The 144,179-nt window shown below is 37.5% G+C and overlaps 11 protein-coding genes, 1 long non-coding RNA gene and 1 other non-coding gene across 21 annotated transcripts; 5 read left to right on the top strand and 8 right to left on the bottom strand.

The window, feature by feature from the left end:
* Positions 1-577: 577 nt before the first annotated feature.
* Positions 578-23,057, bottom strand: LOC103979492 (K(+) efflux antiporter 5). Of its 2 annotated transcripts, XM_018823296.2 has the most exons (20): positions 22,668-23,057; positions 20,447-20,490; positions 19,214-19,281; positions 19,051-19,135; positions 18,900-18,961; positions 18,679-18,754; positions 18,470-18,544; positions 16,012-16,083; positions 15,848-15,931; positions 15,619-15,687; positions 15,386-15,463; positions 8,852-8,940; positions 8,544-8,640; positions 7,568-7,621; positions 4,394-4,489; positions 2,381-2,569; positions 2,217-2,294; positions 1,685-1,729; positions 1,507-1,602; positions 578-982 (listed from the first exon to the last, which is right to left on the bottom strand). In XM_018823296.2, exons 1-20 carry the CDS (start codon positions 22,900-22,902, stop codon positions 941-943), a joined length of 1,734 nt encoding a protein of 577 aa, XP_018678841.1. In that variant the 5' UTR covers positions 22,903-23,057; the 3' UTR covers positions 578-940. The 2 variants fall into 2 exon arrangements, with proteins under 2 accessions (XP_018678841.1, XP_064960581.1); XM_065104509.1 differs by lacking the exon at positions 20,447-20,490 and having other exon boundaries at positions 22,668-23,035.
* Positions 23,058-23,749: 692 nt separating this feature from the next.
* On the bottom strand, positions 23,750-35,018 carry LOC135610244 (ABC transporter B family member 28-like). 4 transcript variants are annotated; one of them, XM_065104513.1, is made up of 17 exons: positions 34,875-35,018; positions 32,427-32,614; positions 31,452-31,475; positions 30,977-31,079; positions 30,654-30,743; positions 29,175-29,275; positions 28,961-29,011; positions 28,013-28,141; positions 27,249-27,311; positions 26,900-27,170; positions 25,246-25,394; positions 25,068-25,157; positions 24,749-24,883; positions 24,615-24,671; positions 24,490-24,546; positions 24,147-24,412; positions 23,750-24,063 (listed from the first exon to the last, which is right to left on the bottom strand). In XM_065104513.1, the coding sequence occupies exons 2-16, from the start codon at positions 32,496-32,498 to the stop codon at positions 24,176-24,178; spliced, it is 1,629 nt and encodes a 542-aa protein (XP_064960585.1). In that variant the 5' UTR covers positions 32,499-32,614; positions 34,875-35,018; the 3' UTR covers positions 23,750-24,063; positions 24,147-24,175. The 4 variants fall into 4 exon arrangements, with proteins under 4 accessions (XP_064960585.1, XP_064960583.1, XP_064960582.1 ...); XM_065104511.1 differs by lacking the exon at positions 34,875-35,018 and adding an exon at positions 34,162-34,701 and having other exon boundaries at positions 23,750-24,059; XM_065104510.1 differs by lacking the exon at positions 34,875-35,018 and adding an exon at positions 34,162-34,699.
* Positions 35,019-35,086: 68 nt separating this feature from the next.
* Positions 35,087-37,173, top strand: LOC135610247 (uncharacterized). Its single transcript, XR_010486082.1, has 2 exons — positions 35,087-35,222; positions 36,701-37,173. It is a non-coding gene; the product is annotated as an uncharacterized LOC135610247 (long non-coding RNA).
* LOC135610245 (uncharacterized) lies at positions 36,869-40,003 on the bottom strand. The gene is made up of 3 exons (XM_065104514.1): positions 39,071-40,003; positions 37,917-38,094; positions 36,869-37,574 (listed from the first exon to the last, which is right to left on the bottom strand). Exons 1-3 carry the CDS (start codon positions 39,749-39,751, stop codon positions 37,030-37,032), a joined length of 1,404 nt encoding a protein of 467 aa, XP_064960586.1. The 5' UTR covers positions 39,752-40,003; the 3' UTR covers positions 36,869-37,029.
* A 14,632-nt stretch (positions 40,004-54,635) lies between these two features.
* LOC103979489 (arogenate dehydratase 3-like) lies at positions 54,636-56,388 on the top strand. Its single transcript, XM_009395658.3, has one exon. It carries the CDS (start codon positions 54,794-54,796, stop codon positions 55,958-55,960), a length of 1,167 nt encoding a protein of 388 aa, XP_009393933.2. The 5' UTR covers positions 54,636-54,793; the 3' UTR covers positions 55,961-56,388.
* Positions 56,389-56,507: 119 nt separating this feature from the next.
* On the top strand, positions 56,508-65,598 carry LOC135608737 (ethylene-responsive transcription factor ERF027-like). Its single transcript, XM_065101773.1, has 3 exons — positions 56,508-59,929; positions 61,226-61,245; positions 65,207-65,598. Exons 1-3 carry the CDS (start codon positions 59,619-59,621, stop codon positions 65,506-65,508), a joined length of 633 nt encoding a protein of 210 aa, XP_064957845.1. The 5' UTR covers positions 56,508-59,618; the 3' UTR covers positions 65,509-65,598.
* An 8,437-nt stretch (positions 65,599-74,035) lies between these two features.
* LOC103979649 (protein DETOXIFICATION 49-like) lies at positions 74,036-75,586 on the bottom strand. The gene has a single exon (XM_009395815.2). The coding sequence runs from the start codon at positions 75,584-75,586 to the stop codon at positions 74,036-74,038; it is 1,551 nt and encodes a 516-aa protein (XP_009394090.2).
* Positions 75,587-93,600: 18,014 nt separating this feature from the next.
* Positions 93,601-97,978, bottom strand: LOC135584174 (peroxisomal membrane protein 11C-like). Of its 4 annotated transcripts, none has more exons than XM_065104516.1 (8): positions 97,840-97,978; positions 94,934-95,145; positions 94,770-94,844; positions 94,615-94,689; positions 94,438-94,518; positions 94,213-94,287; positions 93,951-94,124; positions 93,601-93,869 (listed from the first exon to the last, which is right to left on the bottom strand). In XM_065104516.1, exons 2-8 carry the CDS (start codon positions 95,129-95,131, stop codon positions 93,831-93,833), a joined length of 717 nt encoding a protein of 238 aa, XP_064960588.1. In that variant the 5' UTR covers positions 95,132-95,145; positions 97,840-97,978; the 3' UTR covers positions 93,601-93,830. The 4 variants fall into 4 exon arrangements, with proteins under 4 accessions (XP_064960588.1, XP_064960587.1, XP_064960590.1 ...); XM_065104515.1 differs by having other exon boundaries at positions 97,834-97,978; XM_065104518.1 differs by having other exon boundaries at positions 94,934-95,165; positions 97,834-97,938.
* Positions 97,979-108,302: 10,324 nt separating this feature from the next.
* LOC103979486 (vacuolar protein 8-like) lies at positions 108,303-110,407 on the bottom strand. The gene has a single exon (XM_009395651.3). It carries the CDS (start codon positions 110,170-110,172, stop codon positions 108,496-108,498), a length of 1,677 nt encoding a protein of 558 aa, XP_009393926.2. The 5' UTR covers positions 110,173-110,407; the 3' UTR covers positions 108,303-108,495.
* Positions 110,408-116,191: 5,784 nt separating this feature from the next.
* LOC135610249 (DNA-directed RNA polymerases II, IV and V subunit 6A-like) lies at positions 116,192-120,310 on the bottom strand. The gene is made up of 6 exons (XM_065104521.1): positions 120,187-120,310; positions 118,966-118,999; positions 118,706-118,878; positions 118,569-118,620; positions 116,595-116,662; positions 116,192-116,494 (listed from the first exon to the last, which is right to left on the bottom strand). Exons 1-6 carry the CDS (start codon positions 120,219-120,221, stop codon positions 116,425-116,427), a joined length of 432 nt encoding a protein of 143 aa, XP_064960593.1. The 5' UTR covers positions 120,222-120,310; the 3' UTR covers positions 116,192-116,424.
* A 1,022-nt stretch (positions 120,311-121,332) lies between these two features.
* On the top strand, positions 121,333-124,421 carry LOC135610248 (protein IQ-DOMAIN 22-like). Its single transcript, XM_065104520.1, has 3 exons — positions 121,333-122,037; positions 122,970-123,164; positions 123,498-124,421. The coding sequence occupies exons 1-3, from the start codon at positions 121,609-121,611 to the stop codon at positions 124,209-124,211; spliced, it is 1,338 nt and encodes a 445-aa protein (XP_064960592.1). The 5' UTR covers positions 121,333-121,608; the 3' UTR covers positions 124,212-124,421.
* A 1,192-nt stretch (positions 124,422-125,613) lies between these two features.
* On the bottom strand, positions 125,614-125,687 carry TRNAV-AAC (transfer RNA valine (anticodon AAC)). Its single transcript has one exon. It is a non-coding gene; the product is annotated as a tRNA-Val (tRNA).
* An 8,073-nt stretch (positions 125,688-133,760) lies between these two features.
* LOC135610250 (shaggy-related protein kinase epsilon-like) lies at positions 133,761-141,671 on the top strand. Of its 2 annotated transcripts, none has more exons than XM_065104523.1 (14): positions 133,761-133,928; positions 135,480-135,731; positions 135,844-135,936; positions 136,474-136,533; positions 136,629-136,901; positions 137,010-137,084; positions 137,815-137,871; positions 137,945-138,085; positions 138,697-138,747; positions 138,844-138,939; positions 139,013-139,096; positions 140,970-141,072; positions 141,149-141,203; positions 141,280-141,671. In XM_065104523.1, the coding sequence occupies exons 1-14, from the start codon at positions 133,869-133,871 to the stop codon at positions 141,308-141,310; spliced, it is 1,431 nt and encodes a 476-aa protein (XP_064960595.1). In that variant the 5' UTR covers positions 133,761-133,868; the 3' UTR covers positions 141,311-141,671. The 2 variants fall into 2 exon arrangements, with proteins under 2 accessions (XP_064960595.1, XP_064960594.1); XM_065104522.1 differs by having other exon boundaries at positions 141,149-141,198.
* The last annotated feature ends 2,508 nt before the right edge of the window (positions 141,672-144,179 follow it).

Below are 144,179 nucleotides of genomic sequence, written 5' to 3' on the forward strand. Positions count from 1 at the left end.
TAAGAAGCAGATTTCTTAAAACCAAAAGGGAAGGAGGTCCAATAACTGACGCCAACAACTTACCCATCAAGAGAAAAACCCATAACTGACGTCACAATTATAAATTTTTATCATCAAGAAGTATCTCTTCGACCAGGATCAGTCGGCCTTGATGGGACATAGGGGAAGACGGTGGGGAGAACATAGGGGAGGGGGAGGGGGAAGGGGAAAGAGACTGCTCCTCCCCGTTGATACAGTTCAGCCAGATATGACGGAGCAATTTTCTTACTCTTCTTCACTAGCCCTTTTTCTGGCAGCGCCACACTGAAAGGACGTGGAAAAGCAACTGCGAGTAATATACCAGCCACTCACTTGCAAATAGCATAACTTATAGCAAGCATACATACACAACTTACCCTCTACAGGTAGGTGATTGACTCGCACACAACGGCCAACGCTTGCTTATTCATCGGACACTTTTGGTCCACAAAAGCTTAGATGCCAGGGGATAATTTCTTTGATTGCATGAATAGTTGGAGGATCTGTCCGTGTGCCACACACTACAAAAGAGAAACGAAACAACCCATCAAGCATCGTATACAGACATGGACACCATATTCCTGCATCAAATGTTATTACATATTTCTCTATGCTTGGGACATCCAAAATTTATACAACGGAAGTTCACCGAAGTATATTTGTCCTATCAATTTTTGCAAGATGAAGAAAAAGAATCTTCTGCATTGCTCTTGACATGCAAAATTATACTGTAGCCCATCAGACGGTATCAATTCTGTATTACTAGATATACAGATAAATGAACATGTAAAACGTGATCATGTCCAAAGTGGTTAAATCTTCTGCGACAGTTGGCTAACCCAAGTTTACTGGTATGCACAGTGGTGATGAGTTTAAAATGACTGTCTGGCCATGGAAGCTACAGCAGCTGAACAAATTGATGCTACACCGATCTGTCATAGACTTCATGCAAAGTAGCTTTATCCTGTGAACAAAAAGAAGTGAAAGGTGACTTCACTGAAGATCTCACTGGCACAAGCATATAAAGGAGATGCTAGACATGCAAGCACGTGTGACTGTTTTCACAGCAGCCAAATTAGAGTGCCACGCAGCTCAAGCATAATCATGGTGGCGAATCAGAGTTAATGGGTCACTTCTGGATGGACCAACTCACATGTGCCTATATGTCCAGTTTTCAATATAAAAAAGGATTTTTCATGACAAATAGATTACTAAGAACATTTAAATTTATTCGTTAAGCACTGCAAATGGAGGTCGTATCTTCTGGGTCATGATCATACAAACAAAAATCTAAGGAACCACTAGGTTTCTGTAACACCACAGGTGCAAAACAGTAAACATCTCCAACCTTTTCTTCACGTGTAAAAGCGAACATAACCCACAACATTTATAGAGATGCGGCTTTTTATTAGGAATCACAAAGATCACCTGATTCATTGGAAGCAAATAAGAACAGCCAACCAGAAGGTAAATAGAATAAACAATCACCTCATTCTGCATGTTGTTTTCTGATGGAAACCAGCGCATGAAATTGCCAAGGTGCATTACAACTGGAATTAGTTTGAACATTAGGGGAGTTGTTACCTGCATATAAAATAATATGAAATCAACTTTGGATTTAAAAAAAAGGAAAGCTGATAGGCAGGGATATGAGAAAAGCACTCACAAGGCTAAGAGCTGTTGTTCCCAGAAGCAGAAGATACATTTTGCCCTACAGAAACAGGAACTTCTCTAAGAAAATATTGATTGAATTTAAAATGAATGCATAACATTTGACTATAGTAAATATTCATTATTAATGAATAATTAACACCCCAAATAATTGGGATATTACAGCTTGTTATTATATACTAGAATTGATATGACAGTGAAGAAGCAACATATTTAGACAAACCCTATACCAGTTAACTTCACTGCATTTTGATATTGCAACTAAAGTTGGTAAAAAAAAACGTAGAAGTAAAAGACAAGGGTTCCAAATATAGAAATCATCTTGTGCAGTATGTTTCCCTAATTTATGGTTTCAGAAAGATATAGGTTCCAAGTACATCAGGTGCTTCTAAGTTTGATACTACGAATATGATACATCAAGCAATAATGACTCAAGTTTATACTTTTCACTGAAAAAACAACAAGCTACTGTATGATACTTCAAACTGTAGAATAAATGTGTAGTAAAATATCATATGGAAAATCACCTCAATGAGATGAAGATTTGAGGCTCGACTTAAGAGAACGAAGGCAAATTCTCCAATTTGAGCTAATGACAAACCCACCTTTCATATCCAAAGTAGCATTTGAAAAAAAAAGTTAATACATGAGTGACAAATTAAGTTGTTTCAACTGAGAAAGTAAAACTTACAAGAAATGCTGTCCTGATGCTGTATCCAAAGGCTTTAACTACTATGGTTACCACAACTGTCTTAACTATGACTACCAGAATAACAGATGCTAGCAATATATCAACATGGTTCCAGAGGAATTGCACGTGTATGAGCATGCCAATGCTAGCAAGGAAGAGTGCTGCAAACAGGTTACGAATTGCTTCCACCTTCAATGCACAACAATTAACATAAAAGAAAATTAGTGCACAAAGCATAGAAAAAAGTAATAATGAAGAGCTTTTCCTGAACTAAGCTGCTCATTATCCACTGTGCATTCTGAATCTAGTTCCATTTTATAAATAGCATGCTTCAATGAACATACTTAAAAAAGAAATCAATCTAAAATAAGATTCTGATTTGGAAATTTATAAAGAAAGCATTTTGATGTGATGATAAAAAGATTGCTAAGCAACGGCCCTAGTCAATATGCCAATTTTCATGTGACAGTCTATTACTCGTGTAATATACAAAACCTTGGAAGAAGAAATGCTACCTCCCTATGTTGCTGCGACTCAGGTTTGGAGTGTGGCATTAATTTGTGTTGGACTTACTATTGCCCTATTTTAGAAAGTAGGAATGTCTTAAAAACATCCATATTCAAGATAAAAGTACAGGGTTTTTTTTGGCTCAAAATACAGGGTATTTAAAATGAATATTTAAGATATTTATAGATATGACCTAAAAAACTTCTCAACCTATGGGATTAGAAATGTGTAGATTATTGATGAAAAATAAGGACAACAGGTGGACTATAAAGCACAGACAACAGTTGGAGAACATAATCTCATAATTTTTGAAGATAGTAGTTTATAGGAGTTACCACAGGAGGTGCCATAGATATTGGGAGTAAGAATATGATATGTTGGTCAAATGACAATAGTCGAAAATACAGAGTTCCAGAAACAGTACTGACAAGAAAAGCCATTCCTCCAGTCTCTATTTGTCATTTATGACTACAAAAAGAGCCTTTGAAATTTAAATTACAGAAAGACCTGCACATATTAATAATCTTTCATATTAAATATCTGAAAAAAGAAAAAAAAATATTATCGGCGCCCCTGGGAAGACTTATAGACCATCAAAGTGATAACTCTCTGGTATCAGCATAGTAATTTATAGCATGATTGAGATACAGGCTCCTCCAACAAGCACAGCAAAGACCTATTGCTATAGGCAATTCTGCAATTGTTCTAAAAGAGAATCATCAAAGTATTGCTAAAATCATATTGTCCTTGGATGCAAAGCAATAATCTAATATAAAGCATTGACTAATTATGAGGCTGGCTGTTAACTGTTGGCTCCAATACTTCAATTGCTAAGCTTTCAGATTTATACCTTGAACCAACCTAGGCTACAATATCATGAAGTTTAAGGTAATAGCGTTTTAGAATTTTAAGATAAACCAGTAAGGTCAAAAATGGCATTATATGCACAGTTGACTGGACTATGCTCCCCAGATAGTGCAGAATCAATCATATACATGAATATGCTGATGTAGATGAAATGTTAGAAAAATTCAGATGCTAGTGTATCCCATCTGACAGTTCTAGAACACAAGAAGGATCAATCACAAACCATATAAAGTTGAAACCAAAATAAAATCAAGGCTTTTGCTCCAAGTTTGATGACCAGATGTACACAATCATATTCGATTTGGTTAGCTTTCTAAAGAAGTTCTAAATCTTGACCTGCAGATTGGTGTAACCAAATGTATGGCTGTCAGTTTGCAAACAAAACATATCTGTCGAGCATGAAGAAAATAATCCAATCTTGAAGAAAATAGAGCATATGAAGAAAAAATATATGCATGGTGTGCTAAATACATTGTTATAAACAAGTTGATGCAAGTATACCAAGCACAAAGGAAATGCCAACTTTGACAATAAACATCAAATTGCAGGACTGCAAACATCAATAGCAACATAGATGGATAGAGAAATATAAATCAAAATGTGAATGTCATAAGTTCAATACACAAGGGACAAGCTCACCTGGTCCAAAGTATGCTGTGCAAAATCAGTGGTGGATATCATTACTCCAGCAATAAATGACCCCAACTCAAGACTTAAGCCTAAATAATCACTAACCTGATGAGAGAAGAATTATCATGAAGATATATTTTCCAAAACATAAAAAAATAAAGAAAAATCAACTAAATTTAAGACGCTGAACATGTACATAAACTTAGTGAAATATAACAAAGGAAAAAGAATATATCTACATAACAATATTTCTAGTAAGAGCATGCAAACTTTCATCTTAAATGATGACAAAACAGAAGTTACTCTAAATCTTTTGAGGCATGAAATGGATTTGTCTCCTTCCTGGACTCTGAACTCCATTGACCTTGAGGTACCATATCCTAACCTTCTATCTCAGCTATACCTCCATTCCTTATCTGAGTTACTGAAGTTGCACAACGTACTTTTAGCCTTGTCCTACTCGATTTAAAACATTTTGCTTCTAATTTTTTTCTGTATTTTTAGGGAAAGACTGATCCCTACACCACAAATCAGAAATAAAAGAATAATGGCATTTGAAAACAACATAAACCAAACAACTTAATCTTGACAATAAGGAATTTAATTTTGTATACTGGAGCTGTCAAATGACATACAGTAATTTCATCCATATGAATATACAAGTGCATTTCACTTTATCTTGAACAAACTTGGCTGAGAATTTTAATAATCAAAAGTTTAATCTCCTTTACCATCATTTAAGTATTTGAACTTAAGAATTTTAATAATCAAACTAGTCTTACTTCTTCCAAATATTACAATTGTATTTAAGAGTTTCTTCCTTAAAGGCTCTATATATGTGATTGAAACTAACACCCCAATAGTACACTTAAAAGAACATGGCTGACGATAAGCCTAGGTATTCACATCATAAGGGCATAACAAGTCCAAGCCATACTTAGGCCTACACACCATACGAGTTTGAAACTTCCCAAAGTTTTGGACCCAAACTACAGCCCTAAACCAGCCCATCCATTTAGGGCTACACTAATGCATGGACATCCATTTATACGACGCCTTGCAGCAAACAAAGAAGGTTGGATTGTAAACAGCAATAATTTGTTAACAAACAAGGATACACAAAAATGGCTTTTTGGGAAATTTATTGATCTGCAACCAAATATAATAAATATTCTATTTAATAACAACTCTAACCGTCTAATAAACACAACTACATAAGGATAAATTTATGCAGAATTCACACTACATAGAAGTCTAAAAGACAATCCTTATTATTTGGATCTTAGAAAACACAAGATCTCTGCCAAATTATTACAAGATAGCAAAGCTGTACTTCATTTGTCAAACTTCCAGAGAGAACAAGCTAACATAAATATGAGTATGGGAGACAGTAAACACAAATGTTCTGTTAAATTCCTATATGACATAATCAACATTTTCAAGTAGATGGATTAAACATCTCCACCTTAATGTAACCTGTCCACAAACATGACATTCTACTGACATCTGCAACCAAGATAAACATATTATTGACTTTTGACTCCAAAAATGGGTGATGCTCAGTGATTTAAAATGCGCTAGGCGCCAAAAAGCGCCAAGGTCCAAAAACGCCCGAGGCGCTAGGCGCTCGCCTGAGCGAAGCGAGGCACTAAAATATAAAAATATATAATATAATTAATATAATTATTTAAATAAAAATATACTATTAAATTAAGAAAATCAAGTACAAAATCACAATGTTATATTAATAAAAAGTCTCAAAAATCAAAACAATAAAATTTTACATCAAATCTATTGAGTTGCTCTGTACACTTGTCATTTATTCTGAAACCTAACGATAATTTTAAATAAAAAAAATTAATAGTATTAAAATCAAAATAATATATTATTAATCTAATAAATAAAAATATTATTATTAGTATACAGTTAGCAATATATTGTTAATATACTGTTAACAGTATAGTGAGAAAAGTGTGAGAAGACCGAGGCTACTAAGACAATGACAGTGGTAGCGAGAGCGAGAGCGGCGAGCGATAGCGGGAGTGGGAGTTGTGAGCGACGACAACAATGATGAGTGACGATTGTGGCAGCGGTGAGTAGCGACAGTGGCAGCAGCAGCAGAGAGCAACGACAGCGAGAAGAAATCTCGACGGCAAATCGCGAGTGTTAAGGTTGGGGAAGTCGGGAAAATCGTGTGAGGGAGCCTATATGTGATTTAGTTGGTCCGATTGAACCAACTAAAGCACCGGAGACCGAACCAGACGTAAAACATTGGTTCGGTCGCCTGGTTTAACCCGGGCGCTCGCCTGAAGCGCCTGACGCCTAGGCTCGGGCGAGCGCCTAGGCGGCGCCTCATTGAAGCGAGGCTCTTGGACATGAAGCGAGGCGCTCGGGCCTCGCCTCGCCTCGCCCGAGCACCTAGGCGAGCGCCCGAGCGCCTATTGAAATCACTGGTGATGCTAAACCGTGTTTTGTTGCTTTATCAACAATATTGTACTCATGTTAATTCTTATGCCAGTCTTCATTACACGTGTGAATGAGGATAAAGTTCTTACAGCTAAATTTGTAATCTTCTTTGGGAAACAGTCAAGATAACAGCCAACTATGCTAATTGTCTCACCACCAGTTACTCGAGCTCTTACATATTTCAAGAACATTATCTTACATAACTTGAAAATGAAGGTTATGTTGGTTTCCAATCATAACAGTATGCTCAAAAGAAGACCCAACTCTGATGTTACTTATGTCTAGATGCTGATCAGTACTTCATTAGTTGGTGTACAGCAATGAAACTGCAATTCCAAGATATTGAACTGTCAACACTGAGGTAGACTCACATGGCTTTAAGAAGGAAATTCATGAAATCAGAACAAATGCAAGAAAGATTAAAAAAAATGATGCTACAAATCATTTAAAAATTCATATATAAAGTATGGTAAGTGAATATTTTCACATCGAATTTGTAGCCCAAACACTTCTCACTAGACTCTTCCAGGGAGTTTAACATCGGGTAGGGGTAAAAACATTAAATGCAGTTCTTGTGAACCTAGTTGATGCTTAAGCTAAATAAATAATTTAACATGGATAAAACTCAGAGCAAAAAACTAAATACTGGTGACAACTTGAATGGTAAATTATCATTACTTTCTTTATTGATAGGTGAAAAAGTCAGCATCAACTTACCCAAGTCAGTAATAAGCAAAAAGCCACCGAGGCCAATTGGTAGAGTTCATTTGTCTGCAAATTCAGCCCAGAAGGCAAGACAAAGATGTGAGACTAAAATATAAAGGATTCAAAAGACAAGGAAATGGACTTTCTCATGTTGATAATCTATGCTAGCCAACAATCTCCTAATTATATAGACGATCACTATGAGTAATACCCATCAAAATGGTTCCATGTGATGATTCACACCTACAGAGCCATATCTAAAGATTCCCTTATGGAGAAGAGAAGAACAGAGTTTCAAACATGGGACATGACATTATGAAAGCCCCAAATCTTGTATAAGATGGACCACAATTAAGTTAGCATATAAAATATTACAATACCCAAAACAAAACAAATTCTAGATGAAACTAATCAGTACATTCTAGATAGATCATATCTAGCAAAGCAACAAAACAAATTCCTTCAGAAGTATAGAAACCATCACATGGAAGGTGGTTGCTGATTTGTGTGTTCTTCAAGAAAAAAACTACAACCTTTGGAGAAAAAGGCATAGCCACAACTTCATTTGTCTTAAAATGTGGCCTATATCATATGTTTACAGCTGTCAGCCGACGAGCTTATTTTTGGTCAGGCTGCAGTAAACAACATGCATTCATAAAAAATCCATACGACCTCACAGAAAGCCCTCATCAAACTGATTTAAAGCTAATAAACTTTAGTTAGGAGTCCAAGGACTTATAACAGGTACAAGGTTCTGAATGAGGTTGACAAGCTTAATTATCAGCAAATGCTCATTTCTTTTATCCTCATAGTGAACACAACATTTACCAAACACTTTTGACAGGACAACATATGAGAATAGTGTACCAAAAGCCAGTGAGCATTGAAAAATGAAAATTAATGGCGAATAATATGACAATATAAACACCATCAAGAAATGCATGAGCAATATCATCAATCAATTTACATCAAACATATAAAGACTTACTTGAGATGACAACTGAATCATAAGCTTTAAGAAGCGAGGAACAAAAGACCAAGACAATACAGAAGCAGCAGTTATGAACAAGGACAAGACCATCAACCTGCATACAATAAAGATGTTCAGAACAACTGTAGCCATTTATCATCTACAGGAACATTTGCCAATAAGATAACAGTTCATGGAGATCACGATCTAATAAAAGAACTTTGTCCCTGGTAATGGCTCATATAAACATTTTAATTTAATAAAAAATGGACAAAATGCAAAAAGAAGATGGTGATATGAAATTTCTAATTAGTGATAGCACTTACAACTTTGCCATTGACATAATTCCATGGAACAGACCACTACCGCCACCCAGAACAGGAAGCAGAGCAAAAAGAAGACCAACCGCACAATCCTGAACCAAACCATAGAACAAATATGAGAATGTTGGGCAAGTATTTTTGGCTTAGTGAACATATTTTTCTTGTCGGTACAATATAATGCTATCCACTCAGAACAATAATATATGACCTAAAATTATCAAACTATTATATGCAGCAGATAGGACATTCTAAAATCCAACCAACTCATAACTAAAAAAAACGTATAATTTCAGTATAAAAATTACTTATATAACTGGAAAACATGGTCTAGGTCTTAATCATATTTCTCAAAACCAAGGTTTGATGTACCACCATAAATGGTATGGTACGGGTGACAATCCGACAGGTGACCGAGACATGGACCTCCCTGTACCATGCAGTTTATGTGGTGGTGTGGGGGGGGGGGCGGGGGGGGGCGGAGGTGTGGGGTGGTGCGGGGTTTATATCTGAAATCAGATTGTTACTGACCTGCACCAGTAGGTAATAGTCAAATTTTGACTGATTTTGACCGACAACCCTGGTTTCCCTAATTCCAATGGCCAATTTGACGTTGGCAGCATTTGGAAGAGTTTAAAAGCCCATTCCCCCCACCCCCCCCCCTCCCCCTCCCTCCCACTTTCACTCTTACACTCTCTCTAACTCATTCTCACCCAAATCTCTCTCTCTCTCTCTTTCTCACAATTTCTTAATCTTCAACTCAATCAAAGCTGAAATTTGGTGATTAGAGGCTTATTCGGATTCTAACTCTGCATTTAGAGGAGGATTACTCTAATCAAGAGGTATGCATTCCCTTTTTAGTTCTTTGTTAATTTATGACATGATTAGCTCTATTATATGTAGTTAATGCCTATTAGGATGATTGACATGTTTATAGTGTAACAGAGGGCTAATTAGGCAATAATACAGTTTTTTAATGTTGTGATTAGTTGATTAAATGTTGATTTCATCGATATTAGACCCATAGTGGATCAATTCTATGTAGTTAATGCCAATTAGAGTGTTTGACATGTTTCTAGTGGTAAAAGAGGACTAATTATGCAATAATACAGTTTTTTAATGCTATGATTAATTGATTGAATGCTGATTTCATTGATATTAGACCCATATTGGGTCAATTATATGTATTTAATCCAATTTTTAACTGCTATGTTTAGTTGATTTAATGCTGATTTCATCAAAATTAGACCAATATTGGGTCAATTCTATCTTTTTATTGCCTATTAGGGAGATTAACATATTTATAGTGGTAAAAGAGGACTAATTAAGCAATAATATAAATTTTTTAATGCTCTTATTAGTCGATTAATGTGGATTTCATCGAAATTAGACCCATATTGGGTAAATCTATCTAGTTAATGCCTATTAGGGTGATTGACATGTTTATAGTGACAAAGTAGGGTTTACTATATGGCATTATAATTGTTATTTCAAATTTGATGGTAATTAGGATTAATCACAACTTATTAATTTAATAAATATTTGTAGGAACACGACACCAATAGATTGGGCATATGATGATGCTTGGGATTATGCCCGTCGTTTGGGCAACCGTCATCATTGGCAATGCATTCATTGTGACTAAATTGGTCAGGGTGGAGGAATCACTTGGCTAAAACAACATTTAGCTGACGAGTATCCCGATGTTGCAAAATGTAAAAAGGTTGCCATGAAAGTCTGTAGATTATTTCAAGATAAGCTACAATGGGCAAAGGATGGTGCATTGTAAAAGAAGGCCAAGGAACAAAAAGAATATAAGCAGACTATGCAGGACCCGTTTATAATAAATACGAGGGTTATGGAGATAATGTCGACTCAAACCTTATAGTTGGCTTTCGTACATCACTAGAGCATCAATACATGTATGAGGAGGCAATGAGACATAGACGATCTGACTCACAATAGGAGCATGGTGATGGCAATGGGTTTGGGCCATAGGGATTCCAAAGAAGTGTCAGCATGAGGAAGCCACCTACCCCTCTTCAGTTGAGCAAGATTGGTAGCATAAGGCAGGATGGAATCCGATGTTTCATGAGAGGACTTGGCAGGAGGTCAACACCTGATATTGTTGATATTATCCGTAAGCCTATCCTCCACAATCAGCAAAATAGACTAGAATTGACGATGCCTATACAAAAGAAATGAAGCGAAATATTAACAAGGCAATAGCAAAGTGCCAAAGTGGTTCAACTTTCACAGGATTCCAGCAAACACAACTGAAAGTCCAAATTATCAAAGCATAGTGTTTTTGATCCAAATGATTGGCACGAGATACCAATCTCCTACACCAAAGGAGATACACGACATTTATTTAGATGGGGAGGTGACAAAACTAAAGGACTGGATCAAATCCTACAACAGGCAGTGGAATGAGTATAAGGTAACACTAAAGTGTGATAGTTGGACCCAATCTACAAGAATAAGCATCATCAACTTTCTTGTCTATTGCAATATAAGGGTTATATTCACAAGTCGTTTCATACTTTCAATAAAATTCAAGATGCAAACTAAATAGAGAACCTAATGGAACTATGGTAGTGGAGATCAGGCCACAGTACATTATCCTAATTATGACTGATAATGGAGCAAATTTCAAGAAGGTCAGTTTACAGTTGATGGAGTGAAACGAAACACTATTTTAGACTCCATGTGCAGTTGATTGCATGGACCTTATGATAAAGGACATCGATGAGTACCATTAGTAAAATAATGTGTGGTAAGGGCACGGTTGATGATAAAGTTTTTATATAACTATCATTGGGTCTACTCCTTGATGTAGAAGTTTACAAATGATGAAATACCCCAACCCAACATCACTCGGTTTGCTACAAATTTCATCGCCTTAAAGTCAATCTAGCAAAAGAGGCATAATCTCAAGGCAATGGTGACATCACAGGAATGGACGGATTCACAAATTCAAAATCAAGTGATGGAAAAAAAATAAAGATGACAATTTTATCTTCTGTATTTTGGGAGTCCGTGAATGAAATTATAACAACAGTGGAACCACTTAATGTTGTTCTCCATAAGGTCGCAAATGTCTTATCTTAGACATATGTTGCTTACAGCCAGAGAGGAGGTAAAGAAAGTATTGTCCAATGATTTAAGGTTGATCAATATATACAGATCAAGTCCGTAGGACCGAAGCTCATATGAACCAACACATTCATAATGCAGGTAAATTCACATTCATAGTCATAATATACATAATCAATATTTCAAAAATTAATGTTGACGAAATCATTTGTCTTGCAGTGTATTATCTAAATTCAACCATTTAGTTTTGATAGAGTCTTGGGACCCGACCACATTTATTGAAAACACTAAAGAATGCTATATACTGACTCCTACCACAAAGTGTCGCTATAGCAAATGCTATCACGGAGGGCCAACTATTCCGAAAAAGTGTCAGTTCATGCTTCAACGATGTAGCTATCAAGGTTCGCCTTACCGATCTATACCGATATACCGACCAACCGTTGGTACGATAAGTACCGAGGTGTACCGACATACCATATGTCAGTACGCCTGGGTGTAACGACGATACGGGAAAATTATTGAAAATAACTCCAAAAATTATTAAAAAGAAGAAAAAAAGTTAGATTAGGGTTTCTAAGTTGGAAATAAATATAAATTTAATATAATTTTAGCAAAAATAATCTAAATTAGGAAAGAATAATTACATATATCTTTTTCGACCTTTGCGAAGTAACTTCATGGTACGTTTCAGACCTTCCTTCCATTAATATTAAATTATCAACAAAGAAATGATTTAAATTATTAGATTTTTTTTAAACAACTTAAATTTTAAGATTCAAATGAATCAAGTAATCAATCGATGGATATACCTGATTTTACTACACAAAAAAATTAATGGGACTTCACATGCGATGGATCACGGTCCTTAAACCTGTGTATCTGTATATCAATTTGATATATTTCTCGTACCCAATTCTGAAAATGATCCCACAAGATTATTGACTCTCCGACGCCGCCGCCATCATCGTTCGAGGCATTGTTGTTCATGTCGTTGCCATGTCTCTAGACCGAGCGAGTTATTAAATGCGATTAAGAAGGTGTCTCATTGCCCGAGTTGATTCTTTCCAATGGTGCGGCTGATGCGCTACTGCCTTCCCCTTTGCCTTTACATATTGGTGGGACGACTATAGCGAACGAAAGGGTTTAGAAACCCTTTCCTATGGTTCAAACGGTCAAATTGACCATTTGAAATAGGGCAATCAAAGCCCTTGATCAATAACGATCAAAATCCGACCATTATCGAACGATACAGGTCGGTAACGATCAAAATGATCGAAATCCGATCGTTACCGATTGGTACAGGTTAGTAATGATCAGATTTTGATCGTTACCGATCGGTATAAACCCCGTATCACTAAATACAAGGTCATGTAATGGGTATTGCCTGGTAGAGGGCAACCCACATATTGGTCCCCTATCGGACCGATACATACCACCAGTACCGAGCGATACAGCTCGGTACGACGAACCCTAGTAGCTATATCGTGTCATTACACTATGGATCATAGTAAAAATAATTACACACCCATCTTTGATTATAAATTAAAAATTAACATTAATAATTTATTATGCTAATAAAGTTTTATTTATATTTTTTTACAACCGAGTGGTGGTTATAATTTAGAGGGCTCGCACCTAATATATGAAATATTATAGTACATGTACTTTTACAGACGACGACATCAAGTAGTTAGGAACGTAATTAGTCAGCGTTCACCTTGAACACACGAAGGTCCCTAACAAACTACCATATAGACGACTGAAGAAATTTGTATATGTTCACTATAATATGCGACTAAGGTTGCGGTGTGTCGAACTAAACAAGGAGCCAGAGGAACTAGAGATTGGTCCCTTTGACCTCTAATACTACAATAAAGATTCACAGCTAATGTTGGAATAGGTCGAAGCAGCGAAAAACCAAGGGGATCCTTCACTTGACGAGACAAGAGATCCTCCACGTCCTTCTCATTTTATCACTGAGGCAATGGAAAGAGCCTTACAACCTCGAGTCAGACTATTCGAGGTCATGACACCCAACAATCACAGTCGTTCATCCAACGTGCAAAGGCAAGGGGGAAGGGACTAACATCAACCGAACCATTGTAAATAATTGAACAGGCGATGAGACATCTTCTCAATGACATTTAACAATCCGCTCAGTCCGTAGAGATACCAATAACATGGATAGTAGCACCTCAACCGATGATAGCTATGATGACGGGGAGTTAATAGTTTTGTCTACTCAACCTCACAGTGGTGCATAGACTGAGTAGCATTTTATTCATGCCACCCAAGATTTAGATCATGGAGCTTGAGGAGATAGTCTGTCACATTAATACACGGAAGGGGAGGAGAAAGCGATCAATGATTTTGAACAGATGCGACAGAGCCTATACGACGTAGTCACAAAGCGAAGCTCGTCGTATTCCTAACCACCATATTATAGAGGATCTTACGACCAATAATATGATAGTTGGTTATTCTTTTCTGAGGCTAATCAATCTTATGATACAGACCAACAGGTTAGTGGCAAAAGTAAAAGTTCTGATGTTATCCAACCTTCGCACTAATATATGCTACAATCATACTTATCTCAGGAGTCGCCTCGGACATGTGTGGTTTAGGACGATTAGGCTACAACCGTCACCACATTGATATACCATGTCGAGGAATACAATCTAAAGTATGCCATGTCACAAGAGCAATTTTAGGATTGGGTCCGACAAACATACCATATTGATATAGGATTGAAGACCTCGATCTATCGCCTATGGAATCCTATCATTCATTTTGGTGGTAAAACTAGGTATATCCATTGACAAATCTATTTATTATTTAATTCATTTGAATCTTAAAGTTTTGACTTGTAATTTAACAATTCAAGTCATATCTTTATAGATAATTCAATATCAACGGAAGAACGATTCAGAACATGTTGTAAAGTTGCTCCTCAAAGCCTAAAAATGATAAATCCACAATCCCTTCCTAATTTAGATGCTTTTTTATGAAATTAAACTAAACTTGCATTTAGTTCCAATTTAAAAACCCTAAGTTATGTTTTTCCTAATTTTTAAGTATTTTTTGAAATTTATTGAGAATTTTTTGGATTGGCACACCCTAACATACTAACACATGATACATCGGTACAGAGTGGTACATGCTATACCGTTGGCTGGGTAGCATGACCGATTGACACAAGAAGTCAAACCTTACTCAAAACTAGAAGAGGTTGGCTTATCATATAGTAATAGATGTTTGCTATAAACTAAATGACAGCGGCCATGTATTGGATGGAATCCAATATTTATTGAGAGTATCTGACAATATTTATTGAGTATCTGAAGGCTTGCTTAATTGTCACAAGGCTACATATAGAGCAAAATGGAAACAGAATAATTATCATAATAGAGCTAGGACAGTGAAAAAGACCCCAAGTCAAACCTGAAGAATGAGTGTACCAATTGTAACTTGACCATGAAGGGAATTTGTTATGTTCTTTTCCACTAAAAATTTTGATACCTGAAACACAATATAAGGGAAATGCTTCAGAGTTAGCAGGTATGAAGGAAAGAACAAGCAGGTTTAAACAAAAGAATGAGAGCTCAAATATCCAAATAACAAAGAACAGGAATGAAAACTCAAATATCCATATATTAAGGTAGATTGATAATGACCACAGCTGTAGATGACATTGATAAGAAAGAACCAACAAATACGCCCTCAGATGACTTCCCACCACATAACTGCATGAAATGAACAAGAACCCTTCAGAAAATTCATTCCAAAAAACAATCAGAAGATAAGCTATTATGGCAGACATGGAACCAAAACAGCCCAATTCAAAATGACCACAGTGATAGCATTAGAAAAGGATAGTTAAATATAAAAATAACGATAGCGTACCATGGCAGTTAGGCCACAAAAGAACATAAAAATAATGATCTGAAGTAGACCTCCAAGAATAGCAACAGGACCAACAGCTTTTAACTGACAAAAATAAAAATTATGAATTAGAATTAAATATGATCAAACAGATATAAAGGCTTCTATTCAGTTAAATAAAGTACCTTAGCTGATGAAAACTCGAGACCCAATGCAAAAAGGAGAAACACCACGCCAAACTGCGCAACAGTCTCAACCTGGTTGCAGATATCCAACACTAAATTACCATACATATCAAAATGTTGATACCACATCTTAAATAACAAGGTAAAGCTCCCTGAAGCTTCCTATCATGGAGATACTTGCTGTGCCAAAGGGGCTGTGTAATGCCCTACTCAGATCATATGCCCACAATTAATATTTTGTGCACAATGGTTGGCCCTTGTGAATGCTTGGTACAAAACCCCACCAAGACATTACATGCTATCTGGGATAGAGGCAAAATTGGCCAATATAACAACACTTTCTTGAAATAAGTTTCAATAACTTTTAAGAGAGGATCACAAGCTTTGCAGGTGTGTGCTCCATCATCTTTGGCATCAATTCCAGCAGGTCAAGGGCATTATCACCAACTGCTCTCTAGATTCAAGGTGTATTTCTGAAAGAAAGGACCTTCCACTTCCAAGGTTTTCATTTGAATAACCAAATAGTATGAAAAGGTTCTGAATATCATATCGTACCATACCGGTGTACCGATCAGTTGTCGGTATGGTACATACCAAGATATACCGAGTGTACCGACACATAGTACACTAAGGTATATCGATGTACTGCCCATACCACTCCCGAGCGGTACGGTATGGTATTGCAAACCATGATGAAAACAATAGTTGTGCCATTACTATCATTGATCATCTTGTCTTTCCGTCGTACTTTCAGATTGCCACTTAGATCTGTGATGCTGCATCAAATTTATGTCCAAAAAGAAATCCTAAATTCCTCATATATAGTAGTTAAAGCTTTTGGTTGAAATCATTAAATTACATCAATGGCTTGCAAATGTGATGCATGCACAGCTCTAATGACAAACTGACGCAAGAATCAGTGGAAATAAGTAGAATAAAGAGAGTGAAAGGCAAGAAAGGTTGGACGCCATGGCAGTGAAGATAGAGATTAGTAGTAGGAGAAACTTTCAATAGAGGCAACAAAAGATGATAACCATGGCATGACTGTGAAGAAACTGCAATTGACACAAGGTAGAAAATCATGATAGAAGGATGGAGATCAGAAGGAAGAGATATCTCAGAAGAGGCAAGGGAAAAAGATAATAACAGCACAATCATAAAGAAACTCAGAGAAAACAACTTAATACATTTTCCAAGATCGGCAAGGTCATGATATACACATTCAACTGATTTTTTGTTGAGTAGTCAGACTTGTCTAATCCAAGTCCATTTCCTCTGGATAATAGCCAACTGGTAATTTGAACTATTGACACCTAACAAAATCCTAACCTACCTAAATTACCTAAATATAATTAAAAATATCCTAATATTCTAACAAAAAAACCAAAAATGCCTATAAAATATAAAAGCTCTATAACTCCAATTAGACCTAGAAAATATCCATAAAAATAATACCTAGAGTACAGAAAAAATAAGAAATAAAATCATATACTTGACCTAAACCTAATTAGACTCAATTCTGTATTTTAAGTTCATCTTTTTTTTCTAAACGATCTTCATCAAGATGTCTTTGTGAGGTATTTACTCTGACCCATGGAACATCAAAAACAAATTATCTCATGTAAAAATAGCTTTTGCTTATGATCATTTATGCCATTGGAAGTCCAGTTTGATATACCTCAAAAAAATAGCTTTGACCATTAACTAACATTTCCTTTGTGGTGACTACCATTTTACGAAAAATCAAAAGTTTTTAGAAGTAAAGTTCCACTTGTTTGTATGCTAGCAATGTGGATGGTGTACTTATTCCCAGTTCAAGGATGAATGGCCGTCACAAGGGTTCAAAGTTATGCTGTAGCAAATACCATAAACAGAAAGAAGAATGCCCTGCATCAGTTCGAAAATTCAAATAAGATTCAAACACTTGAAATGGTTTACAATAAGAAAAGAAATCTATCCTCGCAAACATTGTTTGCCAACTCCTTGACATCACCTCTATATTTACGCTTAATACATGACATCAGCTTGATTCAGTTTCTTAATGTTTCCACATCTTCACCACGAATAATTCATTAAGTAAACGACTTTTTCTTTGTTATGCCAATTTGCCAAATACATGATGTTTATACATCCCATAAAGTTCAGTTGGCAAAAGGGTAATTGTGTAATGAGCAGTGAAGAGAAATCCATACAGATAACCTTTAAAAAATTGGGCATCATTTGCCTCCCAAGATATGCAATGCTGTCTCTTTCGTGTTTTTTAACCAGTTAATTGCTCAGTTTAGAGCTACCAGACAACTAGAGATTGAAAGTATGAAACAACTTTATTTAATCAGGGCACAGTAAAGTGAAAATAATTAACGTGTTTGATGAACTTGCACAGCACACATTCAGTTGAAGAAACATGAATAGAAGAGACCTACAATCAGGTAAAAAAATGTTAATCTGCTGAAGTTACCTGCACTATCTCACTAATAAATCTCAAGCCCCCTGGTCCTATTAGAGATCCAGCAAGAAGATAACCAACAATGACCTTAAAGATGAAATTGTGTCATAAGCACAAAGGTTAACTGGAGAAAAATATTCAGGAACTGAACACTCAAAAAGGCCAATATTTTAAGTAGTGAGATCATGTTTAAACTTCAAAGAATAAATATGATTACTCACTGGCTGTCCCAAGCAGGAGAAGGCAATACCGCCAATTGTAGCTGAAACTATTACAACAACCAAGTCTGAAATTAATCTGCATGGAAGAACTAGATTTAGCTGTGTCATGTACACATATATGAAAAATATATATAATAGATAGCCACATAAACACACATATATACATAAGTACATACACAAGTATTTATATAAAATTAACTTTATACATTAATCAATACAACCTTAAATCTACTTGAAGCACTGGATACTTTGTTTTACGGTTTGACATAACAAACACATTATCCTGAAGCAAATAAAAAAAGAAAGCATGTCAATAGCAGTTCTTCAAATTTTAGGGTAAAATGCTAGCCCACAGAATTGAGTTCAACAAACCTTGCTATCTATCAATGTTGTCATATCATCAGAACCCTCATTTTCCAGGCTAAAAACATCCCCAATTTGGAATGATTTGGTTGAACTGCAAGTGTTAGACTACAACCAGTCAATGTATTTTCATAATCTGAATGCATGTGTTGAATTTATGCAAGTTCCATACTTCGCTTCGTGTGTGTCATTTTTCTTTGACTTGTCATGAGTAATTATAGCAACGGTCTCCAGAACTGCCTGCAAGCACAATAAAGAGAATTCCATCAGTTGCACCATTTTTCAATATCCAATCATTCTAACTTTTAAACATAGATACATCCAAACATTTTATTGCATGTTAAAGAATCAAATGGCATGAATTTTTCTTTATTTGCAAGTCAAAAAAGCAAAGACTCATGAAATACCAAGGTGATTGTACATATTTCATTTATTTGCATGATGCAGCTAAATAGCTACATGCGTGCCTTTGTGACCTGGTAAGTAGGTAAACTTAAAAAGTTTTTACAATTAATGGAATACTAACTTCCACAATGCCAATTCCTCTATGCTAGTAGTAAACTATGTGCTAGCATTAGAGGAACATCTACTCCTTTAAGCTTAAGTCAATTCATCTGACACTAAAGATACCAAACAAAAGAAGTAAACCATTCTACTGCTGTTATGTCAATGACAGGTACAATATAGTACATATTACATAGGGCTCATGCATTGTGAGCAGTAATGCATTAAAGCTGTTCACATGACACAGAAATGCTACAACCACTACTCTAACTATTGTGGAGTGAACCTGTCAGTGTCGCTGAAAAAAATAAATTCAAGTGAATAGAAGTTGGTGACTCAAGTTCAAATACGAAGTTTTCATTTTCCATTTTTCTCAAGGAAAAGTACTAAAAAATACTTCATTCCTGAAACGTAATCACAGTTCACTAGACATCTACGATATGACAGATAGTGTGAGATTTAATCTAATGTTAAAAGCACAAAACATTATTATCATCATCCCCAGAGCCTATTCACACAGACTAAAGGCACACTAGGATGCACACTCAAGCAGCCTACTATCCCTTTGAGCACTATCCAACATGTTCAAACCAAATTATTTATAGTATATATATATATATATACACATGTATATATGCATGTATGTATTTATGTATGTGTGCGTGATGTGTGTAAGCCAATCGTCTCTGGACAATTGTTTAAATTCAAACATGAACAAATTTACACATCACCTTCTACATATTTTTTTTCTTTCAATTTCTGTTGTGAGAGTTCCATCATGCTACAACATTTTCTAGACCACCAAAAGAATAAGAAAAAAATAATTTTTTTAAGATATTTAAAATGCAAAGCGTTCTCAACTAACAAGCCAACAGGTGCATAAGAGGAAAGTCACACCTACTTGATGATCCGCCACAGAGTTGTTGAAGCTACTTTGATCAGGACCTAAAATGCATTATATTACCTCATTAGTGCTAATTAATCATGCAACAACACCACTAAATACTCTAAGTAAAAGACATCTGAAAATAATAGGACATGAGAGCCATATTAAGAAAAAGTTAACATGAAAATGGTGCTGGAAACTAAAATGACATGCCACCTCATTACATAGGCTTATTCTTCATTTGCAATGGAAAAAGATTCAATTAGCATAAAGCACCACTCCTAGGAGGCACAAAAGAAGCAAGATGACCAAAGAACATCTCTTCATGACTAAAATGAGAAAATTAGAAGCATCCAAGTCTTAAGCTCTATGTAATATCCCCATGTGCAACCAGATATCAGATTTACTTTCCAAGGAAACCTATTGTTTCAAATAATTACCTTCCAGCAGCAATCTTGAGCCTCAGCATTTGACATTACAACTTAAACAATTCAAATTGATGACTCAAATGCTGACAGAAATCAATATCACCAAAATAAACTAATTATAAATAGGAAGTATATATTGACCAAAGAGAACTCCTTGGTCAATAATAAATTGACCTAGTCAATAAAAAAATTCTTGGACTCAAATGAACCCATAACATTTAAAATGAGAACTCATCCATGGGATCCAATAATTTAGGGGCTCATTAGATATCCAATAAGATAGAGGCTCCAACAAATATCTTATATTCGAATCTCTACTCATCGCAACACCTACCATATGCGTGTGACCCTCTAGGTCCAATATCGAGCTGGTCGTGAGTCATACCTATCAAAACTCTTTCTGGATCAGTGAATTATTATCTCTATAATAATTCACTCGACTCATCGATTGCGGACGATTTATGCCACTACGCCAAAGTCCTCAAACGATATAAAAGAATCCAATCTTTTGGACCTATCTGTCCTCAGTTACTGCGTACCTATAGTCCCTCATTCATCTAATATCCTAGAGACCATATAGCAGGCATGGTGTTGTCATACGGTTTATCCTCGAGTCTCACTCTAATCGGATTCTCCCGGTGAACTCTTTCTCTCTAAATCCGAATGACCTTGACCAAGATGTTGTGCATGGTTCTCTAATGGCATGGATAATAGCTTCTGGCCACCAGCATCCTTCAATATTTTGAAGAGTTGTCAGATTATTGTTCCCAAGAGTAGAAGCCAAAGACAAAGAAATTTCTCATGATTAGGCATCAATTATAGAAAAGTAGTCATATGAGTGTACTAGTACTATAAGGTATTAGGTAAAGAACAAAGATTAGGTTTATGTCAATGATGACACCCAGAAATTACTAACTACTCCATAACAGGATCATGAAATTGAGATATGAGATGCATAATAAGGCAAGTAGTGAACCCATTATAGGTTGTAACTAGTTCAGGCAGTTATTAGTTGGATTCTGTCCAAAGATTCACTATGAGTGATTGGCAAAGGGTCCCAACACAACTGTGAATGCTAACTAACTTCTTAGCTCTCTTTACATACATACATATGATACACATATATACATACATACATACATATGATACACACACACATATATCAAAGAAGCTCTTACAAGAAAAAACTATAAGGATATGTTTGGAAATTGCCCCGTCGGGTGATTTAAACTTGACAACCTGGCTTGATAAGACTAACAAAAGTATGTATACAGATTTTTCAAGTAATAAGTTGTTACAAGGCATTCATCTAAATAACTTACAATTTTCTACAAAAAAAAACTCTCAGCATCTCCTTTTTCCCCTTGCCGCTGCATCATTCTCTTTCCTTCTATTTGCTCCTGTATCTTTTTCTTCTTCCCCCTTACTCGTCTAGCCTCTCTCACCCATCTCTGTCTGTCTCCTTTCTGTACTATCTCAAAACAAAAAGAATGGAGAACTATCGTCGGAGAATAGATTCCAAAGATCACGTGCTTTTTTGAACGATTTATTCAGATTAATGGTATGAAATCACAGCAACAAGATAAAAGATCTTTCCAACCTCTAATTTTCCTTCCAACGCCAGATGTTCTTGACCCTAAACGTATCAAGAACATTCTTTCCAATCAGCCAACACGAATATAGGATTTTTCTTCAGGCGATCAACTAAAAATTGTTCTATGCACTCCTAGTCTCTTCAATCGCAAAGCCACAGTGCAACCAAACAGAAACCAGAAGAAGAATCTTGATAAGGGGAACAGATCCCTTACCTTCGGGCACGTCATTTTCGGAGAACTCCTTCTCGAGCACGCGATCGAAGATCTCAGCGATGCTCCCCTCGCCAGAGCTATTGCGAGACTCCCCCTTCACCAGGTTCCCGTAGAACTTCTCTCGCGTCTCCTTGTCCGGCCTGGAGAACACACCGACCCTAGCCGAGGGCGAAATCAGGGCGAAAAGAACCAACAGCCCAAGCGCTCCCCGCGCTGGATCGAGCGCGGCGGCCATGAAATCGGGGGTTTCGGCGATCTGCCGGGATCGGGGGGGGGGAGCAGGAGGGGATCTTGGAACACTACAGAGGCATGCGGGGGAGAGGGAGGGACGAGGGTTTCGAGCGAGACGGAGGGAGGTGGAAAAAAAGAAAGACGAAAGGAAGGAAAAGAAAGTGGGAAAAAAAGGTCTCGAATGAAGGGCGGCTTCAGGGTGGTCGCCATCGGTAGGTAAACCGTTAGGTTCGGAGAGCATCGTTCGGGTCCACGGATCCGGGAACGAGCGGCGCCGGATCGTCCACCCATCGGACCCGTTAAGCGCCTGATGGGTGAGCGTTGAGTTCCCCTATCAGCTTGCTTCTGCGCCAAACGAAAGAGAAATGTTGCCCACCCATCCCGAGCGTGCAATTCCTGTGTCTCGATCACGCCACCGAACAGGAAAGGAACTCCTCTCATTGGTTGACGGCCGTGGCCCCGAACGATGGAAAACCTGAAGGCGTTTAAGAAGCACAGTAATAGCGCGTGTTATGCATGTAAGAGTGGTGGAAAATGCAATTGCCAACTGGGTTTGAACTACCATGAAAGAGGCTCGTTCGCTTGCACAAAAGATCGAACCCAAAAGGACAATGATTGTGATCGAAGTATGTATGAGTCGAGGTTGCTTTTTCATATACAGCACTGATGTGGCCATTAGTCAACTCACTGCAAAAGGACGATCAAGATTGTTGCATAGATTTGAATGGCTAAGATTGCTACTGTCTACGGACAGTGGAGGAATTCCTCCATCTACTTCTATTTTCCATTTTGACAGTAAATGATCTTGGTGAGCCTCATGTACACTGCCTGCTCATCTTAACAGCAATCCATTTCTGTAGCACCAAAAAACAAACTGTGGATCTTATTGTAGTCGGTAGTAGATTATATTTTACACAAAGTCAGATGTGCCATTGATTAGCTAAGCTATTCCACGTTTTTAACAGTAACACATACAGGATAACGCAGATTCGTATATGGCAACAACATTCATCAAATTTCTTATACCTATCCTTCGGTTTGCAAATGTGCAGACACCCAACTATCCTCCATGATTTGGTGATAGAAGCAGATCTTTCCACTAACAAGTTCCAGCATGAATCAAAACCCGAATCTTGTTTGCTTGCACAAGTTGCTAGACGGCTACCTGCGAAAAGCAAATGATCAAAATTTATTGAAACAGGAAAATTGGATACTTGAAACGGACAAAAGAAAAAAGCATTCACTGACGTTGTATATCTGATAGAAATATGAAACACTCATTCAAACGCAAGGCGCTGTGTTCCAACCAATGAGGCGTATTGACCTTTCTTTGCCAACAACTCAAGGTGGGTTCCTAGTTCTGCTATCCTACCGCCTGAGCAAAGAGCAATTTGATTTGCATTTTGTACAGTACTTAATCTATGGGCAATCACCAAGGATGTCCTTCCTTTCATCAAGTGATCGAGAGCCTGCTGCACTAGGGACTCACTAGTTGCATCCAGAGCACTGGTGGCCTGTTCAGAAAAGCATAGTACAATAAAAGGTGCAAGAGCCACAAATAGAATTTTGTGATCAAGGCAGAACAATTTACCTCATCAAGTATTAAAATTGGAGCATTCTTAAGAAGAGCTCGTGCTATAGCAATCCTCTGAAAAGTGAAAAGAAAAATTAACCCTGAAGACGTCTGATCTTTGTTGTGTAAATTATGACCATTACCTGTCTCTGTCCACCACTTAATAGGCTTCCACGTTCACCAACTAGTGTGTCATAACCCTACATCAAATATTATTGTTACTGAATATAGAACAATGAAATCAATCAGCATATCAAAGAAACATAAAAGTACAGACCTGAGGAAGTGAGATTATGAATTCATGAGCATTGGCAGCTTTAGCTGCCTTAATTATATCATCCTTGGAGACAGTCTCATCAGGAAGCCCATATGCAATATTTTCTCCAATTGATACTGAAAATAGAACTGGTTCCTGAAATAGCTATTTGTCAGATAATGTATAAATGAGCCATTTAAGAAAGCAAATGCTCAACAGGTCCTACCACAAACATTGGCGATTCAAGCTGGCTTAAGTTCAACAGTACTTAAGCAGGATAATCACATATAGAGATGCGTGTACATTGAGCATAGCTTTAAACATGTATGCGAAAAGGTACCTGATTCACTAGAGACACAACCCGGGCCCATTCCCTCCTATCAAAAGTTCTGATATCTTCTCCTGCTACAGTGATCCGACCCCTCGTTGGCTGGACAGAAAAACAACCATCCTTACCACTTTTTTCCACATGAAACAAATCGACCCTAAATAATTTCAATAACCAAGATGATATTTACCTCATAAAAGCGTGCCAGAAGTTGTACTATCGTACTTTTTCCAGCACCACTGGGTCCCACTAGTGCTGTTATCTTTCCACATTCGAGGGTCAGATTCAGACCACTCAAGACCTCCACATCAGACCTTAAAGGATAAGAGAAGTATATATCTGCCCTTATAGAGACAATGTAAGTTGGCAAGCAAAATATACTAATAATATAGACCAAACTAAATTGGTGAGAGTTCAATGTTTGATTCAAATGAACATAAAGCCAATAGGAAAAGAAATTTGAACTCATGCACATGAAATTGTGGCATTAGCAAATAGTTATATGAGGAATTAAGTGTATAACAAAATAACAAAAAAAATCCTTATGTTAAAATGCAATGGACGTAGCTTGGAAAACTGAGAACATGAGGCAACTGCCTTATAGGAGAAGGTCAAATAACTATGGTCTTATATCAGCATATTGAGAGGCTGTTTTCCAAAGAAGTTTCAACCCATGACAACTAGGTCACAGTGCAGAAATCTTATCATTGCAAAGGCCACCCTCTTAAGGTCCCCTTACATTCAACACATGAAATGACAACTTGATGGATAAACCCAAGACTATTTGTTGTTTTCATTGCATGCCAGATAAAGAAAGCAAATGAAGAGTGTTCAAAAGGATTCATTTTGTGGAATCAGAAAGAATCTACATGGAAAGTTGACCAGCATGTCTCTTTTTGAAATCTTTACATATCTGACTCAACTTGGGTTTTTGGATGAAATATGACCTTGTCACTCTAGAACGGCAAGTCACTTATATATAAACACAAGCGTAAAGACTAATAAAGAGTTATGAAGCCCTCGGACAAAGAAAATACAGAACTGTAAAGTTAACCAAAACTATACCAATTATAGAAATATTTGAACACAATCATGTAAAAACAATCCAATAAGCAAATGTATTTGAACACATATCCGTCAGCCAAATGAAACTTTTCAAGAAATATTTTTAATTAAATGTACAATGTTCATGACATTGAAGGTTTAACATGTTTGCAGCCTAATTGATTGAGCATTAGAAATAGTACAGAAAGATATGCAAAATCCTAGTTATGTAACTAAAAACAGAAACCATTTTACTAACATATAATAATGACAAAATATCCAAATGAAGAAAACTTTTAATACGTTCTTGCATTTTCAAAAAAGTACAAAAATGCAACTCTGATGGTTATATATAAGCATGTCCAAACAAAAGAAAACTATTCTTTTTTTTAATTGCAGAAAATTTTGATTCATACCTTCTAATGATATTTCGAGTCATTCTAAACAAAGATGAAGACGTAGTTTATACATTGATACATGCAGGACAGATTGACATTTATCAGGCGGTCCAGGAAGCAAATAACTAGCAATCCAAAATACAAATCAGCTTTGGTTAATTTGGACCATATAAGTGCAGTTCTACAATATACACATGCTGAGGTGCCAAAGTATGGTTCATGTTAGTTATGTTTGATTGTTGTCTAAAATATGTGTGCCAATAAATCTGGTGATCTGCAAACATGGCAGATATGCCCATCATGAAGCATAACTCTATCGAAAGATGAAAAAAATTCAAAGTCATGTGAGGTAAAAGATATTTTGGCAGAAATTATTCTCAGAATACTAGTGAAAAAGGATACCTTCTAGACAGATGTCACCTGACCAAGCTAGATTACACCCATCACTTGCTGATCTCAGTTCTAACATGTAATGCTTGCTTTGTTTCTTCTTATGATAAACGTCTTCATGATTCAAACCAAGATTGATATCTACTTCAGTTGTTTGGAGTTCTTTCTCTAAACCATATGCAAGTGACATGTCAATTTCCGCTAGAGAAAGAATAGAATTAATTCTTTCAGCAGCAGCAAAAGTCCGGCGGAGATCACCGAGAGTGTTGACACCCCCTTGAACCTGAAATGCTTCTAATTGTCAATTAAGCACAAACATTTTATCTAAGATACCAAAAAGGCATAAAAAGAAGTAACTCACCGCAAAAGTTAGCGTGAAAGTGTAACCAATAAAAGAAACCATAGTTCCAACAGACAGTTCACCCTGAAATTGGACAACTAAGTGAGAGAATAGCATGGGAGAGACGTCATAGAAACTTTATTTCATCCAACCAATTTAAGCTTCTACCTAACACAATTGCAACTAAAGAAAAAGGCAAAAGTTGGTTGTAAATTCCATTAGAAGAATTTTCTGTAGAACTGTAAATCCTATTATTGTATTCTTACGCAATTGGTTCATGATTTCTTCTTCAACAAGCAATTACTGTAACCATATGCATGGTCTTACCCAAAACCAGTAGCACATATCTCCCTCTTACAAAGATGATGAACTCGACACTACCAACTAACATCATGGGAAAGAGTCCTGACAACATCACTGACAGGATGGTGCAAGTCTCACTGCCTTCATGCAAAGGAAACTAATGTTGCCTGCCTCAGGAGATCAGGAAAGACAGGTAAGCTCCACCTGGTCAACTAGCTGATGATGGTGAAATGCAAAAAGGTGCTGAAGAACCAAAACCAAAAGAGGGCTGTCTGGGAATTGGTGATAAGACACGATTAAGAGCAACTTGAATGGAAAATTTAGCAAAGAGACTCTAACTGCAGAAAAGAATGTGTATTAGTAAAATTTTATAACTATTGACTAAACAAGGACTTATCTTGAAAGATTTTTTGTTTCTTAAGTCACAATCTTGGACAAACTCATGCAAGGAATATTAATTATGAGACCATGGTGATTCTTACCGCCTTGACTTTGCTTCCACCAAGACAATAAAGTGCCATCAGAGAAATGTAGACTACTGTCCTTGTCAAGGACTCATTTGCAGACTTCAAAGTACCAAGTTTTATGCCATTGTTCTGGTAAGCAAGTACCTAACAAAATTATAAAATAATTAATAAAAATAAGAACTCAGCAAATCTAGGGGTTAGTCAGAGATCACAAGAAAGAAGTGAGAATAAAAGCAAAATCAAAACATATTGCAAAATTTAGATAATTAAAACCTTTTACAAGTTATTTTCAGTGACATTTGCAAAAACCAAGAAGTTAGTCAGACTATGAGCCTGCAGTCATCAAGGGTTGCATAGTCAAAATGACAAATGTTGGTGAGCAAAAATCTCTGACATGCCATATCAGAACCTTGTCTGCAAATTTAAAAAGCTCTACTCAGAAAACCGCTAATAATTCGAATTTATTAAATAGGTTTCTACCGTGAAGTCAACATAATTTACAAAATCCAAATTTATATATTTTGTTAGGCCCAGGAATTGTAGGACAGTAGGAGATATCCCTCTTTACTCATGGGGTTCCAAAATTGAAATCATATTGGACCCTCAATAAAAGTTGTTTGGATGCATCATTTCTTGAATTATGGCTAATCTATCTTGTTACGGAGAAGTAACACTGTCATAAAATTATAGAACCCTTGAGACAAATTTTCAACCATGCACCAAATACCAATCCATTGTCAACTTGGTGCAACCGTTAAAAGACACATTAGGCAAAGAGAACATTTTTAAATTTACTAGCAGACACTAAGGATGATAAACCAACTCATTAAAATTGCATAGGCCATGAGTGTTCCATGTTTGAAATGTTCCAGAATGTGCAATATAATCTACTGGTAATATTTTCTAGCATTTCTTTTAACAACAAATTTTCTGATGTTGTATCTTCAAACAGTCAAACCTTACCAAATTTCTGAAGATGGAGAACTGTCGCTTCTCACCAGCAAAAGATCTAACCTATATGAAGAAAAAAAAGCTAAGAGTTATTCTTCTGAAAGTAGAACGATGGATATATCTTTGATAATTAAATAGATATTTCTGAATAAATTAGCATAATTTTAAGAAACAATATTGAACAGGAGATAAAATAAGATATATGCAAAATAATCTTGAAACTTACAGTACGAATTGCAGAAAATGTTTCAGTTGCACAGTCTGATATGCTCGCTTGCACCATTCCATGAGATATGAAGACAGGAACAGTTGACCGCTTAAACACAGCTGAGCATGTGCCAATCAGGGACATAAATACACCATTTAAATGTTACAATAACTATCATATATATGAGGCAAAGTCTCAAATACAGTGCATCACTTTGAAAAAGGGCACATAAGAAAGGTGATCTATGATTGTAATAAACAAAATACAAAAGATTTTGTTCCACAAAAGTCAATATTTATGTCTCACATGAGAGGCTTATGCAGAATAAAATGACTACTCATGCTGCCAAAGGATAAAAAGGAACTACGTACTTTCTTTATTTTTAATGTGGTGTTACACTTGAATTGGTCTATAGTAAATGCTAGACCTCACACGTTTATAAGATTCAAAAGTTATGGGCTGATGCTGTAAATCCTGAAAAATTAGGTCATCCATTCTGATGCACCAAGATCAACCTAAAATGGGAGGAATTGCCTGAATCAATCAATTTTTGTTTAGACAAATATTATGTCGTTCTCATTGAATAAAGTCAGATCAGTGACAGTCAGATGACTGTAATTAAGCAAAACATGTAAAAAGCTTAAGATCAGGAACCTGAGAGATCAGTTGACCAATTTTTCTGTTCCTTGTCAGGGGATATCCACGACATCAAAACATATGAAGAAAAGAAATAGTAGGTTTGACTTTAAGGCATCTCTTTGATAGTATCAAGTGATTTCATGGGTTTTGTGCTCTTCTTTACTAGTACCAAAAATGCTGAAAAATCAGGCCATACATCATGATAAATAGGTTTGACCTCAAGGCATATCTTTGCTAGTAACAAGGGCTACTTGCATGAAGGTCTTATGTTCCTTCTCTTCGCTGATATGAAAATGTTGAAAATCAGGTCATACATCCTGATAATACATGAAGATGTATAATCAGGTTAATCAAACAATCAGCTACTAAGGTAATCACTAAAGTTATGTGACTTGAGATTAAAAACGAATCCTCAACATTTGTATAGAGTGGAAATTTTAACCTAAACTTTCAACTGTAAAATCTAAAAAATATTGAGCAAATGCAAAATTTTGGGTAAATTATGTTTTGTTTTTTCACATGAATTATAGATCCATGAAATTACCATTATCTACACCATAGAGACTAAGGCTATAATTTGGATAGTTCAATAGAAGCAACAAAAGGCAATATTCACTACAAATATAAATCCATATTGTATTAATTGTAAGCACAGATCTTCAATAAAAAAAGGATTGTAGTCGTGGGTGCTACTAATGTGCTAGTCCTTCAGTGTACCGATACATATTGATTGGTGCAGTACAGGATGGACCCTATGTGACTAGTACAAGCAATAAAGTTACCAATGGTGTTCTTCGACATGGGTACAGTAAGGACCATACACCTCAAGATTAATTCCTTGAGCAATACATTACTTACCTACTAAAACAGATATAACCACCATCAGCAACGCTAAGATAGGAGCCAACTGTGTCGAGAGTGTGAAAAGTATGCATATCGTACCAACAACCTGCAAGACACAAAATGAAACAAATGAGAAGCTCAAGTATATATTAAAGTATCAGAATGATGACATAGACATGTTAAAGAGAGACAAGAAATTATCTATTGGAAAAACTTATGACCAAAAGAAAGATGAAGGGTTAAGTGCAATGATTGTTAATTTTCAGAAAACTAAAAGTAATAAACATGTACTAATCAAAGATCAAGCTAATATTGTCATCAGAGTAAAATGTAGCTTTCCTCAGAGAGTGCTCTCAGCCCACGATCTCTTGAAATATTCTCATTGACAATATCCTTTAAAGAACCCAAGTCAGATGTCAACAACCCAGTCAATTCACCAACCTGCCCAAGAATACAATCACACATTTTGCTACAAGCAGAAAACCTACTGGGATGAAATGGCTATGCAAGAAATGGAAAACTATCAGACAGTCACAGTGTATACATGAAAACAAGTCAAAACTATGAACTCAGAATAGCGGATATAGAAACTAAATTGACATAAATGCATTTAATAAACAACTTAGTTCAGTTTTAAAGGCAAATATTATGTTATTAAGAAATGCAGTTAGAGGCATTTATGATATGATTCTTCAGAAAGAATGTATTACAAGGAATGCAAAATGAATAGGAATAGTAGTATATATAGCCACATTGTGGATACCTAGAAAAGAAACTGCTGTTAGTCTAGCAAACAGAATTATGAAATAATACCTTATGACGGTCAAAAAACTCCACCTGCAAAAAGAAAAAAGCCACAGAAGAATTACAAAAACTTCACACTGAGTGACAATTCAAAACAATAAACTTAGACATGATAAGACACAGAAGAAATGTGGAATGAACAGGAATGTAGTGAATTAGAACAATTTAAATGTATAGCTGTGTTGCCATTTGGTGTCATAAAGAATTATATTGTTGCACTTAAATCTTCCAACATAATTGCATTTACCAAAAAAGCTTTATCAAAAATGGAATTTATCATTAAATAAATCATAAGAGTCAGAATCAAAATGTTTTTACTTGATAAACTTAAATAATCATGGAACTCTGCTTGGTGGTGGACGGTTAAGCTGATTTAGGCATGGTCTTACCATAAGATCAATCTCTACAGTAGCCAATTTTCTGTCCAAAATACATTAAATTATGCAGATTATTAACTATACTAAATTCATGAGTTTGCAATTCAAGAATCCAGATGAACCTTATATCCTTGGAAATATGGATTTGTGAGCAGAAAACAGTGGTTAGTAAATAAGGCTCCTGCCAATAGAGTGTCTGAGGACGTCAATGTATTTGGTCACCCAGATCGCAAATGAATAACCTTCTTGTCATTCCAAGGCACAATCATGTTTTAATACAAATTAATAGCTTAATTGGTTGGCCACACACGGAAAGGCATTATGTAACTCAAATGTTAGTTTTGAGTCTTTTGACCAACCTGCTAGTATTTGACTGATAACACAAGAAAACACAAATCTAATATGAAAAAGTAGGCATTTTCCCTCTAGTTTCCTTCTCTTCTCCTTTATCAGTGTCTTCGGTACCTCTTTTTCCTTCTCTGCTGTAAGAGCTCTCATGTTTACTTATACAAGAAGTAGAAATGGAATATGTTGCCAGCACAAGGACATGATTATAAAAAATCTGAGCACGTCCGGTTGCAAATAAAGATGAATAAAGATATTGAACCTTTTGAATCAATATCTGTCTAAATATCTGGCCTCTTAGATTTGCCATCACAGACTCCCATATAATGGTCATGTTGGTGACGAAGATTATAGTAAAGATGGGTTCCAAAGAATACAAAAAGGCAATCTGAGATAGAAGTCTCCATAAAGGCTCAGAAACTGTCCCTGTAAGTGTCTGAAAGAACTTCCCTGTTACAATTTGACGTGAAGATCAGAGCAAAAACATGAAAAGAATAGCTGACAATCAAAAACATAATAGAAAATAATCCCACAACTTATCTAAGAATCACTCACCTTAGAAATTGAGTTGATCAATTTTCAATGACTTCTTAATGAAAAGAAAAGAATTTTGTGCTTATTGAATATTTTACAATTACAAGTCAAATGTTAATTCATTACTCTAATAATTTTACCAATAGCTAATGTGTAAATTAATTCATAAAGTAAAAAATTATTGGTTTATAAATGACAAAGCATCAGAGAGTGGGTCCAGCTTATTGGAAGATAACCTAGTGTCAGATCACACTATCATTGTCCAAATGATCATTTGATATTTAGAAGTTTGCATGTATTAAAAAACTCTGCTTGTGTCAAATGATATCCCTAATTCCAACAGCAAAGCAAATTGGCAAGGGTTGGGTCGATATTCAGTCCACATAGGCACAGTATGCAACAATTAAAACATATAACTTTCCCTTTCCACTTGGAAGGTAGTCAGATATTTAAGTTCAATCATCTAAATGAACATTTTCATCAAAAGGCACAAAATAAAGAACCACAGAGAACTAAGTGCAGTACCCATAGAAAAAGTCTCAATAGATCAACTAAATGGTGTTGGCATATAATATTACATCTGTGTAAATGCACACAGCATTGAGCTTGGATACTCTTGATGGTATGCAAACCTTGATACTTCCTGTTAGGTACTTTTTGCATGTTATAGCTTACGCATATGTAGTTAACCCACATCCTACCTCATAATTTTGAGCACAGATGATCATATTTTGAAATCAATTAAGCGGCAGCAACTTATAGATTAGTAAGCAGCAAGGCGCTTTGAGGGGAGGACAATACTGAGCAAGTTTCATGTTAGCTTATTCTTCTTTTAGTGATTTATATTGCAGCAAATGCAATAACGATATGGTGCATTTTGTAAGTTTGGACATCAAGAATAATAACCAAAATGCAGAAAAATAGGGACGAATAATAATAATAATCATAATTGCAGTCATACTTAGTTCAATGGCCCAATAAATTTATTTATCATTGTAGTCATAACCAATTTGTTCTTATCTTTTTTTCTTTCTTCCCTTTCAGCTAGAAGCCATCAATCACTCACAAAATTTTGTACTTTTCTACGATACTACCAATTGATATGATGACATACATTAAGAAAACTGAACCACAAAGATCAACTTTGGCAGGATTCCTCTGACAAGGAAACAAAGAACGGGGGGCGTTTGGATTGGCCATTGCAGATTGGCATCTTACGTCGGTAGGATGTATGCCTTATCCGATTAGGAGAGCACAATCTTTGACTATCTCTTTGCTAACCCTAACTAACATATATGAAACGACAAATATAATCAACAAAGTGTCATTACATGAAACGTATCGTAACACCGTCGGCGGTAACTTATACTATAATTTAATCCAAAATACATAGATGGGAGATCAATCGTCAGAGGCGCAATAGAGAACCTTTTGTCTTGAAGAGGGGGGATACGAATCGTTACCAGAGAAGATAGGCATCGCGAGGGTACAAGAAGTGCATCCAACTAGAGAGGCGAGCGAGACGGCCATCCGAATCTTGTGACGGGAGAGGAGAGACCAGATGACGCTCCAGCTAATGGCAACAGGCGGCAGGGACAAGACGTCCGCCGCGGGACTTTCATCCTTGGCGACGGGATCGGGGTCGGCTGCAGGGGCGGAGACATAGGCGGCACGAGCATGGCCTCCGCTCCTCCTCCTCCGCACGCCGGTGACGTGCGAGGGAGGGTTTCGAGCCGTCCGATGCGGGCGACGGACGAGGAGCGCGGCGGGGCATCGGCCGGAGATGGAGGAGGAGGTGAGCATCCGACTAGGGAATGGGAAGGGAGAGAAGAGGGATTGAAGAAGAGAGGTGGAGGCGGCGGCCATTGGAGAGGAGAGGAGAGTAGAGAGAGCAGGGACGGCGGCGTGGGCTTCTCCGCTGCTGTCTGCGTGTGTGTGGTTCTTGAGACTTCGGGGGGCTAATTACATAATTTTCTGCGAGCGCGTGGTTCGGGTTAATTACATTTTTTTTCCTGTACTTAAATCTTTTAGCATCGCGGTTCTTTTTTATTATTATTACATTAGAAATCATCTACTGCTACCCTTTTTTTATATTATTTGAAATAAGAGACATCATTTGGCAAATACAAAAAAAAATAGGAAGAATAAAAAAAAAAGACTTGTTCAGATAAATTACCCCCATTTATAACCGGAAACGTCGCCCCTCCAACCGGAGTCGATGGCCGGACCGTGAATTGTCCATACGCAACATTTTTACGCGTAGTATTGCACGAGAGAATGGACGGGCCATCCGACGCCTTACTCAGCGCGTAACAAATTCCACACGCGAATTCTGGCGCCAATTCCTACTCCAATTTGGGGACGCTTCTTTTCGATGGTGTTGCGCTTCTCTCCATCCCGAAATCCCTCCTAATAAAACACAGATTTCGCCCTCTCGTCCTCTCATTACTTTAGGCTATTGGGAAGGAGATGTGCGCGACTGGGCAGGGAGACGACGTCGAGCCTCCACTTGGGTTCGAGTAGGGTACGCATATCCGAATTTAGATTTTGGTATGCTTTTTCTTCTTTTACTTTTCGTTGCTTGTGCGTGTGGGAGTTGCCTTCGTTCTGAGAATGATGGATCGTCATTGGCCTTTTCTGGTTGTGGCATTTCGATGCGCCATTGGAGCCATTGATGCCAGGGTTCGCCCGACGGCGATTTCTATTACCAGATAAATATCGAATCGCGTTCTTAGGGGTTAAATCTAGGGTTTCAATGGCTTCAGATTCCAGTTACACGTTTCCTTCCTTTACAAAGGGGTTGGTCTTGTCGATTACATAGTAATCGCATCTAAATTGAAGTGAACTGAAAGGAAAGTTTTTTGTTTTTCTGACATTAGGCTCTTCGTCCATGTCCATCTTGGATCCAGCCTTCATGGCATGCTCTTATAACCCTTCTACCTCTGCTGCAACCTGCTTTATTACTGACTTCGGTTCATGCATCACCATGTCACTTGTCGTTTTCATTTGGAATGAAAATGAGTTGATTGTCGCATTTAATAATTGAGTAATGCAGTCACATCCTGAGCGGAAAAGATACCACAACACAAGAACAAGATGCTGTTGGACTAATAGACCTTCATGGATTTGCACTCGAAATTACAACAATAAATAGTTTCATCACAGACCAATACACCAAAAGAGCCCCCTAACTTCTTGGTGGTTATGGGTATGGAACACAAGTAAATCCAGGTGTACTTAGAGGTCACTGGCTTGTGTCACATGATATGGGCCACCAAAAGAGCTCACTGGCTTGTGTCACATAATATGGGCCTTTGCGGAATGCCTGACACTAGCATTCCATGGTAACCGGTATCTTTTTCTTTCGAATATTAATTACTGTAAGAAACGATTACACAATTATAACCATTGCCTCTGGCATCAGAGGCAATCAAAACAGAGAAATCTAGGGACCAAGCATCTTTCCAAAATTCTTCCACCCTATTGGTCCTAGCAAATATATATATATATATATATATATATATATATATATATATATATATATATATATATATATATATCATCATCATCAAGAGTAATTTTCTCAGCGAGTATAGACTCAAAGAGTTACGGACAGAAAATTAAAGATGAATTATTTATGGCTTTGTGTGGCTGCTCTCAGATTCTGGCTCTACCGCAGTCTTTATTGTGAAGCATCAGTTTTGGGTAAGGGTTGCAGCCCTTCTCTCGTTCCTTGGGTTATATTAGATTGCATGAGTGTCCTAAGCCATGTTAACATTAGTAAAGTTTCTGGGTGACCAAGTGTGAAAAGCAACACTTTGTAAATTTATTAAGAAAATCCATGTTAAGAAAATCTATGTACTATAAACCATGTTAAGAAAATATATCAAGAAATTTCAAGCACTAAACCATATTAAGGAAATCCTACAGAACACTTTTTGGTTTGAAGTGCTTTAGTTATCATGCAATTTTGAGTCACAGCAGTACGTTCTTTACTGGCAGGCGCGTGGAAGGGACTCCTTGGAACACAACTCCCATTGCCCAATGACGTTTGAAGTACATCGTTGTTTCGAGATGGAGTTGTTCTAAGATTCAACCACGAGCATGAGAAGAAGCAACGGATGATGGGACGCTAAGATGAATTGGAGCAGCTGGGAATACCATCAAACCTCACGGTAATTTGTGCACGATGTTTCATATATGAACCAATTTTATTGGATATTTTTACATCTCACTGGGTCTCCTTACAAGCAAGAACAATCTACCCTCGTTATTGCCACTTACACAAGAAAATAAACCAATCAATAACGAGATTTTTTTTTTCTGATTTACTAACGTGATACTAAATCCTGTACCAACTCCGCCACAGCTGACTCGAACAGGGCATTTTCCAGTTGCATCCCCAGTTCCTCCTCTACCTCGTCGAAGCATCTCCACCGTCCGTTCCCCTCCATCTCCCTCAGCGTCACCTCCCCGTGGAAGTCGTCCAGGTCTCTGCATCTCCTGCCGTCGATCCAATCTCTAGCGGTATTCAACATCTCCCGGGTCTCCCCGCGGAGCGCGCGGGGCGGTCGCATGCGGCCCCATCGCAACGGACGCTCGCGATTGGCGTAGCTGGAGCGGCACTGCCCTTGGATGAAGAAGTCCAACAGAAGCTTCTCCATGCTCCCACGTGGAGCCTCCTCGAGCGGGCTGGCCTTCAGCTCGCCGAGTAGGCCCCACGCTCTCTCCTCCTCTCCCTCACCGCCCGAGGATGCCACGTGGTCGGTGGATTCTTGGAGATCATCCTGCGACGACGACGCGGAGAGAACCCCGGGGTCCAGCTCGGCGAGCATTTCAAACCGTCTGATCCTGCGCAGCAGCTGCTCTTTGGTCCCTGCACGCATTAAGCAAATCAAACCGGTCACACAACGGGGACGTGAGACTCCTGATCTAATAAGAGCAGCAGATGGGATGAATCCCCCTTCTTTTATTCTCTTCCCTTTTACTTGGAGAGGAGGGGGGAAGTCTGCATTTATTGATTCTTCTGGTGTTTTGCGCAGGAGGGCGTTCCGGTGGAAGAAGACGAAAAGAATTAACAGCGTGGGGCCGAGCCCAACAAAAAGAATCCAAGGAGTCGAGCGTGCGTTACAAATTAGTATCTCCTCGAACCAAATTCTCATTGTCGATGCGTATTATATTTTCTTTAAATACTTGGTATGGGACCAAAGACACGTACGCTCAATGTTGGCGAGGCTGCGATGGAACGTGGTGGTGGCATCCTGTTCCTCCTCGTCATCGTGCCCGTTATCTTGTTGGTAGGGATAGTCGATGACCGAAACTGGGCTTAGCTTCTCCTCCTCGTCCTCTTCCTCGGAGTTGCAGTCGTAGGACTCCGTCTCTTTGCTATCCGATACCTATTTCCGTTCCATTCAAAATTAGAAGAACTAATAAGTCTTTTGTGAAACAGAAGAGATAATTGATTCAGTGAAGAGGAACTCATTTACTCTACCCGATAAACATAGGCAAGAAATATTTAGGATCAATCTAGTAAATTATCAAGGTATGGTCCTCGATCCAGATAATATCGAATTCCGGGTCAAATACTAGATGGATTCGACCCGATTACCCGAAGACACGTAAGGGATTAATCGATCATGGGTTGGAAAACAAGAACCCACTCGAATCACAATCCGTCCGTAGAATAGACAGCAAAGGCCACCGCCTAAACCTTCACACGCGTAGTCGAGGTCCCCAGTCTCTGTGGGACTTGCTTGTTACGGACGAAACTTTCAGACAAGAAAAGTGTGCATGACAGAACAAGAGAAGATAAGGTCTAAGAACTATACTGTGGCCTAAGAATATCCTATACTTGTGTTAGGTTGAACCTCATATTTAAAGGATATTGCTTTGGATGGATCAATCACCATCCTAACTTTCCACGATATCACGCATCATGTCATGATACATCCGAACGCGGAATATACCTAAGCAATCATTAACCTGGCTCTCCACAACACCACGCATATCGTGTTATCATTACTACAGCTATTAGCTACTTTCACTTTTTAATGTTTATAATGTTGATCTAACGTCCACCCCATTCCCTACTTTACTTCCTCGAGGGTCGTACAAATTGGAAGTATCCAATTGTTACTAGTATTGCAAAGTATTAGAATCCTCCCTCTCTATGTGATGATTGTCGAACAAGTTAACAGTGACAAGTAACAGAAGACAAGTACAAACCCATCCACCAAAAGATTTGGGGAGGGCCATCTACAGATATAGCATTAAATGGCTGGAGCTGAGCGTCCCTAATCATAAAACTTGGGGGCCCAAAATAATTGAGGTACCAATTAATAAACAAGTTAATTGAGTAAAATAAACCCTCACCTTCGCCGGTCGGCTGGCGATGGCTTCACCCTCCGATTTCTCATCGTCGGCCTTCTTCTCCGACTTGTCATTAAGGTTTGGGCCACGTGACGGTGATTCTTTTCTCCTCCCACCCGCGGAGGCAGCGTTCTCGTCCAGGCTCTCCGAGCTCGCCATGGACGCGGGGAGGAGGTCGGAGACTGTGCCGCAGGACTCCGTCTCCGACCAACTGCTGAGACTACTAGCAACGGGGGAGGGGAATCGGAGAGACTTCCACCCTTCTCCGTTCTCGTCGAACGATCGGTGCCGTACGATGTCTCTGACCTTGGCCCTGCTGTCCACCGCCGCCTGCTGGTCTGCCTTCTTTTCTTTCTTCTTCCACAAGCTTCCCCTGAGCCGCCTCGATATGCTTCTGGAAAGAGATCCGTCATGCCCCGGTAGGCACCTACCGTCGGAGGAGGAAAAAGGCAGGAGCTTGACGGCATTGATCGCGGCGCAGAACTTCGACCGGGTATTTTTATTAGATTGCGCTGTGTGGACCAGCCTCGCCGCGCCGCTACGGAGCTCCGCGTCGAGTAGGCACCGGATGGTGGGGACACCGGCGAGACCGGAGGAGGCAACGGATTCCGAATCGTCGTCGTCGTCGTCGAGCTCGAGGTAATCCTTGAGCATGAGCGGCTTCCTAACCATCATCATCATCATCACCGGATGTTTCAAGGGATTGTATTAGGACCGGAAGAGGCAATTAACAGGCCGGAATGGCAGCTTTGGAGGCGGCGATAAGCAAAAAGGAAGACATGGGAGATAGAGGGAGTAGAAAACCATTCGATACTATATCGTCATACTTGCAAGTGGAGAGAAGAGAGAACGAGCGGAAAGAGATCATAGCAGAGGAAGAAGAGGTGGCTCGGCAGGCTCTGCACGCATGGATACTCGGCTCCTTGTGGTGGAGGAATCTCTTTAACCCTTTCGATGTTCTATTTTCTTTATTTATTTATTCTTCTTTTCTCGTCCACTAGCAATAACTTTTCTTACCCGCCGACGAGCCTACCCGGTTCACTTACGGGTTAGAGAAACCAAGTAGGCTGCGACGTGAGAACGAGTAATATTTGTGGTCTTTGTCCGTTGGTAGGGGCCACCACGTGGTGAGTATGAGAATGACGTCCTCGACACAACGAGAAAACGTATATATAAATTCATGGACCTTGTCCTCATGTCCTTCACTGTCGGTCATCTTTTTTGTTTTTTAATCCTCGGCCAATCTTAATATATTAAAAAAGGATTTTTTTTATGTATTTGTTTCTTTTATAACTGTAGTTCTTATACCACTGATATCATTATACTGTTTCCCTTTGGCTTATTTTATATCTAGTCCAATAAAAAGATCTTGTGAAATCGACCGGTCATTATTATGAGATGATCATGTGGAGTAGCAGTAAATTTCAACTGTATGAAACCCAAACATTAAAGTCTTGCTCATCACCTACATAGAGATAAAGAGGTTGGTATTGTAGAATGGTTTCATATAGTCAATAGGGTGGGACGAGTCAGGGACACGGGAGAGAGCGATGGGACGCAGGGGGGCTTGCGCGTGTGGGTTGATGGCGATCCCTCGTCGGAATTAATGGTTGGCTTTGCTGCCCGTGACTTCATGTGCCGTTCTAAGGCGCCTCCTTTTCGGACGGACCTCGGTCCCCCACCTGCAGTGATGAAGACGCACATCTCCCTTTTTTCTGCAGTGAACACAGCAACATTGATTAAGAGAAACTTTTAATCATTCATGGGTTTTCATTTGATTAGAATTGAGCCCGGCCAAGTAAGTAATCACACAAAGCCGAACATATGGCTCTCTTCTTTTTCTTTCTTATTAACTTTTGCCTATTTTTAGTTGAAATGGTTCAAGTTTGAACGATTTCACAGCATGAAACACGTTGACGGGGAGAAGCCTGCTGTTTCACCTCGACGTACGTCTGAGTGTTACTTATTCGGCCTCGTGCGGATCGCGAAGATACGCCGCTGTCGGGACACGCATGGCACGAACGCTCTGCCTGTCTTGGACGCATTTGGGTCGGAATGTTTGTACATGGTCAGAGTTAGAAACATTTGGGAGCAGCTGCATGTTACGTTGGGAGGTTGTTCGTTGCCTGTCTCCAGACTCGTGACTGCATCTGTCTGTGCACACCTTGTTCTTCGCTGTTTTCAAATCTCTACTGCCTTGTGCAGTGGTTCTTCAATCCAATTATCAAACCACTGCCACATAGTAATCGCTCTGCATCTGAATTGGTTAGTCGTCAATGTTGACTTCTGGCTAGCTTTCAGAAGCTTTAATGCCTCGGGGATGGGTACGTAGCACCGAAGAGTCGATCATTATGGTGTACAATAATAATGAGTCAGGACGTGGAAGTAGGGTTTGCTTGCGTGTCTAGAGTTCTTTGGGCAAGTGCATGTGGGAGAAGGCGTGTGTGTCTGGGCTTCCTTCCTGGTTTGGAGATTCCTCTTTGCTCCCTGAGGTTACCAGCAGACTCTGCGCTGAGTCTGTTGTTAATATTGTCCATCTAATATCAATCACGTTTTTAAGTTAGATTGTGTTAATACGATTGGGTTTTGATTTAAATCAAGCTCACTAATGGTTTGGGGAGAAGACAATAACAGTTAAGTGAAGGAAGCCTCTCCAATCCTTCGTTCGTTGCATGCGGTACTCTCCTAATCACACAATTGCCACATGCTTCACTGTTAAGAGTTATACACGGCTCCGATCCGTAACCCTAACTCCATCCCTGTGCTTGGTTTCTCCTCAGTCCATAAGATGTATGCATTCACAACCGCGAAAGCATTCTTGTTCACCGTCGTCGTTGCATTGGCCACAAGCATTCACTTCACCGAGGAGGATATCGCGTCGGAGGAGAGGTTTTGGGACGTGTACGAGCGGTGGCAGAGCCTCTGTGGCATGTCACGTAGCGTCGACGAGAAGAACATCCGCTTCGACGTGTCCAAGGCAAATACTAACTACGTGTTTGAGTCCAATAAGAAGCTTCTCGTCGAGGCTGGGAATGACCAGGTTGAGGTGCGACAACCGGCTATGTAAATGGAAGCTTCTCGTTGAGATGCCTCTCGGCGGTGTATCGTACATGAAGCTCCAGGCAAAGTGTAGGTGCATTCTTGTACATGAAGCTCCCTTTGAGGCTAGCACTTTCTCTGAGCATACTGCAGCTGATGAGGGTAATAATGATGACATGACGCGCCACGACGTCAGTCACGCCTGAACGATACTCTGCCCTAAAGAGGGCAATAATGTCGACGCGATGTACGCTGACGTCACCCGCTCTCAGACAACGACTTCATCGTTGACCGACCCAACATGCTTGGCCAAGGCAGAGGAGAACGACGACCGAGGCTTGCCCATGCCTTGCGGCAGTTCGGTTCTCCACACAACGCCAACGGCAATGTCAGACGCCATCAGAGGTACGATCCTGCTCCTGCGAGCAGGCACATCAAGTAACACTAAACTTACTTATAAATACCCCCAAGTTCTAAACGAAGGGGAGGAGGACTTCTTCATCCAAAACCCCCTCCGCATCCACTGACTTGATCGTCGGAGGGGTCGGACCGAGCTTCCGACCCGACCTGTGTGCAGGTATGAGAACGGGGTCGCCTCTTCCCGGCGCTGCGGCAAAGCTTTTCTCCCGACGCGACACCTCGATCGGACCACCGCAATCAGCCGCCAGGAGATCTCGAGGGACGTCGCGCAAGATCCCCGTCATTCGGACCCCCGAACCAAGCCGCGTCGGCCCCGAGGTCACGGCATAAAGTTGTTTACACTAACAGCAGCGATGGCTCCTCGTCGCTGCATACGGCCTCTTAAGCTCCTCTTGTTCCGAACTTGTTGAGGCTCAGCTTGTAAGTCTTGGCCTTCTTGTTGGACTCGAATACGTAGTTGGCATTCGCCTCGAACACGTTGAAGCGGATGCACTTATCGACGTCGAGGATGCACGACATAAAGCCACCACTGGTACAGGTCCCAAACCTCCCGAAGGTTGGGAAAGATCTGTATATCAATGCATAAATGGTTCTATAAAGCACTATTTGTGTGAGAAATCCTACAGTGTGCTATGATGGATCTGAGTTTCCATCGTAGATCTCCGATGTTCGTAGTCAGAACCCCACGAGAATAGGTTCATTCTGAATGCTCTATATGAGGGGTGACTAGATGTAAGTTGCTGACTCCGGGTTCTTCCCTATTTGATTTCTTTCTTAATATCTTTGAGATGCTGATCCATCTCGAAGAGACGCTCTCGAATCTCTAAGGAGAGTCTTATTAAATGAACTTTCAACTCCCTTGATAATTCTCATCCTAGTTCGAACAGATAAGCACGATGTGCAATCCCTCAAGGAGCTTCACTCTATGGTGGTCGTGATTCAACTTATGGAAGGAGGATTTCAACACAAATAGGAGCAATCTCATTTGGCTAAAATGTAATACTATTTCTGATAGAGATGCATAATTTATTATCATTCCTTTTAGTAATGATAAAATTTGGGCCTCTCTGAATTCACTCGAGTTAGGAAAATACATAACACTCTACTCTTAATTCCACACATATCATACATGCATATACTCATGACTAGAATAGGATGCCACCTTGCTATTGTTTTATGTTATTAACAATAATATAATGGGAAAGTTGATAAATTTGAAATATGTTCGATTGCTAAGCAAAACTATATGGCCTCTCCTATACATAATAGTGTCTGACAATTATACCTATGTTATAAACACATAAATCACAAGAATCATACTTGCATATTCTGTTAAAATTTATATATACAAAAATCATCATAGGTTATCATCTATATTTGTGCTTTGGCATGGGCTCCAGTTTGTTCACCTCTTTACCTATTCATATGAATAGGATATTAGTATCTTTACTTACAAAATAGGGTCTATAATAAGTAACAACTCAGCTATAAGTTTTTATAGTTTTATTTAAGTGAGAATACATCGTATCCTATACGCAACATTTTAAAATCAAATGTATAAAATATTTCATGATAAAATTACTTCTTATGACACCCTTAACAACATATAACGTACCATGATAGATGCATAATAAAAAGATAAAACCTTGATTCAAAGTAAATGCTAACACATTTGTCCACAGGTAGGTCATAGTACATGTAATAGGAAAATATAGTTCATCCATGAACTCTCATATCACATATCATGATATATACATGTACTTTCACATCGTATTATCACGAACTTAGTTGGTTTTGCCTAAGTCGTGCAGCACTCTTACGTATCCGTCCGCAAATGTCAGTTTCCCCGAAACCTCCTATGGCCCCTTAGGACTTATAAAGAATAAAACAGGTTAGAGAAAGCACATCACTCGAGATCCACAAATAATCATTTCAGTAAACACTTCATAGCCAATGCAAATTACAAATAAACTTTATAAGCTCTGAACGGTCACACAACAAAAGGTCTAAGATGGTCCACTACAGACCGAATATCTCTCACAAGTGTCCACATGACACAATATTTATTTACAAGCCTATAATAGCTACCAAACCCAACTAAAAATGGATTGTTAAGCCTTCGACCATCCCTCTACATGTTGTCCAAAGCATGGACAAATCAAAAGACACGGACATACGTAAGCATTATATTAAACACTTTGTTTACAATTTTGTCCATGACAGTATATCATAATATATATATTCATCATTCATCATTAGCACTCCCACACTACACGTCGTAACATATATATGTATTCCTATACTATACATCATAACATATATGCATACTTCCATATTGTATTGTTGAATCTCGGATTTTGATGATGAAGTCAATCGTCATTTGTTATCTAATCTATGTGTTGAGATAAGTGTGCAGGAATAACTACGATGAAAGTAAGACATGCAGCAGGAGTTGCGCCGGAGTCAAGACAATGATCACGTTGGGAGTTCGAGAGTTCGACGGAAGTTCGGACAGTCGTCGGAGGTTCTACGGGAACAAATCCGAGAAGTCCATAAGCTTGCCAAAGAAGCTCGTCGGAACTCGCCAAGTGGATCGTCGTAAGTCCAGGAGTTTGCCGGAAGTCCGAAGGAGCATCACCGAGGGTTCATCGGATGATCGACGGAAGTTCGCCGGAAACTCGCCGAAAGAAGCGATTGACGTACCGGAGCAAGCTGCAGAAATTGTCTTAGGATTTATCGTAGTTAGCACAATGATTAAGTTGGAAATGAGAGGTGATCCCATTAGCTTAATCTTGGGGCAATTGGGCCCCTGAAAAACCCAAATTGGGCCGAATGGATCAACCCATTCGGACCCTAATTGCTGTGGGAGGTGCAACCGCCCAAGCCACGAGGTAGCACTGCCTGGGCTAAGTCTCCCAGCGAGACTGGGCGGTGCAACCGCCCCAGCCAGGAGGTGGCACCACCTGGGCTCAGTCTTCGAGCGAGACTGGGCGGTGCAACCTCTTCTGACAAGAGGTGGCACCGCTTGAGCTCAGTCTTCGAGCTCTGCCAAGCGGTGCAACCGCCTCAGTCAGGAGGTGCAACCGCCTGAGCTCGGTCTTCGAGCTCTGGCAGAGAGGTGCAACCGCCCCTGACAGAGGTGGCACCGCCCAGAGGCTCAGTCTTCGAGCTCTGCCAGGAGGTGCAACCACCCCAGTCAGGAGGTGCAACCGCCTGATCCCGGAATTCCGGGAATTGACAGTTTTGAGCTCCAAATTTGAACTGAGTTGGGGCCTATAAATACCCCACCCATTCAGCACTGAAAGAACACAACTTACACTCGAAATCTTGATCTTTTTCTGTGATTCTTAGAGCTCAAAATTGTTGTAAAGGCCAAAAGCTCTCCTCCCTCTGTTCTTTCAAGTTCTGAGTTGTAAAGAGAGGAGAGAAAATTTCTGTAAGGGTTGTCTCCTAAGCCCGTCAAAAGGAGTGAAACTGTTAAAGGGTGGTTGGCCTTCGCCTATTAAAGGAAGGCCTCTAGTTGACGTCGGTGACCTCGTCGGTGGAGGAAGCCAAAAGTGGAGTAGGTCAAGATTGACCGAACCACTCTAAATCTCGGTTTGCATTTACTTTGAGCATTTTATCTTTACTGCAAACCTCCTCAATAGCTTACTGCCTTCTGCGCTTTTACGAATGTATTTCTAAGTTCAGAGCTTTCCGAATCTGCGTTTAGACGTAAATCGGCTTTATCGTATGAACATCATATTACAGCTTGCACTTACATTCTGATTTCCATCATAACTGCAAACTGCCTTCTGCGCATTTACAAAACATATTTCAAAGTTCAGTATTTTCAGAATCAGCATTTAGACGTAAACTGGTTTTATCGTATGAACGTCGTATTTCAGTTTGCGCTTACATTCTGATTTCCATCATAACTGCAAATTGCCTTCATAGATTTACTTTAACGTCATCTCGCTTAATCTTAAGTTAAAGTAGTCTTAGAATCGGCTTTTACACCGAAATCACTTTTATCAACGGACGAAGTTTCAATCATCGAAAGATTTCCGCTGCACTAATTCACCCCCCCTCTTAGTGCTCTTGATCCTAACATGTATATCGTAATATCTATGTGTAATATATTTTCATTCTAATTCATATATTTTTAGGCATCTATCATATGTATATTAACATCATGCTTATACCTAACCTATGACGATCATGTTATTCAAAACAAAAAATATATTATGAATTCATATACTACATATATTCATTATTTTATAATAAATTAAGCTTATATTTACATGATTTGATTCAAAATTAAGATGTTAGAAAAGGATCATGATCCTCGGCCATTAGAAGTGCTAGGGAGCTAGAGACATATTAAATTTGGAACAAACGATTATATATGCCTAAATGAAGATGTTTGCATCTTAAGGCAATAATAACTCTTAATATAAACTATAATTTATAAAAATTTTGATAGAATCTACTCCAAAATAGATTATACTCAACCTACAAATTCTTTTGAATTTCAACTCTAAATTAGCGCACCTCAATTGATAATCCATGACAGTGGTTACCAATCAAACAACTACACCATTTTATAGAGTAATCTTGCTTCACTACTATTTATAGCTAAACCATATTATATCACCATAAAATTTTATAACAAATTAGAAAATATATAAAACTAAATGTATCCAAAATTTTAACTCAAAACAAAATCATTTGGGGGCTAAATCTGCATTCTAATTCAACTATCGTAACCTATCTTATTCTATCAAATTTATGTTGTGGATGTTAATTTCAAAAACCTTATATCTGTTAGGATCTTAATGACACTGCCAGCAAGGGGTGAATTAGTACTATAGCAATTTTAATTGGCTTCAAAATTTGATCGATAAAATAACATGTTTTGACAATACAATTAACCAAATGTTGAATGTGAGCAAAAATTTCAAGTAAGGTGAATGAAAATAAGTAAGATAAAAAATCACAAGTAAGAGAATGAATGCAAATCAATTTATAGTGGTTTGATCTTTCTTACCTACGTTCACTCCTGATTCCTCTTTCTTTAAGGCCATTAGGTTTTACCACCGATCTTACTTCGAATGATTGAATATCAATAGCCCTGTACAACCTTTCTCCTTTTCCATGTTAAATCTTGGATTCTGATGATAAAATCAATTAATGAGTTTATTAAACTAATATGCTTTTGAGATAGTGACATACAAAATTTTTTTTATCACGGACTTAGACCACTAAAGGGCCAATTATCGAGTAGGAAAGTCAGACGTTATACTAAGAAATTTTCTTGTTGAAAATTGAACATCAAGTTGAATGATTGGTCGACATGCCAGAGATCGGACTTCGTGCTATAGGTTCAGGCATCGTGTCGTAAGGATAAGATATTATGCCATTCATGAGAAAGTCGACATGTTAGTGGAATATACAATATGTTGAAGGAAAGAATGATGTACTAGAGGTTTAAATGAAGTGCTGGAAGATCGGATGACATGCTGTGTATAATATGTCAAAAGCTTCATAAATATGTCGAATATATGGTTGATTTGTCAAAATCTTGATTAAGATCATTTTGGGTCAATTTGAGTTAGTATCGGGCCGAAACAATGTCAACTTATCAAGAAAGCCATTAGGCTTGAATCCGGGTCAAATTGGGCCCGTTAGAAGGCCAAATTGATGTCCTAAAATAGGCTTAGGCGATGGTACCATCAGGCTCAAGCAGTAATACTGCTTAAGTCAGTCGACAAACACTGTTGTGCTTATCAACCTAAGGGAATGGTGGTACCATCTAGAATTGAAATTTTATAATGGTAGTATCGTCGAAGTCCAGTAGTATGACATCAAAAGTTGTGGCGATAATATCGCTCGTATCCCAAAATTTTTGAGATTTTGAATTATTGACTCTGTTCTGAAAGCTTTTAGGGCCTATAAATACCCTACTTATGCTTAGTTGATGGAGCATCTATTCCTAAATTTGTGAAGTATTATAACTTTTTCTTTAAGTATTGTTTAAGTCTCTTCGTTCCTCTTGAGTTTAGTTGTGATACTAAGTTGTAGGAGGTGAGAGATCTCTTATAAAAGGGTGAGTGTGAAGGTTCTCTTTTAAGCTTGCAAATAGAAAAAAAGTTATAATAATAGTTGATCTTTGTCGATTAGAAAGAATATCAGTAGTAAAAGCTAATGGTCTCGAGGGAAGAAAAATCAGGAGTCGACGTAGGTCGGAAAGATCAAACCACTATAAATCGGTTTGCATTCCTTCTCTTGCTTGTGACTTTTGTTTATGATTGCTTACTTATTATCATTCATTTTACTCGCAACCCTTACTCACACTCAATATTTGGTTAATTATATTTCTGATACAAATTTTGTGATCGAGTTTTAAAGTCGATTAAGATTTGCTATAGCGCTAATTCACTCTCTCCTCTTAGTGTCATTAAGATCCTAAGAATTGGTATGAGAGTGAGGTTATCTTATTTGGATTAACACCTAAGAGAGAATAAATAATAGTTTCAAGTAATCAAGAGGGATACTCTATCACTCATCCTACTATATTTAATGGAAAACTATACTTATTGGAAAACTAGAATAAGAGTTTTCTTACTTTCTATGGATTTTGATTTATAAGATATTATTGAGATTGGTTTTCAAAAAATATTCTAATAGAATAATTTCGAAAAGAGAATATTTGTTAAAGGCTATTAATACTTTATTTTATATTTTAGATAAAAATAAATTCAATTGAGTTTTTACTTGTGACACTATATATGATATATGACACACACGAAGGCACAAGTAGAGTAAAATAATCAAAAATTAATCTTCTTATTCATAATTATGAGTTATTTAAAATAAAATCAAGTGAATTTATTAGTGACATATACATCTATTTTACGGATATTATCAATAGATTAAAAGCTCTTAGTAAAAATTATACTAATTTTGAATTGGTGAGTGAGATCTCTTCTAAAAAGTTGGGATCCAAAGGTAATAACAATATGAGAAGCTAAAGACTTAAACTATCTTTTTCTTGAAGAACTTATAGGATCTTTAATTATCTATGAAATAACATACAAAACATATTTCACCTTTGGGGTGAAGTATAGATATATTCAATATTCACTCAAAATTATTTATGGAGGACTAATACCATCATTATGGAATGATATTGCTACCTTTAGATATATAATCCTAAACTATAAAAATATCTAAAACAATATTATCTTATCCCATTACATAATTATTGAAAATAAGTTCTCCTTTGAAATTATCTAAATCTCCTAATTATGTGTCGTATGGATATTATTATTTTTAATATTATTTTAGATTATTTTTTAATTTAATTTTATAAGTTATTAATCTAGACCATTTTGATGACCATAAGACCAATATAATAATATAAAATATAATTTATATTATATTTTATATAATAATTCCATGGAGACACCTCTATTGAGCCCCACCTATGACTGTTGCACTATTGAAAATACTCTTAGACCAACGACCTCACCAGTCGTCGCATCATGCTATTGTATCATGCCACCCCACCCACGTAGGGCTATTCTCATAATGCATGGGTTCCTCACTGGTATAATACCTCCACGACCATGTGCCATTGACCTAGCATCGTTGATCATCGTTTCACTATGTGATTGTTCACATGTGCGGACTGATGACCCCATACGATCGTCGTGGCATGTGATTGTGCTCACATGTCTGGTGACCCCACATGGTCATTGCGGTTGTTCTTGTATGTCATGCAACCACTAGGAATCATGTTCTTCGATTTAGGGACTAAGAAAGATTGAGAATAAATTTATAATTTCAATGATTGGTGTTTCGAGGTCTCATCTTTTTATAGGTGAGAGCAAATAGTCTAAGATAATAATTAGGAGAATCTCTCCCATAAAGCTATCTCGTAAGGAATCCTACTATAATTGAACTTCTTTTTTATTAGTTAATAATTATAATCAGAATTCAAGTATATATATATTACATCTTAGCTAATTAGATAGGATCATATAATCCAACATTCATTTGTTCTTATATTTGGAATGATCATTGGCAAATACACTCTTGTATAGGAGTCACTTATTATTGAATAGATAGTGATTAGACCATACAAAAATATATTATTACTTTTAAAGTTTTCAATGAATGGCAAACAATCGATAATATTTATATAATAATAAAAATAATTTTAGAGGAATATTATTTGTTTTTTAAATTTTTTTTCTATTGATGTTAATAATGCATCAATAAATACTACTTATATTATGAAATTACAAGAAATTTGTCAACCTACTTTTGGTAGTTTTTTTTTTTATGTTAGATGTGCTTGGCATGTTTTAAATTTACAAGATGGACTTAGATCTCTTGAAACTTTTTCTCTCCTATTAAGTAAGCTATTTCATTCTTATGGGATATCCATAAGTAATGAAAGAATAAGACAGATTTTACAAATCAAATGGTAAAAAGCTCAAAAAGTTTTCTAGGGATATTCCTATATGATGAAATTCTACATATAAATTGCTTAAAGTTTGTTTTGAATATAAAGAATTATTATGCACTTTATTACAAATAATATTAGGTATATTCGTTTATATCCACATTATTGGAATGTATGTGAAAGAATTTTAAATTTTTTTAACAATGTAGTATATACTTTATTTGATGTTTATTATCATATTGTACTTTTTTTTAATGTTTGTATGGTGCATTAGAAGAATCTGAATGTGATAATATACAAATGACAATAATGACTATAAAATTAAAATGGATAAATTATTTTTTAATTTCATTGATTTATTTAGTTGCATGCGTTTTTTAATCCTCGTATTAGATTAAATGGCTTAGGTGATTATTAATCCATTTATTATCAAAGTTTAGGAGTAGATACTAATATTGGTGATAAAATTAAAGATGTTAAAAGATTGGTCAAGGGGATTAGTAGATTCAAAAGTTTTTTTTACCCCTATTGCTAACTTAGGTTAGTAGATTCAAAAGTTTCAAACATACCATGTACATCAACGTAGTTAGCAATAGGGGATTCAAAAAATGGATTAACATCTTTAATTTTATCACCAATGTACATCAACGTAGTTAGCAATAGGGGATTCAAAATTTAGGAGTACATGGTATGTTTGAAACTTTTGAATCTACTAATCTAAGTTAGCAATAGGGGTAAAATCTTTTTTCTAAAAAACACTATTATTATAAAGTCAAAATAGACGAAGTCGATCCTCAAGCTCAAACATCGAGCTTTTATATGTATCTAACAGTTTTTTGATTTTGGTGATAATATTACTAAGTATAGAGTTTCCTATTATGAAATGATGAGTGCGATATATAATAATATTTTCAATATTAACGAGGATTGTGAGGATAAATACTAGTGATTCTAATAATGATGATAGTTATTGCGTAAGCTTTTAACATGAGAAGACATATCCTAGATGAAATCACATCAAGCATGACTTTTGAATCAGTGAAAGCTCAAGCCTATCTATCTCGATAATTAGGTAAGAGAAACAAAACAAAGATAAGATATTATATGTGAAGAAAACGACATTGCTTTGAACCTATCAACCAAAGGGATGTCGATACAAAACATCTAACATTGACAACACTAGTGACTAAATTTTATATTAAGTTTTTTTTGTTTGTTATATCTTTACACATTTACATTCATTATGTCATTATGGATGTACATTGATTTTTTTTTAATTTAAAAATAAAAATATAATTTTACATTATAAATTATTTTTTTAAAAATAAAAAAATTATCAGTTCAAATCAAAATCGGAATAAGAGCCTCCAATTTCGGTTCTGATTATAATTCCTGCTAAACTAGAACTAAAAGTTTCGGAACCAAAACTAGCATTTCCGAAACTGAAATCGGTGATTCTAAATCGTGGTCAGGACAATCCATAATAATATTGTTTTCAATAGGGTTAGGATTTCTTCGAACTCTTCAGCAAATATCTTATGTGATAAATTTCATGAATTCACGTCCATCTAGAGGAGGCCTAAAGTAAATTGCAACTACAATGAGCTAATTGTGGCCTTTCAAGGAATTAAAGTTGTAGTAAAGGAAGGCATTAATTTATCATGATTGAATCAGATAATGAATTGACTGATAAAAAAAATGAAGATAGAGGAGACACCTCCATGGAGCCTCACCAACATTTATCGAACTATTTCCTGATGCCTTGATTGTTTTTATGGATTTTAAATAACCTATATATAAAGATGATAATAAATATGCACGCTGATTGATCATGTATTTAAGACAATATGGGATGGATTGCTAGTGGCGATAAAAACTGGCCTTCCTGACTTGTGTTCACTGTTGAGGTCTGACGAGCTAAGCTTGGGTTGCACCATAATTTTTTTGAAGTAATATAATTTCTTTTGGGAAAAAATAATTAATTAACGAAGCCTCATATCTAGCATAAATTATTTTTCTCGCAATTGGTGCATTGAGAAGTTCAATCACGACTCAGTCATAAGATTGGCTGAGGTGACAACCATTAGATGGGTTTGCAAGGAACATTAGAGAAGATTATAGCAAACCAATGAACGAAATGTTCTGGTTTGTTCTTTTTCATCAAAGTATAGAATAATAATGCTTACAAATAAGTTTGACACCACGGAATTCACTGGAGGAGTGGAGTCAGACCTGTAATTGATAATTTTATTTTATATTTCAGTTTATAAGAAGAATAATGAAAATCCTGATCAAATAGTTGGTATTTTTTTATTTCCCTTTCATGAATAAATAAGTAAAATTTATGTTTATACATTAACATCTAGTTTATTAGAAAATAATGATGCAAAAAAAATTATTTTTAAATTTTGATTTGATTTTAATAAATCATTCTTCTACATGCAAATAAAATGACAGTAGTAAGCCTAAATCTTTGATAAATTTTCTTAGAGTGTTTCAACTTTTAAAAAATTTTGTAGAGCACTATGATCACGTAAAAAGACTATTTTGCATTTATCTTTGTCGGATCTATCGTCAACCTCGAATCCTTGCACCGCCCCTATCTCTATAGAGCCCGCAAGTCATGCTCCCTCCTTCCTCATTTGTGATTGACGAGAAGAGGAACCTACGAGCTATGGTGAAAGTGAGCTACCCTCCACAATCAAGATAATGAGATTGGGCGAGCTATCCCCACTTCTTGCTCACCTATGATTGATGGCACGAGGGAGTCTACGGGCAATGATGTATAGCCCTCACCTCGAGTCGACAATAAGGGTGCACGAGCCACCCTTCCTCGGTTGACTATGGGTAATAACGAGGATGCATGGGTTAGCCCTTCTCCTTTTTCTCTGGTTAACAATAAGGGGATTTATGGGTGATGGTATGCAATCCTCATCCCTCCCCCCAACACAACTAATAATGAGGGTGTATGGTCTGTTCTCTCTTCTTCCTCGCTCACAATCGATGGCGAGGATAATCCCCAAACCCTGACGACAAGAGGATCATGCGAACGATGGAGACGACTATAAGGGTTTGATGAGGGTGAGGCCTCTGTCACTAGTCGTCTTCACCTACAATTATGTTACGGGCAACAGACGATTGTTCGAGACGAAGGCGTGGACAAAGATTGAGTGAAGGACGATGGCTGACAAAAATAAAATGATCATTTAAAAAAATATTATATAAAAAATTATCAAAATTGGAGCACTATTTAAAAAAATCTCAAACTTACCAACTTTGAAATATTTTTAAGGAATTCATCCAAAAATTTATCATTTGTTTAAAGAATATTTCTACTACTACGCGTCGTCATACTCGTCTCCTTCAACCATAGCGGTGTTGAAGGGTCTTATATGTGGGTCCCGCGGGTTATCCCTCCCTATGATCGGGATGAAAGAATTAAGTACGAAAAACAGTATAGAAAAAAAAAATCAAAATTAGATGTCTGAATAGAATATTAGCAACTAATTTCTCAAAAAAACAGAAAGGAAACCGTAAAAGTCCCAAAAATAAAAAAGTAAAGAAATAAATAAAGAATTTAAAATATTGCCATCCAACTAATCCAGCCACCTTCATTTCTTAATAATCCTCCTCGTGTCTTCCTACCTTCTTCTTCCCATCGCTGACGTAAAGTCAAACACGGCTGTTGCCTGTCGCTCACGCCACCACCATCCCCACCTAACTCGGCCCTATCTCCTCTTCTTCATCTTCCTCCATTTCCCATTTGCTCTTCCACTTCCCCCAAAATTTCCCGATCCTTCCCTCAAGTCTCAACCATGGCTTCCGCTCCCTCTCTCAAAATTCCCAACCCCTCCTCTCCCGCCGCCTCCGCCACGAGTAGAGACCGTCGCCATCTTCTCGTCACCATCCCTTCCACGGTGGCCTCACCGACCTCCCCTCGTCGTAGATCCGCCTCCCTCGCAGTCGCCTTCGCCGCCGCATCTGCTAGCGCCGCCTCCATCAACGGCGGCGGCGTCCCCAAGATCAACGGCCACCCCCGGATCAACGGCTTCGAACCCGCCGCCGGCCTCCGCGTAGCCTTCCAGGGCGCCCCCGGCGCCTACTCCGAGTTCGCCGCCAAGACCGCCCTTCTGGGCTGCGACACCCTCCCCTGCCGCGCCTTCGCGGACGCCATCTCTGCCGTCGAGCGCGGCCTCGCCGACCGTGCCATCCTCCCCGTTGAGAGCACCATGGAAGGCGCCGCCCTCCGCAACTACGATCTCCTCCTCCGGCACGACCTCCGCGTCGTCCAGGAGATCAGCCTCTTCGTTAACTACTGCCTCCTCGCCATGCCTGGCGTCAGCCCCGCCGAGGTCCGCCGTGTCATCAGTCACCCCGTGGCCCTTGCCCACTGCGGCCGCGCCCTCGCCCAGCTCGGCCTCCACCGCTGCGAGCCCGTCGAGGACACTGCCGGCGCCGTTGAGATGCTCCGCTCCAACCGCCTCCTGGACACCGCCGCCATCGCCTCCCCCCGCGCTGCCCTCCTGTACGGCCTCGATGTCCTCGCCCATGGCGTCCAGGATGAATCCTGGAACGTCACCCGCTTCCTCCTCCTCGCCGCCCCCACATCCCTCGCCGCCGCCGGCGCGGCCGTCCACCCCAAGCAGACCCCATTAAAAACCTCTATGGTCGTCGCGCACCGGGGCGGCTCCATGGTGGTCCTCCTCAAGGTGCTCTCCGCCTTCTCCAGACGGAATATCAACCTGACAAAGCTGGAGGTGATCAACTCCTCCTCCAAGGAGGACAAGGCACCGGTGTTTATTCTGGACGTGAAGTCGAAGGGGACGCTCCGGGCGTTCCCTCACGTTCTATACGTGGACTTCGAGGGCTCGACGGAGGACCCAAAGGCCATGGAGGCCATTGACGAGATCTCGCAGACCGCCGAACTCGTGAGGATCTTGGGATGCTACGCCGCCGATCCTAATGTCTACGACCTTCACTAGCGGAGCGTTCGGTGCGCATCCTCACCTGCAGCAGCACAGGAAAGCGTCTTCTCTCCTCTCCCCTCCCGTCCTCTTCTCAGTATGGTTGTACATAATACGCCTGTTCCCGTTGTGTAATTCGATTACCTTCCTTCCAGTGCTATTTCAGTTAACACCTGCTCGTTCATCTTCCTGAGCTTGATGGAGGACTGATCAATAAGCAGGTACTCTGCCGAATCAAGTTTGCTTCTTGCTAAGTTGTATCGTTTGTTCCCACCACGAAAGTAGCATCTTCCTTGTAAGGTATGTCTTTCTGATTGTAGTTCACATCTTTGATGCAGTGTACTTAAAGAATCATGTATCAGCTGAAAATTCGTAAGACAAATAAGGAATAATAGATGTAGTATCTTGCTTTCTTATTAAGAGTTTTGGAATATGACTACTCCTCAGTATGTGTTGTTCTCCTTCCTCCTACATTTTTGTGCTTTATGTAATCCATGTTATGTTACTGACAGTAGCAGAAGGTGGTTGAGCTTTAACCATTCGTGAACCCTCAAATTGAGAGGAGTGGTTGAGCTCAACTACTTCTGTTGATTTGTTGGTTAATCAAGAAGAGAATAACACGCCTTTATAGACGGCTCCGATCCATAACACGAACAATTACATCTTGCGGAGCGAGGAGAAACCAAACACAAATGGAGTTAGGATTAGGGATCAGAATATAGCTCTTGGGAGTGAAGCATGTGACGTGCTGTTATGAGATTACGACATTAAGCAGACGGCGGATCAAAGGGGCTCTTTTTTTGGCAAATGGGAAATTTTGAGGCTAGTGGAATAGCAAATGGGAATTGGGGGAGGGGAGGAGAAAGAGGAGACAGGCGGAAGAGCTAGTTGGGGGATGGTGGTGGCTTGAGCGACACGGAACAGTCATAGTCGGCTTTATGAGGATAATTATAAAGAAATGAAGGTAGTTGCATTAGTTGGATGGTAATATTTTTAATTACTTAACTAATTAATTAATTTTTAATTTTGGGACTTAGGGAGTGAAGAAATTTATATTTTTTTCGTTTTTGAAAAATTATTTACTAAAATTTTCTTTGTGATGTCTAATTTTAAAAATTATTTTTTTTATTGATCTTTCTTATCTTAAAAATTAGTTGACAAAAGCACAATCTTGTGGTGTGGGGGCATGATAGCAAATAATATTTCTCCAACTATATGAGAAAATTTCTTTGTTGAGAGAAATCCTCTATTCTGTTGAGGAAATCCTTCCTCTTAATCTGTATAAATAAAATAGGGATATATTAATGTATTTAAACTTTTTTAATAAAGTTTCTTCAATAAATATTGAAGAATAGAAGATAAAAAGAATTATTAAAGAAGTTTTATTGAAGAAGCTTTAAATGTATTAATATGTCCAGATTAGGAGGGAGAATTTTCCTTAACAGAATAGAGGATTTCCCTCAACAAAAAGATTTTCTCATATAGTTGGGGATACTAATTTTGGATTGATGCTGTTGTTGCTACGGCTGCAGCAAAGGAGAAAGCTATAGCAATGGAGAAAACTATAACAATGTTGTAACAAAAGAGGAAGCTACAGCAGAGGAGGAAGCTACAACGATTTGGTAGAGAAATCTATAGCGATTTGCTCTTAGCATGAGTTGAGGATCAACAGTTGACAGTGAGGCAGCGGGCTACGACTGATGCATATCACAACCTAATGAAGACGATGCTACAACGACGGATAACTCGAGTCTAGGGTCGGTGCAGGCAGCGTCGGTGAAGAAAAAGGCCGCATGGAGGAGAAGAGGAAAGGAGCGAACAGGGGTTGGAGAGGGATCCATTACCGAGGGTGAGTAGCCGGCTACACCAAAACAGGCCCTCATTGTTGTGGTCGCACCTGATGGCGACGCCAAGTGTGGTCACGACAGCGGCTGGGGTAGCAGCGTACGACAGCGACTGGGGTAGCAGCGAAAGCATCACGCATCGTACAACGAACGATCGTACAGCGGACGGAGAGAGTCCAGCAAAAAAGAATAATAGAAGATAAGAAGAATTATTGAAGAAACAAAAGAATAATAGAAGATAAGAAATAATAGAAGATAAGAAGAATTATTGAAAAAACTTTAATTGAAAAAGCTTAAATGCATTAAGCTGCCCTCTACTATTTATATAGATTAGGAGGGAAGATTTTCCTAACATAATAGGATTTCCTTCGATCAGAGTAAAGGAATTTCTTAAAAAATCTTATCAGCTATCAAAGAAAATCTTATCTGCTAGATAACTTAAAATACTGGTTAGTTCAAGATACACCTAGGACACCATGCTATCTGATAAAAGTTCAAACATGCTATCTCCATATGCCCGGCATGGTCGAGAAGTGGGTAAACCTAACAATGAGGGTAGAAGGAAAATTTTGGATCTATTTAGGCCCATTTAAGCCCAACATCCTGGCCCGTAAGAAAATGGAGTTAAATGGGTTGTTGATTTCTCGGGCAGGATCATGCAACCCATATTGCCACTGACGCATGGATGGAGAATGGAGGAGTTGTAGTTTAAGCAGCTGTAACATCTCTGAACAACTCTTCCGTTCACCATTTCCCCCCTCAGTCCTTTCACCACGGAACTGTTGGTAGATAGATTGCAAGAACTAAAAGATCGATCTAGGTGCTGTTTGTGTTATCTCAAACATACATTATTGCATGAATGCATGTAACGTCAAAAACGCATAGTACAGTGTTATCCCAAGTACATTAGTTAATCAATCACCGTCAGCCCTTGTCATACATAGCTTTTGGAACCCAAGTAAGATGCCATTGAACAACTGTAATGGGGATGTTTCGATACCATCAAATTCCATTATGATTGAGAGAACAGGTCGTTCTTAATGTATTTGTCTCCACTTACGGCAAAATATAAACAAACGAGATTGATCCTTCGTGTTCCTTTCGTTGCAAACAAATGCCTGAAGCCGCATCCCGTGAGTCTTTCGGTGATGAACCACGATAACATGTCGCATGATGAAAAGTAGAAGAATGCACCATTGTTAACAAAACTAAGAAGATGGGATAAAATAATTGGTAGATGCAAGGTTTATCTGTGAGCTTAAAACCGGCTCGATGCTTAAGTTAAAGGCAATGAACTTGAAGTAGGGTGACAAGGTTTTGTCTGATCCCACACACAAATTGCACGGGAGAGCTAGACATGGATACACGAAGGTGCATATATGCACACCAAGTGGCACTGCATGACAATAGCGAGTAATAAGTCCCACTCCCACTCGGTATTATATACTCACGTGGAAAATTGTCGTGTAACCGCACCCATTGTCTTCTTCGTTTTGGCGTTTAGGTGTGTAAAGATATGGTCAAGTTTTGGATCATGTGGATTCAAGAAGACGATGAGGTAGCACTGCATGTTTAAACTGATGAACAGTGAAGTATATCTTTGTGGAAACAAGCGTGTAGGTTTTGCTGCGACTCTGACTGCCAATCCAGCTACTGGTTTAAATAGTGTCTTCTTCTTCTTCCTCCTACACACATTAACATTCCCCACGCTTTCAGTATTCTTATAGACCTAATTCACGGATCTCATCCTCCTTTTCCTTCTCCTCCTCCATCGCCATTGAAGTCACCAAACCCAATCCATTAAATTCCCAATCGACAGCACTTAGGTAGTCATGGGGGCAAAACGAGCGGCCTACGGGAAGCACCCGACCTACCACGGAGTTCGGTGCCGCTACGGTAAGTGGGTGACGGAGATCCGCGAGCCGCGGAAGGAGAGCCGAATCTGGCTCGGCGCATACCCGACGGGCGGCCGTGGCCTACGACGTCGCCGCCTATGTTGGGAAAAAGATACGACAAAGAAGAGGATAAAAAACACTATGGAAACAAATAACAAACACAAGATCAAGAATACTTTAGGAAAGATATTTAGGCTTGAAACGTGTATAAACACTTTCCTAAAAACGATATTTGCACCCTCTTCACAGTAAGATTACTATGAGTTTGATGCAAATAGTTTTAGTGGATATGATAAGCCTTTAGAAGATCTGTATTGAGCAAACAATAAAGAATCTTCAGAGAGGAATTATAGAATGTCTAACTCAATCACTTGGAGAGTAAAGAAGAAGAGCATGAAAGAGTTTTCTTTGTAATTTACCCTCAAATACCTATTTATATATATTTTCTCAAAAGATACAACCTTTGAAAATTAACTATTTTCTCAAAAGACACTACCTTTGAAAAATAACTACCAAAAAAATAAGAAAACACCTTTTCAAATAAATCTTTTGAAAAGATTTTTTTTCTTTTTAATTTGAACAATTTATAACAATCCCCCACTTGTTCAAATTTAAAATTTTCTCCAAGTGATTAAATAGTATTTATGAATAAAATAATATATCTTTCGATTTGAATATTACCTTAGTGTAAGCATCACAAAGTGAAGTTGAAATCCAAAATAGCATAAAAGCTTTGAATTTGTTTTTCCTCATGATAACACTAGTGATATCACACACATAAATACAACATTCTTGTATTCCTCATAAAATCTCGCTTAGCCCTAATATGGCCTTGGGCTCATCCAAGTTTATGAACTTTTATGAGAGAAACTTCAACTCTCAATCGAAGCGGCACCACTTCTAAGTTCATATAGGTGAAGTTCTTATAGTATCTTTGTCACTCTTTGAGATACTTGTCCTAACTTGACTGAACTTTATTAAGAGTATAATTAACTCAACCCTCATTCGGTGACAACCAGTACTTTAACATCTTTAGATGGGACTCATAAAATATTTCAAAGTGCTGAACCACTCCACATATCAATGACTTGTTCTTACCCTTTGAACTCTTCATTACTCATTTCATAATGTTGAGTAGGGTTGCTATCATTGGTGGATCTTTTATTCAAGGAGTTTTAGCCCCATCCATTTTGATGTTGATCTTACAACTTCTCTTGTAAGAGGTTTGGTGAATGGATCAGCCAAATTCTCACTTGTTTTCACAAATGTGAGTGAAATAATCCCACTCTTGATTAATTTCCTCACATAATCATGTTTAAGACTTATATGTCTTGACTTTCCATTATATATTTCACTATACGCACGAGCTAAAGTGGCTTGACTATCACAAAGTATAGAAATTGAATTCACACTTTTAGAAGTCAATGGAATTTCTAATAGAAAGTCCCTCAACCATTCAGCCTCTTTTCCTTCATCTGCTAGAGCAATAAATTCTGATTCCATAGTTGAGTGAGTTATACACATTTGTTTCTTGCTCTTCCAAGAAACAGCGCCACCTCCCAAGGTGAACACCCAACCAGTAGTGGATTTGTTATCTCTAAAACTCGATATCCAACTTGCGTCAGTATATCCTTCTAAAATAGCAGGAAATTTTGAGTATTGTAGGCCATAATCTTTGGTTCGTTTAAGGTACCCAAGAACTTTTTCAATAGCCTTCCAATGATCTACATTTGGATTGCTAGTAAATCTACTCAATTTACTAACTACAAATGCTATATCAGGTCTTGTGCATTGCGTTGCATACATAAGACTTCCTATAGCACTTGAATATTCTAATTGAGCCATTGTTCTTCCAACATTCTTGACTAATTTGATACTTGGGTCAAATGAGGTATTTGCTTCTTTGATTTTTAAGTGACTGAATTTCTCCAATACTTTCTCTATGTAATGAGTTTGACTCAAAACATATCCCCCACTATTTCTTTTTACCTTGATACCTAGTATATTATCAACTTGCCCAAGATCTTTCATGTTGAAGATAGAAACCTCTTTGTTTCTACAATACCTTTCATGTTGTTGCTCACTATTAGCATATCATCAACATAAAGGCAAACAATCACCATATAGTTATCACAAGTTTTGAGATAAACACATTTATCTGTAATATTATGAATAAATCCATTAGAAAGAATTATTGCATCAAATTTCTCATGCCATTGTTTTGAGCTTGCTTTAAACCATACAATGACTTAATAAGTTCATACACTTTATGTTCATTTCCCGGTAGAACAAAACCTTCGGGTTGTTCCATATATACCTCCTCATCGAGGTCTCTATTTAGAAATGTCATTTTGACATCCATTTGATGAACATAAAGATAAAAAATTGATGCTAAAGCAAAAATAATTCTAATAAATGTGATCCTAGCCATAGGAGCATGTGTCAAAATAATTTATTCCTTCCTTTTGTCGAAATCCTTTAGCAACTAACCTTGCTTTGAACGTTTGGAGAGTATCATTTGTATGATACTTCCTACAAAATATCCATCTACAACTAATAGGTTTTGAGGCAAAAGGTAAATCGATAAGTTCCCAAGTATAGTTTGACATAATAGAATCCATCTCATCATTAATAGCATCTTTCCAAAAAGCAGCATCACGAGAAGCCATAGCTTCTTTAAATGTTTTAGGATCATCTTCCACTTGTAAAACAAGAGGAATTGTTTTTAATACTCTCTCATTAGTTCCTTCTACAAGGTAAAAAGAAATACTTTGAGAATCAATCTCATCCAATCTTAATGTTTTTGCTTTTCGTATACGAGTACTTCTCCTTAATTCATAAGATTGCTCTCCAACCTCTTGTGAACTTGATTGATGTCCAATCAAAGGGATTTTAGATTGCTCACCAACCTTTTGAGATTTCTTCACTAGTGACTCTTCACTAGTTGGAGGATGAACATTATTACTAGAAGTCAATAAATGTTCAAAGAACTCGTTAGGTTGTCTTCCTTTCCATAACTCATATGGAGAGATCTTATTCTTTTTAGAGAGAATTCTATTTAAGATATGACATGCAGCCAATAAAACTTCTCCCCACAAATTATAAGATAATTTAGCATGCAACAACATAGCATTAATCATCTCTAGATAAGTTCTATTTTTTCTTTCTGCTAATCCATTTTGCTCAGGTGTTCTAGGTGCTGAACATTCATGAATTATGCCATGTTGTTCACAAAACAAGTTAAATTCATTAGGAAAGTATTCTCCTCCTCTATCACTTCTTAAAGTTTTAATTTTCTTCCCCAATTGATTTTCAACTTCTGCTTTATATGCCTTAAAAGCATTAAAAGCATCATTTTTAATATGTGAATCTAGACATATCATCTATAAAAGTAATAAAATATCTATTACCTCCTCTCGTTAATATGCTATTTAATTCACATATATCAGAATGTATTAAATCTAACAAATTAATATATCTTTCAATACTTTTGAAGGGTTTCTTCATCATCTTTGATTTAACACAAATTTCATATTTATTAAGATCATCAAAATGATAATTTATTAAGCCACACTTAACCATTCTTCTAATCATGCTAATATGTGCTAATCTATCATGCCATAATGAATAAGAATCAACAATATAAATAGAAGCAACATCTTTATTAACTTTAGAATCATTATCAACAATAGATAATTTGACCATTCCCTTAGCGGAATAGCCTTTTCCAACAAAAGTTCCATTACGGGATAGAATTAACTTCCCAGATTCAAATACAGATTTAATTCCAAGTTTGCCAAGGAGATTCCCACTCACTAAATTTCTACTCATATCCGGTACATGAAGAACATTAGTAAGAGTGACTTTCTTACCTGAAGTGAAAGTGAGTTCCACATTTCCCTTGCCAATCACCTTAGAACGAATTTCATTTCCCATTTGAATCTCTTGCCCTTTTGTGACTTCTTTGTAAGTCTTGAAGAGTCCCTTATCATAGCAAACATGGACGGTAGCACAAGTATCGTACCACCAACTAGAAACCTTGCTAAATATGGCATTCACTTCACTCACCGTAGCGATTATATTATCATCTCCCTCAACGGAGTTGACTTTTGGTTTCTGGCCTTTTTTAAATCTGCAATCCCTAGCAAAATGACCAGTTTTTTCACAAACAAAACAGCCTCCACTGTTTGGCTTCTTAAATTTTCTTTGATCCCTTTTGGGGCCAAAATGATTCTCCTTGTTTTGTTTGCTTTTGTTGGAATTCTTAGGCTGATTCATAACATTTGCTTTTATATTACAAAAAGAGTTCTCACTCTTGTCTCTCATCCTCGATTCCTCCTCGATTCGAAGATGTTTTTGAATTTGCTCCAACGTGATATCCTTGGAGTCATGCAAAATATTCTTCCTATACCCTTTCCAAGATGAAGGCAACTTGGCTATTACAGCCCCTACTTGAAAAGGTTCAGGAAGTTCAATTTTTTCAGCCTTCAATTGATTAACAATGACCTGCAACTCATGCACTTGTGCCAAGATTGACTTGCCATCCACAAACTTGTAATCAAAATATTTAGAAATTAAATTTTTTTTTGTACCTTCTTCCTCGGCATGATACTTGAATTCCAAACCATTCCAAATTGCTTTTGCAGATGGTTCCACCGTATAAAGATCATAAAGCCGGTTCGAAAGAGCATTGAGAATGTGTCCTCTACACATGACTTCATCTTCATTTCTTTTCTTTTGTTCAGCCTTGATTTCATCGGTGTCATCGTCGGTTGGATCAGGAATTGGTTGAAGATTTGGATCAAGCACATAGAAGATCTTCAAAGCAGTCAACATGAACTTCATCTTGTCTTGCCAACGGGTAAAATTCGTTCCATTAAAACGATCCAAACGAACAAAATCTTGATTCAATAATTTGATGGTATTTGTAGCCTCCATAGTGAATTTGTATAAACTCACAAACTATCGTTTTTAGATTGTTTGGAAAAAGATGCGACAAAGAAGAGGATAAAAAACACTATGGAAACAAATAACAAACACAAGATCAAGAATATTTTAGGAAAGATATTTAGGCTTGAAACGTGTATAAACACTTTCCTAAAAATGATATTTGTACCCTCTTCTCAATAAGATTGCTATGGGTTTCATGCAAATAGTTTTAGTGGATATGACAAGCCTTTAGAAGATCTGTATTGAACAAACAATAAAGAATCTTCAGAGAGTAATTAGAGAATATCTAAATCTTCAGAGAGGAATTAGAGAATATCTAACTCAATCACTTGGAGAGTAAAGAAGAAGAGCATGAAAGAATTCTCTTTGTAATTTACCCTTAAATACCTATTTATAGGTATTTTCTCAAAAGATACGATCTTTGAAAATTAACTATTTTCTCAAAAGACTTTGAAAAATAACTACAAAAAAAAAATAAAAAAACACCTTTTCAAATAAATCTTTTGAAAAGAAATTCTTTTTTTTCTTTTTAATTTGAACAATTTATAACAGCCTACGCGCTGCGCGGCGCTGAGACTTCCCGGGCGAGGTTGCGTCGCGCCCCGCCCCAACCACGGCGTCCCCGGCCGCCATCCACGCGGCAGCCAAGGATGCGGCTGCGTCGTTGCTGGGGAAGGCCAGGGTCGAGACCAGCGAGGCTGTAGCATTGCATGGGCTGGGGAACGATGCCAGCGAGTTCGTTGACGATGAGTCAATGTTCAATATGCCGCAGTTGCTGGTGAACATGGCAGAGGGAATGCTTTTGAGCCCACCAGCATGGAGCGCGCACCACTCGCCGGAGGTCTTAGAATGGGAGAGCCTGTGGAGCTATCAATAGTCCGCATAAGAAGCGTCCAGTTTAGCGTCTTCAGTTACCATAGGCGTGACAAATACCGAGTTTTGTGGAATCAGTGGAATGAATCCTGAGCATCACTTTCACTTTCCTTCAGTTTTCTCTCATGTCACTAATATTTGGTATTTGACAAAAAATATTAATAAATAATTGATCGTTTTCTCTCTCTCTCTCTCTCTCTCTCTCTCTCTCTCGTGCAGAAGAAATGAGGAGTACTCATTCCATGGATGAGTCTGGCACGAAGACAGTAGAAGCATGTATTTATAGTATTAAAAAAATACTTACAAGGTTGCAAGCGCAGTTAACCCAAATCCTCATATATTTATATCTAATCTAAATCCTTATCTTGTGATCCTAATTATTTAAATTAATTTTATTAAACTTTTTAAATTTAAAATAGTTGTAACTTAAATTTATTTTCAAAAAAATAAAAATTTTCTTTTGCTAAGGCTTTAGTAAAGATGTCGATAAACTGTTTTTCGGTTCTATAGTAGTTCTTTTGAATTTCTTCTTTATCAAATAATTTATGAATGAAATAATGTCAAACTTTGATGTGTTTAGTGTGCCTATGAAAGATAAGGATTTTAGTTATTACAATAGTAGACTTATTGTCATAGTATATTTTAGTTAGTTCATCTTTCTTTTCTCGAAGATCTACTAAAATTTTTTGAAGCCAAATTATTTGACATAACGTGCTTGTAGCCGCACGTCCTATAAGATCCAAATCAGACACTTAATATAAAATTCTCAAAGAAATCTGAATCATGATATATGAATATACATAGATTATCAAATCATGGACCGTTAAAAGAATTTTGTGGATCAACTAATATATTTTCAAGATGAAGATCAGATGATAGATAGATGATTTATTTATTTTGGGATTGATAAAAATTTTAAGAAGTCAAGAATATACATAAAAATAATCTTGGGGAATATGATCTTGATCCCCTGCTATTGTTCTCGGGTCTTAGTGCGAAATCCTTCAACATGTGAGTTTCTCTCTAGGATATAAAGATAGCCTATGCAACTATATATTTACAGGCTATACTACCTAAGAAACTCTTAGAATTCCTTCTGGTATAAAAATCCCTCAAAGACTCTAATTTTTATAAATTAATCCTTCATAAAATTTATAATTATATGTAGTCCTTAAGTAAAATATGAGATATTAAAATTGTGTTCTTTAGCAGAATTTTATGAATAATTTGAAATTATTTTCTTTACTTATGAATCTCAGAATTTTAAAGCTATTAAAAAAAAGGAGTGACAAAAAAGGTGCTGGATGCTGAAATACTATAGACCACTTACATTTGAAAAGATATGCTAAGATCACTTGCATTTCATTTTGTAGATTTATTTGTAAGCAATTAGATCTATATTTTTAGGCTTTGATACAAAATCTCAAATTTTATTTTTATGAAAAGTCTTTATTTCATCATCTATGGTATCCTCTCATTCCTTAACACTTTTGGTTTTATTAAAATAAGTAAGCTCAAGATTATCAATTGATTCAGAATAAAAACAATAACATGTTTACATTATCTATATTTTTTAATATGCTGGTTTGATAATTGTTCTTTTTTATCATCTCTTTCTTGAAAATTTCTTTTACATAAATATTATTATTTTCTCTATCACTTTGCTCTATTATTAGTGATAAAAAATAATAAGAATAGATACAGATGAGGAGATAGATAAGCCAAGATCAATAGGAGAACTAAATGATAAAGAAAACTCAATCACAAGTTTTGAACATATATGACTTTTACTATTATAATTGATATTTTTTTAAAAAATATTTATGTAGGATAATAAGAAGAAACTGTATGAAACATAATATCTCAAGATATCATATACTTATGTGTTTGCAGATCCATGTATTTTTAACTTTTTTCTTTCATCAAAGCTAATAAAGATGCATTTCTTTATTTAGCATCAAGCTTATTTCTCTTTGAATTTGGTACGTGAATATAGCATGAAGGACTAAATACTTTAAAATATTTATTATTTGGTTTATTACTAAATATGAGCTCATATGGAGATTTCTGATTACTTGGACTAAGAAGAGTTCAATTAATAATATAAATTATATATATCAAACCTTATGTCCATAAGGTTTTAACTAAATTTTTTGTATGAAGCTAATACTTATAAGTCTCCATGCAATGTCGAATCTTCTGTTCTATCATGCCATTTTGTTGTGGTGTATTTGCACAAATGAGTTTCCTCTTCATGCTCTTTGCAAAAGAAGAAGAATCTATCAAAAGTGATCTTATAACCTTTTAATTTTATTTTCAGGAACACTTTCAACTATTAACTTAAACTCTTAAAATTCTAAAAATATTTTGATTTTTTTAATCATAAAGTAGACCTAAGTAATCTTGTAAAATCATCAATACAGAGAAGAGTAAGAGTATAATGAGAACCTGAATAAGATAGAGTTTAAGGCCTATTAGATTATTATGAATAAACTCTTAAGGGAAATTTATGCCTCGAAAGTGATCTATCAAAAGCTTGCATGTATGTTTTGCTATATTGACAACCTTCATAAATAAAAGTAGTAAGATTGGAAAGACTATTAATTAGACTTTTCTGCATCAGAATATTTAATTAAAAAAAATTATATGACTAATTCTAGCATGCAAGATTGATACATCAGTACTCATCTTATTAACATAAGAGTTAGATGCTGATAAAATATATAAAATTTTGACCTTTTTATAAGTATGGATTAGATCTGTATTTAATTCTTTTATATTGCAAAGAAACTTGATCTCAATAGGACAAAAAAAAATATAATTTTCAGTATCAATTGTATTTGCAATAGAAAATAGATTTTTCTTCATACTTGGAATATGATACACACTCTTCATTGTAATAGGATCATTATCTTTATTTGAAATTATGATAATATTTTTCTTCTCCACTTAGTGAATAGTAATGTATATCATGATAATTACATCATTACCTTTATATTGACGAAAATTAATGAATTTAATATCATTACCAATAAGATGATTACCACATCCTGAATCAACTATCTAGTTATATTTAAAGTTGATCGATGTTATGGCTTTAACAATTTCAATCATAAAACATTTGCTCCAATCTAGCATTGTAGTAATTTTCTTTATTTGTAATATTTTCTCTCTTATGTTTTTTTTATTTGGCCTAACTTACCACACTTATAATATGTGATCTTCTTTGGATTTATACCATTGTTCAAAGAAACATTTAGCTTGTTGTTAGCATCATCAATTTTTTTTAAATCTTTATCATTATCTTTTTTATTATTTATAAAAAAAATATCTCCATCTTCTAGTAGAATTTTTTACTATTTAATGAGTTAAGGAATCCTAAGAAGCAAGAAGATTTTTTAACTCTACTAAAGATGGTTGTTGAACCCATCTTTGAATAGATATAATATAAAAAAGTATATTATTTTAGAAGATCATGAATAATATAATGTTTTATTCATACATCAGAAGTAGGGTTATCTAGATCTAAACATAAATTTTTAATCTTAAAAAAGTATTGGAAAATTGAGACATCACTATTTTTCTAATCATTCTTCAGATATCATAATTTTTTTTGTTGAGCAATCTATTAAAAGTGATCCAAATTTGTATGATTGATTTGTAACTAATAATATGTTCAAACAGACGAGAAATAGATCTATTTAACACAAATTCAAGTTTTGCATTTAATGTCCTCCATCTCTTTCTATTTAATACAATCCTTTCTCATATAATAATAACAAAATATTTTCTATTTAATACAACCCTTTCTCATATAATAATAACAAAATATTACTAGCCCAAGATCAAACCAAATACAAGAAGAATAAACTAAGCCAAAAAAAAAAAAAAAATTATCTTCTTCTTCAAAAAAAAAAAAAATCTTACAAGGTCTTGAGTTACTCTTGGACTTAGAGCCCAAAGACCTAAATACTTCGACTTGGATGGATGCCATCTAGAATTACAATTTAGACTAAAAGACTCTTATCTTTGAAACTTTATCTAATCACCTTATGTAAGAGATAAGATAATAAATTTAAAATATTTCGAAAGATATACTTTAAATTTTAACAATATTTGTCAAACTTGTCTTTATAATTACAGCATAGAGGATTAATAAATTTAGCACATTGGGCTGTATTCTTCTTCATTGGAGGAAAATAGATGGTCTGAAACCACTGCTTGACCCACTCGCAACTCCATAATTTTATACATTAATTTAAAGTGTAGCTTGTCTCTTACTATGATAGGTAGAATCCGCGCAGGAAAAAGATTGCAGGGGTTGTCTCTTTTTGGTTGATCAGCAACATTAGGTTTCAAACTATTCTGCTTTGCTAGCTATAGCTAGCAGTGTGTTCCAGACAAAGCTGCAGAAGAGAAATTAAGTTCGCCATGCCTATCACACTGATGCAGAACAACCCGCCAAATGGCGTAAACAGCAACTTGATCTATTTCGCGGCTGCAGATGATTTTTAGCTATGTATGAGCACGTAGGAACTTCTCAAGAGGACACAGAAAGTGGAAGGAAAATTTAGCATGTATTCATTCCACTGAATCCACACCCCAAACGAACACGACCAACCTGAAAGCACCAGTTTCTGGTTCATTGCACCATGGCTGCAAGTTCAAGATCAGGTTGTCTGTCACATGGACTGCGGTTTATCGGTGTTCTCATGCTTTCATTTAGGTTTCAGCTTGGCTTCACTTTTCCACCATTGGTTCTTACAAGATCATGTGCCATTCCCCCAGGAAATAAAACCACTGTGTAACATCTCCTCAGAGGCTCTGTGTTGCTGCCATAAACTTGGTCAAGTGAGCTTCCAACGTCTTGTCAAGAGCAATCAAAACTGATGATAACATTCTAAACCCAAGTCTTGAGTGTTGTCAATCCTTTTTATTGGCAAAAATGATTCCACAATCTAAATGTCCTGAACCCTATTTAAATAGAGAGAAGAACCACATTGTTAGGCCTTAACTTTTGATCCGCCAGAACCCAATTTAGTGGCCTACAGACCTCTAGACCCAATTAGCATACACATGGCATCTCTTCCTCTTCTAATCTCTTTTGTATCAAACTAAGAGGAACAGTCTTGTGTATAAGTATTTCTACCGACTTTATTGCTTTATTGCGATGCCAGCTCTCAATATGGGATAGTCACCTAACTAATAAAACCGGCACAATAAGTCCAATGCATCAACATTTTCTGGCAGGTGACAATGGTTAGCTTCAGAGATGAATCTAGTTTCCCAAAAAAGTCAACTCTATATATACTCCAACAAATGGCCTGGCGGCATGTTAGGGGTTGAGCTTCGAGTAAAAGTAAGTTGTATGTTCATCCCTTGGAAACTGAAATTGGAAGTCAGCAGCCCCACTTGATCTCTAAGTCAACTATATATTTACTCAACCAGCTAAAGGTCAGCCATGTATTATTTTCTCATGAAAAAGTCAGCTGCATGTTCACCCCGAGATCTCACATCCAGGTTTATATCTTATTCCAACGACTCGATTCCATCTTTGCAAATGAACTCTGCTGCATTTGATGATCTGCAACATTGTCTTCGTAAGGAGTAGATCCACTAATTTTAGACCTCAGTTGCTGTCGACCAAAGAATACGAGAGGCTGCAGTTGTATAGTTTGTTTTGTGTTGTTGACTAAAATTTGTGGGATTGTCTTGGCTTATCCTTTACCGGTTGGGACGCGAAACAACTATATATAGTCCTATGCAGCATTCGCTTCGATATCCACAATGAAGAACACTGAGTAAGCTGCAATCAAATATATGCTCTCTGTATTGAGCTTCGTGAATTACCTGAGTTGTGAAACTTCTCCATATAGACACAATGCAGAGAGAGGTGCGTTATTTTAGGTTTACATCTAAGCTTGAAAGTGCCATTCTCCTTCCATCCTCTTGATTCTCTTCTATCTACATAGATTTTCCTCAATGTAGGCTTTACATGTAGGCTTGCAAGATGATTGTCGGGTGGTAAATGGTGGCAGTTCGAGCAAAAAATACTGCTTCTAGGATATATTATCTCATAGGTGAACAACAGTCAAAACCCATCTGCTTGCTTCCAATAATCTGCAAGCCCCCTCATGAAGTTGCTTCGGGTGCTACATTTCAACTTGCACTAAGAACATGTTTTCGCTCCAAACGACATGGCGACGCTTAGAGAGTACTCACCTCAGAGGGAAGAAAAGTCTACGGACATCAGCTGAGGAATAAAAACGTCAGCTCGATGGAGCTTGTCATGTCAGAGAGATTATCGTCGTGCACAGAAGCATCTGGACTAGTTAAATGGCAAGATACGTCGGAGTCCAGAAATTCTGCAGCCTATGGTCAACGTGCAAAGATGGTCGGAGCATCGTTGAGGAGCAGCTTCCTCCAACCTATCAACACCTGAACCTTCCTGCACAGGGAGTCCTAAGTGTGGGCTACAGCAACATCTCTCGACACGCTGATTCTGCAAGAAACGGCCATCATTTGCAGCTCTACAACTCTAGCTCTGAAATTATATTACCATGTTCTCCTTCTTCTACCAGTTGCTCATACTTGTTGTTATAGCAATGGAATGGCAAACGCAAAGGAATCGACAAGCAACTTCTTCGAATTCCACGTCCTTTTACTTGTTTTTGTTTCAGTACGCACTCATGGGAAGCGACAGATTCATCGCCAAGCTGAACGCGTAATATTCATCGAATATACTGAGCGTGCTTTAGCCATCATCTAGCCGATTATTAATAAACGGTCTAAGAATTGTCAGGGAAACGCGTTACATATGCAGCAGCGTGGAAACTTGAAGGCTGGACGAGAGAGATGGTGAGGATGCATCTTAATTCCAAAACAAAGCTTAGAACGTGTCATGATTTGGACTACATCCATATTAAGATCAACGCGACGAGATGAATCTTGCTAGAATAATCAGCACCCGTCAGTAGATGTCAGATCGACGCTGTGCAGCATGCAAGAAGCGACTTGGTATCAGATTATTATAGCATAGAGGAAGTATATATCTACGCAAAAGTTGAAGAATGGCCGCCGTTGAACCTGTCGAGGAAGCCAGTGCAAGAAATTGAGGCAGGATAGATATCTGACTTTGGCAATGATTTGTTAACTTGCGTTGAAGAAATGCTTGTATCTTCTCATAAGAGGAGTCGGATTACATGTCATGCATCACTCCACCGAGCAACCCCAGGAAGAGAACATAATACTTGGAATTCAGGTAGCGATCAAAACCGTCGGGACTCGGTAATGACTCTCCATTCTGAGGATGGAGACGACTTCACTTACAAAAGTAGTCGTTCTGATTCGAGATTCCGCATCATACGTAAATGTACAGAATTATCAAGAGCAGACGCAGCGATACGTTAGATGATTCCGATGGATGCTGCACAAACCGTATGCACGCATAAAGCGAATACTTTTATGGCGTTGAATGTCTTATATTAACAAGAAAATTAATAGTGTTTGAGAACATTTCTAAAGAGCTGACTTCATTGTCAAAGGAAGTTTATTAGGAGACATCAACCCAATAAAAGGGATGATTGACTTTGGTATTAGTAATTAAGTGGTCTCGTTGCACTGCTTCAACCTTAATCAAATAGAAGCTTCCTCAGCAGAGTTTTCAGCACACAAAAGAAACCGCATGTTGGCCTCTTTGATGTTCCAGAGGTGCGTCTGAGAGCTGCGAATTGCAGCAATATATATATATATATATATATAATACTAATAATAATAAAATAAATAAATAAATAACGTTACTGAAGGCTAAGGCCTTGATAGAGGTAATTATATATATAATATATAATTTATTTTATAATTATAATTGATAGAATGGAAAAGTTGACTTCCTCAACTTTTGATAAATGGGTTTTGTATATCATCGTCAGACTAATAACATAATGATAAAAGTTAATATTTTGTTATTATGAGTTATTGATGTTGTAATATTTTATTTTTATATAAAATAATGAACTGATTAAGATTAATATTGACTTATGGAGGGACGATTTTAATGGGAACCTTGGTACAGATCCTATGTATGTCTACATATGATTCCTTGTATCGAATTTGCATTATAATTTCTATCCAAAGTGGGGAATCCTATGACGAACCAAATTGAGGCGAACATTATTTTCTATTTTCTTATCAAGTCAACGGATGAGGCCGTACAAAATGCGGGTCCCATCGCCTGAAGCCCAAATTGAGCCGCGTTGCTCGTGTGCTCCGTGTCGGAGCTGGAAACCGTCATGTTGGATTCCCGGTGACACAGGAAACTTATGGCGCCGGCCGTCTGTTTCGATGTATTCGATCATGGAATAGAGGAGATGAGAAGAGAGGAGAGCGAAGAAATTTGTCTTTGCTTTTCTCAGTAACCACACCTTCGTTACAGAACACAAAAAAAGGAAATAAAAAGACAACCAGTAGTTGTATTTGTCGTACGTATAACTGTAAACGGAAGTGTTAAAAGGAAGCAAAATGTAAAGAATGCTTTATGCTACAAACTTGGTTTGCTCAATCTTTACAATCAACCTATCGGTCTCATCTCCGTCCACCTCGACGTCTTTCGGTGGCGGCGACGCACCGTCCTTTTGGTTGCCACCGCATCCGACGATTGCACCACTGTCATCACTGGGGGCGCCGGTGAGCTGATGCGCTCGCTCGGCCTGCGCTTCCCAATCAGTCCTCCTGATGACCGTGATCATTAGCACGACGCATGTGGCCTGCGCCGAGAGCAGCCCCAGCCAGAGTCCCTTGAAGTCGAGCCCGGTGCAAAATGCAAACCCGACGGCCACCGGCATCCCGATGGCGTAGAAGGAGCCCAAGTTTATGTTGGCCCCGACTGTCGGCCGGGCGCTGCCTCTCAGCACCCCGCATCCGGTGGTCTGAGGGCAGTTCCCGAGCTCGCACATGCCAAGGATGGGCAGCACCGACGAGGTGAGCCCGAGGATTGCCGAGTCGGCCGTGAACATCGTAGCCCACACATGGCGCACCGAGACGGCAAAGCCCAAGGCAATGAGACCGAGCACGAAGCTGCATGACAGTCCGACGGTGGCGGCTCGCCGGGCTCGGTCGGGCCGGTTTGCACCGAGCTCGTTGGCCACCCGAGTCGACACGCCGAAGCTGAGCGAGGATGGGAAGATGTAGATGAGGGACGTGGTCTGGATGAGAATGCCCATGGAGGCAACGGTGGCCTGTGGGTTCAGGAGAAGGCCGCAGAGGATGATCATGATCTCGTACCACCACCACTCCAGGCACACCGAGACGCAGCTGGGGACGGCCAGGTTGAGGAGTGACCTCCAGCCTTTGAAGCACTCGGCGGAGAAGGAGAGCCCGCTAGTGTTGCGGTGGAGGCCCGACAGGTAGATATAAGCTACGAGGAAGACTACGAGATTGAGGTTAGTCCAAACAGAGGCCAGAGCTACGCCGCCAATGCCGAGCCGGAGAACGGAGACCAGGAGGTAGTTAATGGGCAGGTGGAGGGCGATGGATAACGCTGCGCATGCGGTAAGAGGGTGCGTGATGCACTGAGTGCGGAGGTAAATGCGAAGAGGGTGGAGGAAGGACTGGAGGAAGAGGTCGGGAAGGGAGGCTTGGAGGTAGACACTGGCGGCGGCGGCGAGCGCCGGGCGTTGGCCGAGGAGGAGGAGGATGGGGTGGATGCAGTACCAGAGGAGCGCTATGGGGAGGGAAGTGCAGAGGAGGAGGAGGATGGTGCGATGGAACGCCAGGCCGAGGAGGTGGTGGCGCCGCGCGCCGAAGGCCTGACCACATATGGGCTCCATGCCCATGGCGAGCCCGGAGAGGACAGAGTAGCCGGTGATGTTAGCGAAGCCAATGGCGAGGGCGCCTCCGGCAAGAGGGAGGTCGCCGAGGCGACCAAGAAAGAGCATGGAGATCATGGAACGGGAATAGAGGAGGAGGCCGGTGAGGGCTGTAGGCAAGGCCAGGCCTAGAATGCACTTGGTCTCTACGAAGGCCGAGGATATGGGAGTGTGCGGCTGGGGCTTTAGAACCGGCAGGGCGACCTCCGACACCACCATCGTCTGTTTGCAGCTTTTGGATGACGACAAAGAAAGGGGATGTGAGGAGTGTTGATCTTATAGAAATAAGGGATAGAGTTATCAAATAAAGGAAGAGTGAGGACAAGCTTTTTTTTTTTTCTATATTTCTAAAATATTTTTATAATTTTAAAAACTCAAATATACGAGATTTATATAGTCCCAAAGATACATTATATTAATTGTATTCAAGATGAATCATTTTGTTCCAAGAATCAATAGTCAATTTGACTTATCCTTATATAGACTTTTAATTAATATTTTCTTCTTGATATAATGAATCTCCTTCTTGATGCAATGAATCTTTCTTTTAATGAAATGAATCTCTTTATGACAATTGAACATGTATAATTCCAACATTCTCCCTCCTAAACTTATTTCATCTAATATGCTAAGTTTCTTTCGAAATGTTAAAATATTTTAAATTTGAGAGGTTTTGTAAGTATATCGACTACTTGTTCACTTGTCTTGCCATGATATAGCTCCATTTTTTATTTTTGATATAATCTCTTATGAAATGAAATCTTGTGTCGATATACTTCGTTCTTTCAATTGGATTCTTGGATAAGGCAATAGCTAATTTATTATCAACATAAATCTTGGTTGACTTCTCCTATGACATATGAAGTTCTTAGAGTAATCTTCTTAGCTAGATTGCATGACAAGCACTAGAAGAAGTTACTATATATTTTGCTTCACAATTTGATAGAGCAACGATCCGCTACTTTTTTGAAGACCAAGTGAATATAACTTCACCAAAATAAAATACAAATCCAGTTGTACTCTTCTGATCATCGTAACTTTTGGCCCAATCACTGTCATTATATCCAATAAGCTCTAACCTTTTAGATGATGAATAGAATATTCCATACTCAATTATTCCTTTAATATATCACAAAATTCTTTTAACGATATTTAAATGAGATATCTTAGGAACTTCCATATATCTACGTATTAAACCAATTCCAAATAGTATATCAAGTCGAGTGTATGTCAAATACCTTAAACATCCAATTAGACTTTCATAATAAGTTAGATTAATGTATTTACCTTCACCTTTCTTGGTCAACTTGGTGCCATATTCAATAGGTGTATCTGTAGAATGACAATCTTCCATAGAAAATTTTTTTAAAACCTCATTTGCATAATTTTTTTGTGAGATAAAAATTCCTCCATTATCTTGTATAACTTCAATACCGAGGAAATAAGTCATTAAGCCTAAGTCGGTCATCTCAAACTCCTTTTTCATAGATTGCTTAAAGTCTTTAATCATAGAGCTACTATTGCCTGTAAATATTAAATCATCTACATATAGGCATACAAATAAGATATCTCCATTAGAATTAGATTTTATATAGAGAGCATGTTCATATTGATATTTAGAAAAATTATTTTGAATAAAATAAGCATCTATTCAAGAATTTCATGCTCGTGCGGTTTGTTTAAGCCCATAAAGAATTTTCTTTAACTTGTATACTTTATCTTCTTGTTCATAAATAGTAAAACCAAGGGGTTGTTGAATATATACCTCTTCTTTAAGAAATGAAAATTTCTTGAAGAAATGAAAATTTTGAAGAAATGAAAATTTCAATTGTTCATAAATAGTAAAATCAATTCTCATCACAAGGAGTGTTAGAGCCAAACAAATCTTGAAGAAATGAAAATTTCAATTCGCGCAAGATAACAAAGAGAATAATATGGAAGTATCGGTCTCAAGTGTTTTAAAGATTTGAGAAAAAGCTGTCAGGGTTGAATAGTAGGAGGTGAAGAGTTTGACTATATTCTCATTGTTTCATTACGACGTGTAGGATTTTCCAGCAGAATCATAATGTGAGTGAACAGATATATCCGTATTCCCTTGTGAATTATGCTTAACGTCGTACGCAACTGAACAATTGAGAGCAATGTCAAACTTGTCTTCGAAACTACAGCAAAGCTATAACACATAGAACGAACTATTCTTTTATCAATTAAGAAAAGGAAATAGATGGTATCAAACCACTGCTTGACTGACTGGCTAAATGAAGGCCACTCGCAATGCCGTCAAATTTGTACACTTAAAAAGTGTGTTTTTGTCTCTTGGAGGAAAAGTAGAATCAGTGCATGAAAAAGATAGCAGAGTTGTCTCTTTTTGGTTGATCAACAGCTTTAGGTGTCAAACTGTAAGACAAAGATGTAGAGGAGAAAATATATATTAACTAATCGGAAGCATTACAAAAGCCTCTCTAGCATCAGAGCGGAGTAAAAATTCCAACCGACAGGGCCACTCCCTTCTCCAACCATGCCTATCACACTGATGGAAATCCCTGCAGATGACCGAGAACGATAGAGAAGTTTCACGGCAATGACTTTCAAGAGCATTGAAAACTGGGGGTAACACTCAAAACACGTTTTACTCGATGCCAAAATCATCAAATGTCTCCAAAATTTTCCACAAGCTCATGCAAGTGGAGTTGCAATCTATCTACTTAAACCTGCTCACTGTTCCCACTAAGGCTAGCAGTTGTAAGTGGGCTTGCATTAATAATCATTGAGCGGGAGAAATAAAGGGGACAGTCATTGCATCCGAGAATTAAGATATTTTGGTCTCATCTTTTGCAGCTGGGAGAAAACCGGCAAAACAGCTGACTTAAATGAAAATGATCGGTGGTTGATGGTGTCGTGTGTACTCTGATAGTCAGTCTGATTGATTTTTTTTATCAAAGGTATAGGTTTATTCAAGTGTCTTTTTTTTTTTTTTTTTTTTTTTTTTTTGACTAATGTGAGAGACTTGGTTGGCTGAGAATATACAAGCTGTATGATCAGAAGTCATTATGTTGGTGAGGACTTAGTTCAGGATGGCCGGGTAGATGGACTGAAATCTTCCTAGTTGTAAAATTCCTACCTGGGGGTTAGATCTTCTGGGTATCTTTGGATGACCGACAATCTTACATGATAGGCCAACGCAGGGGTTGTCTGACATGGCTCCTCCAATGCTTAAGTCAACGAAAAGGAGAAGACAACGTGTAAGTTGTATGACTGAGTTAGTATGTAGAGAGTCCCCCTTTCAGCGTGAGCTGATGGGTCCTTTTTTATACTTAATCCTTGGGCCTTCTCATTAGCTAACTTTGGATAAGATCAGGTTAACTGTCTAATTATTCTGATCTCTGATCTTGATAAGATAGGCCCTAGTTATTGATGCTGGATACATCTGGATGCACTACGACGTTATTTTGGAGCGGGTGACTTGGAACTCTACTTAGGTGTTGACCTATGTGGTAGATGAGCTAGCATAGAGCAAAATCGTCCCTATCATTTGTGCTAGTCTTAGGTGTCCTACAAGCCAATCATGTAAGTGATGACACATGTGACATGATACGCATTATTTTCGCTCATTATATTTTGACATTTTATCACTTTATATTGCTTATTGTATATATATACATGTATATGTATATGTATATGTATATATATGTATGTATATATATATATGTATGTATATATATATATGTATGTATATATATATGTATATATATATATATATGTATATATATGTATATATATGTATATATATATATATATGTATATGTATATATATATATATATATGTATATATACATATACATGTATATATATATATATATACATATACATGTATATATATATATGTATATACATGTATATGTATATATACATATATATATATATGTATATATACATATATATATATGTATACATATATATATATGTATACATATATATACATATGTATATATATACATATACATGTATATATTGTTAGGATCAAGAGCACTAAGAGAGGGGGGGGGGTGAATTAGTGCAGCGGAAAACTTTCAACGATTACTGCGTTCGTACGATAAAAGTGATTTTGGTAAGAAAGCCGATTCGTAAATCATTTTAACTTGTGATCAAGCGAGATATAGTTAAAGCAAAGATATAAAGATAGTTTGTAGTTATGATAGAAATCAGAATGTAAGCGCAAACTGAAATATGATGTTCATACAATAAAATCGATTTCCGTCTTAACGTCGATTCGGAAAATACCTAACTATGAAACATGTTCGTAAATGAGCAGAAGGCAGTAAGCTACTGAGGAAGTTTGCAGTAAAGATAAGATGCTCAAAGTAAATACAAACCGAGATTTAGAGTGGTTCGGTCAATCTTGACCTACATCCACTTTTGGCTTCCTCCACCAACGAGGTCACCGACGTCCATTAGAGGCCTTCCTTCAATAGGCAAAGGCCTACTACCCTTTTACAGTTTCACTCCTTTTGACGGGCTTAGGAGACAACCCTTACAGAATTTCTCTCCTCTCTTGAAAGATCAAAACTTGGAAGAAAAGAGGGAGGAGAACTTCTAGCTTTTACAACACTTTTGAGCTCTAAAAATCACATAGTAAGATTGGATTTTCGGTGCTTTTGGTTGCCCTTTCATGCAGGAAAGGGTGGGGTATATATAGGCCGCAAACTAGTTTGAATTTGGAGCTCAAAAATGTCACCTCCCGGATTTTCAAGGTCCTGTCGGTACTACCTCCTGATTGGGGTGGTGCAACCGCCCTGATAGGGGCAGTTGCACCACCTAATAGAGCTCGGAGACCGAGCTCAAGCGGTTCCACCGCCTGTCAGGGGCGGTTGCACCGTCCAGTCTCGCTCGGAGATTGAGCCCAAGCGGTGCCACTGCCTGACTGGGGTGGTTGTACCGCCCAACTTTCCTGGGAGACCATCTCCTGAGCGGTGCCACCGCTTGACAGGAATTTTGGTCCGAATGGGTTGATCAATTCGGCCCAATTTAGGTCTATCAAGGGCCCAATTGCCCCCATATTAAGTTAATGGGATCACCTCCCATTCCTAACTTAATCTATATGCTAACTATGATATTTCTCAAGACATTTACTACAACTTGCTCTCGTGCGTCAATCGCTTCTTCCGGCGAGCTTCCGGTGAACATCCGACGAACCTTCGGCGATGCTCCGGCAAACTTCCAGCAAACTCCTGGACTTGCGACGATCCACTTGGCAAGTTCTGATGAGCTTCTTTAGCAAGCTCTTGGACTTCTCGGATTTGTTCTCATAGAACCTCCGACGACCATCCGGACTTCCGTCGAACTCTTGAACTCCCAACGTGATCATAGTCTTGTCTCCGGCGCCACTCCTACTGCATGTCTTACTTCCATCGTAGTTAATCCTGCACATGTAAAACAAAACTTCGATCGAGACAATTAATCCTAAGCAATTATCCAAGTTGTCCGGCACGTCATTGGTCCCTCGACGTTTCGTCCGATTCTTCGACGCATCGTTCTCTCCTGCGGTCTATTGCCCAATCGGCCAGTTGACTCTGCAACTCCGATATCCTTGGCACAATACCAGCTCTTCTTGGCCAGATGCCCGAGTCCACGGCCCAAAGCCTTATGTCGATATGTCGATCGATCGACCGGCCTGACGTCCAATCTTCTAACATGTTCCTCCGGCACAACATGATTTTTCCTGCTTTAATTGTCTCATCCTGATCGAAGCATCCTGCATCATTCAAAACGGAGATTAAAACATAAACACATATCAAGTGGTTTCATCAACAAAATATGAGATTCAACAGATGTATATGTATATATATATGTACATATACATATACATATATATATACATGTATATTATATATATATATATATATATTTATTTATATTTATATATACATACATACATATGTATATATATATATGTATATATACATACATATATATATATATATATATACATATATATCGGTATATATGTATATATGTATATGTATATATATATATATGTATATGCATATATACATATGTATGTATATATACATATACATATTTATATATGTTTATATATATATATATATATATATATATATATATATATATATATATATATATATATATATATATATATATATATTATGATGTTGTTGGATATGTCCAATGAGAATCGGATCGTGATAAGATCACTATAATGAAACCGATTCACCTTTAAACATAAACCCTAAATAATCCTGGTCATAGGTTACTCGAGAGGGACATCGAGATAACTAGATAGATTGATGTGCTGTATACCCGTCCATATGATGGAGACAGTTGGTTTCATAGCTGCTCGTGTGGGGACACTAGGGCTACACTGTAGGTGCTCATTGGAGAATGAGTTTACTGATTGACCCAATTATTTCATTGTCTTAGTGGTGTATCTGGTCCTTAGACTTGAGACACCAAGGATGTCTTGTATAAGTACTTAACTCTTTGATACTGAAATTATATGTTTGAAAGTTTCAGATCTAGCACAACCGGTCATCATGAGTGATAGTCAACCTTTTGAAGACTATTGAGTATCGATAGAGGATCATTGGCTCTCGGTGTCATGAGAGGAACATCTCATGTATTCTTGCTCAGGCAAATCCCTAGCTAAGATCATTCGAATTTAGAAAGAAAGAGTTCTTTGGGAGAATCCGATTAAAGCGAGACTCGAGTAGAAACCGCATGGGTCTAATAACACTATGCCTGATATACGGTGTTTGAGATATTAGATGTATGAGGGATTGTAGGTACATGGTAAATAAGAATAGATAGGTCCAAAGGATTGGATTCCCTTGTATCGTTTGGGGATTGCGACGTAGTGGGCCAATATATCTGCAGTCGATGAGTCGAGTGAATTATTATAAGGATAATAATTCATTGAGCCAGAAGGAGTTATGATAGGTATAACTCATGGCCAGCTCGATATTAGGCCTAGAGTGTCATATGTATATGATAGGCATTGCGACGAGTAGAGGTTCAGATATAAGATATCCGCCGAAGCCCCTATCTTATTGGATGTCCAATAAGCCCATGAATTATTGGATCCTATGGATGAGATACAATAAAAGCAAATAAGAGATTATTAGATAGAGATCCACTAATCTAAAAGGCTTGGGTAGTTGGATGAAGATCTAATACATAATAGGGCAGAATCCATTAGGGTTAAGTTGACAAGGGACCTCTATAAATATGAGGGTTAAGTTGTATAGATTATCATAGCCCTGCTGTGTGGATCATCACCCCTAATCGGGCGACACCCCCACCCCCCCACATTGTAGTGGTCGCCATTGGCGAGGTGGCGGTAGCCGACGCAATGCAACAAGGGAGGAGAAGGGAATTAGGGTTTTTAGCTAAATGATAGTTTTGTCCCTTAGAAATTTAGAAATTTCAAGTTCTACCCTTTCTATCCAAATTACCAAAATACCCTTCATAATTCAGAAAAAAAATTTTCGTGTCCCCAATTTAAAAAATTAGTTAATTAAATATTTAATTAATTAATTATTATTATCTAATAGTCCTATATGATGATGATGTGTACATGTGATGTATGATATAGATGGATGATCATGGACCGTGTAATGTATGTACATGTGATGTGATTATTATTATTGGGGCATGCGAGCCTCTAATTTTTTTTTCGTTTATTATTGGGTCTGCGTGCCTATGATTAAGTTGTAATCACATAAAAAGGCGCAGTAGGAGCATGAAAGCGATGGTAGGACCTACAAGCCCGAGACGGACGATCGTGACGCATGGAGATGTGTCGAGATGCCGACGGAACCGACGATGACGAGATGGACAATCATAGGGCATGAAGATGTACCGCTACATACATAAATCTTGATGTAAGTGATTGAGCCCACTAGCTCGGGCCTGATCATGTTAGGTTGGGGTCTATGATCATCTGGTGTGATTGCTTGTACACCTACTAGATATGTATATATATTTGCACGCGATGTTGATGTATATTAAATATGTATGTGTGTGACATGTCATATTAGAAGACTAAATCAAAATCTCATCTCTTGATAATATTAAGTCGATAAATGTGAGGCAATTAGATTGACCCATGTGGCCTTCCATTGTTATAGGTAGGGACCGATTCCCAATGTATGTTGAGTTGGTCGAGTCCTTTGAGGCTCACCTATATCACGATTCGTTATCTTGCCTACGATATAGATATGTCATCAGTGACCTAAGGATATGGTATACTTGGTTGAGTCCCTCAAGGGTATATCATCGAATCAAACTCATCTTGTAACGATGGTATTGACTTAATCGAACATTATGGTTGGTCGAGTCCCTTAAGACCAAGGTGGTTCAGAGGCTGCACAGGACGGGAGTCACAACAAGTTGTGATTAGCAAGAGTTGCCTATCTTTATGGGCTTAACGTAATTAGTCGAGTCTCTCAAGGTTATGTTAAGACGTCGATTGGATCCCGATCCCCACTAGAAGTTTACCAGAGACTTCCGTTTCATATGCTGAGGGTGTCACGTGACTTGCAAAAAAAATAGTTGGAGTAGATTAAGATAGAAGTTCATATCTTGATTGTTTATTTTTCCTGTAAAATCTATATGTTATTTATTTCTACTACATCTTTATTTTCAAAAAATACCGCTTTTAAATCCCTTACATGACATACTTGATGTTAACTGCCTCATTGGTTTGAATTATACGGATTGGCTTCGTAACTTGAGAATTGTTCTCACGACGGAGAAAATCACGTACATCCTTGATACAGCTGATGCCTACGCTCGAGGAAGGGGCAAGCAAGGATGAGATCGCTCGTTACATGAAGTACATAGATGACTCCACTCTTACTCAATGTTACATGTTAGGCTCCATGACTTCTGAGTTATAAAGACAACTATTGAATCTCAGATTTTGATGATGAAATCAATTGGTGAATTAATAATCTAATCCATGTGTTGAGATAAGTGATGTAGGACTAACTACGATCATGAGAAAAGCAAAACGATTAAAGAAGAATTGAAGTTAGGCCGGAGCTAATGATCGGGCATCGGGCCGGATGAATCAGGGGATATAATGAAGGATCGGACGATGTAGTGAAAGTTCGCCAGGAGTTCGCTGAAAGCTTGTCTGAAGTTCACCGGGAGTTCGCTGAAAGCTTGTTGAAAGTTCATCGAGAGTTTGGTTGAACAATTAATGTGCCGAACAACTTAGATTACTTGTATTGTGATAGTTTTAGTCTTAACTATCATAGTTAGGGCTTTAGTTTGAGTTTGTTTTAGGAGCAATCCTACTAACTCAATTAGGGCCAATTGGGCCATAAACAGAGCTGAATTGGGCTGGTTGGATGACTCATTCAACCATTCGGAGCTATGTCAAGCGGTGGCAACACCTAAACTGGGCGATGGAACTGCTTGAGGCTTAGCCTCCCAGGTAGTCTGGGCAGTGATACTGCCCAGACTTAGCAATGGAACCACCAGTAGTTAATGTTGAAAGTGGTGGTATCACCCTGTCAAGTGGTGGTACCGCCAGAGCTCGGTCTCCGAGGTTCTGTCAAGTGGTCGTACCACCCAAACTGAGTGGTGGTACTACGTCAGTCTGCTAGCGGTGGTACCGCCAGTACCTCGGAAACTAAGGATGAGATACTTTTTAGCTCTATTTTTGAAGCTATTGGGGCCTATAAATGTCCCAATCTTTTCTGCATGAAAGAGCATGAAAAGTGTGAACAAAAGTCTTAAAATTTTGGTTATAAAAGTGTTGAAAAAGTGCTAAGTGTCCTCCTCCTCCTTTAGCTCCGTGATTAATCTAAGAGAGGTGTGAGACTTGTAAAATGTTATCTCCTAAATCTATAAAAAGAAGAAAGTATTGTAAGAGGGTGGTTGGTCTTCGCCCATTGAAAAAAGACTGATAGTGGATGCTGGTGGCCTCAATGGAGAAGGAATCGAGAGTGGACATAGGTCACGACGACCGAACCACTATAAAATTGGTGTGCACTTTCTTGTTGCTCTTTATTACTATTGCTTTCTGCCTTAATTGCTTATCACTCTTATTCTAAGTCAAGCACACTCTCAATATCTTTTCCGATATATTTTTATTAAGTCAAAAGTTTCGAATCGACTTAATTTTTGCGATAGCACTAATTCACTCGTCCCCTCTTAGTGTCATTCACGATCCTAATAGTTGGTATCAAAGCAAGGTTATTCTCTATAAATGCCCCACTCTTTCCTGCATAAAAAAGCATGAAAAGTGTGAACAAAAGTCTTGAGATTTTGGTTATAAAAGTGTTAAAAAAGTGCTAAGTGTCCTCCTCCTCCTTTAGTTCTATGATCAATCTAAGAGATGTGTGAGGCTTGTAAAAGGTTATCTCTTAAATCTGTAAAAAGGAGAAAGTGTTATAAGATGGTGGTTGGTTTTCATCCATTGAAGAAAGACCGATAGTGGATGTTGGTGGCCTCAACAGAGGAGGAATCAGAAGTGGACGTAAGTAACAACAACCGAACCACTATAAAATTAGTGTACACTTTCTTATTGCTCTTCATTACTATTGTTTTCTGCCTTAATTACTTATCACTTTTATTCTAAGTCAAGCATACTTTCAATATCTTTTTCGATATATTTTTATTAAGCCAAAAGTTTCGAATCGACTTAATTTTTGTAATAGCACTAATTTACTCGCCCCTCCTAGTGTCATTCATGATCCTAATAGTTGGTATCAGAGCAAGGTTACTATCTATTTGGTTTAAAACTCAAGAGAAATGGCTTTTGTCGGTAATCATGAGGGACTTTCTATCACTCATCCTCCTATGTTCAATGGGATAGACTACACATTGAAAAACTAGAACGAGAATTTTCTTGCTTTTTATGGATTTTGAATTGTGGAACATTGTTGAAAGCAATTTTAAGAAGTCTTCCACCAAACCAATGAACAAATGGAAGGATTTGGAAAAGAAGACTTTCTCCTTGAATGCTAAAGCAATGAATGATTTATTTTGTGCTATTAATAAAAATGAATTTAATTAGGTTTTTATATGCGAAATTATACATGACATTTGGCACACCCTCGTAGTTACACATGAAGGCACAAGTAGGGTTAAAGAGTCAAAAATTAATCTTTTGGTTCATAGTTATGAGTTGTTTCGCATGAAACCAAGTGAGACCATTGGAGACATATACACCTGTTTTATGGATATCGTTAATGGTTTAAAAGCACTTGGTAAAAGTTTTTCTGATTTTGAACTTGTTAACAAGATATTAAGATCCCTACAAAAAGTTGGGATCCTAAAGTAATGACAATACAAGAAGCAAAAGACCTCAATAACTTTTCGCTTGAAAAACTTATCGAGTCCTCGATGACCTATGAAATGACATGCATAGCACATAAAAAAACCTTGGGACGATTCGAGTGCATCCGAAGTTAAGGAGTCAATCAACAAAGATAAAGTCGCTAGCTATGCTCTAATGGCACTCAATGATGAGGTAAGTGACTCAATCAAAGCTCATTTATCTTTTGATGAATTATTAAATACTTTTTATGATTTCTATGATGAATGTAAGCTAGTTCGTAAAAAATATAAGTTGTTAAAAAAGGAACATACTTCTTTTGTTAGTGAATTTGATAAATTAAAAAATGAGCATGATGATAGTATATTAGCTTTTTACACTAAGTGTGATGAGATAAATTCACTTAAGAAATAAAATATCTTATTACAAGAAATATTAGAAAAAATTAAAATAGGCAATAAATCTCTAAACATGATCCTTGCTAATAAGGGTCATGTTTAAAGAAAGGAAGTAATTGACTTTGTGAGTAACACTCAATAAAGGTCAACTATCTTCGTTAAAGAATCTACATTGCATGTCTCACCTAGAGATAAATATAATTTTTATGAAAAATATTGACATTATGCCTATAGATGTTCTCTTAAAAGGTATAGTCCACATAAATTAGTTAGGGTTCCTAAAGGAACCCCAAATAACTCAACGATATTAGTCAAAATAGGTAGACCTTTTCATGAGGGATCTAAAGCTAAATGGGTACCTAAAGTGAATCTTCCTTGCTTGTAAATATGTCTACCATCAAAAGCTAGGAGCAAGAGATGGTACCTTGATAGTGGATGCTCAAGGCACATGACCAGAGATCCAATACACTTCTCTAAGCTCACTAGCCAAGACAAAGGATTTCTTACCTTCGGAGACATCAATAAAGAAAAAAATTATTGGCAAAGGAAACATAGGTAACAAATCAAACATTTTGATTGAAAATGTTTTGTTAGTAAATGGTTTAAAACATAACTTGCTAAGCATTAGTCAATTGTGTGATAAATGCTATAACATCAAATCTGAATCTAATGCTTGTATTATAGAAATACCACACATAAATAGATCCTTGATTACCTTAAGGACCAACAATGTCTATACTATTGATCTTGATGAGTTTTGTGATGAAACTTGGTTTTCAGTTTTAAATGATGATGCATGGCTTTGGCATAGAAGATTAAGCCATGTAAGTATGAAACTAATTTCATAAATTATAACTAAAGAACTTGTAAGAGGTTTTCCTAGCATTATGTTTATCAAAGACAAAGTTTGTGATGCATGTAAATTAAAAAAATAAATAAAAAATAATTTTAAATCAAAGAATCAAATAAGCACATCTAGATCACTACAATTAATTCATATGAATTTATTTGGATCAATTGATATAACAAACCTAGGAGATAGTAAATATGCCTTTGTAATTGTTGATAATTATAGTAGATACACTTAGACATACTTCTTAGCAAATAAAAATAATTACTTTAAATATTTTTTAAAATTTTGTAAATTAGTTCAAAATAAAAAGGGTTTTATGATTATCTCTATTTGAAGTGATCATGGTGGTGAATTTCAAAACTATGATTTTAAAGACTTTTATGATTTAAATGGTATAATTATAACTTATCTACTCCAAGAAACCCTCAACAAAATGGAGTTGTTGAGAGAAAAAAATAAGAGTTTACAAGAAATGGCAAGAACCATGCTTAATGAACATATCCTACCCAAATATTTTTGGGCCGAAGTCGTTAACATGGCATGCTATATCATGAACAGGGTTCTCGTAAGACCATTACTTTCCAAAACTCCTTGTGAATTGTGGAACAATAAAAGACCTAATATTTTATATTTTAAAGTTTTCGATTGTAAATATTTTGTTTTAAATGAAAAAGATATATTTAGAAAATTTGATGCAAAATCTGATGAAGGTTTTTTTTTTTTTTGTTATTCCTCTATGTCTAAAGTTTTTTGTGTTTTTAATAAAAGAACTTTGGTTATAGAGGAATATATTAATGTTGTTTTTAACGAGCTTCTTGAATTTAAGAAAAATAATTTTGATGCTTTAAATTTGAATGAAAACTCTCCTCCCCCTAGCAACTTGGATGCATCTTTTTCCAAAGAATCCTTACCTAAGGATTGGAAGTATGTAGATGCTCATACTAAAGAGCTAATCATTGGAGATACATCAAAAGGTATTTAAACTCGCTCTTCATTTAAGAATTTTTATGCTAATACAATCTTCTTGTCTCAAATTGAACCTAAATATATTGACAAAGTCCTAAAAGATAATTCATGAGTCTTTGCGATATATGAGGAATTAAATCAATTTAAGAGAAATGAGGTGTCGAAGCTTGTTTCTAAACCTGGTGACCATTCAATAATTGGTACTAAATAGGTCTTTAGAAACAACCAAGATGAACTTGGTATCGTGGTTAGAAATAAGGCTAGAGTAGTGGCCAAAAGTTTCAACCAAGAAGAAGGAATCGATTATGAAAAAACCTTCGCTCCTATGGCTAGACTTGAAGCCATAAGGATTCTTCTTGCCTATGCTTTCTGTAATAATTTTAAGTTATTTCAAATGGATGTTAAAAAAATTTTTCTTAATGGTTTCATATCTGAAGAAGTTTATGTTGAATAACTACTCAGATTTTAGAATACCATTTTTTCGAATCATGTTTTTAAGTTGTCTAAGGGTCTCTATGGTTTGAAATAAGCCCTAAGGGCTTGGTATGAGAGACTTAGTTCATTTCTAATTAAAAATAATTTTATGAATGGCAAGGTCGATACTATATTGTTTATTAAATATTTTAAAAATAATTTTCTCATTGTTTAAATTTATGTTGATGATATTATTTTCGGATCTTCAAATGAGTCTTTATGGGAATCTTTTACAAATTGTATGAGCCATGAATTCAAAATGAGTTTAATGGGGGAATTAACTTTTTTCTTATATTTACAAATCAAACAACTTAGTGATGGATTTTTTATTAGTCAAACAAAATATGTTTTAGATATAATTAAATGATTTAATATAAATAATGCTAAGGCTATTAATATATCAATGAGTTCTACAAAATTAGATATGGACATTAATAGAGAATGTTTTGATCAAAAGACTTATAGGAGTATGATATGTAGTTTATTATACCTCACAGCAACTAGACCTAATATTATGTTTAGTATTAGATTATTTATTAGATTTCAATCTAATCTCAAGTAATCTCACTTAAAGGTTGTTAAAAGAATTTTTAGATACCTAAAAGGAACTCTTAATCTAGGATTATGGTATCCAAAAACTAAAAATCTTGAATTGATTGCTTATGTCGATACTGATTTTGCTGGTTGTCAAATAGATAGAAAAAGTACATCTAGAATATGTCAACTCTTAGGTCATGCACTTGTTTCTTAGTCTTCTAAGAAATAAAACTTTGTTGTATTATCTACAATCAAAGCTTAGTATATAACAGCAGGTACATGTTGTGCACAAGTTATATGAATAAAAAACACTTTAGAAGATTATGGAATTCACTTGAAAAATATACCTATAAAATGTGGTAACACTAGTGCCATATGTTTAACAAAAAATCTCATTCAACACTCTAGAACTAAATATTTTGATATTAGGCATCATTTTATTAGAGATCATATTAATAACAATGATATATCCTTAGAATTTATTGATATAAAATATCAATTAGCTGATATTTTTATAAAACCTTTAAATAAGAAATAATTTGATTTTATTAGAAAAGAATTAGGCATGTTAAATCTTCCAAATGCATAAATTTCTTTATACATTTTTTAGATTTCTCGATTTTTCATAACTTGAGTTTTCTTTTTAAATCAAGATCGTTTCCTTCATTCCTTCTTCTTGCAATTCATTAAAGAAAAGATTTTATTCATGGATTTTTGATCCTTTATAAAAGAAGAGTTTTTATTCATAGACTTTTGGTATACTTGATCTGTTATACGATAATCAATTTCTATGAATCCTTCTTCCTTCTATTTTACAAGAATAGGAATTTGATTCATGAATTTTTAGTATACATATTTTGATCTTTTATGATGAATCCTTTCTCTTTACGAAAGTAGAAGCTTGATTCAATGAAACTTATTTTTTCATGGATTTGGTTCTTATAACTTGATTTTTCTTGTGATAAATGAATTCCTCCCTTCTTTTTCTTCCTCTTCCTTTTATTTTTATGAAAAAAGAAAGAAAAAAACTTGCACATCTCAAGAAGAATAAAAAAGTGCTTGCACATCTAAAACAAAAATGCTAACTTTCCCATTTCAAGAAGCAAAAGTAATCTTACAAAGTTCTTGCTTAACTTCTCATTTCACAAATTTGCTAGCTTGCATAAATTAGTGTAAAACTTAATTGAGTAGTTTAAAATACTTGCATAAATTGTTGAATGATTCTCTTTTTTGTTGATGACAAAGGAGGAAAAATGATGAATATTTGGAATCATGTCAAAATAATGATGTTAAATGTGGTATCATGAAGTAATAGATGGTTAAAAAAATGCTTTAGTATCATATATGATATACTTAAAATGATTGAAAATATGAATGCTTTGGTATCATGAATATGATGTTCCAAATTGATGTTAAATTTGGTATCAAGTGATGAATGCTTTAGTATCATATAGGTTATGCCCAAAGTGATATGTTATCATGTATGAAGTAATGAAATTGTGCATGTTATACTTTGATGACTTTAAACCATGATGATGCATAATGTATGAAATTTTGATATATTGCATTTGATTGAAGTTTGCTTTATCTGAATATGATTCCTTTTGAATTGAAGTTTGCTTTATCTCAATATGACATATATGTATATATAGGGAGTTAAGGTTAACTCTGTTATCAATTGATTATTATCGTAAAAAATGGGGAGATTGTTGAATCTCATATTTTGATGATAAAATCAATTAGTGAATTAATGATCTAATCCATGTGTTGAGATAAGTGATGCAGGACTAACTACGATCGTGAGAAAAATAAAACGATTAAAGAAGAATCAAAGTTAGGGCAGAGTCAATGATCGAGCATCGGGCCTGATGAATCGGGGGATATACTGAAGGATCAGATGATGCAGTGAAAGCTTGCTGGAAGTTCACCGAGAGTTCACCAAAAGCTCGCCGGGAGTTCACCGAAAGCTCACTATAAGATCACCGGGAGTTTACTGGAAATTCACTAAGAGTTTAGTTGAACAACTGAAGTGCTGAACAACTTAGATTATTTGTATCGTGATTGTTTTAGTCTTAACTATCATAGTTAGAACTTTAATTTGAGTTAGTTTTAGGAGAAAACCTGCTAACTCAATTAGGGGCCAATTGAGCCTTAAACAGGGCTGAATTTGGTTGATTGGATGACTCGTTTAGCCACTTGGAGCCATGTCAGGCGGTGGCACCGCCCAGATTGGATGGTGGAACCGCTTGAGGCTCAGCCTCCCAAGTGGATTGGGCGGTGGTACCACCCAGACTAAGCGGTGGTACCACCGACAGTTAATGCTGCAGGCGATGGTACCGCCAGAGCTCGGTCTCCAAGGTTTTATCAGGCAATCGTACCACCCAGACTGAGTGATGGTACCATCCAGTGTTAGTATGTAGGCGGTGGTACTGCCCAATAATGGTGGTGGAACCGCTAGTACCTCGGAAACCAAGGATAAGATACTTTTTGACTCTATTTTTGAAGTCATTAGGGCCTATAAATACCCCACTCATTACTGCATTAAAGAGCACCAAAAGTGTGAACAAAAGTCTTGAGATTTTGGTTGTAAAAGTGTTGAAAAAGTGCTAAGTGTCCTCCTTTTTTAGCTCTATGATCAATCTAAGAGAGGTGTGAGGTTTGTAAAATGTTCTCCTAAACCTGTAAAAAGGAGAAAGTGTTGTAAGAGGGTGGTTGGTCTTCGCCCATTAAAGGAAGACCGATAGTGGACACCGGTGGCCTCAACAAAGAAGGAATCGGGAGTGGACGTAAGTCACGACAATCGAACCACTATAAATTAGTGTGCACTTTCTTGTTGTTCTTCATTACTATTGTTTTCTGTCTTAATTACTTATCACTCTTATTCTGAGTCAAGCACGCTTTTAATATCTTTTCCAATATATTTTTATTAAGCCAAAAGTTTTGAATCGGCTTAATTTTTACGATAGCACTAATTCACCCCCCTCTTAGTGTCATTCATGATTCTAATAAGAAGAACTACCGAAATTATAAAATAAAATAATATTTATGCTTTGAGTTATCACGATGAACTATTGGTATTATCTATATTTCTCTTTTATGTGAATTATTAATTTATCTAGTGTTCACTCAAAATAACAATCACGAAGGACTAACATCATTCATGTGGCTTAGTATTGTTATCTTTGAATATACCATCCTAATCTAATATGATGACTATCCATAATGGTATTATCTTACCCACCATATAATAAATTAAAGAAGACTATCCTTTAAAATTATATAAATATCTTAATTATAGGTGTCATCATAAATATTATTTTTTAATATCATTTAGATTAATTTTTTAATATAACTTATAAATTTATTAGTCCAGACCACTGTGACAACTATAAGATGAATATAATTTTATAATTTTTTTAAAATTTTTAATATCACTCCTTCAAGACATCATTTGCTTGTAAAAGAATTATTAGATAACAATGTTCCTGATACATGCTTCTCACAAGTAGGCAGCATTTTTTGATTCAATTCTGCAAGAGCAATGCCAGATGCAAATGACAAACTTCAGCTCTAGTAAAGTGGAGAACCGGCTTTTTGCAACTCCAATAAGGCGGTGACTATGGAACACAAAAGGCATTAGAAGATGGAAAATTATGGAGCTAAAGCCACTATGAGCATAAACTATAAGATAAGATTCTGCTACTGCAAGTTTCATCTTATGTTGCTTACCAATTTTAAGCAATGTCATATAGCAGTATGCTTTGACAATGGAGATTCAATATATTGTACTTCAGTATCATATATTGTTCGAGTTAACCTGGCAACATTACATTCAGCTATATCTGCTGAACTTTGCATTATCATCCTCCAATCTAAGCCACCAGTACTACTTAGTGTTGCTCAAACCAAGAGTCTCGAGGATAATCACATTCAAGTCATCTTTGTCTTTGTGCGTGATGCAGGAAGCAACTGCACATAGATGCAGGAAGTCATGAGTCCATGAGCTACTTGTATTTGTGGTAGTATTCAGATTTAAATTGTGAATTCTACCTGATAGCAGGAAATAAGTGAAGTGACGAATCCAAATGCTCCTGTGACTCGTGGAGTGACCTTCTTTGGTGCCAACTGAAGCAGTCCAATTGCCACCACAATATCCATAGAAGCCTTAATCAGAGATAGCAGCCTTTCATTTGACTGTTTGAGCTTAGCAAGATATTGCTCTTCCTACAATTCCACATGGGTAACATACATTAGTTGTAAGTACAATAGAGCAGCAGAAACATGCATATAAAAGTGTGAACATGGAGCATACTTTGTATTTATCAGCTTGCTTCAGCTCCTTCTCCAACTTCTTCATCGAAGCAGATAACCTTCCCAATTCTCCTAGCTAAAAAGGAAATAAGATGAAGTTACTCCCAAGCAACAGAAGTTGGAATAGAGGAAACAACCATTTCCTATACAGAGGGGAAGGGAAAATGCAACAACAACTACAATCAGCAAAAATTGGAAGAAGAGGGTATTGACAAAAGACACAAACCTCGAGCAACGCTGTGCACACTGAGGAGCCCATCCAACAAAAAAGAGATATCCTGCCGATCAGTTCTGCACGTTCTTTGTTCTTAAAAGATGCAATTTACACAATCAGTCTTTCTCTCAGTTCTTCCAAGAAATAAATTCTGGAAGGAAATCTGAGAAGGAAGCCAGGTATACAAACCTTGTATATCCCCGTTCTGCCTGCCCATACAATTTGATCCAGGAAAAAGAAGGTTGACAATAGTGCATTCTTGGACTGCATAAACAGTCTGTTAAGCACTCTAGATGAAAGGATAAAGTTGGATAACACCTCAAGCAATATTATCAACAGCTTACCTTTCCTAGTAAAATTAGGGGAAGAGGAGATCCAGAGGAAGTTGGACTTATTAGAGCGTGCAGATCATTAACAAACTACATATTCAAGAGACAAAAGCTGTAAAAAACATGAATGCAGAAACAACTCAACTTTTTGTTCTCAACCTGGAACTCAATAACCTGACCTTAAAAAGCCGAAAAACTTTTCGTGCCAAACTGGTTGTTTTATCAACATTCTGTGCAGTGCCAGGCTTTCCATCACTCAAGTACTTTGACCCATACTGGATAGCCCTACAAATCTTATCTCTCGCTTCAGCTTTATTCAGGTATAAAACTAGGAGACCAAGCTCTGCTCTCGTTGCATCCAATGTGCTTGTGCTCATCTTCAATCCTTACCCTGCCGATCAAAAATTGCAGCTGTTTTGACTATTAAAAGAAGGCGGCATCAAATATTGAAGATATTCTACGCAGATCCTAGTTTATGGAAAGAAAAGACTATAACCAAGACAATAAACTGTAGGCTATTCAAGATTTATAGTGACCATCCACCTTTTGATGAAAATAGAAATCTTGTGAACCCGGGAGACTGTCAAGAGATATGGCAATAGAAAAAGTTATACCGAAGCTTGTTATTCTGATATCCCCAAGAACAGTTGAAATGGTGAGCACAATGCAGAAAAATCATCTAGAATGATAATAGTATGTGAAAATATATTGCTGAACTTGCACAGAGACAATGGAACTCAAATAATAAAAGTTGCAATCAAATTCAAGAATTTTAATATTTAACCAGATTTAACTAGTCACAACAAAAGATCCATCTCTTTTGGAGATAATGTTGATCGCTAACACATAAGCACAAGCCACAGCAAAAAGAGAGATGTGCGATACAAAACTACTAGGCAGGATTAATCAGAAAAGAAAGTGTGCAAAGTTTTGGTATAATATGACTGACCCAATCATATAGTAAGCATTCCCATACATGCTTATCTAAACGTTAAGCCTTATTAATAATTGTGTATCAAAGGATAAAACCATCTTTATTTTTTGTATACAAGAAACAAGAATCTGTTTATTCACAATTAAATCAAACTGAATTTTAACCAACTCAAGGTAAGCCTCTTTAGCCTGGATGTATCCTGTTTAAATTAGCAGTAACTGCAAGGATCCTACACCTGCTTAATTTACTGTTTCAAAAAAGATATTACATTCAGCAGATGTAGTGCTTCAATTTAATTATTTCATTTATTTGCTTAAAGTGCCATAGAGTCCTGGGGAAATTTTTTATCTTCCTTTAAACATGCCATTTGTCGTATGTCAATAAGAAGCAATATGTATCAAAACTTATTCTGCATGTTCTCCAACGTTAGACATGCCAGAAATATTTTAGCAGCTAGAGACATTGCATCATATCATTGGCAACATAACAAGACCTAAAACTTAAGAAGAGGCAAGCATAATACGATAGTTTTTCTATATAGCAATATTACATAACAGGAGACCTAAGGTGAGGACAAGGGAATTTTTCACGAGACTGCCAGTTCTCTGCAACTTCTATGAAGATAATTTAGTGTGATCATCAGAAGTACAAATTGAAAAGAAGTGATTTTGACATTAACTAGATAGGCTTTATACATATCATCTTTAACCTTTAACAATTCAACAACTATCAGCTTTTATCTAGTTTAAGTTCTCTAGGAAATGTTACAAATAATGTCAAAGAACATTGATAGCTACAATATGAGAGAGTGATAATTTCCTTTTCTGTAATGGAATGTAGTATAAACATATATAATCAAGATATTCAAGATGCATGCCTATTTATTGATATAATTTATGCAGAAATACCTAAATGAATGAAATATGTGCCAAGAAAAACTGAACAAAATATAAATTTACTCCCTCATATGAATGCAGCTCATAATTTATAACAACAAATCTTCCTAATTCAGATATCTGCTAAAGTGGCTCACCAGAATTTGTGTTTAGAGAGTGTAACACATGCAACTTTAGATGACGCGGTAGATTTATAGACTGTTTGTTGGGTGAAAATTGTGGATGCAGGAGGCAAAATGTGAACAAAATAAAGTAACACTAAAGCAACTAATCCACAACTTAATGTTTTATACTATCAACATGTATATACAGGGAAGGAAAAGTATTTGCTTACTCCTATAAATTGTCGCTTCAGATTTCCCGTGCATCATGACCATATCAAGACTCACTCAGGCAAGGAAATGGTGCAATAAAGGCGGAAAAAGGACAAATGCCACAGAAGAAAAGGGTAATCAACACATTAATGAACTAGAGTTCCAGATCAGAATTAGAGCAAACCAAGACCTAAAGCACGTGGGGAAGAAATGATCTTTTCCAAAATTTCTGACCTATCATGTCTGAATGAATAATTTACTATAACAAAACAGTTACAACTCATTTTGATGAATTTGACTTGGTGAAAGTAAGCAAAAATGCCTAATGGTAGGCTCCGTATGCCATCATAAGGTAACCACAGATAATGATATAAGCTTATTCCGAAGGCATAAGCTTATATCACTATCAGGGGATTTTTTGTTTCCTTTTTCTAAGGTAAATACCTACATACATAAATCGAACTCTCAATTTCCACTCGTTCATCTCTACATCTCTATATTTATCTCATCAACCGATTGATTCCTAATCCCTGCCTTGAAAACAGGAATTTTTGCTAGTTCCTGGTCAGATTTCACGCAACAGCTTCTCTAATCATGCATATTCTGAGCTCAATAAAACAGTTGGAGGTAGAAAACCAGCAAGTCCTCGTCACATCAAACTAAGCACAAGCACGAAGGCATATGCAGTGATGGAACCAAGCAAGAAAGGAGGGAAAAGAACAAAAACGATACAACCAAAATGAAAGGAAAAAAGCAAACCATACTAATCGAAATCCATGTCTTTGATTTCACCAAGCACAACATGACGACTCGTATTCTCTTTAGAGTATTCCCTGTGATGACTAATATTCGTCGAGAACAGAGACCTCTAATTTCGAACAAGGATACCGGTTCAATAAATCCATGAGACGAGGAGAAGATTCACTGCTACCTACCTTTACCTTAGGGAGGGAAGGAGGAGGAGGAGGAGGCGCCCCGTGCGAGGTGGTTCTTGGACAAGAGGAGGACCGCGCGATAAGGTTCGGGGGAGGGGGTGGTTTGTTTGTTTGTTTCGTTACGCACCTCGTCGTTGTTCGGCGTGATCCGACGGCGGACGATTTATGTTGAGTGCGGGATGATGACGCGGATTTTGATGATTTTTTGTGAGCCTCGATGTTGATGGTGATTGGGATTTTATCTCCTTTCTCGTGTATTATATTCGGAGCGTCTACATATTATCCTTTCAAATTTATTATAGCATATTTTATATATATATATATATATATATATATATATATATATATCTTTTATTCTTTATCTTTATTCTTTATCTTTTATTTTATTCTTGAATCAAGAAAATAAAAAAAAATCATGTAAATATATTGATGTCCTTCAGAAAAAACATCTATTTTATATTGTACTTTTATGAAAGCTAATGTGTTATAAGCTATTTTACTGTCTTATTAGTCCATTGATTTTAAAAATAATATTTTTAATTCTAATGATCATATTGTAGGAAGCATTCTATATGTTCCTATTGTAGGAAGCATCTTATTGATAGATAGCATTATGTGACATCATGTTTGGGTGAAAATTGTTTATCAAATAGCTTAGATTTTAGGACTTTTTCTATAGACTTTTAACTCTTTTTATTGTGATGAAGATGATGACATTGATGATATCTTTGAAAATAGGTCAGTGATTGGCTTTAAGTTAGGATATGTATGATACTGTTGAATACGAGTATAGCTAAGATGATGGTTTGTTATTAAACACTCTAATTTCTTTTGCTAAAGATGATAATTGTTAATACAATGATCTGTTTAATAGTCATGTATGATATTTGAATAATATTAATTTTTTTTTTTATATATATATTATTTTGTAACCCAAATAATATCTTTGCATCGATGATTGACTGAATTTCAAAAATCCTTAAAAGACTATATCATTCAAAAAAAATTAAGATTGAATATGTCACAACTAAAAGTTATAAGATAAAAGCAAATTATAAAAGTTCGTATTGCCAATGATAGTAGCTCATGGTAGAACAGATAGTTTTTGATTTACAAAGTTTATGATTGTAATTTATCAAGATTGAATAGAGATCATAAGGAATGTAGTAGTTCTTTTATTATAGATCAAATTAAGGATCATGTTATGACAAATATTGATTATACTTCAAGAATGATTATTATTGATTTTTTTAAAAAAAATTAAAATTTTTTCGTAAAACTTATCTTGCATGGGAGATTACACTTAATGAGGTTCATTGCGACTTTAATTAGTTATATATTGATATAATTTTATTTTTAAGAGAATTAAAATTACATGACTATAAGACTCGTCCAAATAACAGTTTCATCAAAAAATTATTTTCAAAGAAAATTTTAATTTTTTGGAGCTTAGTTTATAAGTTTCAAATTATATATATGACCTGTATTTAGTATTGATGCTACATATCTATCGAACAACAAATATTCTGATGCTTTAATGATTACTACAACTATTGATGGTTATAATAGAAATAACAGTGATTCTTACATTAATTAAGAATATATAGTATGGGATTTAAAAAGTTAACTATTATCGATGACTGAAATTTAAGAATTTTTTCAATTGTATAAGAGATATTTCTAGCAATATATTATACTTATTAAATGATTCATCTATATAAAAATATTATAAGACACGATATTACAAACTTATTTTAAAGACGTGTGAGATAGAGAGATTACAAATTTATTTTGGATTGCTAGATCACATATCCTTGATACAATATACAAATCTTTCGTTTTCTTTCTTTATTTTTCCAATATAACTATTATAATTATTTTTCTTTTTTACTTCCTTCATATCTAATTAACTAGAAATATCAGATTTATTAATCTATAATTTAAAATACAAATCTAATTAATAAGAATACAAAAAACCTAAAATCATACCTAATATAATTTTTTTGAACTTGATATGAGTTAATTCATCTGATACCAAATCGAATTCTCAATATATTTCCTATAATTTTCTTTTATTTTTTTATATTCTTTCCTTTTTTTTCATTCTTTTCTACCTTTCTCCTCTTTCTGTTTCCTTCCTCTTCTCCCTCTTCTTTTTTTCCTCTTTATTCTTCCTCTTTTCTTCTCCTTTGATTCTCTCTTTCTTATTTCTCCTGTTTCCTCTTTCTTTTTATTTCTCTTCTTCTTCTGTTCAGTTTTTCTCTTCTTCTTTTCTTCTCTCTCCCCTTTCTCTCTTCTTTTCTTTCTCTTCTTCCTCCTGTTTCTGTCTCTTTCCGTCTCTCCCTCACGCTCCCATGGAGCAGCCTCTCCATGGTCCCGAGAAGGGAGGTGGTGGGAAGCCGTGGGATGGAAACCCGGTCCAAAAATTAAATTTGATATATTACATTGTTTATAAAAATAAATATAAAATAACATTGTGATGAGAAAATCACGATCATGATTCTGATGACTAATAGATTATGAATATATATTACCATGATTCTTGTAATTAGAATAATATATTATCATCATTTCTATGATTGAGAGAATGATCCTTTTTAATATTTTATTTCTTAATATCTTCATTCCTATTAACTTAATTATCTTTGAATTATATAATTCATCTTTTCAATTTTAAGTTAATAAATTATTTTTAATATCTAGATTGATTTGTTATATATATATATATATATATATATATATATATATATATATATATATATATATATATATATATATATATATATATATCATTTATCAAGTATTGGATGACACAGATAGCAAGCCTTCTGATGAGTTTCACATTTTCACATCATAATCTACCTTCCCTAGTGCTAATATATATGCATCCAATCACTATAAGTATGTAATTATAACTTCGCATGAGGTGTGTATTAACTTGAAACCCTAAAATCTTATTGTCCAAAATCATATCCAATAATTAGTATTGGGTTCATCTAGCTTGATGATGTTAGGACTCTAGTTATGAGAGTCCTAATTGAGAAGGACATTCTGCTAGGAGAGCCCTAATTAAGAGGGACATTCTGTTAGGACTTTAGCTAGGAGAGTCCTAATTGAGAGGGACATTCATGTAGGAGGTTTTTTCTTAGAGAATAATTAGGAGTTGTAAGGGAATAGGAGTCTTGAGTAGGAGTCATATTAGGAGTTGGTTAGAAGTAAGAGTCTTAAGTAGGAGTCCTATTAGGAGTTAGGGTTTATAAGCCCTATAAATAGCCATGTATTCCTTCTCTTTTGACAAACAATAGATGAATCTTTTCTGCAGCCTTTGAGCAACAACTTGGAGGGAGGAACCCCTATAGAGTTCCAAGGAGGCCGATCCCCTAAAGAGATCAACCCAAAGTTTAGAATCTGCAAGGGTTCTAACACCTGGTATTAGAGCAGCGTTCTTGGCATCTCGTTGCCCTTCCACTGCCATCCATCAACCCTCCACAACCGCCCAAAGCAATTCCCACAATTGCTTAAAAGATCGTCGCCAAATTCCACCGTTATCTCCACCACCACGGATCATCGTTTGATCTCCCCATGAATTGCAACAGGTTCTGGTTTCCTACCTTGTTGTTGCTGCAATTTAGTTATCCCTATTCGAAAATCCAAAAAAAAAAAAAAATCGTTCCTATATTGCTGCAAATTTTCATCGTAAGTTGCTGAAATTTTTCGACGAGAATTCTGCTATCGCAACTTACACCAATTTTCTTGCTGTTACTACCGAAATTTTCTTGATTAAATTAGACATCCTTGCTATCATATAAACTGAGATATTGCTGTCAATTCCCTCCTCAAATCTTTCAAATTTTTTGTGGAGATTTCGTCGAGAAACCACTATTTCTTCGATGATAATTCTGCTCTTACAAGACAACACAATTCTGCAGCAAACTTTCATTGATTTCTATCAAATCTATACATGCCTTTAACCCGTCAACAAAAGAGAGATCTTAACATCACAGATTTGGAGTCATATACTATGGCATCTGAGGAGGCAATCAATGCTAAATTTGAAGCCTTTGAGGCACGAATGGAGGATAAGATTCGGACTCTCCTTACCGAATTCAGTTTGGGCCGACCACCAAGCCCAAAGAAATCACATCAAGGAGAGAGCTCTAACCAATCACATCATGCCCAAAGAGATGAATTCCAAGAGAGGGGAGGCTCTATGACTGACCCTAACTATTCGCGCATGAGAGTGGACTTCCCTAGATGGGAAGAAGGAGACCCAATTGGTTGGATCTCGCGCGCGGAGCGATATTTTCGGTACCATAAAACTGCGGATGCATCCATGGTGGAAATTACAGCTATACATCTTGAAGGGAATGCCATACAATGGTTTGACTGGTTTGAACACACTTATGGAGTCCTTTCATGGCGACAATTCAAAGAAGGACTACTGATCCGCTTCGGACCAACTTATTACGAGAACATTGACGGACAACTAGCAAAGATCCGACAAACCTCCACCATTCAGAGTACCAAACCAGGTTTGAAAGAATATCTAATCAAACTCGTGATTGGTCTGAAAAATAACTATTGGGGACTTTTATTGAGGGCTTAAAACTAGAGATCCGGGGAGAAGTTAAGACGCGACAACCATACACGCTTATGGCAGCCATCTCTTTCACACGACTTCAAGAGGAGCGATTGAACCATGAAGCCCGGAGGACTAGGATCACTCCACGACCTACAATACTAAAGCACTCAGGCCCCCTACTATCAACCAAGTCCCTGCACCGAAGAGGTTAAGAAGAGAAGAACTTCGAGAGCGATCTGCGAAGGGGTTATGTTGGCATTGCGACGAGCCGTGGAGCCGCGAGCATCGCTGTAAAAAAGGTAGACTTCTTATGATTGAACCAGTAGAAGAAGAAGTCATTGAACATCTAGAAGAGAGCCTTGAACATGAAGAAGAAGATATTGAAGAAGAGCCACAGCCGACCGATATTATAGTACACGCACTAGCCGGCTACTCAAATCTGCAAACGATGAAAGTTGGAGGCCTTCTCAAACAACAGTCGATCATTGTTTTCATCGACACGGGTAGCACTAATAACTTCCTGAATAGTAAGGTTGCTGCTTGGATGACACTACATATTGAAGGTTGTAGCAAGTTCGATGTAAAGGTTGTCGACGGTAGAATCCTAAAGTGCGACCAAAGATGCCCGCAGGTGAAACTAATACTGCAAGACTAAGAAATTATCACCGATTTCTTCCTCCTACCAATCGATGACTATGAGGCAGTGCTTGGTATAGAATGGCTGACTACACTAGGTGATGTCTCTTGGAACTTTTCTAAATTAATTATGAAATTCTACTGTAAGGGCAAACAGATCATCCTACGCGGGAAGCGCGGAAGCAACGTTACCACTATTTCGACCCAACGAATGGAGAAAGTTTTACATAAGGTAAATGGTGGCTTTTTGATGCATCTCCAGCCACAACCAAAAGAGAAGAAAATAGAAATTGAAGATCAAAATCTTGCTCAATTGCTTACTGAATTTGCTGACATATTTGCTGAACCGCACGGTCTTCCTCCTTCTCGGCAACATGACCATTGAATTCCAATCCTTCCGAGCAAGCCACCAGTGAACACTCGACCGTACTGATATCCTCACCTCCAGAAAGATGAAATTGAAAAGATCGTAAAGGAGATGCTTGAAACAGGGGTGATTCGGCCAAGTTGCAGCCCCTATTCCTCACCGGTGCTACTTGTACGCAAGAAGGACGGAACTTGGCGGATGTGCATCGACTACCGAGCTTTAAATGGCATCACCATCAAGGACAAATACCCAATACCAGTGGTAGATGAACTTCTTGATGAATTGAAAGGAGCTCGAGTCTTCACGAAGTTGGACCTTCGATCCGGTTACCACCAAATTCGGGTATGTGACGATGACATTCCAAAAATTGCATTTCGCACACATGATGACCATTATGAATTCTTGGTAATGCCTTTTGGACTCACTAATGCTCCTTCAACCTTTCAAAGTCTCATGAATGATATATTTCGAAGCTTTCTTCGTAAATTTGTGCTGGTATTTTTCGATAATATTCTCGTTTACAGCCCTTCTCTTGAGACTCACTTTCAGCATTTACGGATTGTTTTGACGATCCTTCAGGAGAATACTCTTTTTGTTAAGAAACCAAAGTGTAGCTTTCTCTAGTAAAAAGTAAAGTACCTTGGGCATATAATATCATAAGGAGTGGCGATAGACCCAACAAAAATTGAGGCAATGCAAGGCTGGCCGAAACCTACAAACGTGAAATTACTGCGGGGGTTCCTTGGACTAACGTGCTACTACCGAAAATTTGTTAAGGACTATGGGAAGATCAGTGCACCACTCACTTCTTTACTGAAAAAAGATGCTTTCCAATGGTCGGACAAAGCCTCTGCTGCCTTCGACAAACTTAAAGTAGCCATGACAACGACGTCGGTGTTTGCGCTACCAGATTTCAATAGACCCTTCATCATTGAGGCCGACGCATCTGGAGTCGGAATTGGAGTCGTTCTCATGCAAAATGGTTAACCACTTGCATATACTAGCAAGGCATTATCTCCCTCCCATCAAAACATGTCAGTATATGATAAGGAGATGCTTGTCATTGTACACGCAGTAACGAGGTGGAGACCCTACCTGATCGGCCGGCGATTTCAAATTAAAACTGACCATAAAAGCCTCAAGTACTTTTTGGAGCAAAAGATATCATCCCCTGAGTAGCAAAAATGGGTAACCAAACTTCTTGGATTTGATTATGAAATTATTTACAAAAAGGGGAAAGAAAACGTTGTTGCAGATGCACTCTCATGGCTACCTGAACAAGCTAAGGTTTCAGCCATCTCCCTTCCTACCATCGGTCTCCTCAAGGACATTAGGGAAGAATGGAAGAAGGATCCAGAGATCAGCAACATCATAAAAAAATTGGAGGATCCAAGTGCAATAGCCCACTACACCTGGGATTCGAGGGATCTACGCTACAAAGGTCGCATTGTGCTTATACTTGACTCCCCTTGCATCACAATCATCTTGCATGAAATGCACTCTATACCTTCAGCAGGGCACTCTAGATTCCTAAGAACCTACAAAAGAGTGAAGCAATTTTTTATTGGAGAGGGATGAAAAAAATTATTGCTGAATATGTGGCACAATGTGATGTATGTCAACAGCACAAGGGTGAAACTATGGCAAATCCAGGGAAGCTACAACCACTACCCATACCAGACTCAGTGTGGACTGACATCTCCATGGACTTCATTGAAGGGCTGCCATCTTCCAAAGGTAAAAGCATAATTCTCGTGGTGGTTGATCGACTTACGAAATATGCTCATTTTTGTGCTGTGAGAAATCCCTACACTGCTGCTAGTATTGCCCAGATTTTCATAGAAAATATTGTTAAACTTATGGGATGTCAAGGTCCATCGTAAGTGATCGTGACAAGATCTTCACTAGTAAATTTTGGACCGAGTTATTTCAGTTACAAGGCACCAAACTCAAGATGAGCACAGCGTATCATCCACAAACTAACGGCCAAACATATGTGGTAAATAGGTGCTTAGAGACGTACCTCTGGTGTTTCGCTAGCGACCGACCAAAAGAGTGGGCGAAATGGCTTCCCTGGGCCGAATGGTGGTATAATACTACATATCATTCATCTACAAAATGTGCCCCTTATGAAGCATTGTATGGTCGACCAGCCCTTGTGATTCCAAAGTATGTAATTGGCTCGGCCAAGGTAGATCAGGTTGACCAAGAATTGATTGATAGAGACAAACTCTTACAACTGTTAAAAGATAATCTCTCTACCGCTCAAGCCAGAATGAAGCAGTAAGCCGACACACGACGAAGTGAAAGAGAATTTTCAGTGGGAGATTGGGTTTATCTTCGCCTACAATCATACAAGCAACTCTCTATCAACACTCGAGCCTCCATGAAGCTATCCCCACGTTTTTATGGGCCCTATCAGATCATAGAGCGTATTGGAGCCGTGGCGTACAGACTTAAATTACCTGAGGATGCCAAAATTCACCTTGTCTTCCACGTATCATGCCTAAAGCCCAAGTTGGGAGAACACGAGTCACTCCAGATCCAACTGCCCAACACAACTGAGGATGGAGTTATTCAAGCCCAACCACAAGCCATCCTCGATCGCAGGATCGTGATGCGTCGCCGACATCCCTCTACCAAAGTACTAGTGCATTGGAATAATCTACCACTTGAAGACGTCACATGGGAACCATATGAGGAGCTGAAGACCCGGTTCCCTGAGTTCATGGAATCTCAGCCTTGAGGACAAGGCTAATTTGAAGAGGGCGGGTCTGTTAAGACTCTAGCTAGGAGAGTCCTAATTGAGAAGGACATTCTGCTAAGAGAGCCCTAATTGAGAGGGACATTCTGTTAGGACTCTAGCTAGGAGAGTCCTAATTGAGAGGGGCATTCATGTAGGAGGTTTTTTCTTAGAGAAGAATTAGGAGTTGTAAGGGAATAGGAGTCTTGAGTAGGAGTCCTATTAGGAGTTAGGGTTTAGAAGCCCTATAAATAGCTATGTATTCCTTCTCTTTTGACAAGCAATAGATGAATCTTTTCTGTAGCCTTTGAGCAGCAACTTGGAGGGAGGAACCCCTATAGAGTTCCAAGGAGGCCGATCCCCTAAAGAGATCAACCCCAAGTTTAGAATCTTCAAGGGTTCTAACAGATGATCACTGGGCCTGTAATATTACTTGTATGATATGTTTGTCCTAACCCAATTCGATAATCATATAAGTCTAAAACTAAAGAAAAAAAATCTAAAGTGATCGATCAAATTTTGATCGTTTGTCCAGTGGCAAGAGAATAGAGTTGATGTATCTTATCTCTAGTATCAGTCCCAAAGAACTCTACCGATCAAGTTGGTTCAGGGGAGCTTGCACGGTTGCTCGCCAACATGGATAGTACGTTCGTCGCTTGACATTAGGAGAATCTGCAAAACAAAGGGCTTATATAAGGAGGTTTTTTACGATTTCTCCCTCGACGCTTAAATTAGACGATGTTCTACGAGAGAGTAAGAACCTTATAAGTTGGAGATGATAGGGATATAAAGAGGAATAACCTTTGTATATGAACAAATACTAGAAAACCATAATATGCAGCGGAATTAAATAGAAGCACAATCAAATAGAACACCAAGATATATGTGGAAAACCCCTTCAATGTGAAGGGTAAAAACCACGGGGCAAACTAGAGATAATCCACTATGAGAATAATGAATATACAAATCTCAATCTCTTGCCTTAAACCCTAGCAACAACCACAAGAGAATAACTGGGATACAAGGATCACGTCACTGCCCACAATATCTAAAACCTCCCCAAGTAATCACAGCAAGAGTCTACTGTAGATTTGATCTAACCTGAGATGAGAACACTGCTAGATGATTGAGAACAGTTTCTCTGCGTTGTCCTTGTCTTCTTCCCTTTCTTTCTCTTCCTTTTCTGTCTTGTTCTCCTTCTTCTCTTTGGAATTTCGTGGCTCACAAGATCTGCCTCGTTGCTACCTTTTTATAGCCTTTTTTTGCTTCTAAAACGTAGCCACCACACCCCCTAATCTTAATTAGGGTTAGGTTAAGAGGGGGTATGGGCTGTGGGCTGCCGTAGCCCACATGGACTGAATATGGGCTATTAGCCTTTGGTAGTGTTCCAAGAACTTGTCTTCATTCTCCCACTTTTTCACCATACAAGGTGACAACTTTTATAATTCAGAAGGATAATAGCATGATTTTAGAGAAGATCCTCCGAATCCTCCATATGGTTACCATTTTTTTATGTTATTTGTGTTATTATAAGTCGGAGACCCAACCACAAAACTAATACCAGGTCAGTATAAGCTATTGGATGTCGACTTGGACTGTGTCGGCATGAGCAATGTCAACTCGGGTGAGGCCCGCATGCCAAGTATCTCAGCTCAGAGACGTGTCGGATTGACTGCTTAAAGATATAGTGTTGTTTACTTGCATGAATTAAATCTTCGTTGTTTCAGACCAAAGATTGCTTGTCGTGTAACTAATGGATTATTTGGATTTCACCACCGACGCGAGTTGAAGGAGACGCACCAACAAAACAGCTTCACGACCAATACAAGCGACACTCCCACGAAACAAAGCTAGTCAAGCACTGGAGCCAAGCTGTCACGGATCCATGAGCAAATCAACAAGCTACCGACACAAAGTGAATCGAGCTATATCCACTTCGTCTCCAACGCAAGGAGACTTCAATTGATCGAGACAATGGAAACTTCCATCCGCTGGCAATCAGCTTCCTTGATCAGGTTAAAGCATCATCTTCTTGAACGGAGGAAAACTAGAGGAGGAAACAAGCATCATATATCACTGCAACTCTGGTGCAGTAAAGAGAGGAAAGCTGGTCAGAATAGCAATGAAATTTACAGTGGAAGTTCATCAAGATAATTCATTTAGACTGAAACGACTCGGTATGGATTAAACTATCAGAACCAGAACAAACACACCACTAGTACATACAGCAGCTTAGGAGATAAACAAGCGCTACGTTTACTTGATAGCCTCAGCTCTCTCTGATTCCGGGAGCCGGTGAAACAGCAGCATCCTATACAAGATCAGCAAACATGTCTATCTTCTGATGAACAAGTTCTTCAATTTCCCCTTCTCTAATCTTTCAAGCAGCTTCTTGGCACCAGTCACATCCATGTCGGCAAGCTTCTTGAGGCACCCAACGGCGCCGCAGGAGTTCATCAGCTTCTTGCACCTCTTGCTCGACGACAGCGACAGCAGGCAGGACACTGCATACTTCTTGGCTGTGTTGTGAGGATTCGAATCGAGCAGGCGAACCAGATCGGCCACGCTCTTCTCGTCCTTCTTAAGCTCCCTGCTGTTCTGAGGACAGCTCATTAAGCCCGCAATGGCCTGCGCAGCGGCCTCTCTGGCCTTGTTCGTCTTGGCGTCAAGCATCCTCGCGAGCAAGGCCACACAACCGAACTCGCCGATTACCTTCTTCATCTCGGATGAGTTTGATAGCCTGCAGATGATGGATGCTGCTGCCTGCTGCGCGCCGAGCGATCCGTCCTTGAGTACATGGACCAAGCGAGGGAGGACGCCCAGCGAAACGAGGCTGTCGGCCGCCACCGACCCCATCAGGTTCCTCAACGCGCCAACCGCTGATTCCTGCGGGAATGGCCCATCAAGGTAAGACAGGAGGCTGCGCACTCCCCCCTCGGAGACTACTGACCTCCGCAGGCTGTCGTTGCTGGCGGTAAGATGCTGCAAGCACTCTGCGGCATGCTCTTTGGAGCCGAGAACGATTCCAGAATCGAGGAGATCGATCATGACTCGAATAAGGCCCTCCTCCACCAGTGTTTGCCTGACTTCGGGCACTGCAGAAAGATTCTTCAGCGTCCCTGAGGCCACTGATTGGCAAATCGAGTCTCCTGTTTGGCATATCTCGATCAGCACCGGTACACCTCCGTGGCCGACTATTGAGCGGGCGGTGTCGGCGGCCATGGATAGTCTCTGGAGCGATACGACTGACTTCTCTCTACAAAACAGGCTTCCGGACTCTGCCAGCCTGATTAGAGGTGGGAGCACTCCTTCCGAAACCAATAGCTTCTCGCAGCTCCCTGACTCCGTGAGCAAGCAAATCATTGTAGCTGTCTTCTCTCTGGTCTTCGAGGAGGTTGCACTGAGCAATCGTATCAGAGAGCCGATACTGCTCCGGCCGAAGGCAGAAAGCACACCTTTCTCGCCCTCCATCATCACCTCAAGAAGTCTGTCCACAGCCCGGTGCTTGGCCTCGGCATGACCAATCTGCAAGCGGGCTAGTAATTCGTGTACGCTGTCGTGCATCGGCGTCGCGTTCTGCGAGTCGGCGAGAATCGGGGACATGGCGGCATCGCCGAGGACCCCGGTCTTCACCAGCAACGCACAGTCATTCAGAACGAGGTCGAGCTCACCCGACAAGGCGTCGAGGTCGCTCTGCATCTGGAGCTTGCCCAAGCAAAGCGGCTCCGCGGGGCAGCAGCGGCCGGCGAGCTCGATGGCTTCCACGAGGGTGTTCGTCACCGACAGCAGCAGTTCTTTACAGAGTGCGTTCTTGGCGAAGCAGGGGTGGCTTGAGAAGTCGGAGAGGCACGGCGAGACGCGCTCTAGTTTGGAGATTATGTATTTCCATCTTGCCGGGAAGCCTGCGGCAGCCCGGGCCTTGTCGAGGGCGGTAGGGACGAGCTGCCGTGCTTGAGACATCAGGTGGCTGGCGGAATTGACATCCGAGATAGGCTCAGGTTCTTCGGCCATGGATCGCAGGCAGCGTCTGTGATCTGAAACGGCTATGGTAAGGAGACGAATGTTAAAGAGAAAGCAGTAAAGACGAAACTTCAACGACAAGGAGAAGAAGAAGAAGAAGAAGAGGTGGGAATCGTTTTCATGAGGCAAAGGGGGAGGGTGGCCATGATGAGAGATGGAAGCTGGAGAGAGTGGAGGGCCATAAAATAATAGAATGCGAGGAAGATGCAGATAGCTTTCGCAGTCTGAAGAATCATTCTCAGATCAGAAGGGGTTCGTTTGGTGATAACAATGTCCGACCAACCAAATCAAGAACAGGTACTAAAAGGTCACTGCATTAATTCTCCTTAATGGTGGGTTTGGACAGAAGATATACTTTGCACTGCTGTAATCTCTCTTTAAAGGGACACTAACTATAACGCTACTAGAAAAACCAATCAAAGTCGGTAGCTGCCAGAGATTGTTCCAAGCATTTCAAAATTTGAAGAAGAAATCGTTCCCAAGTGCAGTAGCTGCCAACACAGACACGTCTCAGACTCACCTCAGTAGACTGTTCAGCTTCCTCTTCTCCCAGCGTTTCAAAATTTCAAGAGCAATAGCCACTCGGTGCAGGAGGACACCCACTCTGAGCTACTTTTTTATCTTTTTCTTCTTTCATGTTTATCCATGTCAGTTTCTGAGCTTCCTCCTGTGCAGAATTTATAGCTTGGAAACGACTCTCTTTTTCGAACTAGGTCAAGGTGGCTTGCAGTGGTAGCTCATATACATGTCTTTTAGTGTGTCCTCGATGGGGAAACCGAAGAGGTTGCTCTTGCCTTTTCTTCGTAGGAACTATATGGCAATTAGGACAAAAGTATATCAACTTGAACAGAGGAAGGAACTGATGTGCATTTGGGAAGTCATCAACAGCACTCCACGCGGCTACACAATAGGCGAAGGTCATTCAATGTCGGCAAGCAACAACATTTACATGCAAAGACGAGCTGCCTGCACGTGAGCAGAGCTTGCGTTCGCAGCTTTCCTAAAGGACCCACCGCGGAAAACGGGACAACCCGCCCTATCCCGTTCCGGTTCCAGATCCGGTTCGATCGGACCGGATCCACGGTCCAAAGCTCACACCACCACATTCCCGGTTCAAAGAGAGCATAGCGTGAAGTGGAGACTTGGTGAGCTGTGAGTGAGAAGACTTGGCTTCAAAGAGAGCAGAAGAAGAGGTGGAGGTACTGTGTTGACGGGGAGACTCTCGCTTTGCTTTAGCTACAAGGAGGAGAGCTTTCACGTACGCCGGGAGAAGCCGTTGGTATGCGTCTTTCCACCTCTTTCTGGTGCTTTAGGGACGAAGCAACGCCCGAGGAAAAGGGAAGGCTGTGAGCGACGGGAGGGGGCCCGCCGGCAGAGTAGAGTACCAAAGCCAGCTTTTATCCTTTGCCTTCTGTAGCACAAGAACAGGGGGTCGAAAGAGGACGAAGATTGACATACTATAGTTTTCGGGAAATAAAGATTGACATACTATAGTTTTCTTCCTACAAGATCAAATAACTCATTAAGGATTAAACCATCACTCACATAGGTATTGCCTGTGCATGACCTTCCTGGGAGAAATTAGAAGTTCTTGCCATATTTTATAGTTGTATGTACGTGAATCTTAAGGTTTTTTTTAATTTTAATTGTTCGATATGTTGGGTTTTGTGTCAAATTTATTACAAGCTTGTGATAGGCGATCTTGACATCCAAGATGTACCAAATAAATATTTCTCTAATACTTAAATTAGTAGAGTTGCAAGATTCAAGGAAGTATTGAAATAAATTGAAGTGTTAATATGTGAGCTAATTACATGAAATCAATCATCATTATTTGAACGTGGAGATATATGTTGAATCGTCGAATGTGATGACTTATACTAACATCATGAGTTCTTGATTGACATGTCAAAATTCATAAAAGGGATCTTCATCATTCATAAAAGTATTCCTTTATAGAGAAACCAATCACTCGGATTAGAAGGCCTTGTAAAGGAGACATCTACTATTTGCATTAAGTAGCTACCTCCAGCGGTTCTATCACAAGGTAAGAAACCTTCAATGTTCAGTAAGAGGAATATGAACATCCAGATGACAGAATGATTCATCCTTCATCCGCATGTATCGCAGAACGAGAAAAGCAAGAGTGGGCTATCTATGTATCATTCATGAAATTATTCGTCCTCATGACCTTCGTCATCACTAAAGGAAGATCGCACTGGCCTCAGCAGCATGCTCAGTAATGGCATCACTGGCTCCAAAAGAATGGCAGGGAGACATCTGTACAAGATTAGCTTGTAGAGTTCCCACAGGCCCTTGGACTCTGATAAGTACTTCAGTACCAAGACAGGAGAATGTGGGCTTCTCATCACTTGCAGGTGGCACACACGTCATATGCAAACACCAACGTCGGAAAACAATTCAGTAAAGGGCATCATAATCCCCACAAAAAAATTGTATACCGAAGTCTATACAAAAGCATTTAATTTGGAATTTGGAGATGATATTGAGCATTCCCAACTCAGTTCGATTACTTCATCTCGAAGGCATCGGATAGCACCTTTGAAAGCAACATTTCTTATGATGAGTGGTCTGTGATTTCTTTGGATACATGAACATGCACACACGAAAATGGAGAACAACATGGCCGAGACACACTGGCCAAATGTAATACAAACCACTCACTGCTTGCTTCTGGACCCTACCCATCAGCTAAAACTACGTTCCACCAATGTAGACAACTGGGTTTGGAAGCTTAAAAATATTAAAATATGTTTATTTCTCCTGCACAAAATAATTATTCAGGTGAACAAAATATCCAACAGATAAATCTTATATTGCAAAAACCCTGTCTGCTGATGCCCCTCGATTAAAAATGACTACTCTTAATTGCTAGTCAGGTCTCAGACTTCATTTGTCCCAAAGCTCAATTTAACTACTAAATTCATACTCAGTCATGATATCACCACTGTATCTACAAGTAGTTCAAATAACACAAATCTTGTTATACTATAGCTTCATCTCCGCACACATTTCCGAGATAGCAGTCAACATATACTCTATTAGATTGTGGGATTTGGGTATGGAGTGGCTTGAAGGCTATTTTCAAGAAGGCTCATATGTCTACGTTTAAAAATTTTGAATCTAATATAAGAAAATGATTACGAAGGTAATTATGTATCATAAAGAATCATCCACTCTCGGTATCATGAGAAAAATATCTTATATATTCTCACTTAGGCAAATCCTTGACCAAGATCAATTAGATCACGATGAATTCGATAAGAGTAACATTCAAATTAAGATAGAAGAAGTTTTTCGAGAGAATTCGTTTAGAATGAGACTCGGATGTATTTAGTACGGGCCTGATAGTATAATACTCGGTATACGATCTATGAGATATTAGATGAATGAAAGATTATAGATACACGATAACTGAGGATAGACATGCCTAATGGATTAGATCCCCCTGTATTGTTTGGGGACTATGACGTAGTGGCTTAGTATATCCATAGTTAATGAGTTGAGTAAATTATTATGGAGATAATAATTCACTAAGCCAGAAGGAGTTCTGACAAGTGCAACTCAAGACCAACTCGGTATATGGCCTAGAGGGTTATACATATATGATAGACAACGCAACAAATAGATGATCGGATTCGAGATATCCGATAAGCCCTTATTTTAATGGATCATTAGGAGAGACCCAATAGAGCTTATAATGGTTATTTGATAGGGATCCAATATCCATTAAGACATGGATAATTAGATGGAAATTCAATACCCAATAAGAAGGATCCATTTAAATTAGTGCTAGTCATAGGTGCACTGCGAGCTAATCACGTGAGTGATGACACGTGTGACATGATATACACTCTTTTTGCTTATTATTATTATGATATTTTTTCACTTTATATTGCTTGTTGTATGTATATATTGTGATATTCATGAATTCGTACAATATGAATCAAATCGTGATGAAATCACGATAATGAGACCGATTCGTCTTTAAACACAAACCCTAAATAATCCCGGTCATAGGTTACTAGAGATGAACATTGAGATGATCGGACAAACTAGTGTACTGTATACTTGTCCATATGATGGAGGTGGTTGGTCTCATAGCTACTCGTGTGGGGACACTAGAGATATAGTACATGTGCTCATTGGAGAATGAGTTTACTGATTGATCTACTACGAAATGCTAGATGATACCTTATTTTAAGACAATGATTCCATCATCCTGGTGGTGTATCTAATCCTTAGACTTGAGACACCAAGGATGTTTTGTATAAGTACTCCACTCTTTGATATTGGAATTATAGACTTGGATATATCAGATCTAACACAGTCGATCATCAGAAACGATAACCAACTTTAGGAGGGTTATTGAGTGTCGAAAGAGGATCATCCGCTCTCGGTGTCATGAGAGGAATATCTCATGTATTTTTGTTCAAACAAATCTTTGACTCGGGTCATTCGGATTGAGAGAGAAAGAGTTCTTCAAGAGAATCTGATTTGAGTGAGACTCGGGTAGAAACTATTTAGGCCTGCTAGCACCATGCCCGGTATATTATCTCCGAGATATTATATGGATGAGAGACTATAAATACATAGTAATTGAGGATAGATAAATCCAAAAGATTAGATTCCCCTATATCGTTTGGGGACTAATGCATAGTGGCCTAGTACGTCCGTAGTTGATGAGTCGAGTAAATTATTATGGAGATAATAATTTACTAAGCCAGAAGGAGTTCTAATAGGTATGACTTATGACTAGCTTGATATTGGGTTTAGAGGGTCACACACATATGGTAGCTATTACGACGAGTAGACATTCGAATATGAGATATCCATTAGAGCCCATATCTTATTGGATATCCAATAAGCCCATAAATTAATGGATCATATCGATGAGATCCAATAAAAGTTAATGAGATATTATTGGGTAGAGATCCACTAATCTAATAGGCTTGGGTAGAGATATACTAATCTAAGAGATTATTGGATAGAGATTCACTAAGCTAGAAAGAGTTCCAATATGTATGACTCATGATTAGCTTGATATTGGGCTTAGAGAGTCCACATATATGGTAGGTGTTGCGACGAGTAGACGTTCGGATATAAGATATCCGTTGGAGCCAAAATCTTATTGGATATCTAATAAGCTCCTAAATTATTGGATCCTATGAATGAGATCCAATAAGAGTTAAGATATTATTGGGTAGAGATCCCATAATCTAAGAGGTTTGGATAGTTGGACGAATATTTAATATCCAATACGGTAGGATCATATTCTCCTCTTCCCTTCTCCTCCTTAGCCAGTAGAGCATGTGGAGATTTGGACAGCGATTCGAGGACAGTTGACCTCCTTCATCCTCTCATCCTCTCCCACATATCTGTAGGAATTCAGGGATATACGATCTTAAATTTTTACGTATCAATCTTCATACGACGATGAATATTTTTTTTCAAAATCTAAAATTTTTGTTTTCTATTTTTTCGCTACACATATGATATCACCCTTAGATTTTTTAAGATGGTATCAAAGATAGGTTATTTCCTACGTTAACCTAAAAAACTTAAATAGTTAGATAGAGATTCAGTCATAATATCAATATGACATGATCTACCATCGCAATAGACGAACACGGGCATGAAAACACGCTGAAGAGATCAAATCGTAAATCTTCTTCGAGAGATTCGAAACGTGATCCGCTCGACTGTGACTCGCTCGCATACCCGCGTGGTGAGTCAGCAAGAATTACAACGCTTACTTCGCGCCCTTCTAAGTGCGTTTCGTGCCTAAGCAACGCAGGAGAGATGCACATGGGTAGAGAATATCTTTTCGATGTTCGTATCAGTTACGATCCCAAAAGAAGGTATAATTAAAACCCCAATTAGGAGATATTGACGGTCGTGTGTGGCCAAAGTCTACGAACATCGGTCACGGATTAGTGACGTTGGATAAGAGTAAGACGGCACACGCAAAGCATGTCATAGAGTGTCGTAGTTAAACCACCACATTTGACAAGCATAGTCTACAAACAACAGTCACAAATAGGTGAAATTGACCAAAGAGGACAGCCTTCGTTGGCATGCCTGATTAAACGTTTTATGACAGCATGCTGTGAAGATGATCCTTCATCAATCAACTTCCATCTATCTAATTCAATCTAGTGTGATAGGTACACAGCAAATGTAGCAAGCATGGAAACAACAAGGGGTTTGATGGTCATCAGCTTAGTCCCCGCCAACTTGCCTCTTCCAGGAATCCTCCACTATTAGTTCGTCGACTCCCCAGTCTTCGTAACTGTTGCAATGTGTCAATGCAATCAAAATCAGTATTAGTAATGCCAAATTCAACCATCATTCAAAGTTAATATACATAACAAAAGAACTAAAGATAGCACCTTCCATCTGGTAAATATCGCCGGATGGTAAATGGTATCTTGCGCTCGCGAAGTTCTTTCATTGCTATCTAGAATCACATAATAATATAGGAATTAGAACAGCCGTGTACCTCCAACAACCAGAATACCATAGTTGTACACTATTAAGGATACACCATGTAGATGGATCAAATCACACACAATTCAAATTACCAATTGCCAGAAAAATGGTAGTTTACTTAATAATGCAGCAAGCCAGGCCATGGCCTCCTAGTAACTGTTTGCTAAACATTCTCATCACAAGACAGGTCATGGCATGTCCTACAGGCAATTCTTTGGACATCAAGATGGGTTAAACTGTCTCAAATAGTTTGTATCAGCTAACGAGACAGATGATAGTGAGTGTAAAGAGAAGTATATCAGAAGTGTGGGAATGGCAGAATGATTGCCCCGACGATAATATGGTTTATTCAGTGCTCATTTAGTGGGGTGTTTTTTAATTCATTTGTTGAAGCATCAGGTTTTCCAAGAAAAATGTAGTAAAATGAGTGTATAAACCATTACTTTTAGAGGACTAAACATAGTCTGAAACTAGAGATACAATAACCATTCATTTATCCTGACCCACTCAAATAATCAGTGAAAAAATGACTTCAGATAACAGATTCTTTTTCTTATAGGTGCACTAACATTGAACAACACAACACAAAATTCATATATAACAAATGCAAGGGCTCTATGATGTAGAACCAATCTTATCTATCTCTTATTCAAATAAATTTGATTAACTTGGAGGTTATTTTTCATATCACCAGTTGCCACATAGCAACATACTAAATAATTCTGATCTAGTTTCCTAGTTTACTCAAGAAGAAAATGTGAGAATTTTTTTTTTTAAAGATTATGATTGTGATTAAAAATTTGAAATCCTGATGAAAGATATTATGAAGATTGATTTCTACGAGTATGTAATCATGTCAATCAATAATATTATCTTCTTCGATGGGAAAATCAAATTATATATTTGATTTGATTCAATTGTAAATTCTCTACTTTTATATTTTTCCTTTTCTTTTCTTGTACTTAGCCTAAAAAGAGTGTAAGAACATTGTAATGAAAATAAATCAGAGATTGATCAATAAATGAGTTCTTTTTCCACCTTGAGTGTGAGTAGTGCAAAGCCACATTTGTTTTCCGATGACTAGATTCCATCACTGATGGGAGAAGGTGTGAGACTTTCATCCTAGGAGTGTTCTCCTTGAGTCAAAGCGATTTTGATAGTAATCCATTTATTTTCTTATTATCTTTTAGTTACTATCAGTTATTCCTCTCTTTTATGTTCCTAAAAAAAATATTATACTGCTCTCTTCCTACATCAATCTAGAATGGCAAGTAAAGACACTTGCAATTATCCAAACAAGGTGGAACTCAAAGCCCATAAGAAATCAATCAAACAGTAGAAAGAGTTACACTCAAAATTTAGGTCTATACGGAACCTTATGTTAGATCCTTCTATGATACTTTCTGGGACCACATTATTTTGCCAAACTACTTTAACTTGAATAATGCTTTTCTCTGCCATCATTTCCATGTTTTTATCAAAGATCAAGTTTGAAAACTAACCAACTAAAATTTGATTGCAAGTCCTATTATAAAAAGCTCATATTTCATGTTGCTGGACAAACTGAAATACGAACAAATCCTACAACAACATTATCAATTAATCTTAGAAGATTCTTTAAAGCATTTTTCTTTGAAGCCAGTTGTCACCCTTAAGACATCATCCAAAATTTAATAAGTTTGGTAATATGAAAAGTGTGCAAATAAGGCCAGCACTTTTAACATATGTTGCTCCTTTTAATATTTTGACCCTAAAATATAACACTCTAGAGAATTAGATATTTTTAGAGATGCATATCTGCATAAGATAAATGCTTCTAACAAAATTCTATCTAATCATTTCAAAATAAAAATATATGTTGTTAAAAATCATACCTCCAAAGGGTCAGTCTCACCCTCCAACTCAACCATCACTGGAGCATTCATGCTGTTCACCAAAGTTGGATTACTAAAAAAGCTGATAGAAAATCCAAATTTGCATAAATCGATGGATAAAACTAGAAATTACCGACCTGATTTGCAGAGCTCGTGTACCAAGAATCCTAGCACGTTCATATTTTGTCATGTATTTTGATGTTTTTCTAGGCCGTTCAACTCGTTCTTGCTCCTTTTCCTCGCCCTCAGCTCCTACAACATCATCCGGCATGTCTTCATTGTTATTTTCCTGATCTTCCTCTACTCCTTCCTTCACAAATGCAATTGATATTTCATTATCTCCAGCAAACACATCAAGTATGCAAGCTGACCTAGAAAGGGAAAAGCCAATAGTTACCTCAATTTCTGGTTCTGGTGGCTCATCTTCATAACTGCACAAACACAGAAATTAAAGACTGGCAGCTAGGGCTAGACTAATTCAGTGCAATAGACACAGAAATTAAAATGATAACATACCAGCATCATAATCCGACACCAAAACCAAGTTATTAAGCCCACAAGAAGAACAAACTTCATTAACAAAATGTTTAACATAGAGCCTACATTTGTAAATAGTTTTACAATGGGACCATGATATGCTATCTATCTTCTTCTCTGGTCTGAGGGTGTATTTTGTTTCACTGGAAGTGGATATCGAATATGAAACTTTCTGAAAGTAACCAACATTCAGTGTTTGTTTACTGAAACTTATAGGAAATGCACAATTTAGCCTGAAGTTCACAGTCAAATTCTAACTAATTTTCTTATTTCATATCTTGAAATACTACAAGTCATGCAAAGTGGCTTTAGCCCAGAGATCACTACCCCGAGTGTTAATCAGTGTATGAACCCTTACTAATGATCAATCACCTAATGGCAGTACCTCAAAAGCAGAAGGAAAAAGCTTATGGAACAAATAAAAAGCCTTTAACTACATTCAATTTGGGTTCAAGGTCACCATAATTTAAACTTTGTTAGCTTAAAGGTCACCATAATTTTGACATATTAAGAAAATTACACGGGAAATAGTAACATAAAACATGCATAGCATCAACTAATGATGCAGTTGCAAGGAAAAGTGAGGGTCTTTAAAAGCACAGCAATATCCCATCGAAGCATTATTCCTCCTCTCCTGTAAGTATTTCAACATTAGGCGGAACCAGACGACAAAAAAAGAGGCTTTACTGGAAAATCGGTGACTAACAATAAGGCAGCATCAGATACATAAACTGGGAACAATCTTTCTAGGAGTTCCCTAACATATGCGAACGCAACCAACTGCTAGCCAAACATTGGTATCACACCGTCTAAAACCACATATTTCAGACACGATCAATCTCAACGCGCCAGAAAAACGCAGAAGACGATCATAACCACGAAACGTAATCATCACAAACTCATCCGAAGCAATCAAACTAATGCACCACCGGCAGATTAGTCAATGACCAATCCAAGGTTCTGTTACATCATCCAATCTATATTTCGGCGAGACGATTCGAGGAACCACAAGCGAAGGAAAGCTCAGAATCAAATGAACGAAGAGAACAAAGGAAAGGAGGGAGAAAGTATCGTCTCGAACCCCATGTCGACGTCATCGTAGTCATCGTCCGCCATTATCCAAGCCGAAAAGCCCCCTTATCGTTCTCTCCCTCTCCCCTCTACCCAGAAGCAGGAACCCTAGAAGTTTCGAAAAAGAAGTTTAAATCCCCGTAGTGGGGTTATTTATAACCAAACAATAAATTGGGCCGTTCTTTGAGCCGGACGAAGGAACCGAAACGGGCCGTGAATTGGGTCATTCATTGATCCGCTTTTCTATTCTTATTTAACCGGCGTGTTGAGAGTATCAATCGAGTGTAAACAGTTTGACCAACATTGACTCCTCAGGAGTTGTTGTTGCAGCGGTTGAAACGATCGGTCAGGGAACCCGTCCGAACAGCAAAGAGAACAGACCCTGATTTCACCCACCCGACACATCCAACCAACCCAATTATTGAAGACACGGCAGCAGCCACCGTCTCATCCTTATCACGCCCACTGTTCTTTTAATGTTGGGTGTCCCGAGTCCGCGCGGTGGGTGGAACACGCCGACCCGAACCGACGTGACGCCACCTCACCCATGGTCCACCGCCGTCCCTCGTCGATCCGGCCGGATCTGACCGTCCGATCGTCGAAGACAGTCGAAGATCCGGGCTCATCTGTCCCGCGCGAGACGGGGAACACGGTGGCGTCGGACGGTTCTTTGGGGGGGGAGGCGAGGTCATGGTCGCACTCCGTGACTTCATCCCACCGACATCCGCCGAGATGGTGCGGTTCACCGTGCGTACCTATGTTTCCTGTCTCAGCCGACAAAAATAAGGTTGATGGTTTGTGAGAGAAGGGTCGATGGGTCTTCTCATATGTTTAAGAAAAACACGCCGACACATCAAATATACTTTTTGCGGAAGCAAAATGTTTTTTTATTTATTTTTTAATACATTCTTAGGGTGAAACGGATGAGGCGCAGTGGATCCGGTGTCTCCATCAAGATACCTCTCACAGTAGGATGACCTTCCATTGGCTAGGATCCCGTGGGCCCGATCATAAGATCACCAGCTGCAAAAGAGAAACAAACTCAAACGACACACGATTTCAAGGGTAAAAGGGTAAAATAGTTATCCTTCGTAATAATAATAATAATAATAAAACTCGTCAAATGGAGACTCAAATTGTTATCGGCGGTGCGCGACTTTTCCTTCCCTTCACTCTCTGTCGCTGACTCTATGGCACACCTTTTGCTTCTTCTCTTCCCTCATGTTCTCGATCACTCGTATTCTTTTGCTTTCTTTTGGATTTAATTTCCCGCTCTTTCCCTTTCTTCCTTGGCTTTTGTATTCGTTTCTGATGGGATCTTAAATAGAAGAATTAGATAGGCGAAGGGGTCGGAGAGGAGCTTGCCTCTTGATTTAACGTGGGGGAGTGGGCAGAGGAGAGTCAGTGAGGAGCGAGGGGGAGGAGGGCTGGAATGGGGAGGGCCACGAAGTGGCTCCGCAGCCTATTCGGCTGGAAGAAGGCGGATTCCGCCAGCGACGTCGAGCCGGCCAAGGATAAGAGGAGGTGGGGCTTCATGAGGCCGTTCCGGGAGAAGGTGCAGCAGCAGCGGAAGGGAGAGCAGACAACGGCGGTGGTCATGGAGGAGCGGAAGGGGTCGTACAGGGAGGTGCCGAAGCCGTTCGGGGCGGCAGACGAGGAGGAGCAGAACAAGCGCGCGATTGCCGTAGCGGCGGCCACCGCGGCTGTGGCGGAGGCGGCCGTGGCCGCAGCTCAGGCGGCGGCAGCGGTCGTCCGGCTGACCAGCAGCGGGAGAAGCGCCGTGGGGTTCTCCTTGGCTGCCGCTGGTAAGCGGGAAGAGGGGGCGGCGATCGAGATCCAGGCCGTGTTCCGGGGATACCTGGTTCGTTTCTCTTCTCTGTCCCTTCAATTGCAGTCTAAAATGTGCTTGTTGACGGAAAATTCGAAAGATTTCGTAGGAAAGAAAGGAAATTTGAAGGTCCAATCTGTTCCTTAACTCGATCCTCTGTTTTCATCACGAATCAGAAGAAAAGTCATTGTTCTTCTCTTTCCATCAGATCCAAATGGAAGGGTTAAGTTGGGAAACCGAGCTGCTTCCCTCATCTGCAATTTACATTGGCCGGTCCTTTGATCGCATAATTATCGCTCATCCGGGCACTTCGACGAGAGCCAAAAGCATCGGTCTGTGAGCTCCTCAACTGCCTTGGGTGGAGCGATCTGGATTGCGTGATTCGATTGGATCCTGTCACCTCAAATTTGCTATTTTTCCCGGTCTGCAGTCGCTATCTCCCTTCTCGTCTTGAATGCAGAACCCTTTTGGCTTTTCCATCCCCCATCTTCCTTTTTCCCATTACTTGTCTGTCCCTCCCCCATCTTTCCGCCATTTACTTCATCAGCTCCCTCACTGTGTATAGACCTGTATCCTCTGCGCCATTGGTTGTTGCAGCTTGCAGTGGTATTGGTGCTATAAGTGGCATTGGATCGCAGCCTTATCCTTTCCCTCGTCCTCATACTTTTACTCTCTGCTTTTGGCTTTATTCTTCCCTTTAATCTTTCTCAACGCTGCTTCTCCTGTCTACTTGTACCGCAGTGGTTACTCCTCGGCTCATGAATCTCGTGGACCACATTTAGGACAATTTGGTTGGGATGGGTCATAATTTTCTTGGCCGTCCTACCAACTCTGAATTATTGAGTCATTGTTGACTTGGGGTCAATGTAGTTCTCTTCTGCAAAGGAATCTACTTTCTTGTTCTTCCACATGTTCTTCGGATAAATCCTGTGTTCGGTAAATTGACCCCTGTTGATGTTGTGAAGGCAAGGAGGGCATTGAAAGCACTCAAGGGGCTGGTGAAGCTGCAGGCACTGGTGAGAGGTAACATTGTGAGGAAACAGGCCGCGGAGACGCTGCGATGCATGCAAGCATTGGTGAGAGTCCAAGCTCGGGCACGGGCGTGCCGTGTGCTCCGTTCCGAAAGGAGCAAGTTCGAGAAGGCCCCCAGCGGCCATTCTGTAAGTGTAGATTTTGTTCTTCCTCTTGTAGAGTTATAGCTAATACTCATTTTTGTTGTTAGTTCATAAGTTGTCTCGAAATCCAAAGCTGCCTCAGATTTGCATTTATATGAATAATCACAACTATCATTGTTTGAGCTGCTAATTCATTTGTTATAAGGAGCAAAAGATGAACGGGAGGGAGGAAGTGTTAATACTTAACCATTATTACGTTCCAGGGAACTCCAACTCTCGAGCAACATGGAACTTTCTGTTCCTGGCAAACCTGGTTCTTCCTGCATGCTGAATAGCTAGTAATGCACATTAATGAAGTCATGCTATTGTCGTCTGCAGAGAGGTTCCTCGAGGCCAGCCAGTAGTGACGCAGCCCACCGGGAGCGAGCAACCTCTGCAGGATGGAACTGGTTGGACCGCTGGATGGAGGAACGGTATTGGGACAGCCGAGAATCCGTGAAGAAGGCAGGGCATGGTGCTTCCATGGACGATGATAAGAATGCAAAGATTCTTGAAGTAGATCCAGGGAAGCCCCAGTTTCATCACAAGAGGCGGAACACGCACAACCACTCCTCTTGCTCCACACTGACTTCGGACCAGAACAGCCATAGCTTCGTCACCGTCCCCGACTCACCGTCGGTGGAATCCACCGCCGCCCAACATTTCGTGCCTAGCTCGTCCTCCGTCGAAATGCAGCAATCTGTGGGCCACCTGAGGTTCCCTTTCGAGGCCGGGGAGTACGGGGAGAGCCCGCAATTCTACTCTGCTTCGTCGCGACCGGGAAGCTCGAGGAAGGGGCCGTTCACGCCGTCGAAGAGCGACTGCTCCCGGAGCCTGTTCAGTGGCTACTCTGACTACCCAAACTACATGGCCAACACCGAGTCTTCGAGGGCGAAGGTGCGGTCTCACAGCGCGCCGAAGCAGAGGCCGGACCGGCTGAATCCTTTGGGGCCCTTCGCTCAGCGGTCGTCGTCTCTGCACGCCAAGTCCTCAAACAAGGCTTACCCGGGCTCCGGCCGGTTGGATAGGTTAGGGTTGCCCATCGGGATTTGATGGAATCAACCTCGGAGATCACTGTGTTCATAACGTTTTGCTTCTTTTGTTTGGCAATGACTGAAGCAGTCTCTGACAATCTCGGACGAAGTCCCTAACCATGTTTATGTTCTGCTGTTCATCTTGTAAGGTTACCTGGAGATGTAAGTTTAGTGTAGGATTGCCATCAGCTCCAAAGTTTAATGCTTCCAAGATTTCTGCTGGTTTGCACATTGCTTGCTCATACAATCCTGAAATCTTTGGATAGATTCTGTTGCCCAACTTGCTTTAAAATAACATAGGTGGAATCTTATTATATATCACCTGAGTGGGAGTCAGGAGATTGATTGCAAGCAGTGTGGTGTCGGTCATGGAAGGCGTGCCAGTGCCGGTCATGCTACGTTGCACTTGGTTTTACTGAAGAACAATTTAATGCATGTCTACAGCAATATATACATATTTTTCTCTATCCGCTCTGCTTGCATTACTCGTATCCATGGATAAAATGGACGACAGAAAAGACGAGAAGACACATTGATTGGGTTCCGGCAACAGGCGTTCAAATAGCCTGTCACGTACAAATTCGGAACAGGGGTGAAAAAGAAAGCGACATGTCGCGTTCTGCTTTCCAGTTTGGAGATTCGTGAGCCGAGAATCACATGACGGTGGGCGAAACACACGGTCGGCGGATAAGTCGAGCACGGTCCCAAGTAGAGAGAGAAAGAGAGACTGGGGGGAGCACGCACAACTGGCCTTACTGTACGTGCATTTGTTACGCAGTGCTCCTCCGCTCGTTGGCTGCTCTCGTGACGGTGAAGGGGAATTTTTCATTGTGTTACAGAGCGATGAGATGGATCGATGCGGATGAGCTGATGGGATTCTTACCAGAGAGCTATTGGATTCCCTTCTAAAATGAGCTGCGGACAGCCTTGCCTGGCATTAGATTCTGAGGTCGACACATGATGGAGTGAGATCAATGCCTTGTGCACACAACATGCTCGCCGAATTGCCCTTGTGAAAAGTAAAGTGGTGTATATCTCAATATATGCTTGATCTATATTCTCTCTTTTGTTGCCAACCAGGACATGCTGATGGCAGCAGTAACAGGAAAAAAGAAAAGATAGACAAGTTACACAGTGCAAGCAGTGTCCTACCTACAGAATGATCGACGCAAGTGTAGGTAGATCAAATGTTGCTTTCTGAGTGGTCTTCTGCAAATGATGAAATGCTTTTTCCCCTTATCCTTTAATCTATTGATTAGGTTGTCGATAAAAAAACATTTCACCGTGAAGATTGATGTGAACACAGCAGTCATATGGTCGGTCACACATGACTCTTGATGAGACTTTGATATTCGAGACACATACTGCATAAAGTGCCCATGAACAGCGATCTTTCCACACAAAAACAATTCAAAGCCAAGTGGCGTCGCCCGGACTCGAACCGGAGACCTTCAGTGTGTTAGACTGACGTGATAACCAACTACACCACGACACCGTAGTTGATGAGTTGCTCTCTCTAAATCTTGTCATATAGAATAGTTTCCGACGTTGATTTCTTCCGGTGCGTTCATCTCCAGGGTTTTCGGTAGAGCACTCTGCCGCGGCCGCTTCTTCAACTAGGAAGGCGCAGAATCCGCTTGAGGAGTTCTGCGAGGTAAACAGAGGCACAGATGAAGAGAAACCTGTTATTGATTGTATCGTCTTGGTTCCTTTTGATCTTCCAAGTTTCAAGCCTGTCGCCCTATGTCACTATCGTATTCAAATAGTTTCTTTAAATATACATGGATTACGGTTTATTTGTTTCACCTTGCAATGTGTGATTTGGTATTGGTATTGGATCCCGCGTGGCTTTCTACCAACAGTTTTGGCACAATTATATGAAGTTTTAACAGTTGATTAGCAGATTAATATGTTTGATTATGTAGCATATATATATACAATGATATGCTCATTATTTTCAATAACTAAGAGTCTGATGCATGCAACCCCATCAATGTTAAATAGGCATGCCACCTCAACTCATGAGAGAATGAAAATTTTGCTGGATATGTCACATTTAGCTTAGCATCAAAAGAATATATATTCCCTCATTAAATCAAGGATTTTTTTACTGTTTATTAAATATAAATATATTTATGTTGTTATTCGCTCGAGACATTCTTTCATGTTTTACAATTAACGGATGATATTCTGGAGTTGTCTAACCATCGCCGTCACAAATGTGCAAACATAAAAATCATAATATATTATTATTATAAAAAATTAAATATTAAAATTTAAAATTAAATAATAATAAATTTAAATTTACGATACATACCTTTCAATGATTCTAAAAAAAAAAACTTTTCTGATATACAAGCATGTCATTATTGAATCCAAAAGCTACAATGATATTGAGCTACAAAGAGAATTAGACTCGTCTTTTTCTTTCTTCTTATTATTTATAGGACCGCTATAAGTGATAAATTTATAAATAAAGAGGAAATAAAAGAATACTTATAATCTCTTATTGACTAGTTCATATGATTAAGGCGAGATGAAAGTAGATCTATAGTCTCTCAATCATATCACATATCTAATATCATTACTTATCCATATATCCATATATTCAATTATTCATGATGAGTCCTTAGGAGGTCATGTTTTTTTATAAACGAGAGCAAAGAGTATAGGATAAATAATCAAGATAGTCCCTCTTATCAAGTATCATAATTGGACTTCCTTTTTATTGTTTGATAATCATAATTAGAATCCAATCATATCCATAATATATCTTAGCTAATAAGATAGGGCCACATAATTTAATATTTTTTTACTTAGCCCATTAATTGATAAGATATAAAAAGGTATAAAATTAAAAATAAATAAAAATATTATTTAAAAATAATTTTACCTAATTGGATTCTGAATTTTAAAAATCATTTATACATGCACAAATTTTAAAATATGGGTCAATAAGTCTAATAAATATAATAATATATATTAAGTCTTACTAGTAATATGAGTCATAGTAGTTATATATCATGAATGTTATGCATTTTTCTATATACCACAACACATTAGTCCTTCCTAATGTAGTCTAAAATAACTCCTGTAATTTATCTCATCAAGACAATTCTATTATCACATTTAACCATAAAATATAAATATATCAATGTAAATAACATAGTAAAAATAAATAACTTTAAGTATATAAACAAGAATATTAATTATAATGTCCACTTACACATACATCACCGTAACTTTTATATATTGCTCACAAACTCAATCATAAGAATATTTTTTTTTAAACACTTTACGATATAAATCCTAAGTGAATGGATTAGCAATCAATATAGTGAACTCAAGTTATTAATTAACATTAGTTATTTTTGAACTCTTGTCTCTAACTATCAAGTACTTTATACTATAATGAATCAAGCTAAAATAGTACTTATCATTCTTAGAGAAGAAAGATACTACAAAATGTCACAAAGTATCTTTAGTAACTCGGTAATTGGAGCATATCATTGGTATAAGAAATATTTTGAAGCATATCAATGGCGTGTAAAATACTTCAGAGCATATCACACATATCAATAGCATATAAAATATTTCAGAGCATATCAATAACATATAAAATATTTCAAAGTATAAAAATAACGTATAAAATATTTCGGAGCATATCAATAAATAAATAAGAAACATAAGCTCAAATGTCATATTTGATATTGCATTCATTTCATTCTTATCCAAAGCGCACATATAAACTCATAAGTAATGCTTTAGATATCATATAAAAAATATAGAGAGTGAAGTAAGATCATAACATAATATGATACATTCATTTTTTAGAGCTCCATCCACTAACGTCTGGATGAAGTTAAAGGAGGCCGACAAAGCATCGTGTGCTCTAAACATAACTCTCTCTCCTATTTTTTTCGCAAAGGTTCATATCATTACATAAATACTAGAGTACAAAAGTATATTATGAGTAATAAATTCAACTTATATCAGAAGCATATATGAAATAATGAAAACATATATGTGACTATATAAAACAATACGATGCAAACATAAACTTTCATAAAATATATTCAGATATAGAAAGAATTAAAGACAAGAGCTACAAGAGTTCAAACTAATTACATATGGCTTAATTAAAAAAAAAATTTAGATGAATTCAATTTCAAAGAGATGGAACAAGAATAGGCACAATTAACAAAAGTTTAGTTTTAGCAATAAGGCATATTACATGAATTATTTGAATAATCAATTATATTTTAATTTACTCAAGAAAGATATTATTTAAAAGATATATTAATCTACTTTTAGATAAAATAAGTTTTATATTAATTGGAATTTTCAACAAGAAGTTCCAAATAATATGGTAACAAAAGGTCAGAGAACACTATCTCTGTCTTACAGAATTTATAAGGCCGACTCTAATAGATATTTGGGTAGACATTTGTACTCTAAAATTTTCAAGTAGGTATTAAAAGATATCTATGAGTCTAGTTTCCAAATATTTATATAAATTAAATTTTTTAATAGAGAGTTATAAGTAATAGAGTAACAAAATATCAGTAAACATTATCTCTATTTTGCAGAATCCATAAGATCAATTCTAATAGATATTTGGGTAGGATTTTATACTCCAAATCTTTTAAGCAGGCATAAAAAGAAAGATCTATGAGTCTATTTTCAGATAAAATAAGTTTTGCCTAAATCAGAATTTGGTTCGAAGAATTATAGTAAGAACAAGGCAGATAGATCATAAATCTAAAAAATTCTAGATTCAAAGCTTTATATCTAAACAAGATTGATAACATGTGTAAGGTCAAAACTCTTCAAATTTCTCATAATTAAGGCAAAAGTAAATATTAGAATTATTATAAAAAAGGACACTTGTCTAAGAAAATAGATCCCAAATGAGAGGATCAGAGCCAAAATCCTAAGCCCAAATCACTTCCCCTTCTTCTTCTTATTTTTTTTATACATTTTATAGTTTAGTCCTTGTATTATTTATATTTATAAATAGATATTCAAATTTTATAAATAGATTCTCAAATTTATAAATAGGTCATCAAATTTATAATTAGGTCCTTATAAATAATTAAAAATAAGTTTTTATATTACAAACAAGTCCTTCCAAAAATTTAAAAATAAGGGATATTATACTCTCCTTTTTTAAAAGAAAAAAATTAGTCCTCTAAATTTATTATATGTCAATTGATGAAAAGATAAAGATATATTTTTTCCATTTTCTCCTTTAGCTCTCTTTCGAATAATTCTTCAATAGAATAATACTTCTAAATCACTTTAATTAGAGGAATGATTTTATTTTTTGTGATCTTTTATTTTTTATCAATAATTTGAGTAGATTCTTCCACATAAAATAAGTCTTTTTCGATCATAATCGGTTTATACTTAATGATATGAGAATGATCTAGTATGTACTTTTTGAGAATTAAATATAAAATATATCATGGATATGACATAAAGATTGTGGCAAGACAATCTTGTAAGTGAGAACCAATCCCTCAAAAGGTCCAACAAATCTAAGCCTTAACTTTCATTTCTTTCCAAATTTTACCACACTTTTAAAAGGGAAGACCTTCAAGAATACAAAATCCTTTACTTGAAGCTCAATATCTCATTTTCTGTTGTCAGTATAGCTCTTTTAATGACTCTGAGCAGTCTTTAACTTTTTTCCTATAACTTAAATTTTCTCGATAGTCTCTTATATTTTATATGCAACTAACAACTTTTTGTCACCAACTTCTTCCCAACATATAAATGTTTTACACTTTTGCCCATATAAAACTTCATAAGGAGATATTACTTCAAATCTTTCAATCAAGAAAGATTTATGAGTCTAATTTTTAGATAAAATAAGTTTTGCTAAAATCAGAATTCAATATAAGGAGTTATAACAAAAACAAGATAGATAGATCATAAATCTAAAAAATTCCTAATTCAAACCTTTATACCTAAACGAGATTGATAACAATTGCAAGGCCAAAACTCTTTAACTTTCTTATAATCAAGGTGAAAGCATATATTAGAATTTCTATAGAAAAGGGTTAGAATACTTGCCTTCAAAGAAATAGATCCTAAACGAGAGGATTTGAATCAAAACCCTAAGCCCAAATCACTTCCCCACCGAACACTGCCTCTCTGTTGGTTCTTTAGGTTGAAGGAATCGAAGCAAGAGGCGATGGAAGAAACCCCTTTTTATTTTTTATATATTTTATAATTTAGTTCTTATACTATTTATATTTATAAATAGGTCCTCAAATTTATAAATAAGTATTTAGATTTTATAAATATGTCCTTAGATGTATAATTTGATCCTTATAAATAATTCAAAAGAGGTTTTTAATTACAAACAAGCCCTTACAAAAATTCAGAAATGAGGGATATTATATAGATGCTACCTGTGCTAGGCATCGCAACCACTGTCTGTGACCGTTGCTGGAGGCACGATCGCTACTTGCATAAGGCATCGCCGCCACTATGTGCAGCCACTGCCTACTTGCGACCTCCCCATCCACGTGTGTCTATGCGCATGCCACCTAGTGACCCCACAGTTATTGCAGCATGATTATGCACACACAGGCTACCTAGCAACCCTACTAGCCTTTGACGTCTAGTGATGTCAACCGCAACCAACAAATGCTGCTCGTAGCAACATTGTTGTAATCGTCATAGTTGTTATAGGCAGTGGCAGTGCTATTATAATTGCCACGTGCAATGGTTGTACACAGCCATTACAACCTTCACGGGCAGTGGCATTGTTGTAACCGCTACATGCAATGGTCTTATGTAATTGTTATAGGGCTACTACACTCCATAGTGCTTGCACTAGATATGCAACTATTACCTGTAACTAGGCTAGTGACCACCGGAGGTCGTTGCCCTCAATAATACTGTTGTTGACAATAAGTTATCAATAGTAGTCTACTAATCAAATGTGAGAAACCTTATATCACTTTAAGTAGGCAATATGATAAACTAAATAGAAAAGCAAATCGATAATATAGATGAATCATTCATGCATTATAAATAAAAATTAATTAATACTATTTCGTGAGTGAAAGGTGCTAACAAATATATCTAAAGTATTTGATTTCACAATCATGACTCTAATACTAATTGTAAGCATAAAAATTATAATATAATGTTATTATGTAAAAAAATTTATTATCAAAATTTGATATCAAATAGCAATAGATCTAAATTTATGATATATACCTTCAGATGATTCTCATAAAATCTTTTCTGATATGCAACCATACTATTATAGAATCCGAAAGTTATAGTGATATCGATTTGCAAGGAAAACTAAACTCACATTTTACCCTATTCTTATCTTTCATATGACCACTATAAGTAATGAATTTGGAAAAAAATGGAAGATGAGAGATCTATACTTTCTTATTGATTAGTTCATGTGATTAAATGAAGATAAGAGAAAATATGTTATCTTTCAATAATGTCACTTATTGACGTGTCCTTACTTATCTGCATAGTTGCGTATCTAATTATTAACATATCTATTTATTTGTTCTAAGTCTATAAGAGGTCTTATATTTTATAGGCGAAAATAGAGGAAATATGATAATATATTTTATAGGTGAAAATAAAGGAAATATGATAAGTAATTATGAGAGTCTCTACTATCAAGATTATTTCTTAACGAATCTTACCAATCTTACTATAATTAGACTTTCTTTTTATTAATCGATAATTATAATCATAATCCAATCATATCTATAATATATTTTATCTAATTAAATATGATAACATAATCTAACAAAATGAACTTAAATGTCAATTGCACCTAACGAAAATTAATACGTCAAATCAAGCATAAACTGAGAATGATCAGTACACTAATTCTTATCTTACTTTCAAACTCTATTATTTTCATCGTTGAGATAAGTTGAATGTCTAAATATGTTGGGATATTGGTCTCCTTTTTAATGCTATAAAAGTTTTCTTAGAGCTGGTGTGTGAACTCTTCTCAGATCGTTGATTTCTTCGGGAGTAGCAGTAGTTCAAACATGCGCAATATCTTTTCTTATTTGTAGAGGTTTGATCTTTACGGAGAAGTCCATGAAAAGAACGTGATTGTTTTTTTAAATAATATTTTTACATTAAATATCGTATAAGACATAATACACCAATCATTGGAATATCTCAATAAAGATACTAACCACTCATCTCAATTGACTCAATGTGATTGTTTGTTGAATCTGTGTGTAAACCCCAAGACCACTTGATCAGTCTTTTCAAAGGTATCAAACTATTATAATCCTCATTCTTTTCTTCTAATCTTTATGTTCTAGATTTTATTTTCCAGTCAAAAATATACAAAGAAAGTTAAAAGAGAAAAAAAAATGAATTAGAATTTGGACTATCCTAGCAAAACAAAGGCAGAAACAGACAGTAAAAATATATAATATATAGTGGTCTTATGAGCTTTAACAGACATCTACTAAATAATGTTAAAATTCCAATTAAACATTTGAAAATAAGAAAATTCCTTAACTATTTATCTGCCCCTAACCGATGAAAAATGATATAATTTTAATGTGAAAATTGTATAGGATCATGCTAATCTTCTCTCCATCGTTCAAATGTCTCCGGATGAAAAATATAATGATAAATTGAATAGGGTGTTTTTTTTTTTTTGCTATCTCGAACTTAGTTTTTCGATAACAAGCAACACATCATGTAATTTTACTTTCAACAAATTTACGATTAACTCACCAAATTAGGCTCCACAATGCGCACAAACTTGCATTTTTGTGATCAGCACATTTCATGATCTTCTACTTCATTTCAATTAACAAAAGAAAAATTGCAGCTTGCTTTGAGTCAACAACAATAAATCCAAATTTTTAATGGATTAAGCAAATTGAATCAAATACTCGTGATGGCAACTAATTCTGCACATGAACATGATGAGCAAATGATACCAAATAACCAAGCAAATGTCCCGATGAATTATAACGCCCGTTATAATATGATATCTCTTATTGTAACGTCCGTTACATGATGGGATAACAGGCCGTTCTCAAGTTTATCGATTAAAGACTTCTCCTAAAAGCGCGCATATCACTACTTTTAATGATGATGATAATACGGTATAGCATCAAAAATATTTTTTTGTTCAACAGAAAACAGTTTTTTACTTCCTCTTCCCGAAAACGTGTCGCCGACCGCGTCTCGCGCGCTTCAAATCGCGTCAAGATCAAAACAAGAGAAGCAAAAAATAGGAAACGAGCGAGGACCAAAAGCCGAGCGTTCACTCGTCCGATCGCGATGGACCGACCGATGAGCGGCCCTGGTCGGCTCCACATGGGTTCGGCCTTCAACCACCTTGACCAAGAATCCGGATCTTAAAACAAAAGGCGGACAACAGAAAACAGAAAACAAAAACAAGGTGCAAAGAGGTACACGGAGAGGAGGGCGGGGAAGAAAGAAAAGGGAGCAGGAATTGGGTGTTGCATTCTGTTTTCCTCTCCCAACCTCCTCCTCCTCCTCCTCCTCTTCTGCCTACTTCTCTTATCCCCTTTTTCTTCTTCCCGATCCATTGCGGATGGAGGAGAAGAGAGGGGAGGGAAGGAGTTCTTCTTGAGGCGGAGGGTTAGGGTTTGGAGATCTCGAGGGGGGGCGGGGGCGAAACATGCATATGATGCGGCGGCTCAAGAGCATCGCGTCCGGGCGGTCCTCGGTCTCGGATCCGGTAAGCTACCTACCTGACTCCTATAAATTTTCTCCTATTTTTGTTTTTAATTTACCATATCTTCTTTTTGGTTCCTCAACATCATTGGTCATTGGGTTCGATTTCATTTTGATTTTTGGTTTGAAATCAGAGATTGGTTATACTCATTCTTCCTTCTGCGTTTAATGACTATAGGGCTTCATCAATGTTGTTAGGGTTTTCAGGAAATCTCTACCGTTGTTTGCTTGGTTGGATTGTTAGGTGTAGCTAAAGCTGTTTGCTTACAAAGGAAATGTTTATTTACTTTCATCAATCAAACCACAGTGGATTTAGGATGGTCATGTTGTTAAGTCTGATCATTGGCATGGAAGATACCGAAATGCACCAGGGAGCTCTTTTTAAAGTTTATTTGTTTATATCTTGATAATGATGATAACATGAACTTGATCATTCAAATCCATGAATACATAGAATATGGCATGCCGAACTTAACGTGTGTAATTTCAAAATAAAAAATAGATCAGAAACTGACCTAGTATTGCTGTTCAAAAAATTGGTTAAGCATCACCAACCAATTGCCATAAGTGTCCAGATTAGTGAAGTTCAAGTTATAAAGATGGTAAATGTCATGGTCTTAAATAAGCAGACATCATAGGGACTTTAACACAATCTTGTCGAAAGCTTGTACAAGCATAAAATAGTAGTCATTTTAACTTGTTGCACTTCACTAACATCTTCCTGTTGTAAACCATTCCCTCTTGTGGTTGCATCATTTTGCTTCTTGACTTAGGCAGGCTGAAGACATATGCCTTTGAGTTTTGATATGCTACATTTTACGTATAATTGTGACTAACGAAGCCTAATAGTGCTGCAATCGAGCAGCACATGCAGGTTCTTTTATATTTTGCATTTAGTCACATTCTTTTTTACTGCTTATTCAGAATCCTACCCGGGACTGGCTAAAACCAGATTAGAAGCTCACTTGACATCTAACTATTTTGGGCCTTTCTAAGTGTGGTGAAACATTTGTAGTCAATTTTTGGCTCATTGGCCCTACTGTGCTGTCTTTAGTGACCTCCCCGTTTATTAGGATAAGGCCTCATGCATATGGCACTCTTTTGGGGTTAAGGCTCCTTTCTTTTGTGGGCAATACTCCATTTTTCACAACAACCAGGAAATATCCTGTTGCTGTTGCAAATTATGGTGAAAATCTTTTTGGCATCCTTGACTCAGATTGTATAACTGGCCGTGTTTGCTGAAGCTAATCTCAAGTTGGTCACTTTGTCATCCCAGATTCACCGAAATACTAACCTTTCTTGACTGAGGTGTCACCCATAATAAATATATATTTTGAGCCTCCTTTCCAGAGAAGAAAATCATTGAAAAATTCTATTTTCTTCTTTAAAAATTTTATTCAAAGTTTGTAGTTTGTACTATGTCTATAGATCATGAAAACACACCAATGCAAAGGCAAAAAGGGAAAACATATCGTTGCAACAAATCATCTCTTTCTACTTCATTTTCTAGTTTACCTGTTCTTTAAATCTGAGGCTCTTTATATTGTCACGTAAGGGTGGGGACTTAGGTACAAAAAGAGCAAAGTTTGATCAGGAAGGAGGAGAAATTCTTACGGAACGGCATTTGGTGGAAGACAAGGTTTCTACTATGGATCAACGTATATCCTTGTATCATTTGGATCTTGATGCAAGCACATCGAGCACTGACCCTCCTGCAAGATTTGAAGCGGCAACAATGGATCAACTTCCAAGGGAAATGCATGGTATGACAATCAGAGAAGATAAACCTGACGGTCACAATGAGAAGGTATGAATCTGTGTTTTCTTTTTCGTTCGAGTATTCCTGTTATGTGGAAGTAAATCTTTTTATCTGGTTCATCCTTGCATTCAGTTGATGTAATTCATAGTAATTGTTGCAGGAACTGGATGGGTCAATGACAAATGGTAAAGGAACTATGACGGGACAGATAATTGCAACAACAATAGGTGGCCGGGATGGTCAGCCAAAACAGGTGCGTTTACATTTCTGAATATAAATTAGGCAGTCTTGTACACCTTATAAGATGGTTCTTGATTCTATGGGACCATTGTTCTCTTAGCTTAGTGTTCTTGTAGTCATACTTGCTTTTGCCAGACCTTGTTGGATGCACTGAGGTGCTTCTGATGGCAACTTGTCTTGGTGACTGGTATCAAATTTTGACTTAGATGCTACTAAAGTCACTAGCGTGTTGGTCATAAAGAGCTTCATGTTTTTTTTTTTTTTTGGGTTGAATTTAAGCTTTCATAAGTTTGTGGATGACTTCACCTTTAAACTGGCAGTTGTGACAGATCTGTGAGGTTTGTGTCAGTGGCTTCTAACTTGTACTTGCTTTATCATTTGGAAACATTATTAAACTCTTATATCTGGGGATGCATCAATTTTCTGTATCCATAGTTTGGAACTTACTTGTTCTTGGATGTTCCTGGGGTTGTATAATATCTCATGGTTTCTTATTGATCAGTTGGAATCAGAACTTGGTCATTATAGTAACTTATTAATTTTTTGTCAGACAATCTCGTACATGGCAGAACGTATTGTTGGCACTGGTTCATTTGGTGTGGTCTTTCAGGTAATTCAGTGCTCTTGTTGGTAGAAACTTTAGCTTTAATTCTGGACAACTGTTATATATTTAATAGTTATATCTTATGTAAATTTCTTGGGCAGGCTAAATGTGTGGAAACAGGGGAAGCTGTTGCCATCAAGAAGGTTTTACAGGATAAGAGATACAAGAACAGGGAACTACAGATTATGCTCTTGCTTGACCATCCAAATGTAGTTCAGCTAAAGCACTATTTTTTTTCTACCACTGAAAAAGATGAGATCTACCTAAATCTTGTTCTTGAATATGTTTCTGAGACTCTTTATCGCATAGTGAAGTATTATAGTCGGATGAACCAGCATTTACCTCTCATTTATGTCAAGTTGTACACGTACCAGGTGAATATCAATCTAGCATTTTAACATTGTCTTTTTCTTAAGATTTGTATCACTGTCTGTTAATAATCTTTCTTTACTGAGGTAAATTATTACTTGTTTGTTATGTAGATTTGTCGTGCACTTGCTTATATTCATCGTGTTATAGGGGTGTGCCATCGGGACATTAAGCCACAAAATCTTCTGGTGAGATCCTCATAATTTCTTGTTTTTTAAGATTCTGTGACGAATTTCATTTTCTTTCTTAGACTTGTCAGTATAACTTATTCTATGTGAAGGCAATTTTTGTGATGGTGCAGACGTACTATCATGATAGAATATTGAGGAATTATGATATGTTGATCTCATGCATGGGGATGAAATATTTACTCTAAGCCTCTTGTTAGATAATAAATTCTGGAAATTATAAGCTGTCATTCAAAGATATTATATCAGCTATTGTAATGCAGGGCTGGTTGGGGCCAGATGATTTCAAGATGTGATAGGTTTCTTTGAAATATTTCTTTTTTTACTTTTCATGATGTATCTTCATCATTTTCTTCAATATAAAGTCAATTAGCAAATGTTTTATGAGACCTTTTGAATGCTAACATTGTAAGGAAACCACTTAGTAGTTAATTTGAGCCAATTAAGAGTTCCAATGATTGAAGGAAAGAAGCCAGTTTGCCAACATAATGCTGGCATTGAAGTTTTCCATTCTGTGCAAATGAGATGGCGTCATAGTGCTGGTAGACAGAGACCAGGCAAGCAGTCATGGGCATTTTATGGGCTGACATGTTATGGCTACACCAATGTGCTTTATAGTTGAAATGATTTATTGCAAGATCTGAATAAGGATTTGAATTCAAAACACATATGGAAGTTGATTTTGACGTCGTAATAATATCGTTTGAATTGTTGACTCTTTTTTTTCCAGGTCAATCCCCACACTCACGAAATAAAGCTTTGTGACTTTGGTAGCGCCAAGAAGTTGGTAGGTCAGATATATGTGCTTGATCATTGAACGGTGTTATTCTCATATTTGACATCGAATGATCCAATTTCAGGTTCCAGGAGAGCCTAATATATCTTACATTTGCTCACGGTACTATAGGGCACCTGAGCTTATTTTTGGAGCTACAGAGTATAGCACAGCTATTGACATGTGGTCTGTTGGTTGTGTGTTAGCTGAGCTTCTCATAGGACAGGTAAGCACTACTGTTTTTATTAAACACAATTTTTATTATGAGGAATCCAGCATTCAATGTTTAAGTTAATTTTTTTCCTCTAGTCATCAGGTGTGGCATTAATATTATGAATTGAATAGGTTATCCAGCTAGATACACACTTCTAAAATAAGATTTATCTAGCCATTTTATAGCTATTTGTTGCTCCTCAGTGGAGAAAACAAATGGCTTAAGTTGGAATTTCATGTTTGATGGAATAGAGAACAAGAATTTGAGCAGCAGTGAGAATTATTGACTGATGGTTTGACTCCAGACATGCTGTTTATTTGTGTTAATTTTCTTGAATCGGTTGGCATTGAGTAACCTGCTCATGTAGTATACTTTCACCAGGCTCCAGAAAGTTTATACCTGTATCATTGTATTATTTTATAGAAATAATTTATTTTGGGAAAACATTTTCTACATGCTTCTTTACCATCGTGTAACATATATCATCGCAGACCATTTGTGATGCTGTATCTCATCATCCTTGATGCTACCTGTTAGTTCATGTCATGCTTCTTCTGCAGTTTCTTGGTTTTAGTCTTTCCTAGGCACCGTCTTACTGAAGTATATCATCATTTTTCTTGCAGCCTATATTTCCTGGGGAAAGTGGTGTTGATCAGCTGGTGGAAATTATAAAGGTTGTATATCCATAAATGACATTTAAGTGCATCTTATCTCAAGTAAGTTCTATCCACTTGTTGATCTTAATTCTACATGAATGTTTTTGCTTACAGATTTTAGGTACACCAACACGAGAAGAAATCAAATGTATGAACCCAAATTACACGGAGTTCAAATTTCCCCAGATCAAAGCTCATCCTTGGCACAAGGTTGGTCAAGCTAGCATGTTTTACTAAAGGTCCTATAATATATCCAAATGATTAAATCACCACCCCTTTCCAGCTTTTTCACAAGTGGATACCTCCTGAAGCAGTTGATCTTGTGTCGAGGCTGCTTCAGTACTCACCTAATCTGCGTTTTACGGCTGTAAGAGTTCATTCTGCACAAATTATTTAGTGTTTTGCTGATCTGGCCTCTATTAGTGGTATCATGACTATTTTTGGTTACAATATCTATTACTCTGATGAAATTGTCATCATTTGTGCATCTTGCATAATGATGCTCAAAGTTATTTCTGATAGTCTGGAGCATTTCTCGTGAGCGATTTTTAATGGATAGGGTTCTAATAGGAAGTTGTGTCATCCATAGGTTACTTTAGTTGATTGAAGCTCTAAACTTAAGACATAGACAACAGTATTTACAAGTTGGTTTTGTTTCTATCTGTTTACTTTGTAAGAAACATCTTTCATCATGAATTTTCTACTCACCATTTTTCTACAAGCCAAATTTTTCGTCGGTAGGTTTCTTGTCAATACTTGTTCAGTTGAAGGTGTCAGTAGTTTTTGCTGATAAAGACTTTGACAGCTTATTGCAAAGTCCTGGGCTCGAATTCTGTCTTTGTTACTTACCCTTTGCAAAAATAAAAAACTTGTACTGTTGATCTATTTTTAGTTCAAACAATTTGATGGCTTTACTTGTCATAAATTGCCTGTAACAATGTTGATTAGCCGGTGTTTTGTTGTTTAAAACATTGAAAATGAATCAACTGTACCTGTACCACTGTATGTATATTTGGTTTTACCTATTAATCAATTTCATCATGTTGGTCCACAATGAATTTGGCTTTGCCTTGTGAACTGTTAATGGTTGCTACTTGAAACAAACAGTATCAACCTGTAATATAAGCTATACTAGTGATGGTAAGATTTTTTAATATTATGCATCTACAATTCAATAATAAATGCCTTTTTCAAGGTAAGATTTGTGAATTTGCAATGGAACACATGCCTTGTTTCTGCACTTACAATTTGCTCACTGGTTGGCGATTGTATTTGTAGCTACATATATAACCAATTAAACTAGTATGTTACAGAATATTGTATGTTTTGGTCAAAGAAAACTATGTTGTCTAGCATACACTATTGAGAAAGATATCAATCTTGTGGTTCCAAAATTCTCCTTGTGTTTTGTCTTGTATATGTTAATAAGGTTGGTTGTTGTGCTGGCATTTCATGGAACTAGCTTTTTCTGCTGAGTACATTTCCTGGTCTTTCTTGCTTATGGTCTTATACTCTTAGTTATTGTCAAATTCTTCTCAACACCTTATTCTGTAGAACATCTATTAGTATCTTATCATTGATTGACAACGGCAGTCATGACATTAACTGTGAGATCATTATATTTGGTTGTACTTTATGTCCTACATCACTGCACCTTGTATTTGTTGGCATGATTTTCAGATTAGCTACAGAGATGATAATGAAGCCATTAAATTCTTGTCCACGGATATTGTTGTTAGATTTGAGAAGTAAAGGTTAAATTATTTTGAGAAGTAGCTATCCATAGTACATTTGATGATGATCTCCAAGATCTTGACTTTTATGAAACTATCATTTTTATCATCTCACTCCCTAGTTCTGATCTCAAATCTCATGAAGAATGCTTGATGCTCTCTGCAAACTTTTGTGGGAGACCATTGCAGTTGCTTAGGCCTTTTGTCTTGAGTATTCTACTGTTTCCTGTTTACCAAATCATCATGGTGTCATGTCTATCAATTGCATTGCTAGGCAAGTCTGTTTTCCTTTTCCGATCACCTTAAATTTAAACAACTATCAGGTTATTTGATCCTGACATCATCTTTACCTTCTTATGAAGGCATCTTATGATATTTGATTAAGGCTATAGTTTAAATCTGCCTAGTGCTTGCATCTTTTTCTGTACTGTTCACCTTCTAGTCAATGATGTATGGTGCAGCATCTGTTTAGTCATTGTTTTTGTTTTCTTTTCATCCGTGCTGCAGCTGGAGGCCTGTGCTCATCCATTCTTTGATGAGTTGAGAGACCCTAACACACGTTTGTTGAATGGGCAGCCCCTTCCTCCTCTGTTCAACTTCACGTCTCAAGGTAAGATCCTGCCTGCCTTATTGTTTATTGGGTTCTCAAGGAAAGCTGTTAATAAGTCATCTAAATTTGTCTGCAGAGCTTGAAGGTACTTCCCCGGAACTGATTCAACGCCTCATTCCTGAGCATGTAAGGTGCATACAGTGATTGGAAGAAGTTTAAAGTCTGGTGTTGATCTGAAGAACTTAAAAGTGGTTCGCATATTTACAGTATTCTTACCTTGTATGGAGCCCTGAAGTGATTGGTGATCAAACCTGAATCTGATTGGTAAGAGGAACACAGAGACAAACATATTGGATGAAGATTGTTTGTGGAGGTCAAGGAAGATATCTTTGACTTCTAGGTTTTCCTTTATGGGCAATCCCAAGAATGTTGGAGAAGATATTAATTTGTGAAATACTGAGGTGGCTTCAGGGACCTGGGCAAGAAGGGTAAGAGTTATAATCTTTCAGCAATCTACGTTTGTAATATGTGAAAGAAGGATGATAAACCATTTACCAGTTTCTGTAGCTTCACGATCCAAGGCTGATGTAAGTGCCGATTTGTTGTTGAAATCTTATTGTATGTAGTATTTGAATTGATTTAAAGGTGCTTCTGAGACACTGGTATCTGCCTTCCTATCATAGATCAGTTGTGAGTTCTGTCATTGATCTTGGTAACGGCCGATTTATGGCGTATAACATGATTGTGATAAGAACTAGGAATTTTTTGTACAATGGCGTCTTGGTAACGGATGATTTATTCTAAATCAAAATAGCTTGTAACCCTCTGAGTGTGATAACAAAAAGGAACTAGGGTTACTTTTTGCAGGCTGCTAGGACACTGCACGGTGGTGTCTGCACTTGCCGGTGAACTTTCGACCTTCAAATAGGACGATCAAGTGTCCCAAAAGAAATAATAGCGGCTCAAAATCGTCCAAAGATTACGATCTGATCTTTGTCTACTTAGGGGCTCCAATTGGCAAAGGTTTCTAGACTTCAGGTAATCATACTGCATGACTAAAAGTGGATCAATGCCAAGATGAATTACGACCTTCTAATAGGCAGATCAAGTGTGTCGAAAAAGAATTAATATTACCGCTCTTTGTCTACTTGGGGTGATCCGACTCCAGCCGGCAACGTAAGGTTTCAGACTTAAGGTAATCTTACCGCATGACTACAAATGGATCAATGCCCGAAAAGAAGAAGAATTATTGGCAATCCGTCCAACGGTCTACTTCATATTGTCACGCCTTGACCAGAATCTAAATGGTGCAGAAGGTAAGGGACTTCCTCCTCATCGCGCTATGTTACTTGTGACGCAACTATACAGGTTTCGACTTCAACCTTAAGTGGATAACATTCCAGTTGTTGATGCTCACCTGACCCTATCTCTACAATCGCGAATGATCAAGATAATAGGATGCATAAATATATCTATATGCTTGCATAGCTATACTTATAAATAAATAAATAAATTTAAGAATCATAATTAATCTATATTTACCATTTCATATGTACTTAGAAAAATGAGATTTAGCTTACAATTAATATTAGTGCAAGATATCCATACTCTCAAGCTTCAACTTCCTTATTTGAGCACCAATAGTTAAAATCTTAATGACGATGAAAGAATGAACTGTCATTGTCCAATCAAAGTTAATGAATCCAAATCGTCAACATAAGATAATTAAAGAAAATAATAGAAGATAAGAATAATTATTGAAGAAGTTTTATTGAAGAAATGAAAATGCTTCAATACATTAACATATTCCCTCTCCTATTTCTCCTGATAAGGATACCAATCTTGGATCGATACAAAGAATGGTTTACAAGCGAGAGACTTCGTGAGTAGGGCAAGAGCAGATCGCTGCTACTGTTGCGATTGCTGTTACTGTGAGGGCATAGGCATTCCCTTCGTTCTCCTTAAATCCGTCCTTCGTTCTCCTTAAGTCCACCGGCTGTTAGTGGATCAGCGAAGGCAGCGAAGGCTACCGCGATGAGGAAGATGAGGATTGGCCATGGAGCCTCTTAGGAATGTGGCTGTAGTGGCATTGGTCGTTAGCCGAAGACAAGGGCGAAGCTTCGCTTTTCTCAATGACGTTGGTCGCTGGCCAAAGGCTAGAGCGAAACTTCACTTTTTTCACTGCTCTAATACCATAAAGAAAATAATAGAAGATAAGAACAATTATTGAAAAAGCTTTATTGAAGAAATGAAAATGCTTCAATACATTAACATGTTCCCTCTCCTATTTATACAAATTAGAAGAAAGTATTTCCGTCAATAGAGGATTTTCCTCAACAGAATAAAAAGATTTCCTTATATAATTGAGGAAATCTTATCTTCTATCAATAATAACATGGAGGGTAAAATATAGTTTGTTTAATAAAATAAAATATAAATAAAAATATATAAAATATATAACTTATAAAAGTCGACAATATCAAAATCATCATCACTCAAAACTAGCTTACACATCAAATCTTCTATATTTTGTCTACAAGGCAACTAATCAATAAAATATATCTCAAATATATAATCCAAAGTCGTTGCTTCAACATCTATAAGTTGTGGTTGGAAACCTCTAAAATCAAAACAATATTGTTTGGACTAAACTCAATTGAGACACCACAAACGTAAAAGTGGATCCCTCAATCCAATGTTCCCAAATACTATATAGAGCATATTGACACATAAGAATATTGGGAATATGTCAGGAATATCTACTATATAATGAAAAAGTTTCCTCCTAAGAACATGTACATGACATAGCTTAGGAAAAATCTGATATCATGTGGCCTAGACTCTTAGCACTTATTTACAAAAAGAACACCTAACATGATCGATATAATTATAATAATTAATTATATATTATGGAGGGGGTGATGTATGGTTGAGAAAGCACAAGGCGGTGAAGGAGGACGTGATGAAAGAGTAATGGATGATTCAAGCATCTTTGACTTCACACCTAAAACAAATAATTTAATTAGTTACATATAATTTAATAATGATTAATATAAATCATTAAGTTATGAAATATATTACCTTTAGTAGGCACTTCATTGTTTTCTTACCCTGAGATCGAAGGGATCTCGATAGAACCTAACTTGTGAGTTCAGCACCCTTACATT

This window comes from Musa acuminata, chromosome BXJ2-4 (genome assembly GCF_036884655.1).
Source record: "Musa acuminata AAA Group cultivar baxijiao chromosome BXJ2-4, Cavendish_Baxijiao_AAA, whole genome shotgun sequence".
Classification (NCBI taxonomy): Eukaryota; Viridiplantae; Streptophyta; class Magnoliopsida; order Zingiberales; family Musaceae; genus Musa; species Musa acuminata.

Coding starts and splice junctions, on each gene's coding strand:
- LOC103979492 (XM_018823296.2), bottom strand. CDS start 22,902: ATGGCCGCCGCGCTCGATCCAGCGCGGGGAGCGCTTGGGCTGTTGGTT. Junction 20,491..22,667: donor CGAAAATGACGTGCCCGAAG/GTAAGGGATCTG, acceptor AATGCATTTTAG/GTCCTGATCAAAGTAGCTTC. Junction 983..1,506: donor AAAACAACATGCAGAATGAG/GTGATTGTTTAT, acceptor TTTTGTTCACAG/GATAAAGCTACTTTGCATGA.
- LOC135610244 (XM_065104511.1), bottom strand. CDS start 34,564: ATGGCCGCCGCCTCCACCTCTCTTCTTCAATCCCTCTTCTCTCCCTTC. Junction 31,476..32,426: donor GACAGATATTGATTCAAAAG/GTTCAATATCTT, acceptor TTCTTTTTGCAG/GTGGAGTTTTTTGACCGTCA. Junction 28,142..28,960: donor TCTCCATCTTCAGAAATTTG/GTAAGGTTTGAC, acceptor TAATTTTGTTAG/GTACTTGCTTACCAGAACAA.
- LOC135610245 (XM_065104514.1), bottom strand. CDS start 39,751: ATGATGATGATGATGGTTAGGAAGCCGCTCATGCTCAAGGATTACCTC. Junction 38,095..39,070: donor TCGCCAGCCGACCGGCGAAG/GTGAGGGTTTAT, acceptor GAACGGAAATAG/GTATCGGATAGCAAAGAGAC. Junction 37,575..37,916: donor CAGCCTCGCCAACATTGAGC/GTACGTGTCTTT, acceptor TAATGCGTGCAG/GGACCAAAGAGCAGCTGCTG.
- LOC103979489 (XM_009395658.3), top strand. CDS start 54,794: ATGGCTTCCGCTCCCTCTCTCAAAATTCCCAACCCCTCCTCTCCCGCC.
- LOC135608737 (XM_065101773.1), top strand. CDS start 59,619: ATGGGGGCAAAACGAGCGGCCTACGGGAAGCACCCGACCTACCACGGA. Junction 59,930..61,225: donor ATATTTGCACCCTCTTCACA/GTAAGATTACTA, acceptor TGCTCTTCCAAG/AAACAGCGCCACCTCCCAAG. Junction 61,246..65,206: donor AAACAGCGCCACCTCCCAAG/GTGAACACCCAA, acceptor CGCGGCGCTGAG/ACTTCCCGGGCGAGGTTGCG.
- LOC103979649 (XM_009395815.2), bottom strand. CDS start 75,586: ATGGTGGTGTCGGAGGTCGCCCTGCCGGTTCTAAAGCCCCAGCCGCAC.
- LOC135584174 (XM_065104516.1), bottom strand. CDS start 95,131: ATGAGCACAAGCACATTGGATGCAACGAGAGCAGAGCTTGGTCTCCTA. Junction 94,288..94,437: donor TGTGCACAGCGTTGCTCGAG/GTTTGTGTCTTT, acceptor TTTCCTTTTTAG/CTAGGAGAATTGGGAAGGTT. Junction 93,870..93,950: donor CACTTATTTCCTGCTATCAG/GTAGAATTCACA, acceptor ATCTATGTGCAG/TTGCTTCCTGCATCACGCAC.
- LOC103979486 (XM_009395651.3), bottom strand. CDS start 110,172: ATGGCCGAAGAACCTGAGCCTATCTCGGATGTCAATTCCGCCAGCCAC.
- LOC135610249 (XM_065104521.1), bottom strand. CDS start 120,221: ATGGCGGACGATGACTACGATGACGTCGACATGGG. Junction 119,000..120,186: donor TACGATGACGTCGACATGGG/GTTCGAGACGAT, acceptor GTGTTTGTGCAG/TTATGAAGATGAGCCACCAG. Junction 116,663..118,568: donor GTGAGACTGACCCTTTGGAG/GTATGATTTTTA, acceptor ATGTGATTCTAG/ATAGCAATGAAAGAACTTCG.
- LOC135610248 (XM_065104520.1), top strand. CDS start 121,609: ATGGGGAGGGCCACGAAGTGGCTCCGCAGCCTATTCGGCTGGAAGAAG. Junction 122,038..122,969: donor CCGTGTTCCGGGGATACCTG/GTTCGTTTCTCT, acceptor GATGTTGTGAAG/GCAAGGAGGGCATTGAAAGC. Junction 123,165..123,497: donor AGGCCCCCAGCGGCCATTCT/GTAAGTGTAGAT, acceptor TGTCGTCTGCAG/AGAGGTTCCTCGAGGCCAGC.
- LOC135610250 (XM_065104522.1), top strand. CDS start 133,869: ATGCATATGATGCGGCGGCTCAAGAGCATCGCGTCCGGGCGGTCCTCG. Junction 136,534..136,628: donor CATTTGGTGTGGTCTTTCAG/GTAATTCAGTGC, acceptor TTTCTTGGGCAG/GCTAAATGTGTGGAAACAGG. Junction 138,940..139,012: donor AAGCTCATCCTTGGCACAAG/GTTGGTCAAGCT, acceptor ACCCCTTTCCAG/CTTTTTCACAAGTGGATACC.